This window comes from Sabethes cyaneus, chromosome 1 (assembly GCF_943734655.1).
Source record: "Sabethes cyaneus chromosome 1, idSabCyanKW18_F2, whole genome shotgun sequence".
NCBI classification, from domain to species: Eukaryota; Metazoa; Arthropoda; class Insecta; order Diptera; family Culicidae; genus Sabethes; species Sabethes cyaneus.
In genome coordinates this window covers 29,053,611-29,197,789 of record NC_071353.1, presented here as the reverse complement: position 1 = coordinate 29,197,789, position 144,179 = coordinate 29,053,611, and the positions used below count along the sequence as shown (strand labels likewise).

Genomic DNA, 144,179 nt, shown 5'->3' with positions numbered 1-144,179 from the left:
AGGTGGAGTTAGATGGGGAACGATATGAAGTAGTGGAGGAATTTATATACCTTGGTACACTCGTGATATGTGACAACGATGTAAGCTGCGAAGTGAAACGACGAGTTGCAACTGCGAATCGGGCTTTCTACGGATTACGTAGCCAGCTGAAGTCCCGTAGTTTGCAAATTCGCACAAAACTGACGCTCTACAGAACACTAATCCTCCCGGTGGCCCTTTACGGCCACGAATGCGTGGCCAGAATGCCCAACGAAAGAGTAGCCAAAACTATTTTCAGCAGAGGACCAGGAAGAGGCCGTAGACTCCGAGGCAGACCCGCACCCGGTGGGTGTGTGCTGGCGAAGACGATGCACATTCAGCTGGTGTTCGCGGGGATTGGAGAACGGCAGCCCAGGACCGACGGTACTGGAGGACCATAATTCGTTCGGCGCAGGATCGGTAATGGACCGTTGCCAATAAAGTATAGTAACTAGCTGTCAAAGCGTCCATAAATTAACCGAGATTCGGGATTACGAAGTTGCTGATATTTGTTTGGTTTTTATGTGAGAAAAAAAGAGAAGGAAGTATTTTTGTTTATGTTTTCGCAAGTTCTGACAGTTCTGCATGGGTTTTCGTGTAAAAGCGAACAGGCTTAAAATCTTTCACTTTCGAAGTCACGAGTTGCATCTCGATTATACTGACAGCATTCAGTTTGAAGCGCAGGTTAAAACTGTCTAGCATTACGGTTTACGGGTTGAACTGTCAAACTGCCCGTATCGTTCATAAATTTCGGGTTCGAGTTAGCACGAACCCAGGTTAGATTTTTCTAGGGGGGGGGGGGCTAAATCTCTCCTAAGGGGGGCTTACCCCCTATGCGTAGATTGAACTTAAGCAAAAACAAAAACGGTGTCAGATTATAAGAAGTTTTTCAACCAGAAACAGTTCTAACCAGCTCTTTACGAGCCATAATGGCGAACGTGTTCATAATATTTGAACAGTATTTTTGACATTTCAGTAATATATTGCATGTTTTGTGTCCGCAAGTTCCTATGGTTTTGCCGTGAACGTGCGGAATCAAAACTTGCGATGTATCCAGCTTTTTTCGAGCCATAATGACGGACGTGTTCGTAATATTTGAACAGAATTTATGACATTTCCCTAATAGAACGCACGTTCTCTTTCCGTACATTCCTTTAGTTTTACCGTGGACGCGCGGAAAGAAAACGTGCGATGTATTAGGGAAATGTCAAAAACGCTGTTCAAATATTACGAACACGTCCGCCATTATGGCTCGTAAAAAGCTAGATAGTAAAAACACATGAATCATAATTTAATAGTAAAACACTTAGAGATGATCTGATATTCATATCAACTCCTCTGTGAGAGTCACGTTAGTTTCAAGTGGAACGACATGTGAAACGCTTTTCATAAGAAAAACCCTTTGATTAAGCGTTTGAAACCAGTAAAATATTTATAGAAACTCACATCACACATAATTCATTATTAGATCTAATGGTAAAATACGTTGATTTGCAGTCCAGGAATCTAGCTTTTTATGAGCCATAACGGCGGATGGAATAATTCCCATAATTCGTGTTTGTAATATTTGAGCAGCATGTTTGGCTTTTTCCTTGTCTATTTTTCCGCTCTTTCACTTTCGCATTTTGTCCGACAGATGGAAATATCAAAAATGCTGTTCAAATATTACGAACACCGATTATGCCGTCCGCCATTATGGCTTGTAAAAAGCTGGATTGGAAAGACTATCGTCATAAAGAATTAATTAATGCCTGATCTCATTATAAAGCTCAAGACAACAAAACAAGAGGTTAATCAACAGATCAAAGTTACCGTAAGATGTGTACATTTTCATTTTAGCCAGTTAAAGGGTATTCCCTAGAATAATTGTTGAAAAATAATTTGTTTTTCGAGTTCCTAACTATGTGTAACCCCTTAGACGTCTGTATAACTATTTCTATATGAAAATCAAGTAAACAATAAGGCAATACAGTATTTTATCAGGCTCGATCGAATCAAACTACATGTTATAAGATAGAATATTTATTTGATATAATAAACTTTCTTATTACTTTATCTCTAGCTCTCTATGAGATAGTATTGCGATGATATGCAATGTAAAATTTTCAGAGCCCTTTCCTACTGATTTATCTGATTCTATACACTCAGGCGAAAAGATTACTTGCACATTTCTTTCCGAAAAGCAGGGAAAAATAAATTATGTCTTACTTTCTATATTAATAAACTTCGAAGAATGAATGCCAATTATTTTTCCTTTCTTTTTTGGTGCATAGATAAGCTTAAGTATTTGCAGAACAGTCTTATAAACACATAAATAAAATCTCTCGACCTCTTCTTCAGTTTACTCTATTTTATAGAAAAATATTTATTTCATTATAATTGCGGTTCTGTTCTTGTTGTGAATTATCGAATTATTAAAGTTAAGGTGTTATGCCTTTAAAATAGTAATATATTTTAATGATTTTTTTTTCTCAAATATAAATCGCTATATTTTATAAATAATGCAGTTAATGGGCATTTACTGTTACTGAATAAGGAATTTACGTGCTTCATTAAAGGAAAAAGCATAAACGAATCCTGGTAATTAATGTCGATAAATAATTATAAAACATTTTATTTAAATTAACGTTTTTAGGAAAATAATAAATCTTCATTAATTCATATAAATTTTGAGATCATTCAATTTGATTTTGCATAGAGTTTTTCGAACATTGAAATAACAATCAATTGCGGACACAAGCTGTTTAAAAAGTTTCGTATAGCAATGTTTGCAACGATGATAGACGTACGGATAATGTATATTTTTTAAATCTATTCTAAGGCATTGTAAACTTGAATTGGCTTAGTCTTCTATAGAAATTTTGTTTTGAGTGCAGTTTAATGTATAGGTTAACTAGGCTTCGTGAAAAATTTGTTTGGTTCTTTTAAGGCAGAATAGATGCACAGCATTTTGGAGTCGCTTAACACGTTACATAAAATAATTAAATATAACTATAGGTTGTTTCTAAAAATTTATACTGATTAGCTGCTGACATGATAAAGTTAGTCTAGTTAGATCACTTTGATAAAATTATGACGAATGTAACCTAGTTCTAATCCTACGGACTACTCTACAGACGTCGGCTGAGCTTACATGCATTCGTCACAGTTGTTGAGCGCTTTTCTGAACAGCGAAGAAATTATTACGAGCAGCACCGCTGGTAGTAAAGGTCCAGAAATGAGCAAGGATATGGCACCGTTGCAGTGGCGAACATCGTGCTTATCTTCGAAGTATCCTAGTTCTTTATCGCATAGACAAAGTTTGAAGCTACTGTTATTGTTGTTCAACATGTTGCTCGTCATGAACGTTTTGCTGGTGACCAGTGTCGTAGTTTTGGTTACGTTTTCCACTGCACATATCATACCGATGTCACACTGCATGGTGTCCGCACAGAGGTGCCGTAGACCTGAAACAGAAATAGTTGGCATACATCAGTGTTAGTTCTGCAATGAGTTAATTACCGTTGGTCGTCGGGCGGATAAACCTTACTGGAAAATCTCTTGGAAGAAGCAAAAATCACAACGGTGTTGCACCTCATAGTCGAAATGAATTGGAATTTGTCAGGTGATGTAAAACAAATAACTTCCAATTAACGCGTATTCAAATATTCTGCTAACCTTATAAAAAGGCGAAAACGAAAGGAAAAGAAATGAATGACGTGGACGGTATGAGCAATTGATTTATTTCGTGCCGCCGTGTTGATACGAACTAGCTGATGGAAGGATAAGTGCCAGTGGAAATTTAATATGTTTCCATTATTCTTTCGGTGTTAACTGTAACTATATTGGCTGGATCTATATTTAAATTTTCAATGGCACTTAATACGAGCCATAAAACAAAATACAGCACACTTTTGCTAAGTGGCGGTCTTTTACTTGACATGATTTTTGATTGGCAGACCGATAGCTAATTGTGTCGGATACCGATCCAGAAGCAATTGGCTATTAAAGTTTGACGCGAACCCAGTAAGTTTGAATAAAAAAAAATCAGCACTTCATTTTCAATTTGCGAAATTTCTTTTTGTATTTTCATTTTTAATTGTCGTAGTCATCGCCTGAAAACAACAGCAAAAAGATACGTATCCCACATTTCATTTCTGCACGTTCCTTTAGTTTTGCCGTGAGAATGTGCGGAAAAGAAATGTGTAATGTGAACCGATAAGTCAAAAATACTACTCAAATATTACGCACACGGACTGTGCCGTCCGCCGTTATGGCTCGTTAAAAGCTAGATAGCATTAGGTATTTTACGTGTCCAGCTACTGTTTGTCCAATCAGAGCAAGGCAGAGGATTTTTTTTTATCGGTACGCTTCACTTCAAAAACACATCTTTGCAAAATAAACTTAACAGTAAATTTAAAAAATTTTGTGTAACATGAGTTGCTATCCAGCTTTTTACGAGCCATAATGGCGGACTGCATAATCCACGTTCGTAATATTTGAACAGTATTTTTGACATTTCCTGTATACATCGCATGTTTTGCATGTTTGCATCAATGCACATAGCTCAAATACTTAACGTGATATTTCTTGTCTAACTATAACTATTTGCCATCAAAATAGTGTTACTAAATTATGGAAATAGTGATTTGTTTTCATTTTATAGCGAGAAGTATAAAATTTGTCAAGTGATGCCATATGGCGTCATTGGGATGATTCGGGTTAATATACTTTTAAAATGATGATGGTAATTAAAATAAGTTTTGCAAGTAACATATTTTGTTATAAAAGTAATTTGCAAGTAACGTATTTTGTTATTAAAGCAAAATGTGTCATTCTAAGTGGTGGAATCTATATAGCTCATTCATAACTCAATGTGCTACCTGTATCTGAATCTGTTACAAACTTGAATTTGCTTCCTAATTAGTTTATTTTCGATTTGTAACATATTATGTTACCTGCCTCCCAGTTGGCGTCGAGGTATGATGCTGGCCTAATAAGCCAGTCGTCGTATGTTCGAATCTCGGCTGGGAGAGGCTGTTAGAGTGAATAGGATCGTAGCAACTGGCCCTGCAATTGTCCTGTACTCTAACAGCTGGCTGCGAAGTCTGTCGTATAAAAACAGAAGGTCAAGTTTCGATAACGGAATGTAGCACCTAGGCTTTGCTTTGCTTTAACATATTATGTTAATTTTTATTCATGAATAAAAGAAGAAGATGTTTGGATCCCGTTTGATTATGTTTTTATGATAGCCAATAGCCAAAAAGCAGTTTTTAAATTTTCAGTATTAGCTCCAAAAATGTAAAACAGGTCCCTGACCGGACGTCATGCTTTCGTAGCAATGGGTTGTATTCTCAGTCACCTTACCGGTCGATTGCTGGACTGCTCGATTGTTCAACTGGTTGACTAGACTGCTCGACTTGACTGGTCGATTAGACTGATCGACTGAACTGCTTAACTGAGCTGCTCGACTGAACTGTTCGACCCGACTGCTCGACTGGACTGTTCGATTCGACTGCTCGACTGGACTGCTTGACTGGGCAGCATGATTCATCTGCTCGACAAGACTGCTCGACTCGACTGTTCGATTCGACGCTCGACTCAACTGCTTGATTCCACTGCTCGACTGGACTACTCGACTCAATTGTTCGATTCGACAGCTCGAATGAACTGCTTGACTCAACTACTCGATTGACCCATTCGAATCGGCTGTTCGACTCACTGCTCAACCCGATTGCTCGATTCAACTGCTCGACTAGACTACTCGATTTGATTGTTCGACTCAACTGACAGCTTGATTCAACAGCTTGACTAGACTGCTCGACTTAGCCACTCAATCCGACTGCTCGACTCAGCTACTTGATTTAACTGTTTGATTTAACAGCTCGACTTAACTGCTTAATTCAACTGCACGACTGGACTACTCGACTTAACTGCTCGATTAAACTGCTCGACTGTGCTGCTCGGTTCAACTGCCCAACTCGACTGCTCGACTCAACTGCTCGGCTGGACTGCTTGAATGAACAGCTTGATTTAACTGCTCGACTTAACTGCTCGATTGGACTACTCGACTTAACTGCTCGAATAAACTGTGCGACTGGACTACTCGACTCGACTGCTCGACTCAACTGTTCGACTTAACAGCTTGACCCGACTGCTTGACTAAATCATTCTATTCGACTGCTCGACTCAAGTGCTTGACTAGACTACTCGACTTAACTGCTCGATTAAACTGCTCGACTCAACTGCTTGACTTCTGTTTGATTCGACAGCTCGACTTAACTGCTCTACTGGACTACTCGACTCAACTGCTCGACCTGACTACTCGACTCGACTGCTCGACTCAGCTGCTCAACTTGACTACTCAACTTAACTGCTCGAATAAACTGTTCGACTGGACTACTCGACTCTACTGCTCGACTCGATTGCTCAAATGAACTGCTCGACTCGAATGCTTGAATGAACTGCTCGACTCAACTTCTCGACTTAACTACCTGACCCGACTACTTGACTAAACCATTCGATTCGACTGCTCGACTCAAGTGCTCGACTAGACTACTCAACTTAACTGCTCGATTAAACTGCTCGACTGAGCTGCTCGATTTAACTGCTCGACTTGACTGCTTGACTCGACCACTCAATTCAATTGCTCTACTCGACTACTCGACTCAACTGCTCGACTCGCCTGCTAAACTTGATTGCTTGTCGCGATATCATATGGTCAGGGCTAAATCGGACCGGACCAAGTCGCAAAATTTTAAAAAAATGAGTTAATGATAGCAAACGATCAAGAACTTTCTAAGCAACATTTTACTCTAATCAGAATACATAAATGTTGCAAACAGCCAGAGTTAGAAGATGATTTCGAATGCAGCAAACTTTAAATGCGTTTTTCTCAAAGTCAGAATTTTGCCACTCGGTTCTGTCTGACTTAACACCGATCGTAAGAATCGGTTTGCGGCAGACAATGAAGTAATTTGCGGTTTCGTCACTAACGAGAATGACATTAGCTGAGGCTCGTTTATGTAGGAGTGAGAGGGGAGCAAAGAGTGGAGCAGAGAATCCGGGAGTTTGAAATTTGATGTTGTTGATATTATTCCTACTGCAAACAGCCTCAGCGAGGGCCCCAGGGGCCCCAGCTAATGTCAAAAAATCTTTATATGTGTACGTGGTGGAATACTTCATAGACGGCTCAGAGCCACTCACACAAAAAAGCCATATTACCCACCTATAGAATCACCACAGTGGAGATAATGTTTTTATTCAGTTATTGTCCGCGCATTTCCTTACTGGACACAACGGCTGACAGTCGTGTTTCGAACGATCGTAAAAATAGTCGTTTTAAGCTTTTGACAGATAAAATGTCAAATTGTATCATTAGCCATTGCAACTAGAAATACTCACAGTAAGCGATACGCGGTAACTAAAGCCAACGATTTGGCATCAGTGCACAAAAACTGCTAGCACTTGCTGCTGAGCAAAATGCTGTAGCAGTGAGACTTCATTGTTTTCGACATGATGAGCGTCAGTTTTATTTACTTTATTCGTTCGTATTCGACAGCAATCTTTTCAAACGTTTTTGTATGATTAGCACGAAGTCACGAAAAAGGTTGCGACAGAAACGCAATGTGCCTGTGTTGCCAATTATAGCGATAAAACATTACGAACTGTGTTGCCAATTTAATCAATTTTTTACCTTTGGAATGTTTGAAACAGTAACTGAAGTGAAGTTTTTGGAGCGTCTTAGTAGAATACGAAACCTAAAATTAAAAAAGAAGAAAACTTATCCAATTTAATTCTACTATGTATATTTTATTCACGACAGATACGTATTTCGCCTACGACTTGTTTTCGAATTTCAAAAACAGACACTGCGGAAGCCTGCAAGTCGTAGGCGAAATACGTATCTGTCGTGAATAAAATATACATAGTAGAATTAAATTGGATAAGTTTTCTTGTTTTTTAATTTTAAGTAACTAAACTGCCCTTGGAATCCAACGATCAAGTAAAAGCACAATAATATGACCATAAAAACTATTTGTTTTAGTTCCGGCTATGACTATACAACGTCTTAGGGCTATATTATGCAATATAAGAACTCAAAGAACTAATACAAAGATTAAACATCTTCGCAAACACTGGCCAATGGAATGTATCCGCAGTTTTCTGAATTCTGAACAGACATTTATATTTTCCGGATCGTAAGATTCGGGCTCAACTAGTTTTAAAATAATTGTCCATAAAAAACTATGATTGTGAAAAAATTAACCTGGTGATTCAAGTGCACTTTTAACGAAATTTAAAAGTACCATCGTGAAGAAAATGGGTTTCATCTGTATCCTAAGCGTTACTGACCCGTGTAACCCTAGCCGAGACCTAGTCTTAGGGAACACATCACTACTGAGCTTTCTAAACAAAATTCAGCAAGAAGTCTATATTTTGACTGTGATTCAATTTTCTTTTCCTATTTTACGAAACAAAATAGTTTTAATCCATTGAATATACATCTGTTCAATACAGGTATACCTCGATAGTACGTACACCTTTGCTTCGTTTAGCGTACGTATTATCGAAATGTACGTACTATCGAATCACAATTTTAGGCTCGTATTATGCTTAATACTTAAACTTAAACTTTTTGAATAAATATATATTTTAGTGGTGTTGATTTAGTATAGCAGTTAATTTTTATTTTTTTAATCAATTATTTTGGCTTTTGTGAAGCTCGGAATGGAACAAGTTAAGTGCTGCTGGAAAATGTACGAACTATCGAGGCAAAATGTATGTATTATCGAGGGTACACGGAGAATAAAAATGTAGTTTCAACCATATTTATGGTTGTTTTACGCACAAACAAAAATTTCGTTTTGTTTCAAACTGAAATGTATGATTGAAATGAAAATATTTATTGTTACATCAATGTCAACTTCAAATTTGAAAGTACTTTACTTTTAATTCAAAACTGTTATTTACTTGATTCAAACAGAATCTCGTTTGGAAACAACAATATTTTCAGGTTGTTATAAAAATATTTTATTGAGGCTTAAAACAACAATCATTTTGTTTGAAACAAACTGGAGCTTTTTCGCTCCGTGTAGGTACTATCGACGGTACGTACTAGCGAGGGTACGTACTATCGAGGTATACCTGTACATAAAACAGTTGGCCCAATGAACAGCAACACATGCCAAGACTTTTTCCAATAATGGCAACAACTATTAAATGCTAACATGCAATACTATTTTTTGTTCTTTATGTTTATTGGAATAACAACATTTTTGCAGTTATTTATAGACCATGTTAGGTATGTAGAATATTAGTGCTTTTGGTGCTGCTCTTTCTCCCTTTCTCTCTCTCTATGACGAAGGGGGCAGAAAAGTTCACCCAGCCTAAATACAATTGGTAGCTGGTTAGTAGCAATTTTGCGAATTTCCTGTCTGTTCCGAGCGATTCCAGCGTCGATTGGGTGCACGCTTGAAGCCGCTCAATTTTCGACAGGTCTTACCTTTGAATTTGGCCTGGCAATAGCCGTTGTCAGGCGCCTCGAAGTCTCCACAGAGGCATCGCATGCGATCATCTGCAGCCATAACACAGCTCGTGTTCTGTATCGCCGTGCAATCCGCGTGACTGGTACACTCCTTTGCCTTCACTGAAAATAGAAAAAAAGCGAATGAGACTGCCGTACCCGTAATGGTGAAACACCAGAAGGAAGCATTTACAAAATAGAAAAACATGTACGAAATCGGATCTTAAGATAAGCAAGTTTATAATGCTCGTGTAGGCCGTCAATTTTGCAACATGTTCTATGAAATATATATGTATCCGTTGTAAGGTGCCCCAACTGAAAACCCGTTAATTACAGCAATGTCCCAAACCGTGTGGAGTGCACCTAGGAAGAAGAGAATACGAACATTTGATCGAATTAGTTTGATAACTAATCGTCTTTCGCCAGTGAAATGTCGGCAATAAATCACTGAAAACAAAGAACGTTAATGTTCATGTTTAGGCACCATCAATTTGGACTTGGACAACTTGACGTTTTGACCTACTGGTAGTAAAGGTTTACACAGATGCCAATTTTCAGCAAAATTTAATGCAAACATGCAACCCGACGCCGACGGCCGATGGTAATTGCTATGAAAAGATATCTAGCCTGTATGAGTAGATGATCGTACCGCAAGAGAATGGTAGTCAATGAAAAATTTAATTAACCGACAATGTGGTCACAGACTAACAGACGTAACACTTCGAACAAATTTTCTATCAAAACATCGGTTCAATGACACCCCTAAAACTTAGGAAAAAACACTAACATCACCTGGTGCAGTCTTGGCGCTATAAATTTAGCAATGGTATAAAATAACTTGTATATTATCCTACAATAGCGCCATGGCAGGCGAGCGGCGTTCTCGCGCAGCGACTGTTGTTTGAGTGTTGGCTTAAGTGAACATTTAAAATGATCGGCTTTATTGGCGATGGAATGAAGCATCAGTGTTACGTCTGTTAGTATGTGATGTAGTTTTAATTTCCTGGTGGGCTTGTTGTTCTGCTTGAGTTTTGTTGATATAAATTGATAAATACTATTGTTATTAGATACACAGTTACAGTATCATCTATTCGTAATTTCTTTGTGAATTAAATATGCATGAACCTGTGAGTTGGATTCATTCAAATGGAAACATCGATTTTTACAAAATGTTAGCAACGTGGCAACAGGGGACACCCTCTTATGAAGCAGATACAAAATTAGATTCAACACCTTTTTACTAATAACAGAAACAAACCAATAGGAAAATCATTTCCAGCGCACGCATCGGTATACAACGTTCAACCGCTGGTCTTTAGTGCTATTTCAGCTGTCCAATATGTCGTCAGAACTATGCCAAATGGAAACGGTGGCCACAGTTTGAACGAAACTGGCAGTAATTGCAGGCACTTGATGAAAGTATTTCCGCCCGCTGCAGCAACGCTGCTAACTCGCAACCCAAGCCGGCATTTCAAGCACATTCCAAGGCAACCAGCAAAAAATTCCAATTAGCACGAACGCTCCAATTTGTCCTCCAAAGAAAATTTAAGCTCATTAGTATTCATCCTCCGGCCCCAGTCCAGGTTAACCGTTAGGAAGAGCAGAAGGAAAGCCCCACAGTCGGTGTTGGATCTTATCAGCTAACGCAAATCAGAATATGTTATTGCCCACATGCACACCACAGTCCATGCTAGGCTTTATAACACGTGCCAATATTCACCACAGTATCAAATGTACAATTCTAGTGAGAGTGAATCTAAACGAAATCTGGGAGTTCACATCCAATAGATCCAATAGGAGCTTTTACAAGAGAATGACTGGCTATAGCCTATAGTAGATATATAGTATATATATATAGTATATATAGTATATAGTATATATAGCATATAGTATATATAGACTATAGTCTAAATCGTTCAGAAGCATTTCAAGTTTTTGAGGCACCCTATACCTACAAGTAACTACCAACTGAAAAAACATGAATAGGTGGATAACCTCATCGGACAAAAAGAAAGTAATGAGATTGAAGCAATTGACGTTCTCTATAGAATAGAACTTGTGCAACATTGCTTAATAAGAAGTCTAGAATTTACGACATCATCATAAGGGACGTAGAAAAAACTAATATATAAACTTACAGAAAGAAACTCATTGCCCCATCCATCAACTACAAACTCAGCAAAACCCAGTACCTATTGCTTATTATTGATGACCACAGCCTCACTCAAACGATAACTTTGGCGCTTCAGCGTTTTTAAATAAGTTTTCACAATGTTGCCAACATGTGGTCAAGCACTGTCGTGGAGCAAAATAACCTTGCCGAATCGACCCTTAGCGACAGCGAATTAAAAGCAGAACCAAAAAAAACTGAAGCTGAGGAAAAAAATCGAAAAGGGTATTATAACTAATTCTAATAATCAATGAGCCCCCCATGGAATTTTATTTCCTTGCCTTGGGGCTCACTTGCCTTTTTCTACACTTCATTTCCACTATCACTGCATTTTAAAATTTGCGGAAAACGGTGCTACTGCAGCATGTTCGAATCTCGGATAACCGTGCGTCTGAGTAAGGGAGATCTAATTGATAGGCGTGGAAAATAAAGCATCTCCAAATTAGCATAAAAAGGACCACCACGATTAATGTACGCCTGATAGTCGATAAAGGCAAAACCAAGCGAGTGGAGCTCTTCCCAGTCTTCCGATGTGGGTTAAGGTTTTGCGTGATTAATGAATGCCGTCACACCGGCGCGGTGGCCCTATCCCTCCGAATAAAGTCTGCTCGTGGTGTTTGCAGCCGGAAGCACACGCGTACTATCGCCGACGGCCGTGGAGTTCGCTAGTCATGCTTCTAGCCCTTCAGGAAGGACATAAATTTTCTCTTTTGAGTGCATTAAAAACGACACGGGCTTGCTGATGCCGTTAAAGTTTGCGCTATCAAACTGCTAGGTACAGTAAAGCAGTATTTCCTCGATAAAATGAGGCAGGTCAATAGCAGAAACCACTGCACAGTGGACAAAATCGAGCTCTAAAACGGACGCAATTCAGAAGCGGCCGGCCAGCTGATAAAATATAAGTGGGCCCTATTATGTTAGTCACGTGGAATGTCTTTGCGCTCGATTGGTCGACTTTTATAAGTCGTTCGCGACACGATTTTGCCCAGCAATTCGACTGAGTCGAACGCTAAATAACTGGTGACTCAACTGTCAGCAAATGACATCTGCGCTTGCTTTGTTTTGGATGTGCATTGTGCCGCTGTTCGTTGTTTTCCATACTCGACACTCGACAGTGGCTGTGTCGAGTCGAGTTGCTCGATGCATCTTACATAATGGGGCCTATCCGAGCAGCGGCGAAAGACAAAATAATATTGCCCGTTTCATTGCATTGGTAACAAAACACGCTGTCCACTTTTTTGACAGCTGGAAATCGTCGCAAAAAGAACCAGCTTGACAGTGTGTAAGTTAAAAGTATATATTTTGCTTGACTAGCACATAAATTATTGGTTTACTTGACAACAAACAGGTGACTAATGACGCCATCATTCGTGAGCCCCGGTCACTTGGGTTATCTGTGATAGAAGTGCAACAGGAGTCAGCGAAGTTTCGTGAAATGTTTGAACAAACTCAAGCGTAGATTACTGCGCTCATCAGTACGGGAAAATAGATATTAGTAGGCGGTAAATTAGTAGGCGTGAAGACTGAAAACTCGAAAAGTCGAAAGGAACTAGCTGTCTGCAAAGATACGTGTGCAGAGTGAGATTGATACAGTCGACCGGCTGGAGGTTGCTTTGGTTCGGACTAACTGAACATCATTGTCGAAGAGTGCAATAATTGTATTGGGTTTTCCTTCAGTAGACAATGGAAATACCACAGAGCTGATTTCGAAGCTCTGCGAAGCTCTTCGTCATAATTGTAGTTTCAGCAGTCCACCTAAATCGTTGGCGCTAAACATCTAATTGGAAAAGGAGCAGTGCATGGAGTTGCACCTATTCTACGTATGAGACCTGTTTCAGAGAAAGCAGTCATACGGTGTTTTACTCGCAGCTTAAGCGATGATTTGCACAGGTTCATGCTCGATTGGTTGCTTTAAATTCATGCTTTGACAGGTGGTTAAATGAGTGTGAGTTATTTTGTCATTTCTTTTATTATAGCTTCTTTAACGAATATCACTTGATGTACATCCTTCTACTTCTAGTACATCCTTCACCAGGGCACAGGGTACAATATAACATTTCAAGACAGTAGGCGTCCTTAAAATTTCGTCCAATCTTAGAAATAAATCGAAGTTGCCGGGATGTCTTAGAGATAATTAACTCATGATGTAAATTAAATGATAACCTAGCATCCAGCCAATAGTGTCTTGTTAAAGTCCATCGCGGATTTAACGCGGTAAAGGCTCATCACTTCACATTTAGCAACACTCACAATAGGCCAGTTCTGTATGCACCATTCGACAAATAGATTAAGCAAATCTGATAATCGGCGGCTGCTCAGTATTTCACTCGTATTATCGTATCAGTGTTTCACACGTAGTACTCTACCGCTAAGATTTCAATACAGCTTTTCAATTATTTGTTGAAAAGCACCAAGTCAAGGCAGTTTCCGCAAAATTATTATATGGTCAATTCTGTCAAAAGCCGCATTCAGGTCAGCGTAGATCATGATCAATTTGTTTCTTGTCTTCAATTTGCGAAATACACGTCGAGTTAAACTTCAACAAGTCACTGCCCCACTCACTATTATCTCGATCAATTTATAAACCGCAGAGAAAGAATGTCAGGACAATCGCCGGTTTTATAATCCAGAAATAAAAAAATCAGAGGGGTTGTGTATAAGACACGACCGCATATATAGGTGACGCAGGACTACGTAAGTCTCTTTGTAGTGATAGTAGCATGTGTTCATGCAACTAATCATTCGATTCTTCATGTATACATGCTATATGCAACATATATACATGCTACATGCATTGTATGTGACATTTATCAAAGTAGTAACATTGCATACGTTCAATTCTCAAAAGATTGTGCATTTGACAACAATTTAACAAAATCAAGAACACAAACTATTGCTTTCCTGCTACCTTACTGAAATTAAAGATTGTTTTTATTACCCATGGTTCCCCACGTTGAAGGGATTTTACCAATTCAATCCTATTTTATCAACAGCACATCTTTTCACTACACTTCTAATGAAACGGCAAGCATGCGTATTCATACAGAGTCGTATTATAACCGAACACTACAGCTGTAGCACATTTTTCCAACACAGATATCAAATTCGCCGAGGTTTAGTCGTCTTGCAGTAAAGAATTTGCGATCTGTTGGGACAACGAACTTGTGTCATTTTTTCTGGCACACTTCCCTAACACAGACATCAAATTGGACTAGGTTTAATCGCGTTCATAAGAAATTTGGCACGAGGGAGCTTTAACACTCTTTCTGGCGTACTTCCCAAGCAAGGACATCAAAATGGTCTAGGTGTAATAGCGGTGTTAAGAAATCTTGTTGAAATGAGGGAGTTTTGTCACTTGTTTTAGCTTACTTCCCAAGCACAGATATCAAATTGGTATAGGTTTAGATCATCGCAAAGAATCTTCCAACCAATCACGAAACAGGAATTCTGGTAAAACATAGGTTCATTATTTTCAATTTTTCAATAGTTCAACATCAAGAGTTCATACTTTTCTTCATTTGGGTCAATTCTTAGAAGATTTTCGGATCGATTGGTGTAAGAATATTGAAAATCGATCGGAAAACCGCTGAGCTATTAGCCCTCAAAACCTTTCATTTTTCGTGACGCTCGCATTTTTCGATTTTTTGGAATGACACCCTATCTCAAAACTTGCCGTAAGACGTAGTCCTACGTCAAAATTGGTCCAAGTGATACGTCTGTTAGTCCTACTGTCTCGCTAGTTCTTATGGTATCCAATGGCTACGCATATATCTACGATTCATGTACGTGTGCTCGTGATTTTGAATCCAATAATACATAGTAATAAAACCAGGGTAGCGTGCTAGTTCAGTTGGATAAGTATCCCGAGCAGACGCGAAAGGCAAAATAATATCAAAATGTGTTATGGAAATCGAATAACTCATATCAACATTTGATCTTGCTTTGGCTGACACAATTGGTAAAATAACAAAAAATAATATCAAAATTCTACTCCTTTAAGGCCAAAAGATTAACTACTTGTGTTATTTGAATAACAAAGCAATAACATGACTGTAGTCAGAGTTTTGAATAAAATATTTTAGTATTATTAAGGTATTGAACAATAAATGCAGTAGCATATGAGACATTAAAAAACTACAAGGTATACAGCCCTAAGGGTTGTACGAAAGGGTGACGTAGGACTATATCAGATCATTAGATCAAATACTAATGTAAACTGCATTTCTGACATAAGTATGTTTATAAGAATCTGTCTGCCATTGTTTAAGTGAATGTTTGAAAGAGACGAGCGAAATATTCAGATTCAATGGATCATTGAAAAAGCTGAAAAATCTTACAGATGGCTCCAGCATAGACATGTTCTGTCAAACACACTCGACGAACGTTTGTGATCGACTGTCAAACTTCAATCTGATTGGTCCATCCAAAAAGGCCGATTCAAATTAACCGGTATCAACCGTCAATAACAAGAGAACGGCAAGAAATTATGACATATAATCTGTATCAGCCTTAAAGTTTACTCTAAATATGCCACGTGGGGCTTTAGTATCCATCTAGCGGTAAGCATGAGCAAAAGCTACCTATAATGATCCATTCTTCATTGAATGCAATGGTGGCTTGAAAATACGTGGACGGGGGTTCATAAGTATAACGCCTGCAACCATTGAGACATAGAGATTTCTTTTCAAATCACTTGTGTGCGTCCTATAGGTTGAAATAGTAATGAATGACCATCCGCAGATTATTGTATTAAATATGATTATGCGTGGCTTGACATGTTTCAATAATCTTACTTTAACTCGCTTGTGGCCTTTAGAAGGGCCATTGGATACAAATAACATTAAAGCCAAAGCACGTTCATCGCAAATATGACGTGCCATTCGAATGTCTTTCTCTTTTGACATGAATGGCAACAGGCACGTAAGTTTGCGGCGTCGATTCACCTGTTTTGCTTCGAGAAGGTTTTACTAGTTTACTTTCACAGCTTACCTGTTGTTACATAGCAGAAAACATGGCACATACGCAAAAATTTCTGTTTCATTTGATGAGAGTTCTTATCTTCCTACCACAGAGGGGTCTCAAACCATCATAAAATAAATTCATGCCTCCAAAACCCCCATATGCCAAATTTGGTTCCATTTTCTTAATTAGTTCTCGAGTTATGAGGAAATTTGTATTTCATTTGTATGGAAGCCCTCCTCTTAGATGACGAAGGAGTCTCAATACACCATAGAAAAAAATCTTACCTCCAAAAAACCCCCACATGCCAAATTTGATTCCTTTTACTTGATTAATTCCCGAGTTAATAAGAAATTCGTATGTTATTTGTATGAGAGCCCTCTACCCCCTAAAGTGAGGACGGGTTCCAATTCACAATAGAAAAAAATTGCCCCTAAAAACCCACACATGCCAAATTTGGTTATTTGGTTTCCATTTGATTAGTTCGAGATTTATGAGAAAATTTGTATTTCATTTGTATGGGAGCCCCCATTCTTAGAAGGGTAAGGGGTCTCAGTACACCATGGAAAAAAATCCTACCTTCCACAATCCTCACATGCCAAATTTGGTTCCATTTGCATGATTAGTTCTCGAGTTTTGAGGATATTTGTGTTTCATTTGTATAGGAGCCCCCCCCCCCCTCTTACGCCCTCCATAAAATTGCTCTATTATCTCCTCCATAAAATTGCTGATTAATTTATCTATCCAACGACATATAAATTGTTGAGTTTCGCTCAGTAGTTTAGTAGTTATTAGCATTTGAAATCTTTCATTCAAACGTTACACTTCTATTTTCGTTTTCACAAAGTGCTACCCAGTCCCAGTATAATAAACAAAGACGTAGTCCTACGTCAAAATTATTTTATAAAATATTTATAACCTAAAATCTCTTTAATCAATAAAAAAATTTATGAAATATATCGAATGCCATTTGGCGGTCATAATAAGATATAATAAACAAACTCAGTTATTAAACTCTTCTTACAACCACTGTTTTAAATATCTGCTCAATAACAAAACGTGTTATCAATGTATCTCCATACCTATTCGATAACAAAATATAGCATTATAACAAAGTTTGATATGGTTTTTTTATTATTTTACTCTTCGCTCCTGCTCGGGATGCTTGTATAATGCTGTTTATACCTATTTTTCGCACTTTTCTATTTACATCTTAGAATAATACCAAAGTTGAAATGACCTCAATCTTCATCTTTCATCTTTAATATATTCCATAGTCTATCCCCTATGGTAGCAATATATTAGATTCATAGAGTTGCCTAGTTTCACACATGGATGGCGCTAACGGGGTTTGATTCTTTCATAGCTTGCAATTTATTTTTTATGGAACGTAATTATTTTTTTCCAATAAAGATGTCAATTAACTTGAGCTCATACCAATGGAGCACGTCGGTGCTTACGGTAGCCACCTGGCCAATATGCACCAACGAAAACTAGCGGCGGAAATTAGCATCCGTTTATTGTAATTGACTATTTTTCAAACATATTTTTTATTTTCTATTTGATTATATTTTGATTTGATTTCTTTAATCTAGTTAAGTATTTATTCATTCATTTTATTGTCGTCGATTAATTTGAACTTTTGCAGTATACATTTATATATATAAACTTATAGTTTTTATGTTTATTTATTTACTCCTCTTGTCCACAGATTTATTCGCATGGTTTTTAGATTGGTCAACAGCTAGAGGCTGGAAGTCTGCAAGAATGTGTTTAGTATCATGAATATAATAAAAATGCATAGCGATTGAAATGAATAACTATTTACTAGAAGCCAGATTTATCAGAAAATATATCGTCAGTCTTGTCTTGCCAAACTGCCCTTCCCTTTTGAGCAAATCGATGTTAATCTACTGAAGAATATTTCTATTCTTAGCACTGACATCAACTGCGCACGTTTTTTTGTCAAAAGTTGTTTACCGGGATCTGGGTAAGACAGTTTGTTTTTTTTAACTGTATCTCGCTAAAACGTTACTGAAGTACCGAGATTAGACACTTGGTTCTACTCAGCTCGGAGTTTTGTTGTTTAACAGAATTTTTCGGTAAATAAGTTTGCTGTATTTCGGTAAACACGCTTCTTTTCCGAAATCTCAGTAAAAATATATTCCGAATTTGTTGCTCTACTATTTCTCTTTTCATCGAGAAAAATATTAATGCTAATTCATCCACAATCGTAGCATTTTGCGGTCTGCTAGCGAAAAATATTCGTAGAGTGCAATCGGTTTGTTTAGAGTTAAGTGTGTAGATATATCAAAGAAAAAGAATATGGTTCTCGCAGCTTTTAAATCAAATCCAAAAATACTATCAAGGGCAGTTGCAAACAAAAAATACAAGTGTCAATAGGTCAATTTATTCAGATTGTAATGCAAAAGAACAGAAGCAGTGAGTCAAAACGTGCTGTGGGAAGCTGTACGAACAACTACTTACAGAAAAAAACCATGTGTTGTGCCGTATGTGACCCATTACGAAACGTAGTGATTCAAAACTGTTGAGTAGGCATCTGTCAACAATTCCGGTCGATCAAAAAATACTGGTCGATTGTGAGGGAAAACCTCATGAAGCTTGGTGGAAAAGTATCAACGATTCCACAATATATGAAGTCGTTCAATGGCCGGTGAGGCTCGCACCCACCTTCTTTCGGTTGGTACCCGAATATTTTACCAACTAAACTACAGCCGCACCCTTATATTAGCTAGTCTAATATCCAATTTGGTTTTATTCTCCCAGTTCTATCATTTCACGCACCACACACTCGCCTCGACGACGATATTTATTTTTTGTATGATTACTATTTGTTTCTACCGCCGAGACTCTTATTAATTTAAATGTAGTAGCTCTGTAATACATTAGATTTGTTTTTAATATAAAGCAAAGCTTGTGAGTGAAAAACTCGTTATTTTTCTATAGCATTTTTTCTAGGTTTAAATTTTGAACGACCCTTAATATTACATTTTTAGCCTTTCCCGTAGTATTTATGGGCGAACCGTTAAACCGGCGGTCCCTGAATATAACTGCTATGCCTTCGCGGCACAACACTGGTCTGACAAGCCAGTCGCATTTCGCATCTTGAACTTTTGAAAGTGATGAAATCAATAGAAGTGTAGCACTAGTCCAGCAATTGTCTAGTATACTAATAGTTGACTCCGAAGTCTTTCGAAAAAATGGAAGGCCAAATTCCAACGGAATGACAATCTTGTGTGTTACTCCAAGCATATTGTTCTTGAAGGGTCAAAAAGGGTTTGGTTATCTAAAACTATATAATTTATAACAGCTATAATGTCGAATAATACTTTGTTCCTCAGAATGAAACAACGTATGTTTCGTACATAAGGTAGAGAACCTATTTTAATAAGTCTAAGCGGAACACGGATAGTTTTACCTTATTATAAACAATATGATGTCTAAGTGGGGAATATCAGCATACCAACGTTCTTGTTAACTATTGCTCTTCAAGCTGGAACTAATTTTAATCAGCCAGAACACATTTTCATCACCAAGGTGCTTTCTTAAGAAGTCCTGAATTTAACTGATTAATTGCAAACTTCTCTCAAAATTATGACTGTTATAAGCTGGCGGCCATGAGGTCAAATGACGCTCACATTTCTACTACAATATGGTAGGTGAAAATTTGTTTGTTTGACCACATACTAAGTTTGACTTTTAGAAATGCTGTGATCAGTGCTCAAAGTAGTGAGGTGGCAATTCTCTTCAGCAATAACAAGGCACAATGGTTCAAAACCAAAAGATCTATCTTTTGGTAACATTCTATGTGTGTTTTACAAAGTTATAAAGCATATTATTACAAGACATTTTTCTGAAGGCAAAAAACCTTTATATCTTCTATGAAGACAGGCAAAGTGTATTTTGGATATATAATCTTTTAAAATCCGTTTTTTTAATATAACTCATTTTGTGGTTGTTATACAATTTATTAATGTCCTACAAATCAGTACAAATAGTGAAAATACACTTCTAGCTTTATAGCTTTATATAGCTCTTATAGCCATGACTTTCGAATTGAAAGTTTCGTATTTTGTATACGCTTATACCAAAGCTCATTCAAAAAATATTTATACGACAATATATTGTTTATTGTGAAACGAAATAAAAGTCTCAACGAAAATTGCAAGCGTCGTGGCTATGTGTGACGGCAGAATTGCTCAGTCGAAAATACTTTCCGATCACCGGAAAACCGATAATCTTTGTATGTCAAAAATTTCACAAATAAATGTTGCTAGGGTTGTACGTCGGTATTTACCCCTCTACGAAAAGCTGTTGAGCTTTCTCGAAAAAATAGGAAATAAGAAAGCAAGGTCAATTTATACTTTTAATGTTAGATGTTTTCAATGATGGTTTCACGAGCGATCTCAACATGACACTTTACTGTTTGGGGCGTGGAAAAATAGGTTTTTCACTCGTATGAACATACAAAACATCACTAATTACAACGAACAATGTCAAATAAACATGCATCGTCACTTCCACTTGGCTGCAACCTGTTTCTCGCAACGAAAAAAAACTTTCGTGATCTACCTGGAGGCCGCGTTGGCGGTGGTGCCTGTTGATTTGTATTTGTCTTTCCAAAAGTGGTTAAAGCCGACGAGCTGACGCCGAACAGCACTATTAGCACAGCAAATAAGGTACTTATGCTACCACAACGTGTCATTTTCTTCAGGGCTCCCATATTTCACTGATTTGATATTCCACTGTTTGACGTATCCACCAAGTAAGTACACACTGATGTTGAATTTTCCCTGTTTTGGCGTCAAAAATCACAAAACATCCGATAGCGACTTAAAGCTCGGCTGCCACTGCAGTGTTTTCCTATGTTGGAACGCTGATTTACTCGTCTGTTTGAATTTCTGGATGAAATATTAAAATCATAATCCACACCGGTCTCAGCGACTAATTAGTAGCAGTGCAAAATCCTTTCGCGTCCGAGCCGCAGCAATAGCTGTTTTAAAATGAACCCAGACTTACTCGTCGGTTGGAGCTACAAGTGCCTAAAGTCGTCAACGGAAGACGATACTGCTCGGTGCAGAGAACATGAAACATTTTCCTAAAACATCAAATTACGGAGCTTTCACTTTAGGATAAAGAATAACAAATATATTTAGCTGGCAAATCATATCTTTTCAAAGAATTTATTTCATGACCAAACAGCTGCCTTGGCCAGTAGAACCGGGAAATTTCCACAGAAATTCCCCTTCTCGCGTTCCGTTCCTAGCTTGACTTCCTAGCAAAATCGTAAACCCGTATGCATGCTGCTAACAGAAGGTTTGCGTGTTTGAAACCATATTTTGCGCTCTCATTTCGTTTCTACCGCGCGCTGCAACGCGTCAACCAGCCTTTCTTAGTATAGCACATATCCTTGTGAGAATACAATATTCTTACCCTGGTAGGTAGCCGTTTCGTCAGAGCTTTCCATCGCCCGCCAGCTGCCTATATAGCCGAGAGTGGTCAACAATGGCCCCACTAAAATACACACTCACAAAGCTGACCAGTAGTCGTAGCTCGTAGCCCTCTCGCCATTTTCCGTCGAGTTTACTTTTGCACTGAGCATGTCAACTCAACCTTGCCGCCTTGTGCGTGACTGCTTATTGCGAGAAGCAGATTTGATATTTACGGAGACGCATTGTGCTGGACAATCGTACCGGTTATCATGCACCCCCTCCAGAGGGTGTAGGAAATTACGCGATACAGTCGCGAATCGGGCTTATTATTTATTGCGATTTTATGGTTTGTTTCCTCTTCCCTATGGATTGACGAAATGTACTGCGTTTCTTCACTTGAGGTTTATCCCAGATGCAGATTTCTAGAAACAAGTAGAGTCCTTTTTCTCAGTTATTTATTTTATGCAGCGGCAGCGTTCAGTGCAAGTATTGAGCAATTGGTACTGCTTTGTCAGTGAGTGACATGAAAGTTTTGTCGATTTTCCGTATTCCTCGCTATATTTATTTATGTACCAATAATATTAGGGTACCTATCACCGACGTTCCCGAGTTTCGTGAAATCACCCATGATACGGTTGTTATTTTCATTTGATGCGGCAGTTTCGGAGCTCATGAATTTGGGCTGTTTATTTATCGAGCAAGGAAGGGGATCCAAGCGAATCGCACGGAGCTGAATATTTAGCTTCACAATTAGTTCGTTTTCGATGTCTGGCTTCTGAGGGAATTACATGAATTTGATTGTTTGAATGTCAATAATATAAAGGTCCGCTTCGCATTTGAAGGTTATTGACTTGGCGTAGGAAAATGCAACTACCTATTTTGCAGATTTGGGCACACCAATAAGCATTGGTTTATTTGGTGGAAGTGCAGTTCTATGTGTTTTACTTTTTACATGAAAGTTCATCAAATGTTTTGTTTTTTTTTTTCAGATAAGTTCAACTTAATGTGATACGGGTGGTCTGCAGGAATAAAACATCGAAATACCTAATTGAAATTCGGTAGATATATTTTCTTGTGGTTGTGGTAATCATGAACATTATTTTGCTTATATTACACATCAGCAAAACTTTACCAAGATGGACCATAGAGTAGATCCACCAGATGTCGGATGCGCTAACTTCGAGAAACTCATCGCGCGAAGGCTGATCTTCATTGCGGGACACATAGTCTGCTAAAAGCCCTGGCAAAGTTGGAAGTTGCATTATTCAACGAAGGTACCGTTAGCAACCAATGTTGCGAATCGAGCGAGAAGTCACGATACCTACTCTCACGCGAAAGAATATAAGAAACATAGCATTCAACGCTTTCACCGCACACGCAGGCGTAAAAGAAACAATCGCCGTTGCTGTGTGCAGACATTCTGCTACCCACACACTCGCGCATGCACATCTTCATAGCGTCTTCTTGCATAGCTTGTTCGCGAGTAAAAAAATCGTGGAGAATCAACTGCACTGGGATACAAATTTTGCATTTCTTCTTTTTCTTTTCTTCTTCATCTTCACTCTCGATTCTACTCACGGGTGGGAGTGCGAGCCGTCGCGAGTAATCGGCATCAGCTGTAAGCTAAGCGCTGCAGTGCATGAATAAAAAAGAGCGAGAGTCCGAAACGGATGCTTATGCCAGCGTGTTCGCTAGAATGAGTACGCGTGTGTGAGAAAATTAAACCATCGCAACACTGGTTAGCACTTTTCGTAAAGACGATCGCGAATCCATTATTGATGTTACTTTTGGTAGTCCATTTTGGCTGATGCGAAACATGAATTGGTAGGTCTGTGTAGGGTCTACCCATAGTGATCAGCCGGCGATTCAAGACACCGACCAGCCGACGGAATCGGTGATAATACAACAAGCTAGATTCTACGAGCGGAAGTGGAAGACAACGGTCTTTGAAAGAAATCTATTCGTCGATGCACTCCGGGTGGACGGCGGAAGTTCGATCTTGATTAGAGCATGTGATGCTACCCTGCCCAAAAAACTGGAATCGAGAAACGAGCGGCACCTACCTTATTGGTGAAATGATACATGCGTCATTTAGCAACCTTCGCGCTAGCTTTCTCAGAGACAGAAGACGCGTACAGAGAGCCAGAACTGCAGCAGAGCGGGAAGAGTGTAGCGCTGTATTGAAACGTGACATATAGCTAAGGAATTAAACTACTTCAAGGTTCTGTGCTGAAAAGCTGGCGCCAACTCCTGAAGTCAAACAACCTGCGACAGTCAGGGAGCTTACTTACTTACTTATGTGTCCATGCCCGCCGGTCCGGCAGAACAAAGGCATGAAATCAGAGATCTCCACTGCCGACGGTTACCCGCCATGGCTTTTACCTGTCGTCAGGACAGGTTCTCGTCTACAGCCCGGATGTCGTTGGCTAAGCTCCATTGCCATGAGCCTCTGGGTCTGCCTCTTCTACGCTGTCCTTGTGGATTGCAGTCGAGAGCTGCTCTGCAAACCTCGTTCGCTCCTTTCCTCAAGGTGTGTCCGATCCACTTCCACCTACGTTCATGAATTTCTGTGGCTATCGGCCGTTAATGACACAGACGATGGAGTTTCTCATTGGATATCCAATTATCAGGCTACCAGGCACAAGTAATGTATCGCAGGCGCCGGTTAATGAATACCTGCAGTTTTTGCGTTGTTTCCGCTGAGACGCACCCCGTTTCGCAGGCATACAGCAGTACGGATTTAACGTTTGAATTAAAGATTCGGGTTTTCGTACGTAGAGTGATCTGGTTTGAGCGCCAAATGTTTCGCAGACCTGCAAAGGCACCCCTGGCCTTCCTGATCCGTGTGGCTATATCAGTTTTGGTACCACCATCGGGCGTTGTTTGGCTACCAAGATATTGAAAGGCGTCTACCTGCTCAACTTGTTGTCCCGCTACTGTGAAGTTGGTGGAATTGTCAGTGTTCACTACCATAGACTTAGTTTTCGCTACATTGACTGTGAGACCTGCTGCCTGGGAGCTCTCGGAGAGGTCATCTAACTTGCTCTGCATATCGTTTAGGCGTTGTGCGAGCAAGACAATGTCGTCGGCTAGGTCGAGGTCATTTAGCTGCTCCATCGTTAGAGGATTCCAAGGCAATCGTCGATTTGGTCTACTGTCAATTGCTCCAACTAATATCTCATCCATAACGATGAGAAACAGAAGCGGTGATAAAATGCAGCCCTGTCTCACGCCAGCAGTAACCCTTATGGGGTCGGACAAGACTCCGTCGTGCAAAACCTTGCACGAGAACGCCTCGTACTGAGCCTCGATGAGATGAACTAGCTTATCTGGAACTCCTCTACGCCTAAGTACGCCCCAGATGTTTTCGTGATTGAGTCGGTCGAACGCCTTTTCGAAGTCAACGAACACCAGCAGAAGAGAGTCCTGGAATTCGTTGATCTGCTCCAATATAATGCGGAGCGTCGTGATATGGTCTACACATTATCGGCCAGCACGGAATCGAGCTTGCTGCCGCCGGAGAGTAGCGTCGATCTTCTCCTGGATCCGGTTGAGGATTACCTTACAGAGTATTTTGAGAGTAATACAGAGCTACGTGATGTGACGCCAGTTACCGCATTCCGTTAGGTATCCTTTCTTAGGGACTTTGACGAACATGCTCTGCATCCAGTCCACCGGAAAAGTTGCGGTTTCCCAAATATTGCTGAAAAGCTGTTGCATCATCTGGGCTGACAAAGATGGGTCAGCTTTGAGCATTTCGGCTGAAATACGATCTATCCCTGGCGCTCTATTGGATTTCATACTCTTGATGGCTGCTACAATTTCATCCAGTGATGGCGCCTCCGAGTTCACGCGATTTATTCGACGAACTGTAGGCGTCGTGCGCTGCTGGTTTTGTTAGTCTCTGACATTTGAAACTCGGAAGAGTTATTCAAAATGTTCAGTCCATCGCTTAAGCTGTTCTGTACGGTCAGTCAAAAGCTGACCAGCTCTGTCCTTTAGCGGCATCTTTGTATTCATCCTGGCACCACTAAGGTGGTGAGAAATATCGTACAACAAACGGATATCACCATTGGCGGCGGCGGTTTCTCCTTGTTCGGCTAGGGAGTTAGTCCAGGCTCTCTTGTCCCGCCTACAAGCACGTTTAACAGCCCTCTCCAGTTCGGCGTATCGTTGACGGGCAGCTGTCTTAGCCGATCTGGTCCGCGCTCGCTCAATGCCGGCTTTCGCCTCTCTCCGCCCGTCGATCTTCCTCCAAGTTTCGTCATTGAGTCGATCGAACGCCTTTTCGAAGTCAACGAGCACCAGCAGAAGAGAGTCCTGGAATTCCTGAAATTCCTGGAAACGTGGACAGCATAGTGAACGCAATGTACCGAAAGGAGAGCAATGCCGTCAACAGCGTGATAGCGTAGAGCTGCAACAAACGTGGAGGAATGAACAGCGAGTTACCAATACAGTATTGCAAAAGGTGTGACGAACACGACGGATCAGAACCCAGCTTGGACAGAAACTCTACGAGGGTGGCCGTAAAGGGATAGACATTGTGTTAGTCTCTGCATCGGTTAACGTCTATACATGTAACGAAGTTGTGCAAAAGCACATCTTTGTCCCGCAATAATACTTGTCGGTGTCGCTGGTCGCGGGAGGGTAGGAAACGGACACAGAAAGTAAGGAGTTGGTACGACCGAAATCCTTCTCGCATATAGATTCGTCAAGCTATACTTTGCGCCGTAGTGAACCTATTCACTGAATCACGTGCGGAGATCCCAGGATCACGCGGATATCCCAGGATCAGATTTTTTTCACTTCTTTCACATTCCATCTTGCATAACTTTTCATTCTAAATGACATTTTTACATTCTAGATGGACTTTTACTACTACAATCCTTCTAAATCAAAACGCTATCATTGTTTTCTTGGAACGACAATTAGAGGTGCTTCAGTAACTAGAAAAAAAGCGCCCAAATACTAACTGGAACAGACATTAGCTGATCGATATGCAAAACAATGGGTGAAAAAAGTACAGCATTTTTATTTGGGGTCTAGCATCGAACGGTACGTAGGGTAGGAAGGGGCAAAATGACCACCCTTCCAAAAATCGTTATATACGCTATAAAGGTATATAATTAGTAACCGTACGCGTAAATAAACACTACATCTAACAATAATTCAAACAATTACAAAAATAAAATCATTGAACTCTTCGATAACATAAAAAATAGATCGATGATTAAAAATACTGCATTTATTATAAGATTGCGCAGCCATAAAATAAGGTTTTAATCATGATTTAAAAAAATTTTCATCTAACGAAAGAGTTATCGTGGCATTGGTTTTAGTAATGAATCAGATGTTGATATTGCCGCAATTATGCAGATAACGTATTTACAAATTGCTTTTAAAAAATACATCTACTTGCGGGGCAAAATGCGCACCGCTTTATAGACCAAGATTGCTACCCTGAATTGCATAACCATAACCTTAAATCAGCAACAATTGCTGCATAAAATATTTGTAATGGAATAAACCTGCATATTTATTTGTTTTCGATAAAAATACATTGTTTAACATATTGTCATATTGTCTAATAATGACCACCGAGGAATACGTACATTCAATGAACAACTTTTTTTATGGTTATAACTAAACACTTCAAATTATTCAAATAATGTTTAAAATAGTTTATGACCAGCTTGAATCCATAATATTTATTATTTAGATTATACGTGAAATACAATGAAGGTTTAATAGCTTTTGGAAAGGACGGTCACCTTGCCCCACAGGTTGGAAAAATTCCCAAAAATCGATGAATTTTTGCTCGTGAATATTTGATATGCGTTATAACTTTTAGCACCCAATATGCATACAGGTTATAGAAAAGACTGTAAAAGATAACGTAGCGAGGATTTTGAGCCTTTTGCTGTAGATTTCTTCGGATAAATTGATAGTGAGCTTAAGGTGGGCATCTTGCCCCGTGCTACCCTACACATATATTCTTCGATTTGTTTGATAAACTATTTCTGGAGGGCGCCACAAGTCCAAAATATCAGTGCTTAGAAATCTCATATTCATTTTTTATGCATTACGCCCAAGGGGTCGGTTACTCGGCACAATCGTTTTTATGTTAGGCGACTTGAAACGAGCCGAACTGTGCCGATGCTGTACCGAAAGTGCCGAACTGCAAGATTTGTTAAATTCGTTATAATCTGATAGATCTGGCAACCATGCGAGATGATTTTGACAACTGGCAGTGCTTCAATTTCTTATGTACAATTGAACCGGAGGTGTGCCGCGGCACAATATGCTGAGACCCTTTGATTACGCCTGAATTCTTGCAATACACTGCTCATTCTTTGCTGTTTCTAGTACAGATGAAATGAATTCAGCATTGCCAACCTGAAATCAAGGATTCGAGCGAATCACTTGTGTTCATGTTCGTGTTGTTCTCTTCATTCATTCATTATCAACAATAGTGAATGAAATCAAATGTGAATCATTTATTAATTTTGAACTGCCAACAACGGCAAATAATACTACAATAAACGTAAACATTACTTCAAAGTTTTAATTAATTTCTTTCAACCAGGTTTTGGTTGATTTTAAAAAGAAGGCAGTTTAAAACACTAAGCCTAGAGACCTAAAATATCAGTCAAGAGCAAGAAAATAACTGACAGATTAGGAGGCAACCATTCAGCATTACAATTCATGAATGACTTAAATTGAAGAGTAGAAAAGTGTGAAAGATAAACACTGTCAGCAGCTCAGTAGTCATGTCCATGGGCTGACAGATAAAGGAATACTACCAGGGGTTAAACTGTATGCGCTGAACGCATATTTGCATTAAAGCAGGGCTGTCAATTTTTTCGAGCACTAATATCTATTATGAGAGGTTCGCTCATGCTGATGTATCGTCTTGCGCCACGTTGGATTTTTGAAGTTGCGATCTTCTTAAGTATTTTTCATTCGAAATTACTATTTTTGAGATCTTGAAATTTTTAATTACATACCTAAAAAAATAAAAATAAAAAATTAAATTCTAATAAGATGTAGATGACGCTTCTAGTTGATCATGTCGAAAAATGCCTGAAAGATTTGATGATTTTCTTTCATATCTTTTATATCTATTTATCTATATATATAAGAGCCTTGTCTGTAGCCAAAACGAGGGGCGCGATTGTATTTTCGTGGTAATAATCGCCCACATTAAGCAAAGACTCAAAACAATCATACCAGATTGCATTCAAGACGAGCATAAGTAACGTACCTAGTTGCACCTATTAGAGTTACATAGCGTTAGCGTTACATAGCGTACCTCCAATTTGCTCTCAATTGGACGCGAGGCGACGCGCGCGGGTTACAGCTAGTATGATTATATTGAGCCAGTCTAAGACATACTGCAGTTTGGTTTACTAATTAATTTTGCTAAAAAATATTCCAGTCTTATTTTTGGTTGTATATAGGCTACTACGGCTGGAAAAAATGGTTTTGTCAAACCAAAGATAATATGCAAATTAACGCCTACGATAAAATGTTACAATCTGAAGCTATTATTACAGCTCGCCGGACTTTATTTTTGGCAGTCAAAGCTCAAATCAAGCTTCGCTGGGGTTCTAGGCACCATACCACACACGTGTAAGGTGTAGTGCGAATAGCAGCTGCGTGTTGTGGCAATATAAAACTACGGCTCGAATGTGCCCCTTAGGATTCTTCTCCCTTCATAAGCTTTGGTTTAGTAAGAAGCTTCGGTACCTTCTAAGCACGTGCTTCGAAATGTACAGTGATAGAAAAAGCAGTAGGAGCATTTTAATTAACGTGCGAACAGATCGCTAATGAAAGCGCGATTTTAGGATGCACATTAGAATGCCAATTTTCCTATACAAAATATTGTTAGCTTTTAATACTTCGACGATATTCTTATACTGCCCGTCACTGTAGTTAGGATGATATTGTCATCTCTGCAATACGTTTGTTGTTTTTGGGTGCCCGTATATTGTTTCCCCTTTGTGATACTGCCGGAGTTCAAAGCATTTTCGCCTCAATAAACATTTGAAATGCTCAAACTAAATTATAGTTAGGGGAAGCATGTAAGTTTTATCAGTTAATAAATCAGCTGCTCATTCCGCTATCAGCGTGCTACTCCAAATTGCTTGAGTGTTGGTAAAATATTAACTCGAATACAAAGGGATATTTGACCATAGGTACACCGGGTCTGGGGACTGGGTTACATTAACATTGGGGTCTCGGTTTGGTAGGTATACGAAGTTAGTAATGGGCAGGTAGTTGCGTTGTAAAGACTTCTAAAGATTGTACAAATTAGTCAACCATAACTGTTTGAGAAACGATAACATTTGTAGGATACTTGCTCTAATTTTTTGTCACTGTACATGATAAATAGATGCATATCATTGAATAATGTAAGCTTTGTCCAATATGTTACTTGTAGGTCCCACAAAATAATCAACTTGTAAAATGTTTTAAACAACGTTAGTTTTTAGTGCTAATGTTTATGCCAATAACCAACCTAAAAGCAAAACTAAACAAAGTCCGCTAGCTTTTAAAGTAGCCCGTTCGGCTGCCTTTCGTCATCCAGTGCTCATGTGCTCATTTTTAATGCGAAGATAAGATTCTGAATTCGCTGGGTTGGGCAAAGCGAGGCAATCATCAAAAAGGCTGTAACATTACAAAAGCCAACCAAACCGGATTTACCCCACTTTACCACCTGTTTCAAAAGGCAAACACCAACCGAGAGCGTGACGTACCTAAATTTGACTTGGGCATTATTCGTACTGTCTCACCAACACAAAATACATTCACTTGTTAAGAGCTAGGTTGTGTGGCATAGGAAGAATTTCAAACGGCCAGTACGTGAAAAACCATCAAGTACCTGTCGGAGTCACTTTGCTCCTGCTGTTCAGCTCGGTTTCCGCTGCTGCAGTAAAACTTTGGACTATCACGTAAAGGTTAGCCCATGGTAATTAACTAGATGGACGGTATGTCGTTAAAACTTAATAGGTAGGAAATTATTTGCCTGACTCTAGTTTCAAATTAAAACAAAAGTTCAATCCGCATATGCTAACATAGGGGTATTTTTAGGTCTACCAAATGTTTTTACAGGTTTGCAATCTTTTCTTGGTTTCCAACCAAAACATACACAACATTCCAATATTGCCTGTAAATAACTGTGAGCACTTTGATTACATTTTTTTTTATATTTATTCAAAAGTTTTCAGTTCTAATCTATACCTATAAAGAAGGATTTCTGTCTGTCTGTCTGTCTGTCTGTCTGTCTGTCTGTCTGTCCTGTGTTCCTTATAGAATCAAAAACTACTGAACCAATCGGCGTGAAAATTTGCATGTAGAGGTTTTTGGGGCCAGGAAAGGTTTTAGTGATGGTTAGAGATCCCTCCCCCCACTAAGAGGGGGGGCTCCCATACAAATGAAACACAAATTTCTGCATAACTCGAGAACTAATCAAGCAAATAGAACCAAATTTGGCATGTGGGTGTTTTCGGTGACAAGAATTTATTCTAGGGTAATTTGAGACCCCTCCCCTCTTTATAAGGGGAATTATAACTCCTCTCCCCTTTAAGAGGGGGGGTTTCCATACAAATTTCCTCATAACTCGAGAACTAATCAAGCAAATGGAACCAAATTTGGCATGTGTGTGTTTTTGGAGACAAAATTTTTTTCTATAATGAATTGGGACCCCTCCCCACTTTAAGTGGGGGGGGGGGGGGGCTCCTATACAAACGAAATACAAATTTCCTTATAACTCGAGAGCTAATCCAGCAAATGGAACCAAATTTGGCATGTAGGTGTTTTTGGAGGCAAGAATTTTTTCTATGATGAATAAGAACCTCTCCCCACTTTAGGAGGGGGGACTCGAATACAAATGAAATACAAATTTCCTCATAACTCGAGAACTAATCAAGCAAATAGAACCAAATTTGGCATGTGGGTGTTTTCGGTGACAAGAATTTATTCTATGGTAAATTGAGACCCCTCCCTCTTTATAAGGGGAATTGTAACTCCTCTCCCCTTTAAGAGGGGGGGCTTCCATACAAATTTCCTCATAACTCGAGAACTAATCAAGCAAATGGAACCAAATTTGGCATGTGGTTTTCGAGGGCAGGAAAATTTTCTACGGTGAATTAGGACCCCTCCCCACTCTAAGAGGGGGGGCTCCTGTACAAATGAAATACAAATTTCCTCCTAACTCGAGAACTAATCAAGCAAATAGAACAACATTTGGCATGTGGGTGTTTTTTTTGGTGACAAGAATTTATTCTATGGTGAATTGAGACCCCTCCCCTCTTTATAAGAGGAATTATAACTCCTCTCTCCTTTAAGAGGGGGGGGGCTTCCATACAAATTTCCTCATAACTCGAGAACTAATCAAGCAAATGCAACCAAATTTGGCATGTGAAGGTTTTCGAGAGCAAGAAAATTTTCTATGGTGTATTAGGACCCCTCCCCACTATAAGAGGAGGGGCTCCTGTACAAATGAAATACAAATTTCCTCATAAATCGAGAACTAATCAAGCGAATTGAACCAAATTTGGCATATGTGTGTTTTTGGAGACAATTTTTTTTTCAATGATGAATTGGGACCCCTCCCCACTTTAGGAGGGGGGGTCCTATACAAACGAAATACAAATTTCCTCATAACTCGAGAACTAATCCAGCAAATGGAACCAAATTTGGCGTGTAGGTGTTTTTGGAGGCAAGAATTTTTTCTGTGATGAATTAGGACCTCTTCCCACATTAGGAGGGGGGGCTCAAGTACAAATGAAATACAAATTTCCCCATAACTCGAGAACTAATCAAGCAAATAGAACCAAATTCGGCATGTGGAGGTTTTTGGAGGCAAAAATATTTTCTACGGTGAATTAGGATCCTTCCACACTTCAAGAGGGGGGGGCTTCTACACAAATGAAATACAAATTTCCTCATAATTCGAGAACTAATCAAGCAAATGGAACCATATTTGGCATGTGGGTGTTTTTGGAGGCAACCATTTTTCCCATTATGAATTAGGACTTCTTACCTTTTTAGGAGGGGGGGGGGGCTCCCATTCAAACGAAATACAAATTTGCTCATAACTTTAGAACTAATCAAGCAAATGGAACCAAATTTGGCATGTGAGAGTTTAAGATGGCAGAATTTTTTTTCTGTGGTGTATTACGACCCCTTTCCCTTTTAAGAGGGTGGGCTCCCATACAAATGAAATACAAATTTCCTTATAATTTGAGTACTAATCAAGCAAATGGAACCAAATTTAGCATGTAGGAGAGTTTTGAGTCTTGAATTTATTTTATGATAGTTAGAGACCTCTCACCCCTGTGGTAGGGGGATATGGACTCTCATACAAATAAAACAGAAATTTTTGCGAAACTCAAAAACTAATCCAACTCGAGAAATTCGAGACTCTTCCATAAAACATTAATCAATAACAAGACCACAAAAACTATCTATAGTAACACTAGATCATTCAGGACGAGCCGGTCGCGAGTGTTGCCGGTGACCCGCCGTCGGAAGCGCCGCCCACTGGGGGGCTTGCAAAATTCGAGATAGTGACAAAGATCATCCGAGATTCATGATTTATGTACAACACAGGTTAATTTGTGGCAATACGAAGTTTGTCGGGTCAGCTAGTAATAAAATAGTCGAATATCCACTCGCGACTGTAAACATATTTGTGCGAAAATATCACAAATTTGTCATAGGGTGCCTGACCCTCTTTGCCATAGCTAAACACGGTGCCCATTTTTTTCAAGTTATTTAAGGAATTATACCTACAACTACTTTTTGGCACGAGGTGAATTCTGCACTTCTTGCCTGTACATGTACATACATCCATTTAGGCAGATAAAATATTTTGAAACTTATATTTCTCAGTGAAACGATGAACGTCTGTATGGCAATCGTACGTATGGCAACCGTCCGTATGGCTATCGTATTTATGGCTCTCGTCCGGTCACCAGTCATATACTAGTAAATTAAAAAAGAAAAAAAAATATGACGAAGTGCAGTTTCCATATGACGAATTCCCGCTAGAACATAAAAATCGTTTCACTGAGAAATATAAGTTTCAAAATATTTTATCTGCCTAAATGGATGTAGGGTTTATTTCTAATTCCCGTCGTAATAAGGAAAGCCACTCTAATTTTCATCATTTCTTAGGTGGATTTAAAGAATACTCCAAAAGTTCTGCTACTGATTTGACTCAAACACACATACCTTCCGATCCGATTCACTAAAAAGCGATTATTAAAGCATATTATTGAAATTACACAACTGGCATTATCTCTTAAATTCGTCATACCGTTTCAAAATCCGTCCAGCAAAATTTTTCATCGTCTGAGCTAAAAATCACAACCATGTTTACGAAGCTAACGCGCATGTATTTGTGTCGGACGGCATGACAAATGTTATTCTGCAAAATTTCTGCAGATCAGGCAAGTTTCCCTGGCTGTAGAATAACGACAATGCCTGACATGAGTTATTTTCATTTATGAATGACGGAAATTAGAACGATTAGTCGACATTTTCTTCTTCGGCGCACGAAAAAACGTAGGAAATTTGGCTGGTAGGACTTCTTTAATGATAAAAGGTATTTAAATAGATCTCAGCTCACTTTGATTGAACGCGTATGATAGACAACAAATTAAAATATTAGGAAATAACTAGTTTTGCGTTGTGTGACATAAAAATGCTGATATTTTAAAAAATTTGTGTTGGATAGGACGGGAATAGGCAATTATGACGAAGCAGCAACATACCCTATGTACATGTACAGGCAAGAAGTGTAGAATTCACCTCGTGCCAAAAAGTAGTTGTAGGTATAATTCCTTAAATAACTACTATACTAAGTAGGTATCAGGTTTCTTCCTTTCCACTTCGTCATATGTGAGATTTCTTGCATCTATCATGGACAGACAGCAATCCGGTATATATCTGTGTATTCGTTGAATTGAGGATTCATGTAGCTGCTTCGAGTAGCAGTAGATATCAGCACATTCTCTTCGTCAGGTAGGACAGATAGGAAAATTAAGACGGCTTTTATTTTGTGAAAAAATAGTGACAAATAGTGGGTTTCTTACATTATCGTTTATCGATAACTAAAAGGCAAATCATAAATATTGAGCCTCAGTAAAAGTTTGAATGTAATTTGTATCAACATTGGTCATAATGTTGTTTTTTGTCCGTATGACGGGAACGTAGACGAAAATCCGCTGCAAACTGAGCGAAATAAAACAGCTCAATGAGTGCATAGTTGGTAAACGGCTAGATAATGCGGAATATAGACCCCATAGTGGTCGTTAGCCTCTTATCCAGCAACTCCGATCCCGACCTCCTCGTGGTACCAGCCGGAATACGAGCAACCTTAGCGGAGATCGGGTAACCAACCCCGGTGGAAACTAAGGTCGTATACTAACCGGGAAGGAGGTAGTGAGTCTCGGCACTATAAGATGGCAGCCCCATCACGAGACTCGGTTGTGTTGCCCCAGTACGGCTACACACCTAAACAAAACAAACTAACAACATTCAAGCATATTCGGAGCGGAATATTCGGCATCGACCTAGGCGACGAAATAAGGACGACGAATGGAGACTCGGGACTTGGAACTGCAGATCGCTAAATTTCGCAGGTTGCGAGCGGGTGCTGATTGAACAGCTGGAACCCCGCAAACTCGGCATCGTAGCTCTGCAGGAAATCTGTCGCAAAGGGGAGAAGGTATGGAAGATACGTGGCGGAAAGGCCCAGTTTTACCAGAGCGGTGGCGCTACCAACGAACTGGGAACGGGCTTTGTAGTGCTGGGCGGAATGCAGGATCGCGTGATAGATTGGAAGGCGATCAACGAGAGAATGTGTGTATTGAGGATAAAGGGCCGTTTCTTCAATTATAGCATCATTAACGTGCACTGCCCGCACGAAGGTAGACCCGACGATGAGAAAGAAGCGTTCTACGCGAGGCTGGAGGCTACGTACGACAGCTGCTCGTCACGGGACATCAAGATCGTCATCGGGGATATGAACGCCCAGGTCGGTAGGGAAGAAATGTATAGACCGGTGGTAGGACCCCATAGCCTGCACACCGACACAAACGATAACGGCCAACGATGTATAAACTTCGCAGCTTCCCGAGGCCTGGTGATCCGAAGTACCTTTTTCCCGCGCAAGGATATCCACAAAGCCACCTGGAGATCACCTGACCAACGTACAATGAACCAAATTGACCACGTTCTCATAGAGGGCCGGTTCTTCTCTAACATCACGAACGTACGCTCCCGTCGGGGTGCGGATATTGATTCTGACCATTACCTAGTAGCAGTACATGTGCGCTCAAAGCTGTCCACCGTATACCGGACACGTCAAAGCCGCCCTCCTCGGCTGAACATCAGGCAGCTAGATAACCCACAAGCTGCCGAGAACTACGCGCGAGTACTGAATGAGGCACTGCCTTCTTCCGAGGAGTTAGGTGCTTCAAACCTCGAAGACGGTTGGGGCAGAATACGCTCGGCCATCGGAGAGGCCGCTACCGCGGCACTAGGTATTGAGCCTCGGAGTACACAAAATGATTGGTTTGATGGGGAATGCCAACAAGCGGTGGAGGAGAAAAAAAACGCTTGGAAAAATTATCTAAGTATTGCCACTAGAGAGAACCTGGCCAAGTACCGACGAGCTAGGAACCAGTTGACCACGATCCTGAGGAGAAAAAAGCGCCAAAAGGAGGACAGAGATCGTGAAGAATTAGAACAACTATTCCGAGCTAATGACACGCGCAAGTTTTATGAGAAGGTGAACCAAACTCGGAAGGGCTACACACCGAAACCTGACATGTGTAGGGACGAGGGAGGGAATCTAATTACAAACGAGCGCGAGGTGGTCGACAGGTGGAAGCAGTTCTTCGATGAACACCTCAATGGCGAAGTCGCAGAAGGAGGCGGAACGGAAATTAACCTAGGAGCGCCCATGGAAGATAGTGATGTCCTAGCACCTGATCTCCAAGAAGTCAAACGAGAAATCAGGTTGCTGAAGACCAACAAAGCCGCTGGGAAGGACCGCCTACCGGCAGAGCTTTATAAACATGGCGGGGAAACGCTAGCAAAGGCTCTACACTGGGTTATTTCGAGGATTTGGGAGGAGGAAAAGCTACCGGAGGAATGGATGGAAGGAGTGGTTTGTCCCATCTACAAAAAGGGTGATCGGCTAGACTGCTGCAACTATCGTGGTATTACGTTGGTAAACGCCGCCTACAAGGTACTCTCCCAGATCCTGTTACGCCGGCTGTCACCGATAGCACAAGGTTTCGTAGGGAATTATCAGGCGGGTTTCATGGGGGCTCGCGCAACTACGGACCAAATGTTTACTATCCGACAGATCTTGCAGAAATGTCGGGAGTACAACGTGCCCACGCATCACATCTTTATCGATTTCAAAGCAGCATACGATACAGTCGATCGAGACAAGCTATGGCAGATAATGCACGAATACGGTTTTCCGGACAAACTGACGCGACTGATCAGAGCTACATTGGATCGAGTGATGTGTTTCGTACGCATCTCTGGGACACTCTCGAGTCCCTTCGAGACGCGACGAGGGTTGAGACAAGGTGACGGTCTATCCTGCATGCTGTTCAACATCGCTCTTGAGGGGGTGATCCGACGAGCGGGCATTGAAACGAGAGGCACGATTTTTACCAAGAGTAGCCAACTTCTAGGCTTTGCAGATGACTTCGATATCATAGCCAGGAACTTTGCGACGGCGGAGGCAATCTACGCCAGACTGAAAGCGGAGTCTAGGAGAATTGGGCTAAAAATAAATGCGTCGAAGACCAAATACATGAAAGGAAGAGGCTCAAAGGAAACAAATGCGCGCCTCCCACGGACGGTAACCGTTGACGGCGACGAACTAGAAGTGGTAGAAGAGTTCGTGTATTTGGGATCGCTGGTGACCGCGGACAACAACACTAGTAAGGAGATCCAGCGGCGCATCCAAGCGGGAAATCGGGCCTACTTTGCCCTTCGTAAAACGCTACGATCAGGAAGCATACGCCGCCGCACGAAGCTAACAATGTACAAAACCATTATTAGACCGGTAGTTCTTTATGGACTTGAAGCCGTGACGCTGCTTACGGAGGACATACGCGCCCTTGCCGTGTTTGAGCGGAAAGTGCTGCGGACGATATTTGGCGGAGTACAAACTGAAAGCGGAGAGTGGCGGAGGCGTATGAATCACGAGCTACAGGCACTGCTTGGGGAGACTCCCATCGTACATCTAGCGAAAGTTAGCAGGCTACGGTGGGCCGGACACGTCGTAAGGATGCCGGACGACAGTGCGACGAAAACGGTCCTCTTCAACAACCCCACCGGCACCAGGAACAGGGGGGCCCAACGTGCACGATGGCTCGACCAGGTCGAAAGCGATTTGCGACTTCTGAGACGACTAGGAAATTGGCGACGAGTGGCCCAAGACCGAGTTGAATGGAGACGAGTGCTTGAAACAGCACGAGCCACCCCGGCTCTATGCTGCTGAAGAAGAAGAAGAAGAGTGCATTCAATTTTTTCTTCGATGACAGAAAAAATATTGACCCTCGTCTCAATGACTGTCAATGTCTTTAATTTGTTTTGAATTGTGATAAATTAGATAAATTAGCTTTGTGCAACCGGGTTGCCATTAGCCTCAGAAACATGAAAAAGGGCGCAGAATAAAAAACACAACTTGAGTTTTCCTGCCAAATCAATGTTATTACTCAAAAATCATCATGTAGAAGTGGTCAATAATGTGTGTATGAACCAGTCTTACGAAGGACTTCAATACGACGCGCTTCCATGGACAAAACCAATGTTTCAAGGGTTTTCTGCTTGGTCTTTGACTTTGATGCTTTGAGCTGACTTGACTTGATGCTTTGAGCTGACTTTCGTTATAAAACTGTTTACCGTTTTGGTAAATACGATGTTCTAGAATGGACCACAGGTTCTCGTTGAGATTTAGATCCGGAGAGCTTTGATTTCATTTTCAGCATATCACAGTTTTGCTAGTTTTGAGTTCAGGATTGCAGCATTATCTAATTGGAAAACAAAGTCTAGACCTATCAATGCCTCGCCGACTTCAACCAAGCTTATCTCCAGCATTTCAACGTAGTCCTTCGACTTTTTTTGGTAGTAATTTATGCCAAAGGAAGCTTTTCCCGAAAGTGAAAACCTCCTAAGTACATGATTGTACCACCACCATAGTTCCTGCTTATCGTAACTTCTGGATCATTGCGCAACGCGTGTCAGTGATCCATCTGCCAGTCATCTGGTTCATGAAGGTTGAACTTTTTTCATTCGAAAAAATCGCATTCTTCTATTCATCGGTCCAAGAGATGTACTCTTCTGTGAATTGGAAGCAATTCTGCGTTCCGTCAATTTGGATTTTCCAAGTCGTTGGCTACTTTTACTGAAGATCGTGACTCTTGGTGTTAAATGACAATCTAACCCATTACTGGAATTGCTCTGCGCGATTCGAAGTGACTCGAAAGTCCTTTCGAAACAGGGACACAGCACATAACTCGCCGCAGGGTAGCTTCGATCAGCCGCATTAGTTTGTCCAGAAAATCTTTCTTGTGCATTTTCTACCATAGCTTTTCGCGCTCGACTGTATCGTATTCTGTCCTGAAATCCACGAAAATATGATGTGTTCCGATATTTCTATAGGGTTAGTCAGAGTGTGAAAATTTGATCCAAGGTAGCACGGTAGTTTGTAAACGGATTATTAATTATTTATCGATGTACCGTCGGTGCGTATTTGTAGGTATAAAATATACTCCACTGTGATTCTTCGATTCTTATCCAATAACTCCCATCCCTACCGTTTTGTAGTACCAGCCGGAAAATTGAGACTGTATGCTGATAGGACAGGAGGAGCTTTCCTCTATCTAGTGAGAGCCTACACTCCAGGTTAGGAGCTGCTTACGGCAGCGTACAATCCGGAGCGGACTCGGCAATAAAAATAAGCTAGCAGCCCTGTCATGAGATTTCTTAGGTTGGCTTTAAACAAAACTCCTTCGAAAAATTGAGAAAATTCGACTCGACTGGTATATCCAGTTCCTTTAGTAATCCAAGTGAAGTTAGTATTTTTGCTCGCCAAAACAATTATGTTTAAAATTAGGTAATGGACGCAGTGGCCATCTACTGAAGACGTTGATGTTATAAGCACTTTGTAGACTGTAATATGTTTATTATAGTTGATGCCGAGTATGACAAACTGACATTAAACAAGCATGCCACTTTTGAGCACATAAGAACTCGTAGACAAGCGATCACTTGCTTACAAGCGAGTGATCGCAAATGTCAAACATAAGAGATAAACAAGATACGGAAGGTACCGAAGATAGATTGATGCAAAATTTAATTTGTTTTAATGGAAATAGTTGAGATATCGAAAAAATCTGGTATTTTGACGCAGAACTACGTCTTACCGCAGGCTGTCATGCCACGATTCAGAATTCGCAGGCTTGGTTTTGCTCATCTTAACCATAAAAAGCCAAAGACAACGACTAAGTACTTTAGTTTTCTGTTCAGCTAGATAAACTCAATCAAGAGAAGTACTTGTCAGCATTAAACCAGCCCTTAATGACTATTTTGCTGGAATTTTCATCATCGAAGAATGTCGTTGGTTTAATGATACTGGTACTCCTGAACTATTGAGAGACAACCTTTCCTGTACTACGTGCTTCTGGTGTGTTCTCATTTTTCCATGGCTAACTACGTGTCAAGCAACCCCTGCGTTGCTTTTTAATAAGCAGCGTTGTGCTTTTAATAAGCAGCATTCACACAACAGTGGAAGTGACGCGACTGAAGTTACCAAGCCAACGAAATTTAATCACGTATGCATCAATTATGTGATATGGAAGTGAAGATTTGTTTTAAGAACAGTTCATTGATAATTATAATTTACATTCAATTATAAGAAAACGTCATTTGTTAGATGAGATAGATGATAACGCAACCGAAATTACTGCTGGTGCTGCAGAAATATACGTACTTACTTTTACTTTTCCGGCGACAATCCGCTTATCGAATCCATGCCGAATTCAGGAGCCGTCTCCACATTACTCGGTCTTGGGCTGCCACTCTCCAGAACACCCGCTGTTCTAGCATCCTCGTCAACAGCGCTCATCCAACGGGTACGGGGTCTGCCTCGAAGTCGTCGGCCTCTGTCGGGTTCTCTGCTAAATATTGTTTTCGCTAGTCTCTCATCCGGCATCCTCGCTACGTGGCCAGCCCACTGTAGCCTGCCGTATTTTAGTCGCTTCACAATATCCGCATCTTTGTACACTTCGTATATTTCATGATTCATGCGCCTGCGCCACACTCCTTCGTCTAATATGCCGCCAAGAATTGATCGCCGGATCTTACGCTCGAAAACGCCAAGAGCTCGTCGGTCGCTCTCTTTCAACGTCCACGCTTCGTGGCCGTAGAGTACCACCGGGAGAATTAGCGTCTTATAGAGCGCTAGTTTTGTACGAAGTTGTAGGCTACGGGACCTCAGCTGGCTACGTAATCCGTAGAAGGCCCTGTTGGTAGCCGCTATCCGCCTTTTTACTTCACGGCTCACATCGTTGTCACATGTCACTAACGTACCAAGGTAAACAAATTCGTCGACCACTTCAAAAGTATCTGCATCTATTACCACCGCAGTTCCAACACCCGAAGAGCTGCCACGCACTCTACCAGTTACCATATACTTTATTTTGGTAGAGTTTATGATAAGCCCTACCCTCGTAGCTTCCTCCATAAGATGCGTGGACGCATCTTCTACAGCTCTACCGTTAACACCGATGATATCGATGTCGTCCGCGAACCCTAGGAGCATATGAGATTTCGTGATGATGGTACCGCTTCTCTGCACGCCGGCGCTTCGAATAGCACCATCCAATGCAATGTTGAACAGCAAGTTCGATAGTCCGTCACCTTGCTTCAAACCATCTAACGTCACAAACGAGTCCGATGTCTCACCCGCTATCCTGACGCTTGATTTTGAACCATCAAGGGTAGCACGTATCAGTCTAATCAGTTTTGTTGGAAAACCATATTCAAGCATAATCTGCCACAGCTCGTTTCGTTTAACTGAATCGTACGCCGCCTTGAAGTCTATAAACAGATGATGAGTCTGCAAGTTGAATTCCCGGAATTTATTGAGGATCTGTCGCAAGGTGAACATTTGGTCCGCCGTGGAGCGTCCCTCTTGAAAACCGCACTGGTATCCGCCAACAAAGGATTCCTCTAACGGCCTCAGTCTGAGAAACAGGATGCGGGAGAGAATTTTGTATGCAGAATTGAGGAGAGTAATACCTCGATAATTGCTGCATTCGAGTCGATGGCCCTTTTTGTAACTTGGGCATATGAGACCTTCCAACCAGTCCGTAGGTAATTCCTCCTCAGTCCATACCTTTAGTTTAAGCTGATGGATTGCACAATACAGCCGTTCGCTCCCGACTTTCAAAAGTTCGGCGGGGATGCCGTCCTTTACAGCTGCTTTGCCGTTTTCAGCTCTCTCGCTGCTTTCCTAACCTCGTCCAAAGTTGGTGGATCCACAGCTTGTCCATCATCCTCAATCGTTATCCTGTCTCTGTTGGCCGTTCCATCTTGTTCACCATTCAACAATGCATCGAAATATTGTTTCCAACGCCTAGCCACCTTCGATCTTTCGGTAATCAGGTTCCCCTCCTTGTCGTTGCACATAACAGGAGTTGGCACGGTCCGGTTCCTGATTCCGTTGATTGTATTAAAGAAGCTTCCTGTATCGTGCCTCTCGAAGCAATTCTCCACCTCCGCAAGAACGCGATCCCAGTGCTAACGTTTCTTACGACGGTGAAGTTTCTTTTCGGCAGCTTTAGCATCTCGGTATCTCTCTCTGCTCTGGCGTGTCACAGTTGCAGCCAAAATGTGACTTCTGGTTCGATTCTTCTCATCTGTCACTCGCTGACACTCTGCGTCAAACCACTCGCACTCACTGGAAGTGACTGCAGCAGTAGTACCCAACACTTCCCGCGCTGTAGTACTGATCGCGTCGTGGATGTGTCACCACTGTTCGTTCAGGTTCTCTCCGAGATGTTCACCGATCCGCTCATCAGTCTTCCGAGAACTCCCTCCGCTGATAACCGCCGAATGTTCAGTCGTATCTTCCTCGTTGGCTTCGATTTGAATACGTTGGACAACCGGGCGCGGATCTTGCTTACTACGAGATAATGGTCCGAGTCAACGTTTGGTCCCCGGAAGGATCGCACGTCTGCGACATCAGAAAAGTGCCGGCCATCAACCAAAACGTGGTCGATCTGAGAGCAGGCCTCTCCATTAGGGTGTTTCCAGGTGTGCTTCCGAATGTTCCATCGTGCAAAATGGATACTACAGATAACCATTCCTCTGGCTGCAGCAAAGTTGATTAGCCTCAGGCCATTGTCGTTTGTGGTAGGATGGAGGCTTTCTCTACCAACAACGGGTCGAAAGAACTCTTCACGTTCGACCTGTGCATTTGTATCTCCGATGACTATCTTTTTGTCATGTCTTGGGCGCTCTCCATATGTTCTGTCGAGAAGATCATAGAACGCCTCTTTTACGTCACCGGGCTTGTCGTTCGTCGGTGCGTGCACATTTATCAGACTGTAGTTAAAGAATTTGCCCTTAATTCTCAACACGCATAGACGGTCATTGATGGGCCTCCGCCTAATAACACACTTCATTTGTTTTCCATGTAATACGAATCCGACTCCATGCTCTGCTTTATCGCCGCCACTGTAGTAGATGTGATACTTGAATGTCGTGCCCGCAATAGGATCTACTGCGCGGAATTCACGTTCTCCCGTCTTCGGCCACCGCACTTTCTGGATGGCTGCAATCTCGACCTTCATCTTCTGCACCTCTCTTACCAGGATACCCGCGCGTGTCGGTTCAAGTAGGGTCCTGTCATTCCAAGTACCAAGTTTCCAATAATCGTTGTCCTTTTTCTTTTGCCTGGGTCCATGCCGATTATCCGGTTGTAGTTCCTTTCCTGAATTTCTCCTAACGAAAGTTGTTTAACCATACTGCCTTACTGGGGCTGCGATGCCTAGTCTCGCGGAGAGGGCTGCTGTCTTGGGTATAGCTGGCGAGACACAGCGTTTCATAAGTCAGCCGTCCGCTCCGGATCAGTCGCTGTTGTATGCCGCCCCTAACCTGGGATACAGCAGCCCAAGTAACAAATTCAATTTTAAGATGCACTTGAAGAGGTTTCCAGCATTTGCTCCTTAAAACCGAACATAAAACTTGTAATTCTACAAATCTGCCATAAAACAGCCATAAAACCCTTATAAATCTGGGGAGGCCCACACTGAAGAAGGTTCTCAAGAATATTTCTAAAGGTCCTTTTAAAACTTGTAATTCTTATCGATATGTATTTATAGTAACTTCCAAAAGTCGGTTGAAACTAAAAGAAAACCACCACAAGAGTTGATGATTTTATGGTTGTCGTCTCAAAGAACACTTGCAAGACATCATACACTTTTCACAGTCTTAATTTTTTTAAATTGACTAAAAGCTATAAGAGAAAAAGCATTCATAGATATTGCTTTTCCAAAATGGATATAAATGAAAATTGAAAATAAAAGCAGCTGCTTTGTTGTCAATCAATGAGAAATTTTTCATGTCACGCTCAGTTTGTCGATGTTTTGTGACATGAAAGTTAGAAAATTTTAACGCGCCGGTTATTTTCGCTAGATTAGTAAAAAATTATTAATTAATAAAAAAAATTCAATAATTTCATGAAGAAGTTGATAGATACCAAATTTTTAACAAATTGCGGCAAAAAGTCTTTTAAGTGTCCGAACATTTATTTAAAAATATAAGATCACTTATGGTATTGCATAACAACATATTTATAAACGCCCATATGCAATTGGCTAGAATTTCAAAAGTAATCGAAACAGTCCTGTTCGCCATTTTTTCAATGGTTTTATCTAAATCAACCTGAAAGCGCTTATTAGACTAACATTTCTTGCACAAGACAAAGAAAAATTTTCCAAGAGGTCGATAAGTTCATCTATACTTATTGTATTCTTGACGAAGACAAGTTGTGCTTGAATAAGAATTGTTTGAATTACTTAAGGGGACCAAGTTTTTTGCAAGATAATCATTCTCGTATAAACAAAGAAAACGTCAACAAAGTGTCAATGTTAGATGTTTTTTGTGCTGGAGGTTCACCTACTTATATTGAGTTTAATTATTTTTTAAGTACAGCAGTCATTATGATTACTCATATAAATTGATTTTAAAAATTAAAAGAGGGCTGCACGGCAGTTCCATGCGTAAAATTTAATCTGCAAAATTTTTTATATACTTTGTCGTTACAAACGTCTTTAAAAAAAATATGCTTCAACTGCTTCAACCCCTTCGAAAATTTTCCCAACACCGGCGAACATTTTCAGTTTAAAAAATACAAACAACTCTACAAACCAGCACCGGCACCGCCTCCGCCAAAATTTTGATTTCGCTGATTTTTCATATGAAATCTTGCTAAAGTTTCGATTGAAAGATCCATATTTGTTCAATTTTCTCCTGGTTCAGATGCCCATTTTGACAGATCAGTTGTTTACGCTCGCATGTTCTTTCTTCAGAGTATGATTTCTCTTACAAGAATATACGGTTTTAAGACGGTTTTATGGTAGCATTGTTAAGACAAACCAATCTTGCAGAAGAATGTCATAAATTTTTGTCAAAACTATTGCTAGGTTTTAAGGAGCGTCGTTTTTGAGCAGAAATCAAGTATCCTTGAAAACCACTTATAAGGTGAATTCCACTTATTGACATTTCAGTTTTATGCGTGTTTCTTCAAGTCTCCTTCAATCATACTTCAGAAATGTTAATCAAATAAGATAACATTCACTTGAGGAAAAACATTATAAAACCTGATAGATTTTGCAATGCTCTGATAAAACTACTGTAAGAAATGCATAAGACCAATTTGCTATTGGATTGTTACTTGGGCAGGATACCTGGTACGGAAACGGCGATTCACCGTGCAGTGGAATCGCCGTCGCGAGCCGCCGCTAACCTGAAGTCAGACGCTCACGGCTGGCAAGGCTGTTCCTTCTTCCCTGTCGGTATACGACCCTCCTCCTTCCCTGTCGGTGTCTCCTTCCCTGTCGGTGTCTCCTTCCCTGTCGGTGTCTCCTTCCCTGTCGGTATATGACCTTAGCTTCCAGCGGGGTTGGTTACCCGATCTTCACCAAGGTTGCTCGTTTTCCGGCTGGTACCACGAGGAGGTAGGGAGAGGAGTTGCTGGATAAGAGGCTACTGACCACTGCGGGGTCTATTTTATAACTACAGGTACGCGAGGTACCGATGTTACGCATTACCCAGCCATTTACCAGCCGCTACAGAAATATACCGTGTGATTAGTTCTTCTGCATGCACACTTGCATACAAGTGATCCAGTGATCCAGCCAATGTTCTCTTATTTTGTTCGCAAACGTCATAGTTGCACCGGGGTGGTGTCAAGTCAGTAAAGGACATTTCACGAAATTCCGTTTCCTTCTATTCTAAGATAAATAGCAATTCGCTGAGCAGATGGTGCTACTGTGCACTGTATCTCGATTCGGATACAAATTTTCTAAGGAAAATGTACGGAAAATGTTCATGACATCATGTCGGTTCGTCAATGGAAATACTGGCTAGAATATATTTGTATAGTATTTGTACTGTTATAATAATTTGTATCTCCGTGTTATGTGTATTTTCGGGGGTGGGGTGTAAATCTATACCTATAAAGAAGGATTTCTGTCTGTCTGTCTGTCTGTCTGTCTGTCTGTCAGTCTGTCTGTCTGTCTGTCTGTCCTGTGTTCCTTATAGAATCAAAAACTACTGAACCAATCGGCGTGAAAATTTGCATGTAGAGGTTTTTGGGGCCAGGAAAGGTTTTAGTGATGGTTAGAGACCCCTCCCCCCACTAAGAGGGGGGGCTCCCATACAAATGAAACACAAATTTCTGCATAACTCGAGAACTAATCAAGCAAATAGAACCAAATTTGGCATGTGGGTGTTTTCGGTGACAAGAATTTATTCTAGGGTAATTTGAGACCCCTCCCCTCTTTATAAGGGGAATTATAACTCCTCTCCCCTTTAAGAGGGGGGGTTTCCATACGAATTTCTTCATAACTCGAGAACTAATCAAGCAAATGGAACCAAATTTGGCATGTGAAGGTTTTCGAGGGCAAGAAAATTTTCCATGTTGAATTAGGACCCCTCCTCACTTTAAGAGGGGGGGCTCCTGTACAAATGAAATACCAATTTCCTCATAACTCGAGAACTAATCAAGCAAATGGAACCAAATTTGGCATGTGTGTGTTTTTGAAGACAAAATTTTTTTCTATGATGAATTGGGACCCCTCCCCACTTTAAGAGGGGCGGGGGGGCTCCTATACAAATGAAATACAAATTTCCTTATAACTCGAGAGCTAATCCAGCAAATGGAACCAAATTTGGCATGTGGGTGTTTTCGGTGACAAGAATTTATTCTATGGTAAATTGAGACCCCTCCCTCTTTATAAGGGGAATTGTAACTCCTCTCCCCTTTAAGAGGGGGGGCTTCCATACAAATTTCCTCATAACTCGAGAACTAATCCAGCAAATGGAACCAAATTTGGGGTGTAGGTGTTTTTGGAGGCAAGAATTTTTTCTGTGATGAATTAGGACCTCTTCCCACATTAGGAGGGGGGGCTCCAATACAAATGAAATACAAATTTCCCCATAACTCGAGAACTAATCAAGCAAATAGAACCAAATTCGGCATGTGGAGGTTTTTGGAGGCAAAAATATTTTCTACGGTGAATTAGGATCCTTCCACACTTCAAGAGGGGGGGCTTCTACACAAATGAAATACAAATTTCCTCATAATTCGAGAACTAATCAAGCAAATGGAACCATATTTGGCATGTGGGTGTTTTTGGAGGCAACCATTTTTCCCATGATGAATTAGGACTTCTTACCTTTTTAGGAGGGGGGGGGGGGGGGGGCTCCCATTCAAACGAAATACAAATTTGCTCATAACTTTAGAACTAATCAAGCAAATGGAACCAAATTTGGCATGTGAGAGTTTTAGATGGCAGAATTTTTTTTCTGTGGTGTATTACGACCCCTTTCCCTTTTAAGAGGGTGGGCTCCCATACAAATGAAATACAAATTTCCTTATAATTTGAGTACTAATCAAGCAAATGGAACCAAATTTAGCATGTAGGAGATTTTTGAGTCTTGAATTTATTTTATGATAGTTAGAGACCTCTCACCCCTGTGGTAGGGGGATATGGACTCTCATACAAATAAAACAGAATTTTTTGCGAAACTCAAAAACTAATCCAACTCGAGAAATTCGAGACTCTTCCATAAAACATTAATCAATAACAAGACCACAAAAACTATCTATAGTAACACTAGATCATTCAGGACGAGCCGGTCGCGAGTGTTGCCGGTGACCCGCCGTCGGAAGCGCCGCCCACTGGGGGGCTTGCAAAACTCGAGAAGTGACAAAGATCATCCGAGATTCATGATTTATGTACAACACAGGTTAATTTGTGGCAATACGAAGTTTGTCGGGTCAGCTAGTGATATATAAATTGTATCAACATTCATGCAATCAAAATTTTTACTGGCATTCAACCTAAACTTGAATAAAAGGGAAAAATGAAATGCAAGTATAAAAGTCTATTACCCGAAACTTCAAACCTATCCGATTCGGTCGCTGTTGGACTACAAAGTTGGTATTTACATGACCTTGCATATAGTATTCGTACATTTTCTTGCGTGTGAATTTCACCTAAATAACATTCCTGGTGAATCCAACATGCATGACCTTTCGACAGTCTTGACCAACCAGTTCTATCTCTATTTGAATAATCTTGATTTGAACAGATATACATACCGTATGCATAATGCTCGCATCTGCAGGTAACGAGGCAAGGTTACACCTCCTCCAAGTACCATTGGCTTCTCGAACGGACACCATACGTACCAACGTTACCTACGTACATGTGCGATATTGAACTCGGAAACAAATTACATTCTAACGTGCAAGCCTCGCCCACCAAAAAGGGTCAGCGTGGTATGGTCCGATGGCAGAACCACCGTTCGAAATGAAATAGATTACTACTGAATTATCCATTACCAACCAGAACTGCTGAGTTAGAAGCTTTTACTCAAGTAGCTTCACACAAACGTTCAACAGTATGTCAGCCTGGGCCCGAGCGTTGTGGTGTTCGAACAACATTAGCACTGAAAATGATCGCAAATAGTAGTTTAAATTTGTTTTATTTATAATAGACAAAGCGGATGCTTTTACCTTGCCTAACTAAGCCAAGGCGGGTAGCGCGTTGTAAATATTTTCGCTGATAAAAAGCTAACCAGCTTAGAAATTTTCCAAAAAATTTTTTTGCTGGTTTTATTTTTCATGATTTCTCTTCACGTTTAATAAGCCATTGTTAATCACCAAGTTTAGCTCATGGTGACCGTACGCCCCAAGGTTTTATACGCATGATTTCTGTGTAAACTTAGGTATCACCTAAACAAAATAAATCAACAACGCCAGACAGTTTTTGTTATTTTCATTTATCCTAGGATTGACACATATTAAGGGCAGTTAATTAATTGTTGCTCCAAATGGCTAATTCTCTAATTTTAGCAATGCAAAACAATGCTAATTGCTGTTGACGATGTAATACATTTTGCTAATAGCGTTTGTCTAAAATCCCAACAACGGACATGCTATTACCGCCGTACAAAGTAATCGTGGTGCTGTGAGTGAGAGTCGAATACCTAGATGGCGAATTTTGGAAGTCCGCCACACGTTCACGTTGCTCCGCGCTACTGGTCTGAGGGAAACTCATTTGTCATCCTTTCTGATGGCGACCATCCCGCACGCCTGCTGTGTGACGTCGTATAATGGTGGAGTGACCTTGGTGTCCAACAGACTAAATAGCCATTAAAATACACACAGACAGGTAACTACTTACACTAAATCATGAATTAGCGGAAGACGATGACGTCGCTGAACCGTGGTGAGCAGTGTTCTGAAAATTACCACTCGAGCCATGCGTTGCATATTTTACCGTTTCTATTTTCAGCGTGAAGTCGGTCGGAGTTATACAATGAGAAGCGAAGCTTTTAACCTTTCGCATTACAAAACAGCCCAAGTTAATTTGCATAACGTGCAGAGAAAAATATCTTACAGTGGAAATTACTACGATTTAATCGAACAGAGGATGATAAGGTTTTGATACACATTGGAACAGGCTACTACTGTGCATATGGCTAAGTAAATTGAGTTCTTGATTGATTTGTCATTTTCGTAAATTCAATTATTTTAAACTCAATTGTTCTCGCCTATTATTATATGCTGTGAACTACTCATTTTAATATCAATTCTTAACTTTCCTTACGTATTGAAACATAGGAACAATAACCATTAACCATGACCATTGATGGTTAACAGTGGACCAGTTAACCATTAGTGGACCAGTTAGTACTTGAATAGTTTTTTTTTCACGAATTATTTTAAACTGGTCACGCTAAACACGCAATCGATGGTACTTACAACACGAGTAACTTTCGATTAAGCCTAAAAAATATCAATTTATGTTGCAAATCTCTATTTACACATATTTTACACATTTTTTAAAACAGATTGGAGTGTTCGTTTTCCTTTAATGAACCTTGTGGTTTACAATAGGACAGCGACCAGGTCCATTATAAGAATTCTAGTGTATTTTGCATGAAGAAGGTCTATTAATGGCGACATTTCGCATTGTTAACCATAAAATGAACCCTAACTTGTTGAAAATGTCGATTTTAAGACAATAATCATTTAAATCAGCCAAAAATTTTTAAACTGAGCTGTGTAGTATGTTTAGTACTTTCTGTTTCATGTCATATATCCTCGGAAATAAGAAGCGCAAGCTAATAAACGCCGAAACTGTACCCGAGGTCCATTATAGGTAAATGGTCCACTATAAGTTGACTTACCCTAGGTTACACAATATCGTGAATCATATAGGCACTGGCGTGCCTAGTCGTAGGACACCACCACTTCCAGTTGTTCCTGGACTTAGGTATACAGATGTTTTTGGTATATTTATGTTTAGTTTACTTACTTAAGGAAAAACACGTATATCAGGATTCAAATATTTGTAATTTTGTAAGTTGTAATATGTTTTGTAGAAATGGTGCCCCACTCCTGGGAACGCCAGTGCATATAGGCCCTAAGAGGAAGAGCCTTTTGGGTTCGAATCTGGTAGTCAGGACTGTCCTGCACTCAGTGCACCTATTTTGCTTATTTAACTGTAACACCTCAACCAAGCAAAATTCGAAAATATTGTGTATGGGCCATTTATAGAGTCAATTATTATCCATAAGATTGGTGAACTAAGTATTGCTCTATCTTAAGTATTTACGCTCCACTCCCAGTTCACACTGGGAATTTGCTTGGTTGAGGTCTTACAGTTAAATAAGCAAAATAGGTGTACTGAGTGCAGGATAGCCCTGCTGGTAGTAATAGTAATAATTTTCCACTCTTTCCTCTTCACATTTCGTTCTACTCTAACGACACTCTTTCACCCATACAGCCACCTGCATTCTACCTCTCGGTAAAACCATCCTGCATGAGTGACCACTCCTTCCATGGACTAGGAGTGCTATCACCCATACCGTTGAAAGCTCTCTGGGAGAGGGATGCTTTTACTAGACATCTAACTTTGAGGAAGCTTTTCCCTGTGAGTAACCTACCCCCCCGAAGACTTGGAGAACTATCACTACTGTCAAAGCTTGCTCAAAGGTAGACTTAGGAAAAGCAAAGCAAAGCCTAGGTGCTACATTCCGTTATCGAAACTTGACCTTCTGTTTTTATACGACAGACTGCGCAGCCAGCTGTTAGAGTGCAGGACAATTGCAGGGCCAGTTGCTACGATCCTATTGACTCAAACAGCCTCTCCCAGTCGAGATTCGAACATACGACGACTAGCTTATTAGGCCAGTGTCATAACTCGAAGCCAACTGGAAGGTACACTTAGGATGTAGGAATAAAACTGCGCAGCTCTGGATAACATTATGATTTTGGCGGAGCTGAAATATAAACTATAACCAACGGTAACAAATTTGATACAAGGTGACAATTGACACCACACTTTTCTTCGGCGGTAGCAAGTTGGACCCTGGCTGATCGATCATGTGTGGGTCATATCTCTATGACGCATTAAGGTGTAAAGGAGTCCCATACAAGCTAGTCTAACTCATCGAGGCTCAACATGAGGCATTTGTGTGCAAAGTACTGCATAATGGTGTCTTGTGAACCCTACGAGGGTTACTTGTATACTGAGACAGGGCTGCATACATTCACCGATACATTTTCTCGTTGTTATGGACAACATCCTAATTAGACCAACCTCGTATTTTTAGTCTTGACCTTGAAATGCGGTCAGGCAAGCTATAATCTGAGATTATAGCCGGATTCGAACCCACAACACCCGCCAGGGCACGTGGCTCATGTACCTTTGAACCACGGAGGCACTGGACAAAAGGAGACTGAACAACTTATTAAGGTAGCGACGTAACTCAACCATCTGGTGGGTTGGGTTCAAGTAGCTTAAACATCGCTTGTTTAAACTAAAATGGAGCTTTATGCAGCTTTGATTGCTTCAAACCAACCATTAAACAGCTATTGCTCTTGCAATTCAGCTTCGTTGTTACTTGGGAGATTTTACGACAAGGTCGTCAGAGTCAATTTATGGCAGTCAGTATGGCACCGAACCCTTCCCTTCCCTTCTTCAGTGAACCAACATGCTCCCATAGACTCGGGAAACGATCACAAAAAAATAAAATTAGTTCAACTAACCTCCCATCCGTAATCAAACTACGTTAAAAGCAAGGTAATGTTTTCGCGGTTATTTTCATGTATTGGGGAAAAAAGAAAAAATCGAAAAAATACTTATGAAGTTTATGATGGATTCCATGCAAACTTTAATTATTTGCAGTTTCAGATAAAGAATATGCTTCGGATTTGACATTTTTTTTTTTTTTTCCTGTATGGACTCATCACTGCGACCATTATGGTTAGATCTATTGTGATATCGCCCGGGTGTTTGTTGTATAACCCGCACTGCATTTATTTTGGCTATAGTCGCTATTGAGTGAGCGATATGCTTATTGATTTTTTTTTTTTTTATGCGTGCTTGTGTGTAATTATGTACCCTTCTATCAATACTTTACTCTACTTTACCCACCTCGTTCCACATGACAGCGCACAGTCCCCAATTATAGTCATCCCTGGCGTAGCAAACCAGTGCATTTTTACTATAAGGGTCTCATTTTTGCACTGTCAATAGGCCATATCGGGATAATATAGAACTCAGCATGAAGGAAGGGCGATGAGGGGCCTGAGAATAAACCCATGCTAAAGTCACTTTGACATCGAATGGCCTGATTCTACTAAGATTCGAACCCATGACCATTCGCTTGTCAAAGCAGACTCGGTAACCTTGCGGCTACAGAGCCCCTCTCGGATTTGACATATTTCAACTATAGCGCGGTAAAATCGATTTGTTCATTCATATATTTTATTGATTTGGGAAGATTGCATGATGAAATATTACATATTTGCTAATATCCTCGTTGGTAAGTTTGAAGGATTAATAAGTAAATTACATAATGATTTTCTTCTGGTCGCGTTCCATTGGTCTGTTAGATGGCTTTTGTAGACGTTTGACTGATTGTTTCTGAAGCTTCTTGCATTTCAAATTTCGGTTTAGTGCGCTTATCCTTATGTACGTGCGCAATTTGACGAAATATTTAATTAGATTTTCCGGGATATCAGGATGTCTACGTTTGATTTTGGCAATGTACCTCTTTGTTCATCGATTCCTCCGATTCCTCCTTATATTGATCCACTTCAATCTGCATCTCTCGAACTTTGATGTGCCATAACGAACTAAGTGTATTGAACGTTTTTGCTTCATCACATGGCTCAATCAATCAAACATCTCGCTTTCATCAGAAATTCGACGGTCACACCGAGTGGATTCAGAGCTACTTCCAGGCTTCGTTCCCTGAAGAAAAACCTGCTACGAACTTTCATTATCGCCGGTCACCAAATCTCTCCTTCTCTTCACACGTTTCGGATATCGAATGCTCGGTATAGCCTAAAATATTGATGTCTTTGATAAGGTATTTTAAAATATGTATATAATTTTGCATACATCCAGCTCGAAGACGCCGATGTGATCCCTGATCGACAACTACAAAGCAATCCGGTGAAAAGTGCCAGGAACAAATAGAAAAATTATGCGTGTCCGTAGTAACTTTTTGTCCCAAAAACTTCAACCATTTGATCATCAATTCTTTTTTGCTCGGGAACCGATGAAAAGAAATCCTCGTTTATTCCTTGGAATTATTTTGCTACGGCACATTGGAACATGGCACTTCGACATGATGCTAAAAGTAAACAACGAGAGGTAAATATTCAGCAAAAACACAACGAATATACTTACAATATGACGAACAAGACCTCCGCTATTGAAAGCACAAGTCTAGATAGAATCATTGGCGGAACTAGCGCTCATTTCTGGGGGGGGCTATAGCCCCCGGAATTTTTTTCAACCGTTTTATTTCGTCGGCATATTAAAATTTAATGCATATTAATGCCTGGAATCTTATAACAGTCATGCAAATAAACTTTGCTCTGAAGTTTTTCGTACCTATAGTTATCTAACTATTGGTTTTTCAAAAATTACAAAACTTAGTCAACTTTTCTAGGGGGGGCTAAATCTTTTCTAGGAAGGGCTTAGCCCCCCTAGTTCCGCCAATGGATAGAATTAACAAAAGGGCGAATGTCGCAAATGTAAACAAAACGGGTGAGAGTTATTTTTTGCTGGACCAGTATAGGAAAATCAACCCTCACTCGGTTTGTTTACGCTTGCGACATTCGCCCTTTTGTTAATTTTGTAATCTTCAAGTGATTTTTCCACACGTTAATCACAGTTTCGCTATTTTTAACTACGTAAAACGGTTCAAAATTCGATCCGATTGCGAAAACTCATACGAATCCGGCAAATTTTCATAACTAACTAAGGTTGTGTTAGTGAGTTTGTGTTTGACAAAAGAAATATACTTTACCTTGCTGTTAAGGTACCTTGATCCGTAATAAGATCTAGCAACTGAAATTTCTGCCCAATTAAAATTCAACACTATATTTTCACTTTTTCGCCGTCGATTTTTCACTAATTTTTTTCGGCCGTTGCAGTCGTCACATCACTCGCGAAACTTAACTTGAGACACAGAAAACTTTAATTTACCACCCGAACAATTATTTGGTAAGATATTATAATGATTTGGCCCAAACAGTTCACTTGAATTGGTATGAAAAACTTTACTTCGTTTCGATTGCAATTCCGAATCCGCGAGCGTCGTTGTTGTACGTTACCGAGGAAACGGGTGTATATGTGGAGTGATGCCATATTTACGTTGAGCATGAAATTGACCAATAATTTTCACTACTAAATAAACGGTCGTAGAGTGTCGAAAATATACTTAAAAATTCACTGATAATAAAATTCACCGTAAACAGCATTTTATGTGATAGAATTACTGTCAGATCTCGTTCAACAGCAAAAATAGATACGCATTTCTACGTTTCATAATTGTTCATAATAGATTATTACCTACAACTAGCAACTCTGTTCTAGTCGTGAAAGTACTGAAATCAGTTAAAAATGGAACTGGACTTTAACGACCTTCACCTTAAATTCTACCCGCATCGCTCTGTGCCATCTTAGATGGACAGCTCAAATGTATTCTGAATTTTTAATGCAATAATAATTAATTTCAGCATCAATGCCCTCATTGAAAATTTATCTAGAAATAAATTGATGGCTACGGATATTCAATGATAAGACGCAGCAGAGTCTTAATCCAAATTTGCATCGCCTTAAATCACTGGTATTCTTTATTTTGGTAATGAATTTGATTGATTTATTTACTGTATGAGGTTCATTTTTGTCTAATTCAAAACAATATTATTCAAAAAGTTTTAGCTTCGTCAGTAGTCAATAGTAGCAATGCTTTATCCGGAACTTAACGGAGCTTTTTTGCTTTCGGATAAATAAGTTTGGCGAAAGCTTCGTTCGTACTTCGTTAGTAGCAAAAGCTAAGGATACGAATTAATGCATAGGGATGCCAATGATAGTTTCTTGACTGGGTAGTGCGATAAAATAGTTCCCACTATTGCGGTAAACACGGCAAAACCTTATATTGCTATCGGTTGGTAGCTGAATGTATTTGATCTAAAGCGCAATTTGTTTTTTTTTATTAGTTTTTCAATATCTTCTAATGCTTAAGGAATTCCGGAGTGATTCGCGATTGGGGCTCAACTGGCTAATTGTAAACAAATCATTTTATTACACTATCAGCCTTAAAAAGACTGATAATATCCTTGGCTAGAATCCTTTCTTCTGTTTTAATCGTTAGAATTATTTAAAACATGTTTTTAGTGATGGACGATAGAAGTGTTTAATCAAAACAAAAGATAATTCGCAGTTTAGCCCCTCGCATTGTTATGAAGTGACAGGCTTTTTTTTTATTTGTGTTGTCACTGAGACGGCTAAGGTGACCGGCTTATTTGCAAATCGTTTTGTAAACAGACGATAGTAAAGAGCGAAACTGCGTTGTTTTCAAAACACAGGCGCATTGTAAACAGGCGAAACTAAATAAAAAAATCAAAGCAAGGCGAAACAGGGCTGGGCGAATCTCATTGTCAAAATGCTTTAAGGCTCATTCCAAGGGGTTCAACCACAGACAAACAGACGAGACACTCGCGTTAATTCCATCGTCCAATCAAAAACCACTCATTTTTCAAAAAAAACATGTTTCGCAACATGGCCACACCGCGGCGCGCTGGCGTTTACTTCGAGTCAGAGATGCCAACATTTTTTCTCAGAACTCAGGATGCAAAGGAAATAAAAATCAGGATAATTCAGGATTTTTGATTCAATTTTTTTAGGAAAGCAATATGTACAAATTTGCATGCTAAAAATTCTCTCACAATGCTGTTTATGGATTGACTATCTACCACAGTCGCAATTACACGATAGTGATGTCCGATTTTTCCAGTTAATCGATTAGTTAATAATCGATTACTTTTTGGGCGGCCAATAATCGACATCGATTAATCGGCGCTATATAATCGATTAGTCGAAATAATCGATTGGTTATAACCTTTACGTCCCGATACCAAAAATAAGGATACTTGCAGATACACTTTCGGCTCCATTGTTGTTCAATTGATTCATACACGGTAAAAAATCGTCACGCCCAAATCAAGTGTTCTTGCATTTGAATCAATCTGTTACGCAGCATTGCATATTGAAGTGATTTAGTGTTGATTTTCGAGAGATTTCAATTTTTCGAAGAAGAGATCTTTCATCGAATACTATTCAATGGAAATCACCATCGAATCATAATGCATATCTATTGAATTTGCAACTAATTATTTTTCGCATTTCACAACTGTCACAAACTCGCGAAGTCTACTTCAGTAATCAAAAAACAAAATATCCTTTAGTAGGTAATCGAAAAAAAATCATGAACCCAGAAGGTGAAAATATGTTTTCGACTGAAATTAATGCTATTCTGGAGTGTGAGTATAGCTAAATTATGTATGTCGTTAAAATTAATAAACTTTTATCTGTTTTCAGGTTGTTTCTGGTTTCAGGTTGGATTCATTACACCACTACGACAACAACACTCAACCATATTTGGACATGCCAGCATTAAAACAACAATCCACTTTATTTGTTAACAACTGAGCTTAATTTTTTTTTATTTGTATTTTGTTTAAATCAAATAATAAAAAAAATCAAACATATCATTGATTTTAAATCGAATACATTCAATTCATTTGACAGCTCAAAAGTTTAAAACATAGTGCATTGGAAATTGAAGTGATTTTCTATTGATTTCATTTTGCTTTGTGTTGATTCATTTTCAATGGATTTTCATTTCGAATCGTAATGATAGGCAAGTAGTGCGAATCCAACGGTAATTCACTTTGCTTCAACGTGTTATTTTTTTACCGTGTATGCAACTAACGTTAAAAGAACTCCATCAGATTGGTCGGTAAATAGCAACGGGATGGCAAGGTTGTCATCTCCCATATATTTGGGACCGTAACCGACATCACTGGCAATGGCATACGAAAAATGGCCTGTTCGCCCTAAGGCAATGTTAAATCGGGTAACAAAACTTGTTGCTGGCTGTACCAAATGATGGCAGTTTAAGATTATTTATGCAGTTTATGAATATTCTTGCGGATTGCGGTTTTGTAATATATTATACATCATATAATATTTTTCTGTTGAATGAGTGAAAATACGACAACAGTTTATCCAGTTTTGGTGAAAGTGGAATGAAAATAGATGTTCGTTATGCTGAAATTCTAGCGTGCCACACCGTTGGTAAATAGCAGTTTTTTTCTTGAGCTATTTTCTTTTCAGCTGGATACCAGGCTTAAGACTTGACCCCTATTTATCGACAGGCTTCACATCAGTATTATTAAAGGGCTATTAGGACAATTACGAAGCTAGTGCAACAACTCTACTGATTCTATCTAGGAGCATCGCCTAGCCGAGATTTGAACATACGAATACGACGACCAGTTTGTTAGATCAGCATCGTACCTCGAAACCAACTAAGCGAAACCAACTTACTGGCTAATCGAGTGTGGTTAATTTAGTAGTTAAGCGCCAGCCACTGTAATAAATTAAATTTGTAAGAAATTGTTAAATAATAAAATTTTAAAAAATCCGGCATAATCGATCGACCAGGTAATCGATTATCTAATAATCGGAACATAAAGCAATCGATTAAAAATTAATCGATTATTTTAACAGATAATCGATTAGTTCGATTAATCGAGAAGTAATCGGACATCACTATACACGAAATGGAAAATGAAAATAGACGTCCTTAACCTTTCGTTATTCGCGCCAACATCGATTCATAGGCAAGGTAAAACAGAACGAAATTCACTCGAATACTAACGCCACATGGCGAAAAACTTATGAAACCTTGTCTACCGATTGAAAGATCTCGGTCTGCTGATGAACCTGGCCGAAAACAATGATTTTCTTTATTGCCTGAGTTCCGAGATATACCGAGTTAAAGTTAACGTTTCACATCGCGAGTAATCGTGGGTTAAGACGGCATTGCTGTTTCTAGTTTTATCTTCGCAGGGTTCAACTTCAGCAGCTAAACGAAAGTGACCACAAAGTAAAGAGTTATAGAAAAATAGAGATGGACTCCTTTAGAGCATTACGCTGGAGAGTAGAGAAATGAGAATTAAGTTTCTATAGGTTTTTAGTTCAAATGTATAAAAATCAAGAGAAATCCGGATTTTTTTTCTAAAATCAGGATAAACGAGCGACTTGTCAGGATATCAGGAATTACACCAAAAAATCTGGATAATCCTGAAAAATCAGGAATATTGACATCTCTGCTTCGAGTTTTCAGTATAAAACCATACAAATGTAAAAACACAACAGCATAAAACCCTGGAAATGCAAGCTACTCTGCAACATGCATAACAGAGGGTGCTAGTGTGCAAACAAAATGATCGATGGACGATGGTTTTTAAAAGATTTTTTTCTATGTGTCATGTCAGCTCGTCAGTGGTTCATCTAAAAAACTTAGATTTTGAGCTTGAATGCACAAATTTTATGCAGTATTGTTGGGAAATTATAAGATTGATTTATTCTACACCAATTTATGTCTTTAAACTTGATTTTTGTAACTTTCATTTAAATTATGCTTTGAAAATGTACTAGCAAATTATCACAGTGACATTTCTCATTGTTCACACTTTGTTAGTTGCGCCCTTATCGCGAATCACTCCGGAATTAAAGAGCACTGAATACAGAGACTGGCCATAGTAACTCAGTCACTCGCCAGAACTTGTCATCATTAAACCAGCGACACACGTTTCACGTAATCAGTGAGTGTCGGTGGCGTAATGATGTGAGTTTTCGAGTGACATGACCACTCTCCCAATTCACTGCTCTAAGGAATACATGTGGTGTGAGACCTATGTCGCAAAGAGCGATTCGGCAACACACTTCAACAGCTAATATGCACACAGAGTACGAGCGAAATCAAAGTGAGACCGAACGACAGCACTCAGTGAAAATTGCCCAGTGAGTGATCATGTAAACCTAGGACAGGACATGACACGTTGTATCGCAAAAGAGCCAATTTGCTGTCAAAAAAGAGCCAGCTTCCTGATTGGCTGATTTCATGCGTGCAACTGTAGAAACAAAAATTCACAAGGGAAGCGCAAAAGTGTTGCTGGAAACCACAGCAAACCCTGAAACAATCAAGTTTTCACGTTAAATACTAGGTTTTTAAGAGTTTGTTTATCGTGGCGTGTTAACATAAAACGAACTAAATCGAAATGTAAGTATTATTCGATCAGATTGGATCTATTTTTGTGTAATTAGTGATCAACTAGGACAAGTGGCTTCTATTATAAACTGCAGCTGCGTTCTTGGAAACACTTCGCTTCCGCTTGCCGTAGTAAATTTTGAAAGGGAATCGCCAAAACAAAAACAAGAAGAAGAAGAAGTCACATGTCATGTCCTGTCCTAGATGTAAACAACACTTGGCGCTGCCGTATGCCATTAACGCAAAAAGATTTGTTTGGTGTTTGGTGTACATATTTTCTGCCCTTTTAAAAGAGGAAATACACGCTGTGCTGAATAGTTTACATGGTCCACATTAATTTAGTACGGATTAGGTGACACAACAGTAAAAATTTTTTTTTTTTCAACCACACCGCTTTAATTGTCCCAGGTACAATCCATCCGCGCAGAGAGCGGCTCATGGTGTGGTAAAGTACCCAGCGAATTTATCACACTGCGTATGCGGCTGCCTTTTCTTGGTGCGCGTGAATCACGAAAGAGCGTGTCCAGCAAAAGAGACGCAGAACGCAATATTGGGAGAACACACACCGCATGGCGTGCTTTGTGTTGTGTAAGAATTTGCGTTTCTCGGTCTGCACTGCGGTGTATGCCACTCCTGTCTGGCAATGATACTATGAAAAAATATAACTGCAGTTATGTTTTGTGTCTGTTGTCATCTTAGTTTCGGGCTTTAGAAGGTGTACTGTACAGTCTAAGGACACATGAAGAATGACTGAGTAATGACGGCGTATTTCGGAATCATTTTCCTGTCAGCAGGTTCCACCAGAAAGTAATACTATATAGAATCATATCGATTTTACTATTACTTTTGGACTTTCAACTCATTTGGTATATTCTAATTAGACATGGGATAAAATATATAAAAAATATATAATGAATTAAGAATCAAATTTTGAGCATTTTATACCTTCCGGAGTCACTTACCACGGCACCGCACCTCCTGGCTTAGCTACTCATTTTCGAGCATTTTCGGGTATGGCCACGTGGAGGCGCTAGGCAGGGGCATGTGATCTGACGATATTACAAAATCCGTTGTTTTATATTGATGTAGCAGAAAGTCTTAAAAATATTTCAGCAAGCTATTGGGCCAAATGAAAGAAAGCTGTCAACGTTACAGAGCTTTGCGCTCCCTCCCTGTGTAGTGAGATCGATCGTTGCAATGTTTTAACATTTATAAAACTCTGATCTGAGCAAAGAAATTCTTTTAAAATAGTAGCAGTAAAAACAGGATTTACTCAAAACATCAATAATCAAAACTAAAACAGTTTGTTTGGAAAATAGTTCCAAAAATATTATAAAATATGCTGATATACCGTGAATTCGGGTGAAATTGATCACTTTTTCGAGTATTTTTTAAATATCTTTGAATAGAAACATATTTAGGAAGATGATTCAATTTTAAAATAAGTACTGTAGTGCTGGCTACACGACAGTATCATCTATATCTTATATAAATAGTTTTATTTTAGATAAAACTTAATGTAATCGTGAAATTGAAAATTTACAAATAACGGGTGAAATTGATCACGTAGAAATCAAGACGATATTGCTATTAAACCATACGCTCTGACAGCAATAACCTAACGTGAAGTATAAAATCTGGCGTAATAGAGATATTGCCTGTATGTAAGCAACAATGTCGCGTACAGCAACTAGCACAAAAATCAAACAGTCAGCTCTACATTAGCATGGTTGATGCATCTGCTAAATAAATATGAACGTTAGAAAAGATATTAAGCCAATTTTAGCATCGTAATCGTTTGTTTTTGTTTAAACATTGCTGTATATATGTGTAAATGTACGATTTTCGTACACAATCTTCACCAATCTAGTGAAACAAATAATTTAATTCTCCTCATATACGGGAGCTTGACTGTCTCTTTGAATGTGTAGTTGCATTTCGCTATGTAAGCACAAACCGATCTCTTGCACTCTCATGCAACTGCCATATGGAGCGTTTGTAAAATTTGCGCGAAGTATTGTCTGTCTTTTGTACCCTTTTATAAATCTCCATTCTGCTTCACAGAAAGAATAAACTTTCGCAGGTGGCAGCTCCATTTCGCACCCATAGCGATCTAGAAATCTATGTTGCCTCAGTTCACGATGTTATCAATCGTTTTATTTCGTAAAAGGTCAAATCAAACAATTTCTGTCGCATAATTTTATTCATGGAAATTATCAAAGCACAGCCAGATAATTAGAGAATCGAATTAGTTCTATCAAAATTTCCTTCTGCAACGAAATTTGTGTTAACAGCAAGGAGTTTTATCGGGCATGTTGAAAATTGCGATTCGATCAAAATAGTAAATTTTAAAAAATCAAGACATTTACAAGATCAGTCTTGCTGAAAGCCAAGTGACTTTAACCTGTAACTCAATCTTTATATGGATGGGTGCATATTCAGCTTTATGAATCAGTATAAACGTAGAATAAAGAGTTTTTTACTCGTTGGTCCAAGGTGATCAATTTCACCCGACTGATCAATTTCGCCCGAATCGACGGTAGTTAAATTTAAAATTGGAGGTCCTTTAACGGACCAGGTTTGGTCCAAGTTTTTCTGAGTACTTGAGGGTCGCGTACGAAAGTTATAAAGACAAAGATGAACATGTTGATTAAAACTGAACAAAACTGTTCTCTTTGCTCCTTAGATCATGCCTCATTGGGGAAGCTTTGGGTATTAGGTTCGGATTCTTAAGAACCGATCTTGTTTTGTTTTCCAAATTAGTGACCGCCAGTTCGCAAACTAAGAAATTTGAAGCGTTATTTTTAATTTGTAGTAGGTACCTAACTGTTTTAAAAACAAATACACTAGAAGATCTCCCCACAAATTACAAACTTCAGAGGAGCACCAAAAACGATCGAAAACACATTCTTGATTCCTAGTAAAAATACATGGATACTACATGCATATGACTACATAAATAATACATAAACAAGATTAGTTAAATATTGCTTTTATTTAAGAATGGCTTGTAACATTATGTTGTGTGTCAGATATGTAGTCTCTTTGTTGAATATCGTAACAATTAGCGTCGACTGTGTCCTACTGATATTGCGCAGTATATCTACAAGTGTAGTTAGAAAACTTAGTTAATGGTCGTGCTTACCGCACGGGGGTAGTGTAACTTAGTTAGCTCGTGTCACTACTATCATTAAAGCTTAGCGAATGCATTCGTTGCGTTGGGCTATGCACTCAATTGCTTTTAGTCACTTCGTAAGTTATGTTTAGCTCGTATTCTCGCAGTCTAACCGTTTCCCCAATCTCAATATCGTTATTGCTAATTCAAGGCAACTGATCGAAATCGTTTTGCACTGAAATCTACATGTAATAGGCATCTCGCAGGGCTGATCCTGTAATTAAAATCGCCGCACTCGTCAGTAAGAGCGTGATAACCTTCAATGGACTCGGGCGTTTCGAAGCATCTGAAATCATAGATATTCGTTAATTTAGGACTGAAGTTAGCGTTGCGTTTCAACATTGCTAGCAGCTTACTTTTCCCTCGGCTTGCTTTCACACAGCGTTGTCGCTCCACATCTGTAGTGTAGTCAAATTTACACTGACAGGACGTGTTACGACATTCCACGTTCTCATCACCTTCCTCAACATAGCACTGACTGGATCGGTCGCACCGCTCGTTCAAACCTAAGTTTGAAAAGAGAAGAATAGATATAGTCATTTAAGATGAAAATTTTATTGATAAGTAAACAATAAATAGGTAGAATATTTATTTTATTCATGATTATTCACTCTTGTTAACACCAGATTTGACGCATTTTGCTGAGAAACGATAGAATATTTTTTTGAAACGATGATTCTACAATTGATGAAGGGACGGTAAGTGAAAGTAATGAAGGATTTTTTGGGAAAGAGTGGAAAGGAAGGGGGGGGGGGGGTAATAGGTAGCTACGCTTAACAAGTTGTTGTTGTGACTCCTATCTTTTGTCCAATGCAGGAAGGTGCATGGGTCGAACCAAGCTATAATCAGAGATTATAACCGGATTTGAACCTACAACCCCGCCAGGGTGTGTGGCTCGCTGGTACCCGTGTACCTTTGAACCATAGAGGCGCTGGACAAAAGAAGTCTGCACAACCCCCCTTCCTTTCCACTCTTTCCCCTCCATTCCCAAAAAATCCTTCATTACTTTCCCTTAACGTCCCTTCATCAATTGTAGAATCATCGTTTCAAAAACATATTAATATATGCCTGACCGCATTTCAAGGTCATGACTAAAATCACGAGTTTGGTCAACGATAGAATAGTCGAAACATTTCTAATATTTAAGTGTATCCTATCAAACTTCATGCAAAGTAAATTGTCAGTATGTACACACTTCGAATTGGGCCTTCAATCGTGAAACTTTGGCAAACATAATAATACATCATTAAAAAAATTTAGTCAAACCAACAGTAAAGCAAAAATACAGTAAATCAACCATGCTAGTTTATCGTGTGGAAAACGTACCGTTTGGGTTGGGTTTTCTAAAACGTCTTCGTCGGCGAAATTCTGAATAGACCATGTTGAAAACAAGAAAACATCATAGTTTATTATTAGAAAGGGTACGATGTTCCGTTCCTGAGAAAAAAAAAGGAACTGGCATTCCTTTCATATTTGCATGCCGGCTTGCGCATACATTTTGCATAAAGCACATCACACACAGAGTTAATGATGGTTTATTTTATGATGTAACAAAATGTACAATATCGTGATTGAGAATGCATCATACTGCTTCTAATAAGATTCTGCACCCTGTCAACAGGCGAAAGCTACACAGGCTTGGTGTAAGGACCATTTGCAGAGTTTAAAATATCCGCAATGTGGGCCGAAATCAAACCACAATCAAATAACCAGCCAACAAATCCGCTTGAATTTATTTTCGAGAATTGGGGCCACTGCGACCATTATTTTGATATATTGTGGTATTTTTCATCTTTTATTTAGTTGTGTGTTGCAGACAAAACACTACAGGGTGCTCCACCTTTTATGTCGGTATGTAAACGCTGTATAACTTTCACATTTACCAACCGATTTCTTCCATTAGATATGTTTTGGAAACGCCATTTCAGTACAATTTTCGGCATGTATCGCTTCACACCGAAAGAACGCGCTGAAATAGTGACACTTTACATCGGAAATAGTCGTTCCATTGTGTTAACTCAACGTGCATATCGGAAAAAATATCGCGGCAAAAAGGCACCATCTGACAATTCTATTCGTCGTTTCGTGTCGAATTTTTTTGAGCACGGGTCAGTAGGAGATCGTCAACACGCCATCCATCAAAGATCAAGACGTTCCAATGAACTGGTTGAAGCAGTGAGAGAGAGAGAGTGTTGCTCAGGACCCAACAGTTTCGTGAAACTGTCGATGGAAATCAATATCGGTGGATGTTGGCTCATTATGTCTGCCCACGAATGCGCGAAAAAGGTCTAGAAGGTTACTGGTTTCAACAGGGCGGTGCACCATGCCACACTGCGAATTCAACAATCAACACTATAACACCCGAGATGCTCAAAAAGGTAATGGAAAACGCGGAAAAAAGGAGTCAATTTGTAATTTCAATAAAGGTGATCACTTAATTGATATTGTTTTCAAAAACTAAACCAAGTAAATTTTAAGGAACCCAACTAAATAAAAATGCATTACTAACAGAAATCGGTTGTTTTTTCTTAAAGTTATTCAATGTTTTCATACCGACATAAAAGGTGGAGCACCCTGTATTAGTGGAAGTATTTGTCATTGTCAATTCGTACCTCTTGTTCCAGTCCGGCATTGCACTTATTATGAAGTTTATTACCTTATTATTATTGGGATTTGCAAGCCAGATGTAGAAAGGCTCCATTGTTGTATTACCGAAAGTTTTCAGTCTGCGAAGAGTTAGTTCGTAGTTTCGCTTATGAATCCACAGGGTTAGAAAGTTTCATTGTCCAGCCGAGAATCATTTTGAGATGGTGTTTGCTCGGACAATAACCGGTAAATAGTACTATTATCGTCATCGAGTCTTGCTTTGTGTGAACAGAGTGCGCTAACGATGTTGTAGTTAAGGAATTTTTCAGTTAAGTTGCTTAACATTCAAAGCTGTCCTCATTGGAGGATCGCAGTAAACTGTGACCGCGAATGGTCGAAATGTAATTTTTCGCGTCAAGAATTTTTCGCTCCGAAAATTTTAAAATAAATACTTATTTAACCATGCACCGCAATGTGATTAGCGTTAAATGGATAAGTTTTGAGTGAGTGAGTGATCGGCTTGTTTTTTGGACGCGAAACTCGGATGCGGAACTTTGTTTGGATCCGAAGGAGTTTGCAGGAGGATTGCTAACGAGTTTGCAATGTTGCGGAAATCGTCACGTTCCGGAAAAATACTGCAGCTCATGATGCAAGGGATGAACCTGATTATCTGTAGACATAATTTTTCTACATGAATTCCTATCAACAAGTATGTGAACGGCTCATTTGGAAGCCAGCTTAGAAGCTTTGTCTGTATGGAAAGCAGCTTTCTGGTTACTATTATATGCATTTGGATTGACAAGAAAAGTGATCGATTCATCGCAATTGTCATTTTCCAGGATGCCTTCAAGTATTGGATGCGTTAGTGTGAGATAAGATAAGATAAGATAAGATAAGATAAGATAAGATAAGATAAGATAAGATAACATTCAAGGCTGTCCCCATTGGCGCAGCTAGTAATATTCCCAGGGGATGCCACCCAAAAAATTTTTCATTATGCATCAAAACATCGATCTACTAGTAACTAAACAAATCTATACCTATAAAGAAGGATTTCTGTCTGTCTGTCTGTCTGTCTGTCCGTATGTTCCTAATAGAATCGAAAACTACTGAACCAATCGGCATGAAAGTTTGCATGTAGAGGTTTTTTGGGGCCAGGAAAGGTTTTAGTGTTGGTTAGAAACCCCTCCCCCCACTAAGAGGGGGGGCTCCCATACAAATGAAACACAAATTTCTGCATAACTCGACAAATAATCAAGCAAATAGAACAAAATTTGGCATGTGGGTGTTTTCGGTGACAAGAATTTATTCTATGGTAAATTGAGACCCCTCCCCTCTTTATAAGGGGAATTATAACTCCTCTGCTTTTTAAAAGGGGGGACTTCCATACAAATTTCCTCATAACTCGAGAACTAATCAAGCAAATGGAACCAAATTTGGCATGTGAAGGTTTTCGAGGGCAAGAATATTTTCTATAGTAAATTAGGACCCCTGCCCACTTTAAGAGGGGGGGCTCCTGTACCAAAGAAACACAATTTTCCTCATAACTCGAGAAGTAATTAAGCAAATGGAACCAAATTTGGCATTTGGGTGTTTTTGGAGACAAAAATTTTTTCTATGATGAATTAGGACCCCTTACCTTTTTAAGAGGGGGGCTCTCATACAAACGAAATACAAATTTCCTCATAACTCTAGAACTAATCAAGCAAATGGAACCAAATTTATCATGTGGGTGTTTTTGTAGGCAAGAATATTTTCTATGGTATATTTTCTGTGGATTTCCCCACTTTAAGAGGGGAGGGGGCTCCTATACAAATGAAAAACAAATTTCCTCATAACTCGAGAACTAATCAACCAAATGGAACCAAATTTGGCATGTGGGAGTTTTAGAGGGCAGAAATTTTTTCTATGGTGAATTACGACCCCTTCCCCTTTTAAGAGGGGAGCTCCCATACAAATGAAATTCAAATTTCCTTATAACTTGAGAACTAATCAAGCAAATGGAACCAAATTTGGCATGTGGAAGATTTTGGAGTCTTGAATTTATTTTACGATAGTTAGAGACCTCTCACCCCTGTGGTAGGGGGATATGGACTCTCATACAAATAAAACAGAAATTTTTGCGAAACTCAAAAACTAATCGAACTCGAGAAATTCGAGACTCTTCCATAAAACATTAGTCAATACAAGACCACAAAAACTATCTATAGTAACACTAGATCATTCAGGACGAGACGGTCGCGAGTGTTGCCGGGGACCCGCCGTCGGAAGCGCCGCCCACTGGGGGGCTTGCAAAACTCGAGATTGTGACAAAGATCATCCGAGATTCATGATTTATGTACAACACAGGTTAATTTGTGGCAATACGAAGTTTGTCGGGTCAGCTAGTATAAATATAAATAAAAATATCTCAACATAAATATCTAATTTATTTTATTGCCGAGTCGTCGCGTCGATGTAAAGAGTAATAAGAACGCTCCTGCGGAAAACTCTCAAACGCAAAACTCTTCAGCTTGAGAGTTTTACGAGGAGGTGAACTAAACTCATAAAGGCTACACACCGAAGCCTGACAGGAGTAGGGACGAGGGGGAATCTAATCATAAACGAACGTGAAGTGGCCGACAGGGGTAAGCAGTTTTTTGATGAACACCTCAATGACGGAGTTTCAGAAGGAGCCGGAACGAAAGTTCACCTAGGAGTGGCCATGAAAAATAGTAAAAATAGTAATGTTGCACCACCTGAACTTCAAGAAGTCAAACGAAACATCGGGTTGCGGAAGATCAACAAAGCCAATGCCTACCGGCAGATCTTTAAAACCAAGCCGGTGAAATGCTGACAACGGCTGTACACTGAGTTATTTCCAAGATTTGAGCGAAGACGCTATCGGAGTGAATGGAATAAGTTGTTTGCTCTAACTACAGAAAGGGTGATAAACGGCTGTAAACGCCTCGCGTCGCCTACAAGGTACTTTCTCAGATCTTGTTACGGCGACTTTTATCGACAACACCGTTAGCGATAGATAGATCTTGTAGAAATGTCGGCAGTACAACATGCTCACTCATCATCTTTATTTATTTCAAAGCAGCAGACGAGTTCATCGATACTAGCTATGGCAGATAATGCACGAGCACGTTTTCAAGGATAAACTGACGCCACTGCACAGACCTATACTGGATCGAGTGATGTGTTTCGTGCGGAGACACTATCGAGTCCTTTCGAGAGTCGAGTTTAAAATCGCATTTGAGGGGGTGATTGATCAGGCGAACGGGCATGGGAATGAAAGGCATGATTTTCACTAATTTCTAGGCTTTGCAGATGACTTTTATATCACAGCCAGCAACTTTGCAATAGTGGCGGCAATCTGTGATAGACTGAAATCGAAGCCTAGGAGGAATGGGTCGCGTCGATGAATAAATACATGAAAGGAAGAGGCTAAAAAAACAAAGGCGTGCCTCCTACGAACGGTAACCGTTGACGGGGACGAACTAGAAGTGGTTGATGAGTTCGTTTATTTGGGATCGCTAGTGACTGCTGACAACACTAGTAAGCAGATCCACGGGTGCATTCTAGCGGGAAGTCGGGTCTTCGCAAAACGCTACGACCAGGAAGTAGTATGCGCCGTACGAAACTAACGATGTGCATACCCCTTATTAGACCAGTAGTACTTTATGGACTTGAAGCCGTGACACTGCTCACGGAGGACAAACGCGCGCTGACCATTTTCGAGCGGCAGGTACTGCGAACGATATTTGGCCGAGTACAAACTGAAAGCGAAGATTGTCGGACGACAAAGCGACGAAAACAGCTCTCTTTAACAATCGTACCAGCACCAGGAACAGGGGGACTCAACGTACAAGATGACTCGACTAGGTCGAAAGGGAGACGATTGGAAAATTGGCGACGAGTGGCCCACAATCAACTTGAAAGGAGACGATTGCTTGAAACAGCATGATCCAACTCGGTTGTGGGCTGCTGACAACAAATTCCAGTGGGAAAAATTTCTGGAGGGGGCCTGGTCCCCCAGGCACCCCCTCTAGCTACGCCAATGGCTGTCCTGCACTTAGTGCACTGATTTTGCTTATTTAACTGTGACATTTCAGCCATACAAAATTGGAAAATTTTATGTATGAGGCATTAATAGAGCTAATAATTATCTATAAGATTGCTGAACTAAGTATTGTTCTATTTTAAGTATTTACGGCACACTCCCAGTTCACACCGGGTGGTGCGCAAAGAGCAAAGCCAAAGAGGAAAATTCTGTGAATCTCAATTGACCCAAAAGCTGCTTTTGGGTGTGATATTTCAAGCCTTTTCTTGAAAGAAAACGAAACACTGGTCGTAAAATTACACTTACTTTTCTTGACCTGACACTGGCCATCCTTGTAGTGCGTCCCGCTCTCATCGCATTTGCACTTGTTGTCCATACATTTGGCAAGAGATCCCAACAGCGGCTGGCACTGTTCGTTAGCAATGCACTCCTCTTCGTAGTGCTCCGCTTCCTTCAGACATTCGCGATTATGATAGAGGTGACCTTTGATACAGTCACACTGCTTCGATTGAATTTCTCCTTCCTGTTCACACTTTGCCTTGTCGAATCCACAGTCATCCGGTGAATCACAGCTGCCACCTTTCGCTGCTTTGCAGCGTTCATTGATGTAGAAATAGTTGGCCTTGCAGACACACGTATTTTCATCACTACAGCGAGCATTTGCTAATGGACAATGCTCGTCTTCCTCGCAGTATTGCTCGTAACCGGTCTTACGTACACACATCTGTCGTTGTGCATCGTACACGGCATAGGGATAACAGGTACAACGTTTTGGCGTCAGGGAACTACAATAAGCTTCTCCATACGGTGAACATTGACTGCTAGCCGTGCAGGGTGTGTTGATACCGAGAACACCTAAAATTGACATAGTTATAGGATCACAATGAACCGTCTAGCCTTTTATTTAATCACCTTTCAAACATGTCCTCATGTGATAATTGTAGAATTGATTGTTCAAGCATACGCATCTTTTTTCTGGAGACATAGTTCCCCCACCACAATCTTCCGCGACCTCAACATACTCTCCGAGTTCTGCTTTGCAAGCGCCATTAACATTGTAGAAACCTTCCCGGCAGTGACATTGTCCAACTTTGCACACCGTGTATGGCAAACCAGGACACTCCTGCATTTCTTCCGCACAGGAATCACCGACTGCAAGAATAATTGAAAAGTATTAAATCGCGTACTAATTTTATCGACGATGAATAACTCATCGTTATTTTAAGTTATATTACGAACGATGAGTTGTAACATACATGCAGCGGTAGTATCACATCTTTTGGCGGTAGCTCCACTGGAACTGCTGTCTCCACGAACCTCAACTTCATCTTTGCAGCTACTGTGCTGGCTATTGCTAGTTTGCTGTTGTTGACTAGTCCAAGATGCAGCTTCCGCTTCCACTTTTTCCAGTGATCTAGCCTGAACGCCGACATCCCGAAATGTTTTTGCTTCCGTTGTGGTTGTGCATTTATCGTCCTGGCACTCCAGATCATTTCCACTGCAGTCTTCATTCACCAGACAAGCGTCACCAACTGTAAGAGGACCAATTGTTTCGAATTCACTCAATGGTAACTAAAAACGGTAGGCATACGTAGTATGATACTCACGCGATACTCGGCGCCGGCATACATTCGTACTTCGCTCGTAGAAACCTGGTGCGCACTCGCAAGCATTATTCCGGCAAACAACTGCCTCACGGTTGTAGCTGAAGAAACAGTCAATATCCTGGAAAAGGAAACAAATTAAAGCAACGTGCTCCATATCACCGTGTGAAAAAATAACGCACATCACTGCAGGGTTCGTGCAGGTTTGCCAGCTGACGACATCGTCCGCGAACGTAGGTATAATCGGTGTCACAGGTACAGAAGCCGCCCTCGCACTTGGCACCGGTAAGCATATGAGAGCACTGCACCGCTTCCTCACACGCTACCCCATACAGCGACTCGGGCAAACAACGCGTAACGTCGGTGGAAAACACATGACCTGCTGGACACTGACAAAAACCGTAAATCGAACACCGCGCCTGGGACACTTTACTGCAGTCGTCTGATGTGATGCATGGCCACAGTACGCTGCGGGATCCTGCAGGAGGAAAAAATAACACAGGCACCTCAACACTTTGTCAGAAACCAAGTGCAAAACTACTATTCAGTACATACTATTTGGGTGATTGGGAAAATGAGAGATTATTCGTTCACTACGGCAATGGCAGAAAACCAGTGAAAGGGGCAATAAATTTAGTGAATGCGGCCATTTCTACGAGTTTTATGGGCTCTAGACACGCCACCTTCGCCAAACGTCTGAGCGTTGCATGGGAAAAAGGAAAAATTTAATAATATGTAGCGCGGTTGGCCGAGAACTTTGGTTGTGCTGCTACCTGGTATTATCTTAGCATGACCTTCAGCCGCTCGCCCGCACGTTCGCCAACATATCGATGTCAGGCGGCAGCTTGGTAAATGGTCGCCCACACGAAAAGAAATGATTTTTATTCTGTTCGGTAGTAATAAGTTGATTCTGTCGAATTCGCTGGTGGTTTTGTTAATGAAATCTCAGATGTGTCAGCAGTGTTAACATGGGATTGCGTCAAGTTATAGTGTTGATAAAATTCGGAGGAATGAAAAATTATATTTCTAACATTTTTAGGGTTAAATAGAAACTTCGATATTATGCTAGTCTACCCGGATATATTTTTGACCACACGGTACAGCAAATTGAAAAACATCCATGATTATTTTGCTAACGATTTTAGTTATTTCTCTTTTGAAAGTTTTTCATGAAGGCTGTGCCGATCATGAGAGGCAAGCACTTTCATCGGGAATTCAAAGTAAAGAGGGCGCATGATCGTTTTCACCCTAAAGCACCAGGCGTTCAAAAAATTCTCTTGGGAGAATGCCGAGATTCCTAATAAACGATTTACTAACCATCCACATCTCCAGGACGAGGACCTAATCGACATCGGAACGAAAATCGAAGCCCGGATCCTGGCTGGTCCGTTGCAGTTAAATTCCGGTTGGTAGTCCGGAATTAGCTGAATACAAATTTGGTCAGCTTTGAAAATGTAGTCTGAACAACTAAAGCACAATAAAATAAAATGCTCTTATGAAATTTTAATCACTAAAAAGTTATGAAATAATGAACAAGAAAATATTTTCCATGAGTTAGTAGCGGCTTGCGACTTTTCCAACTTTTTGTTAGCATTTCCCATCATCGTGGAATATTTTGCTAGCATTTTTATGCTTCTTCTTCTTTTACCAGCAGAGAGCCGGGGTAGCTCTTGCCGTATCAAGAATTCCTCTCCACTGTACTCGGACTCGGTCTACACCTACGGTGCTGGTGGGGTTCTTGAAGAGAACGAATTTCACTGCACAGTCGTCCGTCATCCTTGTGACATGGCCGGCCCACCGTAGTTTAACAATTTGCCAGGTGCACGATGGGAATCTCTCCAAGTAGTGCCTGTAACTCATGATTCATACACCTACACCACTCTCCGCTATCCGTTTGTACTCCGCGGAAAATAGTCCGCAACACCTATCGTTCAAATACGGCAAGTGCACGTATATTTTCCGTAAGCGAAGTTACTGTCTCAACTGCGTAGAGGACTATCGGTCTGATTAGCATTTTGTAGCATCGTCAGCTTTGTGCGGCGGCGTGTGCTCCTAGATCCATGCGTCTTGCGGAGGGAAATGTAGGCACGATTTCCAGCTTGAATGCGTTGTTGGATCTCCTTACTCGTGTTATTGTCGGCGGTGACTAGAGGTCCCAAATATACAAACTCGTCAACTACTTCAAGTTCATCGTCGTCAATAGTCACTGTCCGAGGGAAATAAACGTTTGGTTTTCGACGCATTGATTTGTAACCGTGGCAGCGTCTTGAGGAGGAAAAATTAGTATCGATTTCCAACTTGAATGTGTCGTTGAATCTCCTTACTCGTATTGTTTCCAACGATGACCAGAGATCCCAAATATACGAACTCATCAACCAGTTCCAGTTCATTGCCGTCAATAGGCACTGTTCGTGGGAGGCAAACGTTGCTTTCTCTGGAGGCTCTTCCTGCCACATATATGGTTTTCGGCGCAATGATTTGTCATCCAATCCTTCTAGCCTCCATTTTTAGTCTGGTGTAAATTGCCTCCGCCGTCCCAAGGTTTCTAGTAATGATGTCGAGGTCGTCTGCGAAGGCTAGGAGTTAGTTACTCTTGCCGAAGATCGTTTCTCTCGTTTCCATGCCCGCACACCAGTTCACACCTTCAATAGCGAGGTTAAATAACATACAGTATACAGTCCATCCCCTTCCAGCAATCCTCTGCGCGATTCGAAAGGACTTGAGAGTGCACCCGAAACGCGCGTAGCACATCACTCGTTCCAGCGTAGCGGCAGAACAAGCGTCAGTTTTTTTCGGAAAACCGTACACGTGCATTATCTGCCATAACTATTCTGGCTCAACTGTATCGTATGCTGCCCTGAAATCTAAGGAAATATGATGCGTGGGCACGTTGTACTCTCGATATTTCTATAGGATTTGTCGGAGAGTAAAAATTTGATCCGTAGTAGCACGGGCCCCGATAAAGCCCGCCTGATACTGCCCTACGAATTCTCTTGCTATTGGAGATAAACGACATAACAAAGGCATCTTGTAGGCGGCGTTGATCACCGTAATACCGCGGTAATTACAGCAAACCAGGCGATCGCCCTTTTTTGGTACACGGAACAAACCACACCTTCCATCCACTCCTCCGGTAGTTTCTCCTTTTCTCAAATTCTTGAAATTATCCAGTGAACTGCCTTTGCTAGCGGTTCTTGGCCATTTTTGTAGAGTTCTACCGGGAGTCGGTCCTTCCTGACGGCTCTATTATTCCTCAGCTGACCGAGCTTTGAGATCGGGAGCTGGCGCGCTGTTATCGTTTGTAGGCACTCCTAGGTTAACTTCCGTTGCATCTCCTTCCGTTATTTCACAATTGAGATGCTCATCGAAGAACTGCTTCTCTACCAAAGTAACGATTTTGCTGTCCCTACCCAAGTAGCAATTTAGGTTTTATTACACTCTTATGATGGCATTTAAGACCAAAATTGGTCATAAAAAGCGCCATAAGAGTACAATAAAATTCACATTGCTGCTTGGGTACACATGTCGGGTTTCGCTGTGTGGCCTTACGAGTTTGGTTCACCTTCTCGTAAAACTTGCACGTGACTTTAGCTATAGTTTATTATTTTATTTTAATTTGATTATAGTCACTTTAACAGCCTGGGTCATTCGTAACTTCTGCGGGACTGGAATTTGAATGTGAGTTTTTGATTTCATGGCGTCGTCATTAGTGTATTTTTTGGTATAGCCTGTCCCCAGATAACACAAAATCGTAATAGAAAGTTCACATTAAATCGTTTTCATGTCAATTTCACATTGGAATTGTATAATGATTAGAGTATGTCAAATCGAAGTGAACAATAAGTTGTTTTGCAGTCGTGCGTGTCTTCATATACAATTCATGACTGTAAACTATAAATCAGGATAGACAATTGCAATATTTGATTATATCTATATCATATATTCAGGAGTATTTAGTTGCGTGTTATAAAAACTGCGCAAAATAGAATTACAAATAGTTGTCAAAATTTTCGCACGTATATCGCCTCCACTTTGGTACATATATGTTCTTATATGGCGTGAAATATAACTTTTTCGTTCAGATATGATTTCGTATGGTTTACTGGGTCACTGTTTTACTGACATTTGTCTCTTCAAAAGCTTCAGCCAAAGGCTACATCTATTTATAGTCTTTTCGTCGCTTTGTATTTCTGTTTATTAGGCCTTTTTTGGCGTCTTTTAACCGTATTTTCTCGTCCTTCCTACTTGTCTTCACTTCTCCGTCATATCTTTTCGCTGGCATTTCACTACCTGTTCGTCATTTATTAGCTGTCGTTTCATCGTCTTTTTGTCACATTATTTTTGTCTGTTCGTCATATTATCGTTGCTTTTTCGGAACCTTTTCGTCGTATTTTTGCCATCTCTTTGCTGCCTTTCCTCCGTATTCAGAGTCAGAGTGTGTTTTTTGTCGCAGTTTTGATAGTCTTTTCGTCGTCTTTTTATCGTATTTTTGCCATCTTTTTATCACTGTGCCATTGACTTTGAATCACATTTTCGTCAACATTCCGCTGTCTTCGCAGTCTCTTCGTCGTATTTTCTATGTATTTTAGTCATCTTTGCATCGCTTTCTGAGGGCTTAGATGACAAATAATTTTTATTTATCGAGTAAAAAGATCACATTGAACATTAATACATATGGAACAAGGATTCCTTCTACTTGATTATAAAGAACCACCTTATTCGCTTGATTTTGAAGTTCTATCGCACTACAGAAATCATATTGAGGAACTGCTAAAATATGGGAAAAATGGAATTGAAAATATTTTCCATTTTTTCGTAATCCAACCAGGAAAATAACAGTATTAGGTACTATATAAATCTAAATATCACTACCATCAGAAAGCGAAAACAGAGAAGTGAAGAATTTTATGCCATTAACGCATATAATGAAGAAAATTTCTATCTGCCGTCAAATCACGGTTACCGTATGCCAGATAAATCTGGATTTTGCCAGATTTTTGAGTGCGCCCCAGACAAACAGATATTTGGTAATGTGCCAGATGCCAGGTGTTGTGGCAGCATAGAGGATTTGAGGACCCTACTAGCACACTTGTTATAAACTAGTTGTGGTAACCGATTAACGACTAATTTCAGTCATAAATAGGTTGCAGCAACCAGAAATGACAAAAGAGTGCTACTTGGGGATTTGCCTGGAATGTGTAATGGGCGACTTAACAAATCAGGCAAAGAGTACAAATCCGGCGCCATAAGTCGAAAACCGGCCTTTTTGTAGAATTGACCAGCCACCGGTTTTGCAAGTGAAAAACCGATCGGGCCGACCAAAAACCGGCCACTTGGCCGGCTACAGTCTACATCATCAGCGTTTCTTAATGTCCAGTCATTGCACAGTGGAACCAAATCTCAAAAAACGCGATGATTTACTACAGCGTAAAAATGCTTAATTTTATCCATCTACTTAGTACCTAGCTGACCCGACAAACTTCGTATTGACACAAATTAAACTGTGTTGTACATAAATCGTGAACCTCAGATGACCTTTGTCACAATCTCGAGTTTTGCAAGTTTCTGAGGTGTTCATGGGTAGTTTAATATACATATTTCCCTCCCAGTAAAGTATAAAACAACTCCCGCCATTGCTAAATAAAGCGGATAGTATTAAAATATTCGCCATGATTATATAGCATTTCGCCGAATACCATTTTGCGGAACACCACTTCTCGGTTGACCATTACGCGGAATACCATTTCGCGAAAAACCTTACGCGGGATGTACCATTTCACGGAAAATGTTTTCGTGGAATGTACCATTTCGCAGGGGTTATGTTTTATGGAAGAGTCTAAAATTTCTCGAGTTCGATTAGTTTTTAAATTACGCAAAAAATTTTGTTTTATTTGTATGACCCCATCACAGAGCACAGAGGGGCCGGGCCGGACAAAAATGCTAAAATCGATTTTCGATTTTTATTGTTTTCATATTTTTTCTTAAATGTACTATCATTGAATATATATATATGCCAAATTTTTAGGTAAATCGATTAAAAACTAAAGCTTGTAGAATTTTTTGAAGATACCAAAGTCAGTGAAATTTGTTGAAATTCGCAATGCGAAAACTTTACACCCTGTGATATTCAATTCGTTTTAGTTAGTTTAAAATATTGAACACCAGTCCATGCAAAGATGTGTTTTGATAGGAAATTTTCTTGGGAATCCAATGGAATTCTTAGATTTCACAAAACATCATTGTTTTAAAAGTTACAATATGAAATACATCAGTTCGCGTTGATACACGGTACGTAGTAGACGCATTTCTTTAACTCTGCTCCGTACTTTAACATTCAAAGCGGTACCTACGGCATAATCACGTTACTGTCGATACTTAGTGTATCTTACGATCATAGTTCTCTATTAGATAAATTATCAGTGAGTTATAAAGCCAAAAGAACATATTTACCAGCATCGATTTCCGACGTGATAAGAATAAAGAAGCTAGCATTTCGTATACGGTGGTACATCTGCAGTGATAAAAGCAAGTGAAGTTGTCATTGTGAGTAGAGGTCACCATCCGCTGTGCGGTGGTGTATCTCGCCTGCACAGGCAAGGCAGATCGAAAAAGTTTATCATATCTATCGCTCCACACCGACCGCCGTGCGTCGCAGAATTATTACCCCCGCAAAAACCATCAATACACAGTGGTGTATAATCAAACAATAGCAGTGTGAACACAGATTTCAATCGGTTAATAAATTTCGTAGTGCAGATCACATCTCACCACTGGTAGTGGATATTATATTTACCACTACCCTCACCATCTTTATATATCCTAGTGCGAATACGATCAGCCGAAAAGTGCAGTGCAGTGTTTGATCCGCTTGAATGGGGACCGAAGGTCCACCCCCCGATGGGGGAACATATATCGGCAAAAGAACGCTTCCTTGTTGGATGGACTCTAGTGGCGACCAAATTAATACCGTGACACTTCTTTTGAGAGCGGTAAGTCATTCCGATGTCAATGATAGTTCAGACTCGAGTATACCTCCCACCCCCACCACTCCTGAAGCTAAACTTCCCTTGAATCCCTTTCTCATCGAAAAAACTGTCGACCTGGCGCTTGATGGCAAGGCTCGAAAATTGGTCTCAGCTACTAAAGAAGCCCGCGGAAATCGTTACGTTCTGAGAACCACTTCAAAAAGCGCATGCGACAAGTTTCTCGCGATCAAACAGCTAATCGATGGCACCCCAGCCGAAGTCGTCTTACACCCATCACTCAGTTTTTCGCAAGGTATCGTCTACGATGCGGACACCATCGATTTTAACACAGACACAATTCTGGAAAACCTCGTCAACCAAAACGTAGTTGCCGTACGTAGGATCACCAAGAAATCGGGTGAAACTATCAAAAACACCCCGCTTCTAGTCCTAACTTTCCGTGAACACAAGATACCTGCATTTATTTATTACGGACTCATCCGGCTTCCTGTTCGTACATACTACCCTTCGCCTTTGCTCTGTTATGGTTGCGCGAAATACGGGCACTCTCGAAAAAACTGTAATCAAACCCCGATCTGCCTAAATTGCTCCACCGCCCACGACCAACCATGTACTAACCCGAAATTCTGTCTGAACTGTAACGGGAATCATGGCCCTACTGACCGGGAATGTCCGGTATACCAGGAGGAAGTAGCAGTAATAAAGCTTAAAACTGACCAAAGTTTGACATACGGGGAAGCACGAGCTGAAATAAACAATTCCAAGCGATGTACCACATATTCCAGTCAAGCTCAAAGTATTCGCCCACAGGTTGACGGCGACAAAGACCGCCAAATCAAAGCGCTTCGCGAAGAAGTAAATAAGAAGAACCAGCAGCTAGAAGAAATCAAGAAACTCAAAGAGGAGAATCTGAAAATGAGAACACATATAATCAATACAAAAACTAATAATTACAGCCAGGAAATAGATGCCATTCGAAAAGAACTAAACAAATACAGAGACGCTTACCATGCAACGTTTAAGGAATTGGCGGCTATTAAAGCAGAATTGTCCACAAATAATAGTATTACTCTAGCCGCTGATACCCTTAGCCAACAGCAACCCAAAAAAGCTAAGCGAAGCGAAAATAAATCAGGCGATGAAAGCAACGAGGTCCGACGACTCCCTACCCGAACACAAAGTAATATACCTAAAGCGGCAAATTTGGAACACAGCTTCGTAACTCCACCCACTCAAAATACCAGAGGACGAAATAGGCCAGAAAGTAACAACCAGACCACTCACAATACCAGAAACCGAGGTAATAACCCTGAACCATCGCAAGGGCGTGTCTATACTACTCTACCCGGTATGGACATAGATGATGTTACTATCTCCGATTAAAATGTTCCCAAATAAAGAAAATACTCCCGTTCATAGTTACATCGATACTACCCTCGACAACGAAACTACGCAAAACCATCAAATATCACTCATCCACAATTCCATTCCAACCCCTCAGGCGCCGGAAGTTCCGCTCTGCGATGATCCTGACGCTGTTGGGGATCCAAATCAACCAAAGAACCGTATTTCCCAAACGCTCCCTTCTCTTACCTGTGTACTCACTCTGAATAAAAAGCCTAGACCGTATGACCAACTGCCCGGGGGGCCAACCCCGGTTGGAGAGGCAGTTAGCGATAACAATGAAACAGCAACCACCATGCTAAATGACACGAATCGCCTACTACAACAAAGCACGTTACCACTCCAACGCCAGCAAGCTGATCTCACTCACTATGGGACTAGAGTAGAAGACAAAACCCGAAGTAGTCGTGGCCCCGTCAGTGCGGACGTTACACCCCCACCGGAACTGACGGACAACCTGCGACACTTTGGAACATCTCCAGGGACGCACAAAGGTATATTTACCTGTACCCCTACTCAGGAAAAATCGACAGAAATGGATGGAACACACACGGATGCATGTACCGTGCCACTACAAATGGACTCCGAGGGATACTCCACCAGGACGGAAAAGGGTGTTACAACCCATACCCTGGGGAAGGAATTTGATACAGTAAATCAGGATAACACCAACATTAACACCATTGGGACAATAGATGGAACCTTATTTGACGACACTGAAACAAACTCCGTTCCTTCAGTCACAGCTAGTGCACATTCAACTCCATTTGCTTTACAATGGAACATAAACGGCTACTTCCGTAATCTTCACGATCTCGAAATTCTCACACAAACCAACTCACCAACCATCATTGCCATACAAGAGACCCACCTTTCTAACTCGGATAACATAAACCGCACTCTAGGTGGCAAATACAACTGGATCTGCAAACGGAATACAAATATATACCACACAGTAGCTCTAGGCATCTTATCTTCGATCACATACGAGCCGATCCCGCTTGAAACAGATCTGCCAATCGTAGCGGCAAGAATCTCTGCACCTTTCCCTCTATCAGTGATATCTATGTATTTACCATGCCAAAAATGCCCGAACCTGCGTCGGAAACTTCAATCAGTGTTCAACCAAATCAGTGAACCATATCTATGCCTAGGGGACATAAACGGCCATCACCCTGCTTGGGGAAGCCGAAAAGCTAACACGAGGGGATCAATTATAATGGAGATAGCGGAGAGTCACGGTTTGGCCCTCTTGAATGACGGGTCAACCACTTTCGTTCGGGGAAACCTAGAAACAGCCATCGATGTGTCGCTTATAAGTAACGTTATTATCAATAGACTACAATGGAAAATCGAAGAAGATCCCATGGGAAGCGACCACAAACCCATACTAATTACCACCAACGATGAACCTCCAAACGTGTCACGAAGACCGCGATGGCTCTACGATCAGGCAGATTGGGCATCTTTCGAAGACGTCATCTACGCAGAAATACGCAGCTCCGAACCAAAAAACATTGACGATTTCATGAAAATGTTAAATAAAGCAGCTGACTCCGCGATTCCAAAAACCAGTCCTCAACCTGGTCGAAAAGCATTACATTGGTGGTCACCGGCGATAAAACTAGCAGTCAAAGCAAGACGAAAAGCACTCCGGGCAGCAAAACGGCTAGCCGCGGATCATCCTGATAAAGAACAGGCCATGTCTAACTATCGAAACCATAGGAATGAGTGCCGTCAAGTGATTAGAGAGGCAAAGCGCAAATCATGGGAAAAATTCCTAAATAGCATCGACGAACACCAAACCCCTACGGAACTTTGGAACAAAGTTAACGCCCTAAATGGTAAAAGGAGACACTCTGGAATCTCTATTAATTACCAAGGTTCACAAACTCGAGATCCATCCATTATTGCAAATGTTTTAGCATCTTATTTTTCGGAACTCTCATCCCTATCCAAATATAGTCAACATTTTATCCAAAAAAATCTTGCATCCGGCTGCTCCCTGCACAACATCGCTATTCCAACTGACACCGAAAACAATTATATTAACATACCCTTCTCTATTGAGGAGCTGGTTTTCGCCCTCTCTAAAGGAAAAGGCAAATCTGCCGGAGCTGATGATATAGGTTATCCTGTCCTAAAACATCTGCCACTTAAAGGCAGACTCATGATGCTAAACCTTATTAATAAAGAATGGTCCTCGGATAGCTTTCCCCAAACTTGGAGACATAGCTTGGTTGTAGCAATTCCAAAAAACGGTCCTGGTTGCACGGATCCTACCGGATACAGACCGATCTCCCTAACGTGCTGTATCAGTAAGATCATGGAAAGAATGGTGAACAGACGATTGGTGCATTTCCTGAACAATAATGACCTACTAGATTGCCGCCAACATGCCTTTAGGCCAGGGTACGGCACAGGGACATATTTTGCATCCCTTGGCCAAGTCCTTAATGAAGCAAAAACAAATAACAAACATATCGACATCGTCTCGCTTGACATAGCCAAAGCATACAACAGGGCCTGGGCTCCCGAGGCAATACGTCAACTGGGAGAGTGGGGTCTGTCCGGTCATATTCTGCACTTTATTAAAAACTTTCTAACCAATCGAACGTTCCAAGTTATAATTGGCAATCACAAGTCAGATACGAAGACGGAAGAAACCGGTGTTCCACAAGGTTCGGTCATATCTGTCACTATTTTTCTGGTAATAATGAACAGTGTTTTCCGGCAACTCCCAAAAAACATACACATATTCGTGTACGCTGACGACATCCTGCTTGTCACCGTCGGCAACAAATTGCCATCGCTGCGTAGAACCACACAAGCTGCTGTGCGAGCTGTTGTCAAATGGGCAACTCTCCTCGGCTTTGAATTGTCGGCTGAGAAATGTGCAATTTTACATGCATGCAACGAGAACCACCGTACCACATCTAGACCAGTCTATATCAATGACACTGCAATACCCTTTCGGAACACCCTACGAGTTCTCGGGGTTCTAATTGACCGCCACCTATCCTTCAATCAACACTTTGCTGATGTCAAAGCCAACTGCGGAACCAGACTACGCTTGCTAAAATTGCTCTCCGGCCGCCACAGTACTAACAGTAGACCTACACGGCTCCAAGTAGCGAAAGCAATAGTTGATTCCAAACTTCTCTACGGTATTGAACTGACATGCAGCGCAACCGATAACATGATATCCAGTTTAGCTCCAACATACAACCGCTCCCGTAGAATCCTATCTAATCTGATGCCTTCCACACCAGAAATTTCAGTCCACATCGAACTAGGTACGCTTCCATTCAAACATCTCATAGTTTCAACGATATGCAAAAGAGCCATCAACTTTCTTGAAAAGACCACTGGAGACAGTGAAGGAGTCTATATTCTGAATGAAGCAAACCATGTTCTAAGAGAACTAGTCAACCATGAGCTCCCTGACATTGCCCCGCTTGAATGGATTGGTCCCAGAGACTGGCAAGCCCCACAAATCAACATTGATAACACTATCAAAAGAAATTTCAGCGCAGGCTCTAACTCTGTCGCACTCCGAAGTACCGTCACAGCCCTTATTGCAAACAAATATTCTGACCACACATGCCGCTATACTGACGGCTCCAAAGCGGACGGAACAGTTGGCATTGGCATTCATGAGAATACCAGCAATCTTCAGTACCGTCTACCGGACATATGCAGTATCTTTTCGGCAGAAGCAGCTGCAATATTCATTGCCGCCTCTGAGCCCGCATCCAAACCGTTAGCCATTTTTTCCGACTCCGCTAGTGTAATCTCCGCCATCCAGTCGGCCTCTTCTGCCCATCCTTGGATTCAAGCCACTCAAAATAACGTACGCCCTAATACCACATTTATCTGGGTACCCGGACACTGTGGGATTCCAGGTAACGAAACAGCCGATCAGCTTGCAGACACCGGCAGAAACTCTGAATTCTACACGAGAAAAATCCCATCGAAAGATATCAAATCCTGGGTCGACCAATTAATACGGACTAAGTGGTCTACAGAATGGTTCAGCAGCAGAGGACCGTTTATCCGAAAAGTTAAGCAAACAACGCAATCATGGACTGACTCACCGAAGTGGGAGGACCAGCGTGTGCTGTCGAGACTTCGTACCGGCCATACCAGACTATCTCACGATTACGGGAACAGAAGTGGATTCCATAAGATATGCGATATATGCCATGTACCTTGCTCAGTGGAACACATCATCTGCAACTGCCCACAGTATACCAGCTCCCGGAGTCTATACAACATATCCGTCAACATTAATCAGGCACTACAGAATGAGACATCAAGCGAAGCAGCCCTAATTTCTTTCCTTAAGGACACACGTCTATTCAACTGTATTTAATATAAGAAACACGAGATGAACCAGCCCACGGCTGAAAAAAAAAAAAAAAAAAAAAAAAAATATGAAATACACGTTATTATTAGATTTTTAAACAGTGTTTCGGTCTGTAGGACGTCATCTACTTAGGAGTGCATACTAGTGCATCGAGCGCTCATGTTTCATTTTACAGGAAATTTTGTCTAGTTTTCAAAAATCATAGTGGCGTCTTGCGCCGTTCTGCGCCAAGGTCTCAAATTTGATGAATTCTGAACAGGGTTGGCACGATCACTTTGACTCAATTCATATTCTTTTGACAGTACCGTCCCAATTAAGCAAAATTTCAAGAAGTTGTGTATGTCGCATTTGTAGAGCTAGTTATTATCTACAATTTTGCTAAATAAAGCAGGGTTGTATCTTTTGTATTCACTGTGCTACAATGCTGCTGCCCCGTTGGTAGTCAAGTGAACGCTCATTTGGTTACCAACGGGGTAGCAACCATATGGTACCTTAGATACGAAAGATACAGCCTAGCTTTATTCAGCAAATTTGAAGAGAATAACTAGCTCTACAAATGCCACATACATAACTTTTTCAGATTCTGCTTGATTGAGACGGTACTGTCAAATGAATGAGAATTGAATCAAAATGATTGTGCCATGCCATGATTCTTTATTATTTCTTCATCATCTTAAATATCTGAAATCGAACGAAATCTTTCTCTGATTCATATGTCGCTTCCATATTAGGTCATTACATTTGTTATCCATCAATATCTTTGCTTCAAAATTTCAAGGATAGCAAGAAACACTATACCCAAAAAAACAGTTTTAATCTATTTCAAAACATACGTGAATATGAAATAATACTTCAAATTTAAACACAGTTATGTATTGGACACATGAGCTTGCCCAATTTATTTTAATTTTAGTAGTTCAGTTTTCACTAAGAATACGTAAAAGGCATTTGCAGAAAAATAAAGTATATGATTTACAGTAATAATATTTTTTTAATCAACCATAGACGTTCATATGATAATTTTAGAACATTTTAGATGCAAAAATCAGATTCAGCGACCCAGAATTACCCTTAGGTGGCATTTTCAGCATCTTTGGACAACTTTTTTATTTTTGTCCAGCTTTTGTATGGAGAGGATCCACTGTGCAGAGGTGAGGGGTCTAAGCCATCATAAAAAAATCCTGCCTCCAAAACTCCCCACATGTCAAATTTGGTTCCATTTGATTGATTAGTTCTCGAGTTGTGAGGAAATGTGTTTTTCATTTGCATAGGAGTCCCCCCTCCTAAAGCGGGGAGGGGCGCTAATTCACCATAGAAAAAATTCTTGCTTCCAAAAACCTTCACATGCCAAATTTGGTTCCAATTGCTTGATTAGTTCTCGAGTTATGAGGAAATTTGTGTTTCATTTGTATGGGAGCGTCCCCTCTCATAGAGAAGAGAGGTCATAATTCCCCTCTAAAGAGGGGAGGGGTCTCAATGCACCATAAAAAAAATTTGTCTCCCAAAACACCCACATGCTAAATTTGGTTCCATTTGCTTGATTAGTTTTAAAGTTACGAGAAAATTTGAATCTCATTTGTATAGGTGCCCCCCCTCCTAAAAAGGGGAGCAGTCCAAATTCATCATAGAAAAAAATCTTGCCTCCAAAAACCCCCACATGCCAAATTTGGTTCCATTTAATTGATTAGTTCTCGAGTTATGAGGAAATGCGTATTTCATTTGTATAGGAGTCCCCCTCCTAAAGTGGGGAGGGGTCCTATTTTATCATGGAAAAAATTCTTGCCTCCAAAAACCTTCACATGCCAAATTTGGTTTCATTTGCTTGATTAGTTCTCGAGTTATGAGGAAATTTGTATTTCATTTGTATGGAAGCCCCCTCCTCTTAGTGGGGGGAGAGGTCTCTAACCATCGTAAGAACCTTCTCCGACCCCAAAAACCCCTACATGCAAATTTTCACACTGATCGGTTCAGTAGTTTTCGATTCCATAAGGAACATACGGACAGACAGACAGAAACCCATTTTTATAGGTATAGTGAAACGGTCATTCTTTTACAATTGATGAAGGGACGGTAGAAGAAAGTGATAAAATTTTTAGAGTGAAGGAGAAAGAGCGGAAAGGTTAGAGGGGGGGGGGGTTATTGGTAGCTATGCTTAACAAGCAGTCGTTGTGACTCCTACATTTTGTCATTGTGTCCATTTTGTCATTGTGTCATTTTGTCACACATTTTGTGCTGGAACGTGCATGGGTCGAACCAAGTTATAATCTGAGATTATAACCGAATTCGAACCCACAACACCCGACAGGGTATCATCTAGAATCACGTTGAGACTTCCACCGTACATATATCGAAACCCTGAGCAAAACGAGAATTTAACCCAGTTCCACCTTGGCCACTCAACTGTTAAACTGTGGAATGTTAAATGTACTTGGTTGAATCAGCAGGCATTGGTCATTTTTAAGCTGCAGGTCAAACCATTACGAGAAAGCCGACAATGGGTTTGTTTAAAGCGAAAATTAATCGAACAACAGGTCGAAATTTGTCACTAAGTTCGAGTTTCTAATTTTTCATTACGACAATGCTCGGCCTACACCCTACACCCTACACCCTTTCCTACACCCACCATATTCATCAGACTTGGCGTTTAGTTAGGTCACGACTTTAAATACAGAATAACAGTTTAAACTCTTTTACAAATTTACTTTTGCTAAGTACAACACAACCCATTGAAAACTATTCAACGTTGGCCAAGACCATTTAAAGCCAGTCATTTTTTCATAACGCTGGCATGGATCTAGATTTTGAAACGATACTCTACACTGAAGTAGTTCTACGTGAAACAAAAATTCTTCATTAAATTGACAACTAAATCCAATGAAGCTTCGAGTACTTGCATATGGTCGTCCACTTCGTAAACGGCAATACCTTTTACAATCAAAATCACTAGTAACCACTTGAATGAAGAGTTCATACTTTTTGTTCTGTCACCGGGAATCGACTCACTATTCCAAACACCTGCTCGATACTGGTCAAATATATATAGAGCCAATTCGATAATTGCACCACTCATCACCGTCGTTCAGACGTTATCTAATGAATGAAGCGCTGCTATCAGCAAATGAAAGGGCAGTTTGCTCAGATTATCCCAGCTGCTACGGCGGTAATCGTGCCCACGTTTTGGTTCTGTCTAATATGTTTCAATCACCTGTACGGAATTTTCGTTGTTGTTATAAATATTCCGGCGGATTAGAATGATAAGAACAGCTGCCGTGGGATTGATGGACGATGATATTTAAAAATTTGTATGTATTTAAAATTTATCATTCAACCTTGTCTATACTTAATTCAAAAATTTTCTTTCGGATTCGAGCTTCACTGTAAACTACTTTATACTCTAAATCCAAAGCAAACTTACTGACGGTAACATCATCGTAATTTTTGTTTCGAACGCAAATAACAACGGATTCTACCGGAGATAAATCATGGCTGAGAATATAAATCTGAGCCAAAGTAACCGCAACCAGCCAGTTCATTACTTGTTTGGTCCGTTATAATGAATGTCCTAATTCATCGTAAACGTTTTGTCACAAACTGCGCGCCAAAGTGTTATAGGACGGACAACCGATCGGAATGACGCCACCGCGTGCACGTGATCCTTCGCTGTCAAAATATCACTAAATTGAACAGCTCATTCACAACTGCAGCGAGCATAACAACTGGAAATCCGTTCCGGTCGCTCGGTTATAAGCATGCATGTAAATTTTCAAGGGAAAACAATCGCGGAAAAACGGAGTGTTCTAAGTAGTTCTAAGCGGCTTCTATCAGAAAATACACATAAGCCCTGTCATGCACGCCGGTAAGTGCAAAAGAGGACAAAGCCTATGTCCAGTTCAGTTCCTTGCTGATCCAGTGCAGTGCATCGAGAACACATAATTTGTTTGCACGGTAATCAACATTCTTGATGCCAGCCAGTATGTACATACATGTGCTAGCAAAAGTGGACTTTTATGTAATTATGGCCATTGTGCAATGATTCAACTGCTTTTTACTGCTATATCCAAGCTCATACTAGACCGTCGGTTATATGGGAGGAATAACCCCGCTACCGGAGGTCGCCCCACTCCGGACACGAGGCAATAAAATTCGAATCATAAACCGTGTGCTATTTTCTACTTGTGTACATGCGGCAAAACGGAAGACCTGCAGCGAAAGTCTTTTTCATGGGAAAACCCCGCAAGAAGTGTATATGGTTGCAATGCATCCTGGGACAAATCGGCGGGTAGATTGGTTTTCTGCATGGTTCTGAATGTTCGTGTTGAAAATTTACACGTAAGTTATCTGTGCTAGTGCTCCATTTAGGCTTCTTAAGATATTTTTTATATTTCGAGAATCTCAGAGAGGGTTGGTATCCATTGAAGCAAACGATGGCCAGAGTAAAACATGCTCCATGTGTATTTAGCAGCATTCTACAAATATATAGATTTATAATGCTTTTAGCCTAACGCTAAAGGCCGAAGTGATTTGTAGTTACTAATAAACCTCCTCACAAAAAATCTAATAATCATAAATCTAATGAATGTCGCACTTGCCATTACCAATTTTATTTGATGCAGCATTTAGCACCAATGTGGCACTACACCGTCACAACACCGCAGGCAGGCTGATGGGAGCTGAAAATATCAGCTATTTGTGTATTTGCCATTTGTATAAGACTCCATCCGATCAATTATTCAAATTTTTTCCTTCCGTGCCAGTTTCATAAGTGTCCTTGTTTCTGTTGAGGAAACACGTCATTGTCAGAAACGACAGTATCTGCTCTAGGGTATACCTACAGATTGTAGTCCCTATAAAGTTTTCATCCACATCCTTTGCCGTTTAATGCTGAGGATCAAAACAGGTTTCTCGAAGCATACCGGAGTTGGCTGTTAAGTGGTGCTCAGATTTTTACGATTGATTACCCAAAGGAACATCTCAACTACTTAGTAATAATATTGTAGGATTTGCATTCGTAACTCGCCTACCTATCGTGCCTCTCTATCATATCGGATACAATCGCGTTTGAGCAATTATGAAAGTGAGCAAACTCTATGCGAATATATTTTACTAAGTAGTTTCGTTAACTGCTATTACCACAGAAGCATTGTTTCGTCTTTTGGAGAAACTGTACTGGTTTTCGCTCGATATATCCGGCTTTTGGTTATGTGCAGGCTGAACAGTACTGCTGGTTCACTCTCATTAAAAATGTAGTACAATATCCACGAAATTTATATGTAACTGAAAATACGGTGTGACGTTGACTCTAGTCTTGTGTTTCGTTCAATGAGGTTCCGAGGCATTGCAAGAAAGGATTACATCACACAGTCGGATACTATATTTGGGCAATTTTGGAGTGGGTGCTGAAAATTAATTATGAGCTCTGCTAACGTATGTCTGCTCTTCCCCGTTTGCTTCGTGAGGAAAGCGATTTGACAGCCCACGGCCAAATTTCGATGTATAGCTTTAGCGTGGAATAAACCACTTTAAACATCTCATAGTTTGTATCAGTAACTTGAATCGATGTTTTGACGTAGGACTACGTCTTACGGCAAGTTTTGAGATAGGGTGTCATTCCAAAAAATCGAAAAATGCGAGCGTCACGAAAAATGAAAGGTTTTGAGCGCTAATAGCTCAGCGGTTTTCCGATCGATTTTCAATATTCTTACATCAATCGATCGGAAAATCTTCTAAGAATTGACCCAAATGAAGAAAAGTATGGATTCTTGATGTTGAACTGTTGAAAAATTGAAAATAATGAACCTATGTTTTACCAGAATTCTCGCTTCGTGATTGGTTGGAAGATTCTTTACGATGATCTAAACCTATACCAATTTGATATCTGTGCTTGGGAAGTAAGCCAAAACAAGTGACCAAGTTTCCTCATTTTAACAAGATTTCTTAACACCGCGGTTCAACCTAGACCATTATGATGTCCTTGCTTGGGAAGTACGCCAGAGAGAGTGACAAAGCCCCCTCGTGCCAACAGCTTTCTTACGAACGCGATTAAACCTAGTCCAATCTGATGTCTGTGTTAGGGAAGTGTGCCAGAAAAAATGACACAAGTTCGTCGTCCCAAAAGATCGCAAATTCTTTACTGCGTGACGATTAAACCTCGGCGAATTTGATATCTGTGTTGGAAAAATGTGCTACAGTGTAGTGTTCGGTTATAGTACGGCTCTTTATGAATACGCATGCTTGCCGTTTCATTAGAAGTGTAGTGAAAAGATGTGCTGTTGATAAAATAGGATTGAATTGGTAAAATCCTTTCAGCGTGGGAAACCATGAATAATAAAAACAATCTTTAATTTCAGTAAGGTAGCAGGAAAGTAATAGTTTGTGTTCTTGATTTAGTTTAATTGTTTTCAAATGCACAATCTTTTGAGAATTGAACGTATGCAATGTTACTACTTTGATAAATGCTACATATAACGCATGTAGCATGTATATATGTTGCATATAGCATGTATACATGAAGAATCGAATGATTACAAGCATGAATACACGCTACTATCACTACAAAGAGACTTACGTAGTCCTGCGTCACCTATATATGCGGTGGTGTCTTGTACACAACCCCTCTGATTTTTTTATTCATTTTTTTCCACCGTTGTCACAAATAAAGTTTATTATGCATCATTGTTTGTTTCGAAGGCGAAATACGCTTCTGTGAGAATGATAATTCCCTTTACTTTAGGAGTAAAAACTCTTCAAATTTAATTAAATTACATTCGGAATGCATAGAATCAGAGCAGGCATTTTTGTTGTCATAAAGCTCAATTTTGTAAGCAGTTTTTGGGTCCAATACAGGGCACAGAGAGTACACGCAAAATAATCCACACGTCCTTTCCACGTGAAAAATCATTTAAATTTCTCTACAGGGAGTTACGTGATTTTCACTTGAACATTATTGGAAAATACAATAACATCTCTCTGATTTACACGTAAATGTACGCATACTAATGCAAACTACGTTAAATTCACGTAAATAGTACGGGAAAAGTTGGATGGAAAATATTCACATAACTTTTCCCGTAATTTCGATGTGAAAATTATTTTGAGTGTATATTTTCAAATATCTACAGAGTTTTTGTTTCAAATTCACAGATTCAATGATAGCTAATTTCTCTTTAAGATAAATTCATACACTCTAAAAAAACGATACGTCTTTTCCACGTGAAAAATCTCAAATTTTGTACAGCAATTGACATGGACTTCAGTTTTTAATGAATGGCAAAGTTGATAAAATTTCGTCGTCGTTGCCGTCAGCAGCATAGAGCCGGGGTCGCTCGGGCTGTTTCAAACAGTCGTCTCCATTAACCGTTATGTGTGCGACAAAAAAAAACACCTTTAGCAGGGCGACAAGGGTACCCGGGTACCCAAAATTGATATTGTTATAACATCAACAATTTTAAACCGATTTCGACGAAATAGGTGTCATTTGATTCGTTTATTTATCTAGTGTTGAATCATTTGGCCATTTGGCCACTAAAAGACATACGGGGCCCGAAAACCCGGAATTCCGACAGAGTGTCCGCTGTGAGGAAGAGAAATGATTGTATTGCAGGAAAATCAGTCATGCGGATATAAAAACTCTAAAAATTCATACAATGTACTATTTCATATAATGAGATGAATCAGGTTGGCCATTCCGGACTAGGTTCCTGTGGGGTCATGGGTGGCCAGTCCAGGATTGGAGGTAAAACCTAGCAATATGGGTATCAAAGTTCTTGGAATTAGTTCGGTAGGTGATATTTTTTACATTTCGATGTATTTTAATTGGTTATTTCGAAAATGGCTTCTACGGGGTCACAGACGATACCGCAGGATTCAGGATAATGCTTAGCATTATCAGAACCGTTCAAAACGTAGAACCATCCGTTATACATTTGGAACCAGTTCCGAAATTATCAATCAGTACTAAACTGACCATTTCAGTTCAAAACATCTAAAAGATCCGCTAAACCAATTCTAATATTGGATTAGGCACCCAACTCGCCATCTGTATCCCTACAGGAACCAAATTCTGGAGTGGCCGATGCGATCTAAAGTCACCAATTTATATAATTAGATGAAAAAAGGGTCCACAGTGTCAAGTTCAAAGCTAATAGGTTTACTGAAAGCTGATATTCTTTCAAAACATGCGGCTTCTCACATTTTACCGGATGTTGCTCCGGAATTACCGATTCCCGGGAACTACTTGTCATTTGATGGCCAAACGTTTTATCTAATCAAAACTAGATAAATGTACGAATCAAATGCCACTGGTTTCAGCCAAATCGGTTCAAGATACCCAAAGTTATGAGCATTGCAAATCATGGGTACCCGGGTACCCTTGTCGCCCTCCTACGTAATAAAAAAATTCAAGTGACTCTCATTGCTAAACCCCTTTATGGATATGCACCAAAGAAACCTCAATTACTTAAGATCAACGAGTTTTACGATGTCGCAAAATTTCAATGACATATGTTTTAAATTGAATGAGTTATAACTATTTTAAAACTGAAAAGGTACCCGGGTACCCTGTCGCACACATAACGGTTAAACAAGATCTTGCACTCTTAAAGGATTCTACCCGTAAATAGGTCGGATTTAGCTAAAGCTAGGTTGAAACTACTCAAAATGCCCTTAGAGTGTACAAACTCAAATTTAGGGTAAAAAATTCAACCAATTTTGGCTACATGCTACCGATAATTGAATTATTCTCTGTGACAAATAATGGATTTTCAAGTTCATACAACCAATTTTTTGGTAGAAAAACTAGGTACTCAAAATCTGAGTTTGTACACTTTAACCTTTCGTTAATCGCGCCAATTTTGATTTATAGGCATGCTAAAACCTAACAGAATTCACTCGAATACTAATGCCACTTGGTGAAGAACTTATGAATCTTTCACCACCGTTTGAAAAGTCTTGGTCTGCGGATCAACTTTGCTGAAAACAGTAATTTCCTTTATTGCTGAAATCCCGAGAAATACCGAGATAAAGTTAGCGGTTCACAGGCGTTGTACAAAATACAACAGCGCGAGTAACGGAGGGTTAAGGGCATTTTGAGTAGTTTCAACCTAGCTTTAGCTAACTCCGACCTATTTACGGGTAAAATCATTTAAGAGTGTCGGCCACTTATTGCCAATTTCCCAGTCGTCTGAGAAGTCGCAAATCACTATCGACATGGTTGCGCCATCTTGCACGTTGAGCCCTCCTGTTGCTGGTGCCGGTGGAGTTGTTGAAGAGAAGACTGTGCGAGAATTCGCGAAATTTCGTGTTTACCGAAATTGTTCGAAATTTACTCTATATTTAATGATACATCACCATTAAACTTAACACTTAACACCATGATAAGATATGCTCAGTTTCGTTAGATTTCGGTAAACACAAAATTTCGTGAGATCTCGCGCAGCCTTAGTTGAAGAAAACTGTTTTCGTCGCACTGTCGTCCGGCATCGTCACGGCGTGTCCAGTTCACCGTAGCCTACCGACTTTCGTCAGATGTACTAGGCGAATCTGTCCAAGCAATGCCTGGAGTTTGTGATTATGATTCATACGCCTCCACTATTTTCCACTTAGTTTGTACTTCATCAAATATCGTCCACAGTACCTTCCACCCGAACACGGCAAGAGCGCGTAAGCTCTCCGTGAGCAGCATCACGGCTTCAAGTCCACCATGAAGCTACCGGTCTGGTAAGGGTTTTGTAAATTGCCCACTTCATACAGTGGCGTATGCTACTCGCTCGTAGCGTTTTGGGCAGGACAAAGTAGACCCGATTGCCTGCTTGAATGTGCTGCTGAATCTCCTTGTTGTTGTCCACGGCCACCAGCGATCCCAATTACACGAACTCGTCTACCACTTCTAGTTCATCGCCGGCCGGCGGTTACCGTTCGTGGGAGCCACGCGTTTTTCTTTGAGCCTCTTCCTTTCATGTATTTGGTCTTGGGCGCATTTATTTTTAGCCCAATCCTCCTAGATTTCGCTTTCAGTCTGGCGTACATTGCCTCCGCCATCGCAAAGTTCCGGGCTATGATATCTGTAAATCCTAAGAGTTGGCATGGCTACCCTTCGTGCCCCTCGTTTCGATGCCCACCGGTCGGATTCCCCCTCAAGAGCGAGGTTGAAAAGCATACAGGATAAGCCGTCACCTTGTCTCAAGCCGAGTGTCCCCGAGATGTGCATGAAACACATCACACCAACGTAGCTCTGATTAGTCGCGTCAGTTTATCCGGAAAACCGTGTTTGTGCATTATCTGCCATAAGTGGTCTCGATCGATAGTATCGTATGCCGCTTTGGAATCAATAAAGATGCGATGCGTGGGCATATTGTACTCCCAACGTTTCTGTAAGGTTTGTTGGATGACAAAAATTTTGTCCGCAGTTGCGCGAGTTTCCGTGAAGCCCGTCTGGCAATTCCCTACGAAACCCTGTGCTATCGGTGACAACCGGCGTGACAGGATTTGGGAGGGTACCTTGCAGGGGGCGTACCGATTTTTTTGAGTGTACAGGAGTGAACTCCTTGAAAAAGAAATCTCGAATTTTGGCCGATATTTTCCTGATGTGATTTTCAGTTCGTTTCGAAGTGTTGTCGGTGCGGTCGTGTTAACACAAGTTGTGGAATGTAACTTGTTTGGATTAAGTTGTGTATCGCATGATTACGTTGTGCTAATTGAAAAAAAAGTGATGTTATAAATGATCAAGAATTTTCAAAAACCTTTAAGTTTTTATCCAGTTTTTATAAGAAACTAGCTGACCCGACAAATTTCGTATTACCACAAACTAAACTGTGACGTATATAAATCGTGAATCTCGGGTGACCTGTGTTACTATCTCGAGTTTTGCAAGTTTCTGAGCAGTTCAACTTTAGATGATTCATTTTGGCAATTACGTAACTATGAAAGCATGGGTAGTTTAATATACAAATTTTCAATTTTTTCTCACAGTAGAGTAAAAATCAACTCCCCCCCCCCCCCTGGTTCAGCCACATAAAATAAAGCGGTTAGCATTTAAATATTCGCCGAGCTTGTATACCATTTTGCGGAAAACCAATTGTCGGTTGACCATAACTCGGAATACCATTTCACGAAAAACCTTTTTGCGGAATACCATTTCGGAAGAGTCTAAAATTTCTCGAGTTCGTTTAGTTTTTGAGTTGCGCAAAAATTAATGCCTGCAAAATCCCCCACATGCCAAATTTTGTTCCATTTGCTTGATTAAGTTATACGGGAAATGGGTGTTTTATTTGTATGGGAGCCATCGCTCTTGGAGAGGGGAGGGGTCTCTTACCATCATAAGAACCTTCCCCGGTCCCAAAAACCCCTGCATACAAATTTTTGCGTCGAACGGTGTTCAGTAGTTTCCGAATCTATAAGGAACATACAGACAGACAAACAGACAAATTCATTTTTATAGGTATAGATGAAGCGTTGCTGATCACCAAAATGGCGTCGGTCGTCTTAGATCGATAGACGTTTGGTGTAGAAGAAAATATCAGCTAAATAGTTGTATCAAGATTCCAACTATAGTATTGTCATTTGATATTTGGTGATTACTTTGGAACCGAGCAAAGTGGCAAAGTGAATGCTTACGGAATAATTGTGTATCGAAAAGAATGAATAGTACACTCAAAAAAATCAGCACGTCAAGTTTACGTGAAAACATAGGTAATTCTGATCCATCACACTTTTCATGTAACATTCACGTAAATTGTTGGTAACTCGCACTCATACTAACCAGTTTACGTGCAAGCCCGGTAAATTTTATCAATTTTCCCATTAACTAGTACATGAAGTTCACGTAAGTTGCTATACAGAATTTATATGATTTTTCACGTTTGCTACGTCGAAGAAAAAGCTTAGACAGTGACAGAGACGCCAGATTTTTTTGAAAAATGTCTAAAGAGCTTCCAACAAAAAACTGCACCAGGGCAATAAAAGTCGTTAAATTATTTTATTATTTATTATTTATAATACATATATCACTGCAGCACAAATAACCTCTTACTGGTTCTCAAAGCTTATGTACAATGTGATGAACAACTCCTGCAGATCAGTTTAATGTGGCAAAGAATGATTTACAAGTTTTTTTTTAAATTTAATAATTCCTGGTATTTTTACACACACTCGGTAGACGGTTACATAGAAAAATACTACGATGGCGGAAAGCTTTTTTGCCGATCTCAGTTGTGCAACTGGTTAACAAAAGATGATTTGTTCTAGGCGATAGAGAAAACGAATATAAGTCAGACAGGTAAGCTGGCCCATCAAATAGTATTTTGTATGTTTGAGAACACATTCGAAAGTCCAAATAGGGTAATTTGCCAATGATCGCACAGCTAAGCCCCTGAGTTTTGAGCTTTAACGATATTTGCTAAACAAATAATTACAAATAGACAGAAACATAAAAATCTGAATCAAATACAAAATATGTTCACATTACATGGCCATTTTTACGAAATAAATAAGCTTTTCGTGGAAAAATATGCGATTTTTTGACAACGCTTGAATGCCCAATCGTTGAACAGTTCTGAAACCGTATTGTCCTATAGTTGGACACTTATTGTCCAATGGTTGCACATGCAATATATTACACCGACCTCAAAGTTAATTTGATAGCTTACTATTAAGAATGAATACATTTTAAGATATATTCATTAAAAATAATCAGCAATTAGCTAACATGTTACTAGTTATCAATATATTTCTTAAGGGATTTTATTTTCCCCTTCTAAACTTCGCTGCTCTTCTTCTTCATTTCTGTTGCTTTCTGGCAAATTTTTCTCTCTTTACGGTTCCCTCGAAGCATACTTTTTCCTATTTTTCTATTTCCTGCGGCCTAATGGCTAGAACTATTTTTTACAAGAGAAAAAAGTTATTGTAGTGAAATTATGTTCGTTTCTCTCCTCGTTACTCAAAATAAATTTGTTAGCAAGATAATAATCTGGAAAACTGCGAATGTCCGTTTCCTTACAGTTGAAAAAATGAACCATTTATCTTCGTTTCATCATCGAACCTTTATTTATAAAAGAAATAAAATTATAAAATTTATAATTTTTCAAAAGTAATGATAAAAAATTATTTAGCTCTCAAAAAATATGAAAAACTGGCTTGCCATTGTTGGCGAAAATTTAGAAAACAACATATTTTCAACGTTATATAATTGTTCCAACACAATATTATTCTACAATATTCATAGAAGTAGGTATCTTACGTTTCCTGTCAGTACCATTTAGACCGGAAGGATTTGGTGATTCAAACTTCTTAATTTTCTTCAAGTCTTTAGACTAAAATGATGATTTTTATGAATACTCTAATTCAGGAGCAGGCACTTTTAGCACCAAATCAAATACACGATAACAAAATTTCTCAGATAAGGTACAAGTACAAATAGCTTGAACAAATTTGGAGTAGCTTTAATTTGCAATAGGACTATTTTTCTCGAAATTGTTGTATTAAAACAAAAAATTATGCTTTTATGTATATAAAATAAAAAATGAATACCATTACATAAATTTTCATCGGAAAACTTTTGTGTACAAATGAAAACCATTTGTAAACAGTGCCATAAACATAAAAACTGTCAAATACACATGCATAATAAGAAGTAATGCGGTTTTTTCATGCTATTTCAGTTCTTGTACAAGCTTAGGACAATCGTTGCTTTATTGTCCAATGATTAAACAGTCAAATTTTAATACTTTAAAAACTATAAGTAATTTTTTATTTTGCCTGAAAATGTTGACAAATAGTGCATAGATGAATATCATTAGCTATGTACAGCATGATATGATAATAATATTATTTTAAACGTTAATTAGTGAGACATGTTTCTTATCTGAAATGCTAACAAAATAGAGGGTTATAGCCCATATTGTATATGACAATGTTTAACTTGAATTTTTGTTATTAAATCTTGCCTTATGTAACGCTATTGTTACAAGAAATGATCCACAACTGATCAAAGTGAGTAATTCGTGCACTTTGATCGGGTTTGAGCGTATATGTGTTCTAGAATTAGCGTTTTATTGGACGCTGTCCAATCATTGGAATCGTTCAATGATAGGCAAAATACCCTAGTTCCTGAATGTGCACCCAACCAGAGAATTCTGGAACCTTGAAATATGGTCGAATCGGCGAGCATTGTGGACGTAACGAGTAACAGAATTGAATGCCAATTTGAGTCTTTCAAAGTTCTCGTTTGAGACGTTTGCGTACAAGACATTTCCATAATCAAATAGTGGAATTATGAGAGCCCTAGCTAATTGTTATCGAATCGCTTGAGGAGTGAAATGGCGCAGTGCAACTAAAGATTGCATAGACCCGTAAACCTTTTTTACATACGGCTGATACTTGGGCATTTCACTTCATGTAACTTTCCATGAGTATGCCCAAGTTTTTGACAACCATTGAATAATCGATTATTTTGTCTCCAACCACAATATTATCAACCTCATCAAGAACCATTCTCTTTGTTCTAAAAACAATTGCTTGAGTTCTGGCCGCATTTAATCGAATGCCATTGGAGATGCTCCATTCAATAATTTTGCTGATGTCCATATTGATATTATTCACTACTTATCGCGTTTCATTAATTTTCCCGGAAAGATATAATTGAAAGTCATCAGCATAAAGATGAAATTTACAATGCAGAAGTTGTTCAGGCAGATCGTTAATAAACATAGTAAATAAAAGCGGTCCCAAAATTGACCCCTGCGGGACTCCGCTTGTTACGTTTAATAAGTTCGATTTCATGCCATTGAAATCAACATATTGTGCTCTTCCCGAAAGATATGAATGGAGAAGATCAAGAGCACATTTTTCAAGCGCGAATAAACGTTTAAATTTTTTACATAGCAGTGAGTGATTAATGGAATCGAAAGCTTTGCTGAAATCGAGAAGTACCATGATTGTGACAAGTTTTCGATCCATGGCACAACGAATATCATTTTCGATTTTGATGAGCGCTGTGGTAGACAAATCTGATGATGGTAGTGGCATATGATTACTGTCTCGGATGTTGGTATTTTGTTATGACATGTTTTTGACGTAGGATTACATCTTACCGTAAGGTTTAGGGTAGAATGTCATTCCAAAAAATCTAAAATGATATGCGCGTCATGAAAAATGGTAGGTTTTGAGCGTTATTTATTGAGGTTTTAAATACTATTAAGGTCACACTAATAAAGAAAACTAATTTCTGAAATGCACGCTATTGAAAAATTGAAAATAATGAAGCATTGTCTAACTAGAAATCCATGCTTCGAGATTGTTTAGAAAATACTTCATCAAAATTTTAACGTGTTTTTAGAAACAAAAAAGTGACAGAATCTCCCCGTTTTAGCAGGTCGAAGATTTTTTACGACGATTAAACTTAGTCCAATTTGGAAAGTCTCTGCTTGGAAAGCATGCCACGTTCTGGACTAAAGTTTGGAAGGCACCGAACCGGAATGACAAACACCATACGGTGTCCAACACTCGCGCAAAAACACTGTGCTGTGTTGGGATAAAAATAGGAGTCTTAACAGATGCTCGTGAGGTAACCAAAAGGAGAAAGCAGAAGTTTGACGAGCGCCCAAATAGTATCCTGGCAGAGAACCATGGCGGCGCGCAGTGGTCCAAAAGGGCATAAAGTAGAACTTTTTTCTTAGCGTCTGTTGCTTTCATTTTAGCATTTCGGGTCTTCTGCACCGTTGTTCGTATAAATACCCCTATAATATGAGAGTGTCAAAAGTAAGTCATGGCTTACTACGATAAAAATAAAAAAATACTTTTTTGCGTTAGTAGTTAGAGATATGGTATCTGCAGCGAAGTTATAGAAAATATTAAAACAAGCAAATTTACCTAAAAATAAAAAATAAGAAAACTTATCCAATTTAATTCTACTATGTGTATTTTATTCAATGACAGATACGTATTTCGCCTACGACTTGCAGGCTTCCTCAGTGTCTGTTTTCGAACTAGCAAATTTGCCGAAGAAATAACATTTCTATCTCCATCCAGTGCAGAACTAATGAGCATTTTCTTAAAAACTTCCTTTAAAATTAGTGTTTCAAACTTAACTTTTGTTGGTTGCATTGTACAAGAACACGTTGTTCTAAGCCAGTGGTGCCCAGGCATAGGCGTGGTGCGGGCCAAATTAGATAGGCCCCATGAGTCCGCGGGCCGCAATGACCTCTGGCCATTCTTGCGCATACCAAAATGCAAAATAGCCGGCAGTAAAAGCCGATTTTTAGGAATCACCACAAGATTTAAACCGGAAAGTAATCAGATCTACTGAACTGAGTGACTGAGAGTATTCATAAGTCTGCCATCCCTCAAACCATTCCGCGGGTCGCACGAATCATCACGAAGGGCCGCACTGGCCATCCCCATCACTATTCTAAGCAATTATCGAAGTACTCAAAATTTCCTTGCAAAGTTATCGCTTATTTAACGTTTATTTTTCTTTAACTTCACGAGCCGATAGGGTAGAATCGGGCAAGTGAAGATATGAAATCAGTGCTTCACCTTAAAGCTTGAATCAAGTACCGTAAACTTGTATAGATGATCCTTCTCCCCACCTACCCTTATTAGAGTACGGAAATCATGTTTTAATAGTTTTTTTTCCATTGCTTAAATCTTTCTTCGAACGTATTGTTTTTCTTTCGTTCTCAAAGCTTATAGTATTCAGCTATAAATTTGCTTGTTTTTTGTGTTCTATAAAATGGTTTAACAGTGTGCGTGTATTAAGCTTATGGCGTACGCAAAACACGTAAAACATATGCTTACCGTACCGCCATCCGGGGTGAGATTGTGCCACGGGGGTGAGATTGTGCCAAAAACCAAAAATGTTTATTTGTGAAAATTTATTATATCTATAGAAACTGGTGACCTAAATTCAAAATGATGATGAACATAACATATTTATTCATAACTTAGAATAGAACACAGATAATATTAGCAAACTATTTAGCCTAAACAGGGTTTCAAAGTTCGCGATCAAAAATACGCGGAAATAACGCTTGTAAAAAATCTCCCGCATAAACCAACCCAAACAAGAAATCGCATCATCTTGCTATCTTTAAGGTATATAAACTAATCATTTACAATGTATTGAAAGGTTATTATGCGTTGGATAAGTTTTGAATACGAAAATAATATTTTTCGAAACTTTGTACTTTTCGAGCTTCACGGGGGTGAGATTGTGCCAAGCCATAATGATCGATCCAATTTGTGGATTTCACATACACAAAAAAAAATACGTCAGTATACACTAGCACACTAACATTCTTTACTGTTGGGCACAATATTTTCATAGATTAGATTGCATCATTCATGTTGGAGCAAACAGCATCATAGGTCTGCTAAATAATTTAAACTAATTTTTACTTTTTCTCTGGAAATATCAGATACTTTGAATAAACACTCTAATATAAGACGGATATATTATACCGTGTATAAATTGCCAGTTTTAGGGAGGGGGAGGGGGGTGGGGTAGGCTATATGTTCTGCGGCCGCGGGTTTTCGAACGAAGTATTGGTTACTTTTGTTTAATGATCAAATAGGTATGTCCCCTTAGGATACACCCCTTCATATATCTCCCCCTTGTTAACCCTACAAACGCTACTGGCTATATAAAGGCTGCCCATTGACTACGAACTCATTTTTAGTTATATCAGACCTCTCCGGGTTATTTTCGTTCATACTTTTTGTATGATGCGTTGTTTTTTGCCGACCCCCTGCCCCTAATAGTTCACTTAATTCATGGACGGCCCCTTGTTACCTACTTTATACTGATATTTATGTGTATTGTTTATAAACATGCTAATGTTCACTGTTTACGTTTTTAGCCTAACATTATGTTTTTGGCACAATGTCACTTCCTAGAAGGGGTGAGATTGTGCCAAAGTTCAAGCACTAATATAAAATTAGGTTTCATTGTAACTAAACCATCTCTACGGTAGTTGTTAATTGAACAATTTACAACTATATAGACAGGTTTGAAATCAACTTAGTTCCTAAATTGTGTGTATACTGAGCTAAAAACAAAAATATATGCTTTTTTGGCACAATATCGCCCCGGATGACGGCACTCTCATATGGGTGGGTGGAGACAAGCAGCACCTAAGCAAGTTTGTAGCACCTGACCTAAGCTTCAAGGTGAAGCACTGATTTTATATATTTACTTGCCCCATTTTATCCGATAGGTGAAGTTAAGGCAAAATAAAGCTTAAATAAGCTATAACTTTGTAAAGAAAGGTCGTAGATATTTGCGTCCTTTTGCAAAAATGTGTGTTTTGAGTGCTTGGATAATTGCCTAGAACAATATGTTCTTGTAAAATGCAACCAATAAAAGTAATGCATATACATGCAATTTTCAAAGAACTTCCACAGAAAATGTTTAATATCTCTACACACATACGAAAGAGATAGAAATATCATTTCTTCAGTAAATTTGTTTGCCTTTATATTTGCTACAACTTTGCTGAAGAAACTATGTCTGTGTTTTCCAACACAAAAAATTTATTTTTTTATTTTTATCAAAGTAAGCCATGAGTAACTTTTGACAGTTTCAAATTATGAAGGTATTCCTATAAACAAAAGTTCCGTAGTTACTATATTGCTAAAATAAAAACGAAAGACGATAGGAAAAAAGTTCCACTTTTCACCCGTTTGGACCACTGTGCGGTGGCGAAGAATACAATTTCGTGGATACTACAGTTCCAACAATAGGCGTAGTTAAGGACGCCACCCAACCAGTCGAACCAGCGGAGTTTATTAAGAAGAGCCCAGCAGAAAAACTGGCCACTAATCTGCACCGGTTGATAAATACGTTCAAAACTTTATGCTGGCCAGCGAAATCGACACCAACCGATGCCTCTTGGGCAGTATTGACAATAATCGACGGCGATTGGTTCGATGTACTTAACGAATTTGTATACCTTGGCTCTTTACTTAAGGGGGCATAGTACTTTTTCAACTTAAAAAAATCGAAATTTTTTTTAATGATTATTTCGAAAGATTAACATTTTGACCATATGTGTTTCAAGTCATTTCAATGAATTCCAAAAATTGACAAAGTTACAGCTATTTGTACCGCGCATGTCTGGAGCGATTACACGGCGAATAAAAAGTTCAACGTCGTTTTTCTCGAAACCAGGTTTTGAAAGTCGGTACCATAAATATCTCAAGAACGGCTCAAGCAATTCTCATGATTCTTTTTTTGTTTTAAAACCAACAAAATTATCTAGTGTTTGACCCATCCTTTTTTTGATATTACTATTTTTGTATTTTTTAGAAATGTTTAAAGTCAATTTTTTCGACTAAAAACCTTAGTTTTATGTTTGAATGTCCGCCATTTTGTTATGCGTTCGAATTTTAAAAAAAGGATGGGTCAAACACGAGATAATTTAATATACTTTCATGTCGTTTTGGAATTTTGCAATTCGGATAAGACCCCCAGCGCCAATCCATGGTACCGCAAATCATGTTTTTTTCGAACGATCATGTTCAAGGAGCCGTAGGGGAGAGGGGAAGGGGTTCACATATGCAAACAAAATTGTAAATATTAGTATAAAGTGCAATGTTTGGAATGCAAAAAACCCGAATCGATTCGCTTTTCGCGTTATCGAGAATAAAATATTTGAAATTAGGCAAAAAATATGGTGTAAAAAGTACTATGCCCCCTTAAGGCCTACGCCCTGAATCATCTAAGGAACATTTGCTACTGACACGGTAAATAGGTCTCTCAACTTGTAATGAGTACTAAAGGCCACATGGTCGTTATGCCAAACGCATTTATGTCAAATGGTACCTTATGATTATACCAATGTTTTTATAGCAAGCAAAGATTACCTACGAATGACCGAAACAACAAATGGCATAATAGATCTAATGGCCGACTCACAAATGTTCGAATGTCATATTTCTGCACATCTACACAAATGTTGGATATATGTTGTCCTTACTCGCTGTTTACTGGTTTGAAAAATATCCATCAAAAATGGCGCGTTGTATATTATTTGTTCATATTGATTTGTTAGTTGTGCAAACATGCGATTTCTCCTTAATCTGATAACATAATGTCACATTACCAAACCAGTAAAGCAAAATCATTAACCTATATATGTATATAAATAATCTGCGATTTTCTGTTCCAGCACAAGATAACACCACAAATAATCTGGATCATAAATCAAATGCGGCCTTACAGTTGCACATTAATGATGGGCGATCACTGTTTTCGAAATTGAAATATATTATTCAGCATAGTTTTCAAAAACTGGACCATTTTTCTGCGTTGTGTACAACGTTTCTTCCTATACTATCACTCCTTAATCAAGCGATCGAAAAAACCAATGAGCGAGCAATTCCAAATTCAATGCAACAAAAATAGCTCCTATATTATCTATCAATCTAGAAGCACAAACCTCTTGCGTGCACAACACGGACACCGATTGTTTCTGGTGGCTTTAAGTTAATCACCATTAACACGACAACTGTCCTTCGGTTGTTCCGCGTTGCTTATTCAAGGTGCGGAAAACCTCGACCACCGTTGGTTACATTTCACCTCTATCCTGATCCTGACCATTCATCCACCAAGAAGACAACACTTTAACTGTTTAGAACACAATACGGCAATCGAACGTGAATAACCGTCCAACGAAAAATGAGTAATCACTTACACACGAACATGCCCGAGACTTACGCCGAAGGGAAACTTCACTGTCGAGATGTGGAAAATGTTAGACAGCGCACAGCCGGAAAGAAAATCCTTCTCCGATGTTCCGACCAAACGCAAGCCATCGACTCCCGAGCGAACGCGAGAAACCACAACATAAATATGATTACAACCAACAAATTACTTCTAGTTCGACATTGTTTTTGCTTCTTGGTGCCAATATCCCAAGTGGCGCATGGCTTTCTCCTCGATATAGTTTGTTCGATATCCTACTGGCCGAGCACAATAGAACTTAATTGGTTCGACAGCCTATTTGTAGGGGGCAATTAAATTTAGGTTTGGCAAATTACAAAATCGGTGAAACCCACTTCACCACTAGTTCCCTATACCATTGAGGGCTGTTTCGAAGCCTTGTTGTTGCTCTCCCGCTCGATGGTTGTCCTGATGTCCCACATATTTTAATGAATCACCAAGCCACCCCATGTCAAGCAAAAGCAGCAGCAGCAACAACATACGGCACGAAGTAGTAAATTTATTTGATCGTTAAATCATCAATGAATCAAACACGACCAAGCGCGGTATTTGCGTGCTAATATTGATACATTAGAAGCGATTTCAAACAAAATTACTGTCAATGCAAGATAGAAATCACCAGATGATCCTCGATTGCAGTGATTAGCTTGCTTTATTGTTCGAAAGTCGTTAGCAACATGTTGATCCATACGGTTGATGATTTTCGTTTTCTTACAATTTGATTGATTTTTAATGACACCGTTTTGGCCAAGAATAACGTGCAAATTTCTAGCTTGACAGTGCAATTCACAGATTGTCGTGATTTAGCAAAGACAGGCTGCTTAATAATTTCAAGCATACATGAATAACTAATGTAGGAACTTTGAAATAAATCCGTGATATTGTCTATGTCAATCAATATCGATGACGTTGCGCTTTTATCGAATGCGCCCTGATTGTTATATTTCATCACCCCGTCGTGATACCAACATGTCTTCTTTGTCATGGTAGAATGGTATCGAAATTTCATTTATAGCATCAGTTTGTCACTTTAAATCTGATCTTTTCGTGTTACAAAATAATGAAAAGAAGAAAAATGCGTTGAAAGTAAGTGCTCGAAGTTCTACACGAGCCATTTCTAACATAAAATAGCAATTTCATGAAAAAGAGTACAACTATTTAAATTTAAAAGTGGTTCAGTTTTGCATACCTACTTGTTCTATTTTGGAAAATTTTAGACCTGTATTATGTTATTCGGCGCTTAGAATACTCCTTTCTGAATTAGAGTGGTTCCAAAATGTCAGCTTTACCAATCTCTTCCTTCAAACATTTATGATTCGTTCGTCAGTGTTTTGATATTACGCTTTTCCATTGAATTGCTGAAATTATTGGATAAACTTTTCCGTCTATTTGCTTTTTGCAGCTTTTTACGATCCATAATGGAGGACATCTTAATCCGTATTCGTAATATTTGAACAGCATTTTTGACATCTCTGTTTACGCCGCTCTCTTTCTTTCGTCCAGACATGCCAGTACGATTTTGGCAGTGGCTCAGCTAGCGTTTGAATAATGCTGTTCGCCGGCTTACCTCATGTTATGTACCAGAGCAAGCGACAAGAATCGGTCCCGCCTATTTTTCATGGTCCATCATTCTATCATCTACGTTGAATAAAATGGAGCATTTCAATTTCAGTTTGAACAAAAGAGCAAAGTTACCAGTGAGTCGTTCACGTTTTGCTGCCAAAAAAAATTACGTGCGCCCATAAACCAGCAGTAGTAATTTCGCAGATGTAGTAATGTACCAGAACGAAAATAATTCTGCAACAGATAGCGAAACAGACGTGGATGAGGTCCTATGAAATTATTATAAACATATACGAATAATAAAACCCTGATAACTTACTAAAACCAGCATATATGAATGTAATTCATAATTGAAATAACCAAAATTCCCGACCAGACCCGGCCGAGATTTTTGGCACACTTATACTATATTCTATGGCAGTTCATGCGATGCTAACTTTAGCTGCCAGTAGGTGCCTATTTACGGAAAAAAATACTTGTCAAAACGGTAAAATTTATGCTTCTAATCAATTTTTAAAGCAAATAAAGCAACAAATGATATTAACACATTTTAGAAAGTTACGTATTTTGTTAGTATCCAAAAGTTTGTAGAACATGTCGAACCTGTTAGATAAGGTCTTGTGTACAAAAAGTTTAAAAAACTGATTTTAAGGGGATCACGACAGAAAGTCAATTATATCTCGCAAACCATATGATGCAGATACTTAGTATCTTCAGCAAAGTTTAATGAAATTCAAAGTTCTACAACTTTGCCGAACACATGACCATGCTATCTAGTTTCTATAAAATGTGAATTTTTTCAAATTTGTTATCCCCTTAATATCTAATTATATAAAAATGTCATTGGATGCAGAATACTTTTTTATGAAACTTCTCCTAAGATACCTAAGCTCGAAAACGTCAAGAAAAGCGAGAAAGACTTTTGACCGCCTTTTTCCAGAATGGTCCCACTGTGAGGCGGGCAGATTTTGTGGTGACGAGAAGACCAATCTGCAGCTGGCTGTCCGTATTGACGGAAAAATGAACAAACTTTTCTTCGGAGTTACTAGAGGTGTTTTGCCAAACATTCAAGCTGTTGTATTGCCCAAGAAAAGTGAGAAGAATGCCGATATTACTAACAGATGTATCAATTACCAGACACCGTCCTTTTAAGGATGAAAACATGCTTTTATGAAGATATAAAAGATTATTGTTCTCCGCTGATCACAGTAAAGTTTATTGAGCCAGCAATATTTATTAAAATAAAACATTGGGTTTAGTTTTAATGCGTTTTCCTGCGATTTGGTTGCGGCGAATCAGTGTTTAATTTGGTGTTTACTTGGTTTTAATTGCTATCACTTATTCACGGCAGACAATTCTAGATAGAATTAACAAACGGGCGAATGTCGCAAATGTAAACTAAACGAGTGAGAGTTATTGTTTGCTGGACCAGCATAGGAAAATCAACCCTCACTCGGTTTGTTTACGCTTGCGACATTTGCCCTTTTGTTAATTCTATCTTCAATTTTTCAACGTAACGATTATTTAATATTGAGCACAATAAGGAATTATCAAGGCAAATGGCAATCAAGGAGAAATGGTAGAATTTCATTTAGTTCTCTTGTAACTTTGTTATAGTAGAATTAAATAGAATTTTCCATCGACTTTCTCGTTGATTCCTAAATTGTACCAAGACTTGTTCGATAATAATTGGAAATTATTCCAACCAATCACAAAGCGACAATTTCTAGTACGACCGAGTTAGAGTTATTTTAAATTTTTCAATGACGCGCATTGAAAACCAATAGTTTTTTTATATTTTCAATATTTTCCAAATCGATTTTCCGATCATTTGGTGTAAATATCTTTGAAATCTATCGAAAATTGACTGAATTATAAGCCGAACCGTGAAAACGCGTTTCCACTTTGATGGCGTCATTTCCAACAACCAATCACGAAGCGAAAATTCTGGTCAGAAACATAGGTTCATTATTTTCAAGTTTTTAATAGTTCAACATCAAGAATCCATACTTTTCTTCGTTTGGGCCAATTCTTCGAAAATTTTCCGATCGATTGGTGTAAGAATATTAAAAATCGATCGAACTAAGCTATTAGCGTTCAAAACCTGACCACTTTTCGAGAAAGATTTTTTGGAATGACACCCTATACCCGCTACCTTTCTGAAAGACGTAGTCCTACATCAAAAGTCAAAAATGCAAATTTCTGAGGTATAATTGTCGACCAACATTAGAAAAGGGCGAATAAGCCAACCGTCAAACGGACCGAGAGAGAGTTATTTTTTGCTGGAGCAGCATAGGAAAATGAACTCTCACTCGTTCTGTTTGACGTTTGGCTTATTCGCCCTTTTCTAATGTTAGTTGACAATTCAAGAATTGCCACCAATTGTATGTATGTGTAAGAAGCACCATAAATTTTACTCATCTAAACTTTTGCTTGTAGTCACTTTCAAGTTGACTGTTTACTATACTTATACGGTCATCGTGTTAAGTTTATAAACACTTTTCCTGACAGAAAACGATCAATAACTTAGTGTATCTCGAATAAAACTTACTCAAAAAGTTATTTAGGAACGAGACAAAACTTGGTTTACATATCATTACCGCTGTCACAGACACAGTCATTGTCAAGGCCCGATATCGTCGATGCAAATGAATGAAACAAACAGAAGTTCTTCTACAATTGTTTCCAGCATATGTTTCATTTTCAGAATCGAACCTGAATCAGAATTTTTTCAAATAACAGCAATTTGAAGTCAAGCACAATTTGCCCATGTGGACTGGACTACGGGAAACCTGCGTTAATACGTATCAATATTGAATTTTATTTAACTTTCATTCAAAGTTACTAGTTTACTTTCACTTTCGTATCTTCGTGCAACGTAAGAACTATTGAACTAATAATGTAATGTATATACTGGACACTATCACTTGTTGTTCTTACAAAATAAAATAAGCATTTACCTTATTCGCCAACCGGTTTCGGGTAGATGTTACCCATCATCGGGGCTAGGTAAGAACAACAAGTGATAGTTTCCAGTATATACATTACATTATTAGTTACTAGTTTGTTGCAAATATATAGTTATTGAAAAATACCAATTAATAAAACATGAAATAAATCGTCAGGATAAATTAAAACTTCCCAGGAAATAAATAAGCATTAACATAAGCAGTAAATGAACCGTTTATTGGCATATCTAGGATTTTTTACTCCACATTGCTGTATACCAGTTTTCTGAGTGGACTGCTGTTATAAATTGGCATCTTAAATTGTATTCTGATAGCCGCAAAGAACTCAATGGTAAACTTTTTTTTTGTTTTGAGCGTAAAAACTGCTTTTGCAATCCCAGAAATCAATGACGCGTGTTTGAACTTTAAGAAAGATGGAAGAGAAACCAACTCTGTTGAAAGTGTCTAGAAAATGTGGTCCACGGCGTTTTGCTGCAGTTTCGACGAAAGCTGTGCAAAATCTCATGTGCGCTATTAAAAAATTTGAAGAATTCTTCAGGAACAAGCGAAAAATCTCATATTTCACATTTCAATAAGAGCAATAATTTTGTTTCGTATAACTAGGACTTGTAAATTTGTTCGAAAGTTGACAGTTTCTAGTCAAAAATAAGCAAAAACTTTATAAAGTGAACAGTTCTTAATGCGCGTAAAACGCACAATATTATTTACCGTCGATTCGGGCGAAATTGATCAGTCGGGTGAAATTGATCACCTTGGACCAACGAGTAAAAAACTCTTTATTCTACGTTTATACTGATTCATAAAGCTGAATATGCACCCATCCATATAAAGATTGAGTTACAGGTCAAAGTCACTTGGCTTTCAGCAAGATTAATCTTGTAAATGGCTTGATTTTTTAAAATTTACTATTTTGATCGAATCGCAATTTTCAACATGCCCGATAAAACTCCTTGCTGTTAACACAAATTTCGTTGCAGAAGGAAATTTTGATAGAACTAATTCGATTCTCTAATTATCTGGCTGTGCTTTGATAATTTCCATGAATAAAATTATGCGACAGAAATTGTTTGATTTGACCTATTACGAAATAAAACGATTGATAACATCATGAACTGAGGCAACATAGATTTCTAGATCGCTATGGGTGCGAAATGGAGCTGCCACCTGCGAAAGTTTATTCTTTCTGTGAAGCAGAATAGGGATTTATAAAAGGGTGCAAAAGACAGTCAATACTTCGCACAAATTTTACAAACGCTCCATATGGCAGTTGCATGAGAGTGCAAGAGATCGGTTTGTGCTTACATAGCGAAATGCAACTACACATTCAAAGAGACAGTCAAGCTCCCGTATATGAGGAGAATTAAATTATTTGTTTCACTAGATTGGTGAAGATTGTATACGAAAATCGTACATTTACACATATATACAGCAATGTTTAAACAAAAACAAACGATTACGATGCTAAAATTGGCTTAATATCTTTTCTATCGTTCATATTTATTTAGCAGATGCATCCACCATGCTAATGTAGAGCTGACTGTTTGATTTTTGTGCTAGTTGCTGTACGCGACATTGTTGCCTACATACAGGCAATATCTCGATTACGCCAGATTTTATACTGCACGTTAGGTTATTGCTGTCAGAGCGTATGGTTTAATAGCAATATCGTCTTGATTTCTACGTGATCAATTTCACCCGTTATTTGTAAATTTTCAATTTCACGATTACATTAAGTTTTATCTAAAATAAAACTATTTATATAAGATATAGATGATACTGTCGTGTAGCCAGCACTACAGTACTTATTTTAAAATTGAATCATCTTCCTAAATATGTTTCTATTCAAAGATATTTAAAAAATACTCGAAAAAGTGATCAATTTCACCCGAATTCACGGTATATTATTTTATGCATATTCTAGGCGATATTTTTTCTAAGCTAGACAAGCTGAGATTTATAAATCAATTGTTATTAAAAATGTAAATTTACCTGTTTCACTTCAATCCTATTCTAACAGTTGCCGTCAATAAGTTATTCTAAAAACCGCTATTCACAACACTTAGATAAATATGTTTCCACTACCATAAAGGATTAGCAAAATGAACAAAATTGCCTAATCCTTGCTTTGATTCCCCGAAAATTTGATCAAAAAACTACCTTAATCGAACAGTCTGAAAATAAACCGGAGATCAGTGAACTGCAGCAACATGAATCAGATGCAATCTCTAACATATTCACAACTTAATCGTTTACAGTTGGTACTGGTAAATTGTTTTATCCTCCATCTAACAAATAGGTGGTGCCTCTCTGGGCTGTTACTTACAAGACGAGATAAACGAAATACGAGGACCTTGTTTGATGTCCTTTCACGAACTAGCACCGGAACTATAACTTTATTGCTTTACTACTCCAACCATGCGATTGCTCGGTTGACAATCATATATACATATTTTTCTTCCCAGAGAGAATCCACGTCTGAATTTTAAAAAGAATCCACATTTCTAAAGTTCACAAACCTCTAAGAAGCAACAGGCAGGCAGGCTTATTTAAAACATGAAAAATATAAAAACGCGGGTATTTCTTTGCTGTAAGTATTTTTTAAGTAAGAGTACTTGGTTTTACTAGGAGTTCAAACCAATAAAATACAAATGGGTTTGGCCCACAGTACTACAATAACGACGCTCTCCTATTTCATCTAGTATAACATGATAACGACTCTCTCCTATTGATCGCATTCTCAGTCTCACAGGAAACTGAGTATAGTATCCTACTATCGTAAAGGATAATTTATTACACTTTCTCACTTTCTCTCCTGCCGACACGTTCATCGATTGCTTTTGTCCTGCGGTTGATGAGCCACAAACTCCTTGGTGCCGCCTCGCGTGAGATTACTCAAACGAAAATACATCTTCGTTTTTGGTAGCTCTTGACTTCTATTCTTAAGCTACGTGGGCAAAAAATTTTTAGGAGCTGATTTAATTTGGTTTTATAAACATCAAAAAATCGATTTGATGGTAATTGATTTGACTGCACACGACAGTTTATGTCACAACTCACAAGTAAACAGTGTTGCAGCATAGTAATTACAAATCGCATCGATTCATTGTGTTGATCGTACAGTACGCCACGCGACTCCATTAAAATATTATGAAATTTTAATCTATACCGTCATCCAGGGATACTTGGAACACTTTTGAACTTTGACTTGGTATAACTTTTGAAGTGTACCGTTTAGGTCCAAGTGTAAGTAGCCAAAACTTGTATAGTGATGAGTACTTTTGATTTATTTATCAACTAAATGAATCTGTAGAATGAACCGAAAATAGGGGCACATACTAACAGACGTAACACTGAAGCCTCATTCCATCGCCAATAAAAACGATCATTGCAAATGTTCAGTTAAGCCATGACTCAAACAACAGTTGCTGCGCGAGAACGCCGCTCGCTTGCGTTGGCGCTGTTGTCAGATAATATACAAGTAAATTTATAGCATTGCTTAATTTATAGCAAGCTGCTTTGCGTAGCGCGAAGACTGCATCAGCTGATGCTAGTGTTTTTACAAGTTTTGGGGGTGTCATTGAAACGATGTTTTGTTAGAAAATTTGTTTGAAGTGTTATGTCTGTTAGTCTGTGATAGGGGTGTTGCAAGTTACCCAGGAAACGCGATTACTTGCAACACTTTTCTGATTTTGCGTTTCGTATGATTTTAAATTTAATTTCAAACCGCGAATGACTATTTTTAGAAATTTTGAGTTTATTTGAAGTTTCAAGAGATACTGGAGGCATGTTTTGTTTCCCAATTTCGTGTATCGCTGTTCGGCGAAAATGCAGCATGTCAGCGAAATCCAAATTGCCGTTTCAAAGCACGTGGAATTTTTCGCAATTTTAATTTTTCTGGAGATGGCAGTAGACAAAATAACATCGTACAGATGCAAACTTACGTTGTACATCCTGTCTATTGCGATAATTATCAATTTTGCGTACTGCAAGCCGCGCCATATTGGAAGTAACAACAAGAATTCATCGTTTCCTCTCCAAGTTCAAAATATAAACAGGGCTCAAAGCTGCTATTGTTAGCTTATATGATGCACTAATTGTGTACAGGAACCAAACGATAAAAAATAATTTTATGTCAATGAACTGACGCAACTTTGCACATCCATTTTCCCTACTCTAAAAGTAAAATTACCTTCCAATCGTAAAAAACAAGCAAAACAATGATAGAATGGATTACACTTAACTGAACAATAGCTAAACGTCCCTTCTTTAAAATGGCATTGGCTACAAATGGTTATGTTAACAAACAAATGCGTTAGAGCTGTCAAAAGCGCGATGCACAGAAATGCAGAAGTGTTGCAAGTAACCCCGGTGTTGCAAGTATCCCCTGAAGACGGTATCTATAAAAATGGATTTCTGTTTGTCGGTATGTTTCTTATAGAATCGAAAACTACTGAACCGATTGGCGTGAAAATTTGCCTGTAGAGGTTTTTGGGGCCGGGGAAGGTTCTTATGATGGCAAAATAGAGTCCCCTCACCCCACTAAGAAGAGAGGCTCCCATACAAATGAAACACAAATTTCTGCATGACTCGGGAACAAATCAGGCAAATGGAACAAAATTTGGCATGTGGGTATTTTTGGAGATAAGAATTTTTTTTATGGTGCATTGAGACCCCTACCCTATTTAGGAGGGGAATTATGACCCCTCCCCCATTTTGGATGGGGGGCTCCCATACAAATGAAATACAAATTCCCTCATAACTCGAGAACTAATCAAGCAAATGGAACCAAATTCGGCATATGAAGGTTTTTGGAGGCAAGAATTTTTTCTATGATGGAGGGTGGGCTCTCATACAAATGAAATATAAATTTCTTCATAACTCCAGAACTACCCAAGTAACCATAAGCATTAATCCAAAACCGTATATTGGAAATAATTCTGCATCCCTGGTGCCAAACTTTTGTATATTAGCAATCTTAATGCTTTTAAAACGTATATTAACATTGTTGATGCATAGAAGCATTAACGTAAATCAGTATTAAAGAAAGCAATATATGCGCATATAACGTAGCAATATAATGCATTTAGTCAATTATATTAAAACGAGCCGTAAGTGTTGATAAACGGCTTGTACTTGACTTCTTATTTCGTGCCGTCTTTTTCTACCCTATTGGTAATGCAGGACAAGTAGCTATGATATGAGAGAGAATATCACCAAGATTTAAATACGACTAATTTCAACTCACTCAATCACGTCCGCTATGGTTTAGATAACGAATGAGGTTGCATGGCTAACTCCCGGTTCGAGCCCTGTCTAGGTGGTAACATTATTCAGCATTTCAAAAAATGGTTCTGTTTATTGTCAATTGCAAGGAAAATTGTACCACCCAAAGTGCGATATCGCTCATAAAAGTGCTATTTTGCATTAGATCGTTTCGGTATCTTCGGCGCACTTTTTCGTTATCTTCCAAGCAATAAGTGCGCCGAAGAGATCGAAACGATTTAAGCTAAAATAGCACTTTTATGAGCGATTGCGCACTTATTGATTGGTAAATTTTTCCTGCAATTGACAATATCTATTAATCTATTTTTATTTTCCATAACAAGCAAACGATATGCCGTCGATACTTTTCAGATACGTCGATAATGTAGACAAAATGACGTTTCGGTTAAGCCTGAAACAAACATTAATAATGTTTATTGAATGCTTGTGGCCGCTATTATATGAGTTCTACAGAAGTATATAGAGAAAAATAAGCTTTTAATCATACTTCTGTATGCTTAACAATGTTGTCAAAAACTAGTGTTTAGTGCTTACTGGTTACTTGGGATAGTTAGCCCAACAAACATTTTATTTGGAGAGCAGTTTATTCAACCACTATACAGCTAATTTGCAGTAAACAAGCTTGATAAGCTATTATACAACAAAAATGTTTGTTGGAGGTTCATTACAAGCGTATTTAGACACGGTCCATTTGTGGCTAAGTTATATGGCGTTACGGCCATTGTTTTCCGTGTATGTTAGTTGTATGTGTTGCGCACAGTTCTACCACAGACAAACAGACAAGACACTCGCGAAAATTCCATCGTCCAATAAAAAACCATTCATTTTTCAAAAAAGCATGTTTCGCAACATGGTCACGTCGCAGCGCGCGTGTGTTGCTTTGAGTTTTCAGTATAAAACCATTCAAAGTACAAAACCCTACAGCATAAAACCCTGAAAATGCAAGCTACTCCGCAACATGCATAACAGAGGGTGCTAGTGTGCAAGCAAAATGTGCAGGACGATGGTTTTTAAAGGATTTTCTTCTATGTGTCCTGTCAGTTCGTCAGTGGTTCTACGAACTGGCAGACGAACTTAAACAATACTATTCAGCTGCTCTTCAGAGACGTCTTCACTGCTTTACAGTTGGAGCGATACTGGTTGGTTCTTATATTCAGCTAGTAGAAGGGCTGCACAGCATGAAAGCTTGCAGCGTCTTAGCGTCCGAGCATGTATTCATCCCTGCAAGTGGTCCGTTTGCGGTTAGAAAATTCGTCTGGGAATGCAAACCTCGGACTACGCAGCCAAGTTTGGGTTGTGTCGCTTTTGTCGTAAACAGAAGTCGATTTGTGTTCGGCTTCTTTCATTGCTACTATTGCTGAGCAGTGAGCAACCGAGTTCCTGCTGCCAGTGGGTCTATACGACCGCTTGCTGTGACAGTCACCCTAGTCACTTGACTCAATACGACAATTGGCACTCGCCGTGACTCACCACGGCGAGTCGAGTCACCTAGGTAACAAACCCCTGTCACCTAAGTAACAAACCGTGTCACCTAGGTGACAAAGCAAGTCACCTAGGTGACAATTGTCACCAGTTCGCGGCGACTCCAAATGGTCACATCACTCGCTTCGCAGAATAAGGGTGAGTGGCTTTCCGTCCGAAAGCGCACCCAACTGCACAGCTACCGGTTTTGCCACCAGTTTTCCCTTCTGCTGCTTGTCCATGGTCCAGAGATCCTCCAGCTGCTGCTTGCTGCTTCTCCAAAAGCCGTCACAAGAATGAGCGTAAGGTGGGCCCGGCAAAATAGAGACCTCGTGACGCATGGTGCAAAGTACCTACTTTACCTCAAAATACGTTGATTTGCAGTGACAAAGGCCTTGACTACCATGTTGACTGCAAGTTTGCGAGAAAGCATGGTTGTTGAACGTGGTTTTTCATATGATACATTTTATTTCACGTTAAATCGAAGGGAAAAAGTTTTGATATCCGAATGTTTGGCATATATGAAACAAAATTATCAATATTTGCCAAGGGACTGGCAACCCTATCCCTACTCAATGTGTTTGACAGTAGCCAACATCTACTGCCGGCGTGGGTATTATTTGCAAAAATCTGGCTAAGATTTGAAAATATTGCGATTATTATCTAAAATTTTTCTTTCGTAGGTTTAGTTGTGCGCCTAACAGTTGCGCGCAGCTCTGTTCTGGTTGCTCGCAGTCAAAGTATCTCTTTTACACTCACACGAAATTTCGTAAGAAACTGTCAACGCAAGAGTGATGAGAAAAGCAACAATATTTCTCTCTCGCTCATCAGCTGAATGCTAGGGTAGCTTGCTTCGTGTTTGCCCGTTCAAACATGCACAAATTTTTTACAAACGCAATCAGCATTTAAATTTTATCATTCTCGGTTAACGTAAAACATTGTGACTGTGTTGTTTGTAAGTCTGTATGTAATAGAACAAAACGAATGTTATCTAAGCAAAGAATAAGAGCATAAACATAGAAAACTTACACGAGCTTACACTGTCAATAATACATGATTTACCTTTGCGCACAACTATATAAAGCTGAAAAACGAAAGATTTTCTCGGGAAGCACAATACTACCCATCTGCCAGCATACCGGCTTTGCAGAGTGAAAGGAACAGAACATATAGCGGTGTCATGCTGTTTCATTTACGCAAATGGTTAGATGTTAACTCCAAAAACATGGCTGCCTAGCAGGACCGTGGTATTTGCACATTGAAATTCATGTGTAAATTCTTTTGGTAACACCTGCGCCGTGTCTATTTTTATCGGTGTACGAAGCTTTTGCATAAAGCATTGCACGCAGATGTCAGTGCGTTTTTCTTCTTCCCAGGTTTGACAGTGTTGTGGGGTTTGTTTTGATTACTTATTCGCAAGACCCAGAAGCAAAACACTGCAAAAAGGACAAAAATATATGTTGTACAGAACTGTTATCATTTTTCTGCTTCGGAAAAGTCGGGTATTTCCGGTTTCCGCAAGCAAGTGCTACGAATTACAAGTAATAAACCCACTAGCAATAAAATTAGGTTACAAAGGGAATCAAAACAAAACACACAAAAACGTCAAACCAGAGTTGAGGTTAGGCACCGTGCAAAGGTTTATTATGCAATTTGCCATACTTTATTTTATAGAGCTTTATAGAAGCGGAGAAGTACGAGCGATTTTTTATCGGGTAATCACTCAACAACAACGGTATCAAAACAATTTTTAGTTTGATTGAGAATCAAATATGCGAGAAATAATTTTGCAGTATTTATAATTGAAACAGTAAGTAAAAGTCTAACCAAAGTTTTTAGAGCGTCTTAGCATAATACGAAGATTGAAATTAAAAAAACTTGTTTCACTTGTTACGACTGCAGGCTACATCAGTGTCGAAAACAGACTGATGAAGACTGCAAGTCGTAGGCGAAATAAGTATCTGTCGTGAATTAAATTAATGGCGGAATTCAATCGTGAAAAAAGTTTTCTTTAATTTTAAGTATAAATCTAGTTCAGCAGTTGTGATAGGTTAAATCGTTCCCATTTTAGATGCCACGCAATTTCAAACGTAAAACTAACGTAGAACGTTATTCGCCGGATATAATGCGGGACGCTGTTTTTAAAGTCCTCCGAGGGAATTCCGTTCGTAAAGTTGCAAAAGAAACCAACTTGAATTTTGCAACGTTGCATAGATATGTAAAAAATCAACGCGAAGACGGTGATGCAGTCATCGAGATGTGCCCGAATTACGGGGTGCGCAAAATATTCAACACTCGTCTCGAAGACAGTTTGGCAGAAAGCATTGCAAAATGTGCCAACAATGGATACAAACTATCAAGACTTGAAGTAAGACAGTTGGCATACGAAGTTGCGAACACGAATAATTTGAAATATCCAGTAAAGTGGGATGATATTAAGTTAGCTGGTCAGGAGTGGTTATACGGATTTATGCGCAGACACCCGCACTTGCCTGTACGAAACAGTAAAGGTTTCGTAGATTCGACAGTTCGCAATAGTCTTTCTGATGCAGATCTACCTGCTAGGGAATCTGAATGTCAGCAGTCCACTGCGATGAAGAGAATTATTTCTATCTCAAACTCGATCAAGGAAATAGAATTGTCTTCAATACAAAAATTGACTGAAAGAGAAAATGGCACATTTCTTAAACCAGGATCTATCAAAACAGAGGAGGCAAATAATCCCTCTGTATTCGATGATATTCGACATTATACGGATGCAATTTATTCGACAGGGCATATTGAGCTCGGTTCAGAGCAAGTCAAGTGGTCGCCAAGAGAAAATGAAGCAATGCTTGATATGATATGCATCAAAGAAGAGCCGATAGTAAACGATGATTCATCAAGTTGGAACCCGGACCTTCCATTTCCTGTTAATGTATGTATAAATGAATAAAGGTTGCTTTATTATATGCGCAACATGTTGCACTGTTTTTACTCTTGGTAGAACGTAGAACTGAACTGAAACCTTGGTTTTTCCATGTAAACAAACAGCTTTATAGCTTGTCTGTAGCGTATCCTCGATTCCGCCAGCGAAGTGAAATGGGCGAAACAACTCGTTCAAAATAAGTCGATCGAAATTAAGATTTCTCCAAATGATTCCAAATAATCAAACTGAACTTTTTTTGTTGTATGCTCTTTGACATTTATCTTTTACCTTCGAGAAAAATACCTCAATTTTTTCTAATAAACCACTAACTTAAAGACGCTAAACCATACTACGCAGTCCGATCAATGAAACCAAAAATATAACTGGAGCAGTTGGTCGCATAACTTATTAAAGCGAAGAGTGAATCGAAAATTAAATATTCAAAGTATTGTGTACATTGTTTACGAGAATAGAATACGCTGTTATTGTATGTTGAGCCTTAGCTATTCTAAAAATAGTGCAAGTTACTGTTCTGTTGAAGTGCAAATAATCATTTGTGTCTTACTGGAGTATGGCCAATCCGTTTATTTATAATTCACTTCCTATTGATGTGTGCACATTTTAAATGAACTGCTTTTCCTTTAAGAACGTAGATAGACTTCGAAAAGCAATCAATCGTACCATTCGAGTACCTACCAGTTAATTACTTAACTAACTAACTTGAAACAGGACTTTTTAATAGTAATGTCCAAATTCTTTGAATGCACCTCAGCTGAGCCATCAGGAATCAATGACTCATAAGAAATTTTATCGATCCATCCGATTGTTTGATTGATACAAAAGTATAGGAATAGCTCCCCAGAGCAAGTCTTTCGGATATTAATTATCACACGCTGGCATTACTTTCTGTGTACAACATAATATCGGTATCGAGCTTATATTATAATTCGTATTAACTCTTCAAATGCACAGTTTCATCGTACTGACAGTACTGGGAGCGTAGTACGAAAACATTTTAAAATGAAATATTAAAATTTAAAACCTAATATTACTCACGTTGTTTTTCATCTCTAGAGGAAACAGTTCGCGTTTCGATAGCGACTACGTCAATCTACTTTCATGTAGCTTCGCTGCCGGCATTGTTTTTGTGGTCCAGCTTGTTCGAGTTGGATTTGACCATATAGATGAAGTAAGTCAGAATTTCTTTCTCCTTTATCGGAATGGTTTTGAAGTGCTTCATGATTGTCTGAAAATTCGTTTATAATGCAACAATTTCGCTGACTGAAAATCATTGAGTATTCATTGCCTTACCTCCGAAAGCTGTGCTTTATTTATACCGGGTCTGGTAGATACCTTATAGAAGCGCTTATAGCGACGCAGAGTATTCACCTGCAATTGATAGAGGTCCACCTCCGGTAAGTCGGTATCGGTTTCATTGCTGTCATCTTCGGAATCACGACGGCGACGCTTGGTGCGAGCGCATTGAATGCGTCCCTTGTGGAAATCGCAAATGTAGATATGACGAGCCTTAAAAGGAAACTTGAACTATTGGAACTGCCTTGCCATGATGATCGAGGAAAGATATTCCGACGAATTTTTCATAGTGCATTGCACGTACACTCACACTACAGTAATAAACAATACTTACAGCCGAATCGATGCTCAGTTTAAGCCGTCGCTGGGTTACAGTTTTCTGAATTCGTTTGCTGTAGGATGCATTCCCAGCCTGATTCCGACAACGTTCGCCGTCGTCCAGGAGACAACAAACTTGATCGGCTGGACCACGAGAGTCCTCTTCTCCCGTACTAAATCCATTGTTGTTCATGATTGGAACTTTGCGAACAACGCTACCAGATTAGAAACCGCTATCGGGCTGTAATGTGATTCACGATTGAAACTTGCACTGTTATATGCCGATCTATCCTCTTTTAGAATAAATTTCACAGTTCTAGCAAAAATTACAAAGAAACTACAAACTTTTCGAACATTTTCAATCGCGTAACATTTACGATGGCTTCCACTATAAACACTAACACACATATGTTACGATCGGAGTAGCCAGGAATTTACTAGAGAGCCTTAAAAAGAGTAACGACTAGAGAGCCTGTTAAAGATAGAGAGACGCCATCTCAAATTAAGAACGTATTTTGAGTATTGCGGAGTTTCCACCTATTTAGAGTCCCACGCGAAAATTATTAGCGTGGTTTTTTTCTGCGTTTATCACGCATGTTTGCAATCTAGCAATTTGAACTATCAGTTTTTCGTTATTGCCTCCCCACTGCACCCCTCCTTGTTTGACAAGCATATTTTCAATGTATTTAGTATTGCACCAGGCAGTAATTTAACGAGTCCTACGTAAATTCTTTTTTTAATAATAATTATCCTGTACTTCCTAATAATTTTCGCGTGGGACTCTAAATAGGTGGAAACTCCGCAATAAGTACAGGATAATTATTATTAAAAAGAATTTACGTAGGACTCGTTAAATTACTGCCTGGTGCAATAGATTTTTCTAAATTTTTAGCAGCTTTTTATGAATTATTCAAAATAAAAACTTCAGAGAAAGGTTCCTTGAGTATGTTATTATTATATGTAGCATCGAGAAACTCGAAATCTTTAATTTCAAGAGCAACATTTCAATAGGGCCCAAGTGCAAAATATAAAAAAACTGGTTTTTTGGTTATATTTAAAGCTTTTTTAAGTATCTATAATAATACCAAACATCATAGCGATTTGAAAACTTTATGAGTCTTAAAAAGCAAATTTGAAAAAGCCTTATGTGAAAACTGGCAACAAAGTTTTCATTTTGTGCTTTGGCCATTCTATATGAAAAAGCCTATACGCAGTTTGTGTTTTGTTTTGCATTCGGCCCTATTTTTGTTGTGGGATTTCTACGCATAGTGGCGAATAATCACTGGCCATCTCCGGCTAAGTACGTTTAGTAAGTAATAAATACACAATTTTTGAATTTCCGTTGGTAATCAATTGTTAACAGTGCAAATTAAATATTTTAGAAACAGCCAGTTCTGTAGTTGCTGCTGCGAAGATGATCCCCGCCGTACAATTGTGCGAGAGACTCGACGGACGACCGAAAAAAAAACAATACGATGCTACCTGCATAAATAACACGGTCATTCACAGACACGACATGTTTAGTACTTAAGCCTGCGCGGCAACAAAAATTTAAGTTACTTTTCGGCTTACACGAAAAAAGCTATTTCGCTGTATATATATATATCACCTGTGGAGGAACCGGACAGAGTTCGTTAGTTGCGCGCCCGAGACATTTACTATCGCTGAACTGCCAAGGCGTGATGCACTTGCACGCTGTGGTGAGTTAGAAATGCTAAATGAATGAACTGCTGCTGCTTCACACTACCAATAGCGACTGCCGCACTGCCGCACCTCACGGGTAACACGTCCCGCTTCACAAACCTGTTCAACGGTGGCAGATTTGCCGATGAAATTAAACCCCAACTTTTCTAGTAGAAATAATAAAGCTGATCGGTGTCCCAGTTACGAATTTTTAACCTTTTCTAGCCATTGCGCTTCAAAACAACGTGATAAAAAAAGGCCAAACGCGAAACGCTGTTTAAAAACTGGCCCAACACCAAAATCATATCACCACTGACAGTAAATAAAAGCCTCATGTCAAAGGCCCCATCAACAATTGATAATCAAATCAGCCTTATGAAAAAGTCGTATTACCGAATGATCTCCGAAAACGGCTAAACGCATATTTTTGCAAATTACAAAGTAAATCAATGTTTTTTTCTGCTAGTTGTTGCATTACACATTAAACTATTATGTTTTTGCATCATAATGTGACATTCAATTCTAAGCAACACTGTTTATATCAAATAAGGAGTTAAAAAATGATGCTCAAGTTTCAACATCGATTTTCTCGAAACTGTCAGTTTTGACTTCGGCCTATTTGAAATGTTGCTCTTGATTTAAATCGCAGGTTCTCAAAAGAACACCCCATCGACATCTCTATAACGAGCTGCAGTGAACGTCAGCGACAGCATGTCCTGGGTAGAGTGACTATATACAGAGTGGCGCCAAGTCATCCCAAATGTATGCAATGCGGTTTATCCTAGGGTTTTCTTTCTCTTTCCTGCATACGCGTTGGATAGGTTGTCTGCTCGATTGGAATGACACTGACAGATAATTATCATTCCAATTTTGACATTGTCGCCACTCTGTATATAGTCACTCTAGTCCTGGGCTCAAAATTTGACAGCGGGCCAAAATCAGACTGCTGGCAGTTGAGTGAAACGCAGTGCTAACATGCTATCTCATTTTCGCACACACGAGATGTTGGCAGCGAAAACATGGTTGCCTGCAGATGGGGTGCAAAAGAATTAGCGATTAGCGACTCTCTAAAAGTCGCCATCTGAAACAAATAATCTAGCATCAATGCAGCTGCGTATGTCAGTGTTGCCACACGCACAGATTATTCTGTGATGAACAGACATTTGGAATAAATAACTTTTATAAAATCTGGATATGTAATTCCTTTCTTGTTTTCATGATAATTTCACTACAGTTAATGGTCGTACCACTGACGAACTGACATGACACATAGGAGAAAATTCCAGGGCTGTGAAATTGTCGAAATTTTGCGGACTAAACTTCCATGGACGGCGACAATTTTGAACCAGCCAGTATACCGAAAATAACAGCTAATATTAGTTAAATTATAGTTGAAAGGCTGTGTTTAACTGCTTTCTAATTAGGTTCAGTAGTCTTAAAATGAATAATGCTTTAAGTAGGTGCCAGAACCAAAGGTACTAAAACCAATGAGTGGGACATGTGCAATGTATGTAGTTTGACAGCCACACCATCCCGCTGGAAAATTCTTTAAAAACCATCGTCTTCCCAAGTAACAATTTCAGTCTGATCAAACGCTTTTATAGCTGATTTTATTCAACCTGTGACTGATCTATGGTTTAGGTTTAGAAATGAAAACCTTTTTTCAGCTCTTAAACATCTAAATCTGGTGATTTTATCAAGCTTCAGGCTAATTAATAGCTGCTTTCGAAGCTGCAATGAAGCTTAATAGAAACTGTTTTGCACTTTTAAATAACCAATTTGCGCAATGCTGCCAATTCTATTTTTTTAGAACGAGAAATAGTTTTGCAATCTACTTTTCCAGTCGCTTAATCAACGCTTCATCAACCTTTATGCAGCCAAAAAAAATCTATTTTTAAATTTAAACAAATTAAACGCGTCATTTTTATTCCGCCGTGAACGCGATATTTTTAGTTTCGAATAACTTTAATTCGTACAAGCAAGCTAGCTAATTAAAAATGCATGTCTTTTTTCCGGGAATTGAACCCGCCATCTTTTGATCCATAAGCACTCGATAATGTCGATAACTGACAAACTTTTGCTGTCAGCCGAATTGCGAAATTCTATGATCTGACAGTGTGTGTGCTGTGAGCCGAATGAAAACTTGGTAGAAGTTTGTAAAGCCACTTTAACACCCTTAAGCAGACTTAAAGTAGTTTGAAAGCTGTGAGCATAATGAAAGCTTCCACTCTACATTTTAACACCTTTAAGCAGCCGTAAAATGGTTTGATGTTTATGGCTGTTTAGAAGCAGATTGTTTAGCAAAAAAAATCCGCTATTAAGCCTTTTTATCAGCTTTTGAGAGAGAACTGGTTTGAAAAACTTAAAGTAGCTTACACATCGCTTATTTAAACACCATTTGAGCGCTTACTTTACTGCCCATAAACGCATAACAGTCCCATCTGACTTTTCACCACTGTTGAGATAAACCTGGGAATCATCTTTAAATTAACTATTCTTTCAATATTTCAAACAAAAAAGTTATGTTTGTTCCCAAAATGTTGAAAAAAATATCAAACTATGTCAGTCCCATATTACAAATAAACGCATAACAGTCACAGCAGTAAAAATATATCGATAAGCATCTGTTTTTTGGAAATGCCTTGACCGATTCAACCGTAACAACTACCAAACGGAAAATTTTATGGCCTAGAAGAACACTATTGAGGAGAATTTGGATCGAATGTACGGTTCCGAAGTTACAGTGGGAACAATTTCCGGAGTAAATGGAACTTGAACAAGGTGCTTCTACCTTGGATCACAACAAACCCATCATGTGACACCTATAAGTACACGGATTTGCAAATCTAGACTATTGGTAGTCGTATAAAGTATTCAAGCCGTCATTGGCCACATCCAGACATGTCCGTGAAGGTTCCGGATACCTCTAAGGGGATCAGTTTCTGAATTTAACTAAATACAACATGTGACATCTCTAAGTCGGTACTGGAAATTGCAAAACTAGTTCGAAATAGTTCATTTGTTGTCATATATAGTGTCCAAGATCACACTGGTCATACTCGGACACGTTCTGGGAGTGTTCCGGATACACAGGAAAGCGACCAGCTTCTGAGTCGAACAAACCCCATCATGCGACCCCATTATAAACTCAAGATAACGTATTACAAATAAAATGAGAAAAGACCAGAAAGGGATTTGAGTCAAAAAGGACATTTTGAACAATTGAATTAAACGAGCACGTGAATTATTAAAATAACAATGACACGTGGTCTTCGATACTGCCGAATCACCGGCAACGCAAGGAGCAAGGCATGCTGTTACTGTTATGCATTTATTCTTGCTTATTCAAGCACAAATAAACGCATATCAGTAACTTCGGCAGTTTTTCTAAGTTTTGAAACAAATTTTAAGTCACATGTGAACAAATTGCTTGTAAAAGTATTCTGTTATGTACATTCAAGTGATTTTATGACAATTTGGACGATTTGTTTTCAAAATCGATTCAATATTAATAAAAAAATTGTCGCGGTATCAACAGCGTTTTTCCAAGTTGCACGTTTTTGCAGATGGGACTGTCTTCATCCATTTATGGGCAGTTTATGCAGCTTTGATCGCCTTAAACCAACCCGTAAACAGCCATTGCTCTTGCAATTCAGCTACCGTTGTTACTTGGGTTACACATTTTGCTTGCACCACTAGCGCCCTCTGTTATGCATGTTGCCGAGCAGCTTGCTTTTGCAGGGTTTTAGACTGCAGGGTTTTCACATTTGCAGGGTTTTATAATCAATATATATACACTCAAAATAATCCTCACGTCCTTTCCACGTGAAAAATCACGTAAATTTCTTTACAGCGATTTACGTGACTTTCAGATGATTGTTATTGGAAAAAATAATAACATCTATCTGATTTTCACGTTAACGCATTAGTATGCGTGCGAACTACCTGAAAATCACGTAAATAGTACAGGAAAAGCTGGGTGGAAAATATTCACATAACTTTTCAGGTGACTTCGACGTGAAATATATTTTGAGTGTATATATATATATATATATATATATATATATATATATATATATATATATATATATATATATATATATATATATATATATATATATATAGAATGCCAGTGTCGCTGTAGTGCGCGTGGTAAACATCACACATGTTCAGATAATGTATTTACGTTATATATGCATATGTGTGTGTGCCTGAGATTCATCAAAAGAGGAATCTCATTGTCAAACATTGACAAACAGTTTTTTAAACCAGTTTTTTTTTAAATTTCAAATATGGCTGCCAAGTAATATGATAGAAAACTTCGCTTGCTTCAAATTTTTGAAAAAAATCGGTGCAAAAGGACCCAGTTGTAGGATTCAATTCAAGAAAAAGAACGTTTGAAAACATTTCACTGGTATGAAAACACAGCGATGAGCGCACTGATGACAGCACCAACCAGCGCACAGATGAAGAACAGATAAATAACAATGAGCAACTTTGACAATGAAGTTCCCGATTCACAGACTTGATACAGATTGTTAGCATCATGTTTACCACAATGAGGCCTGTAGAAAAACAGCGACACTGGCATTCTATATATATTGATTCTACTGTTTTATACTGTAAGTTTTTTACATTTGCATGGTTTTATACTGTAAACTTGAAGCAACACTTGAGCGCCGCGGAGTGGCCATGTTGCGAAACACGCTCTTTTGAAAAATAAGTGGTCTTTGAATGGACGATGGAATTAACGCGAGTGTCTCGTCTGTTTGTCTGTGGTCGTACCGTGAATAGTTATGCTGCTGTTTGGGCTGTTGTCTGTTATTGCTAATTCTTTTGATAACCAGCGATTTAAATGAGAGATTTTGAGTTTCACGATGCTATAAATAATAATAACATACTCAAGGAACCTTTCTCTGAAGCATTTATTTCGAATAATTCATAAAAAGCTGCAAAAATTTATTAAAATCTGCTCAAAAAATGTTCTCGGTTTGAGATGGCGTCTCTCTATCTATAACAGGCTACTTCCAAGGGGTCGGACACTCAGCACATAGTGCCCCGGCACTGCAGAGATATCAAACGGCACACCTCTAAAGCCTTATAAAAATAACATTTATAGGGCTTTACACACCTCCGGTTCAATTTTAAGCGGGGTACGCTGCTGAAAAGTAATGGGTAAAAAGATAGGACAAGAAATGCTCAAGAAATTGATTTCTTTTACGATTTCTTAAGCAGTACGCACCTCATAAGAAATATAGGCGAATAAACGCAAAACTAATGAAGCCCATGCGACTCCTATACATTTGGCTGTCCGAACTAGGAAAATGATGATCAGTTACAAATTTTCGCTGGACGGATATACAAATCAAAACATTTTTCATTTAAATCTCAGTAAAATGAATATTGCGAACATTGAATTTTCTGCAGCGGGTTAGAAATCTTATTTACCAGCTAGCGCACTGGTGGTTGCAAATGAAATGTGTACTTAGGACAAGTAAATTGAGATCCGGATTTAGTTTAGGTGTGTGTGGTTATGTTTATAGGTTCCGGACCGAAAAATTTAGATCCAGATATATTCATGAAAGTGTTCTATATATTGTTTAAGGTAATTTCAATGATTTTAAGCAAAATTATAACAATATTTCATACAAGGCATGTTGAATCGACGTCCTTATTGTTTAGTATTTATTATGTAATAAAATTATAAATGGTTTTAAATAAAACGCAGGCAAATAAAAATTATAGTAAGTATATATGTTATTTTCTAACCCAACCATAACATTTGATTGATTCCAAAGCGCGCATTTTTAAAAAAAATTCAAATTCGCTTCTTATGATTTTAGTTTTCTATGTGTTTTGACAGCTCGAAATAAAAATATCATCATTTTTACCGCGGCGCCAACTACTTGTCGAAAGAAGCTTTTGTTCACCTATTATTTCACGTCCAGATGACGTTGGTTTACACGCAAGTGAATTAAAACGTCACTTTTCCGTACGGAATAATATCCGGCGCAATTATTACCACAAGAAAAAATGACAGGTGGTTGCTTGCATTGGAGTTGTCAAAATTTCTTCGGTAAATAACAAGATTTTTTCTTGAGCTGTTTTCTTTTCAGCAGCGTACCCCGCTTTACATATGAAATGGCAGCACTGCCAGTTGTCAAAAGCATCTCGCACGGTTGCCAGATCTATCAGATTTTAACGAGTTTAACAAATCTGGCAGTTCGGCACTTTCGGTACAGCATCGGCACTGTTCGGCTCGTTTCAAGTCGCCTAATATAAAAACGGCTGTGCCGAGTGACCGACCCCTTGGCTACTTCTTTACCCTTCAGTTTCATACGCCTGGGATTTTCCATCGTCCTACACATTTTGCTGGCACACTACTGTTTTACCTGACTCACTGCGAATATGCGTATTATTGAAATAAAACGTAACCATGCGTTTTATTCGTGTATAACGCATATGCAGTTAATATCGATAACAAACGATTTTTTATAAGTTGTGCTTTTGTTATTGCATTTAATTTGTAAAAAGTTGCATAAATAACAATTCAGTTTCACAATACAATTATTGTGTACTACTGGCACATGAAATATAACGTTTAAGTACGTTAGTTTTAGTGATCAAAATTAACGATATTTTCGATACAAGGGCGATATTTTTCGAAACCTTTCGAACCAACACGATACCGCGAATACAACGCATTTCGCAGTGAGTCAGGTAACACAGTAGCTCCCTCTGTCATGCATGTTGCGGAATAGCTTGCATTTGCAGGGTTTTATGCTGTAGGGTTTTCTACGTTTGTATGGTTTTATACTGAAAACTGGAAGCAACACCCGCGCGCCGCGGTGTGGTCATGTTGGCAAACATACTTTTTTGAAAAATGCGTGGTTTTGGTTTGGACGATGGAATTAACGCGAGTGTCTCGTCTGTTTGTCTGTGCTTCATTGTTATAATCGCGCCATCAAGCATTTTTGGCAACGTTGCCGATTTTTACAAGGGCTGCCAAATTGGCGGAATTTCAATCTGCTAAACAAAACAACATTTATAGGGATTTAGACGATACAGCCAATGCCGATACCGATACTGATGCAGGTGCAGCATCGTATCGATAACTTGAAGTAAAAGTAAACATTTCCTACATCCTGCTTGTACACCGTAATCCAAGGTAAACGGTTCCTCCGTAGCTCCGAACACTTATTTACTTTGCTATAGCTTGGAATGTCCAACCAAGAGCGGCAGCTTTTGCGGAAGAAGGAATTTCCTGATACTGCTCGCGATGCACTTCCCATAATAGGTATTCATACTGATTCAACAAAGTTTGTATATTAAGCTGTTTTCCTTCACCGTAGAAAATCTGATCATAAACCGGAACAAGCATGATGCTGCTATGGATCTGATAGCGGAGTTTGTGTTCCGCGAGCGTAAAGACGATCAACGTAACCCGCAGCAGTATCCGAAACAGTTACAGTTTACTTCCAGACTGTCGTCGATCGAAGAGTTCCAACTAGTGTTGGTGCTGTGTAATTTTTTCTCCCGTCCAGGTCCTGATGCCACTCGGAACGCGGTTTTCTTTTCTCTCTTCGGTGGTTCGGCTGGCAAAACAAGCGTACTAAACAAGCTGATCAGTACTGCCGTGTCTGGATCGATTGCCCCGGTAGAGCAGTGAAAGCAAGTACATATAAATTGATTGTTTTTACAAGACTTTTATTTTCAGCTTCTGTGTGCCGCCGGAACTTGGATGCAGCAGCTCGGTTGCACTTCACCGCTAAGCTTGGAATTAGCACAGTGTATTGTGAAAGATTTTATTATCTTTTCCAATAAATCGTCCGAGCAATTAAAATCCTTACCGATGGTTGCACCCCGATTCGCTGCTAATTTCATGACAGCAGTCACTGATCTCTATCTGAACGGTGGAAAGGGTCAGTTGGTAGCACCTCCAGATCTGTTACTAGACGTTATTACTGAGTGGGTCTCGGAAAACCCTGCTTTGTGTCTTGCTTCGCAACAACCAATGGCTTTACCATCCGGAGCGATTGCCATGCCCGTTGTTACGCCCCTAGCAGGACTCATTCGTTGGTGCGTTTTATCGCTTTTGATCACCAGCAAACAGGAACTATACAGCAAGCTACATCTAGCGGTTTTACAAAGTTTGCTGGAAGCTACCCCTCCAATTACTGCTCCCCCGAGCGCACTTAATGCACAGCATCTTGCGTTAATAGTAAATTCCCTACATGCTGAAATGGACTCCTTGGTAAAGATGGGAAAGTCTTTGAATGAAGAGTACATTCACAGTTGTCTGGAACGGTTTGCTCAGGCCGTCCAAGTTGGACTGACGTCGCGATGTATTTTCGGCAACATTCTTCAACTCGTGTGCCGTCTCGAAACCCTACCCAGCAAAAATAAGCTATTGCAAATTGTGATTGTAGCGAATAAACCGACGTAACCTTCTAAGTATAAAAACATTTTTTACTGAAAACATTTCACACCTACACGACTGACTTATATTAAAATTTATAAGATTTTATTCTGAATTATCTAAACCAGGGCCCGGCATCGTCGAAACAAACAAATGAAACTGACTTTCTGTTACCTTCGCTTCATACATGCAGTGACTTGCTTAATTTGTTGAACAGAACGTTTCAAGCAAGCTTCAGTTGAAGTTGGTGGCTGTTTCAATTGACGACGGCAGAAAGTCAGGCATGATTTGCCGACATTGACTAGGTTAACGTTAATAAGTCTTGCATTTTAGGAAATGTTTCATTTGCGTTCAAAGTTGGTGGCCTTCTGATTATTTTATAGAAAAGTACAAATGAAAAGTTGAAACCGATTGTCATGATGAAGTGAAACCCGTTTCGCTGACGCTGACGCAGTTTGAAACTGATCCGGTACAGCTTCTGTTGAAACCGAAGCTTATCTGCTTCATTGTTGAGTGACGCTATACAATTGAAGGTGTTGTTGTCGGGCCCTGTCTAAACATTAGGGAAAATTTTGCTGGCTGTTTCAAACAAGAGAGTCCTCAAAACTTATGCTAAATACACTCAAATCTGGTTTTACGTCCACTATTGGGGGGACGTAAAAAAGAGGACGTTAATTCAATTTTTGGACGTAAAACGAAAGGACGTTAATTCAAATTTCGGACGAAATCACGTAAAATGAATGGACGTAAAACGAGATTCTAGTGTAGGTCGAATTAATATATCATGTATTACCGTCGAATTATCATATCGTGTATTCAATATGGTTTGAATCGTTTGGTTTTTTTAATTTGCTGAATCTTCTTTAGATCCCTATCATACTTTTTCCTTAAACTGATTATATCGTCCTTTTTGGATTCTCGAATCTGGAAAGTGTAGAAATTTTTCAGCTCCTTTTTCTGGCGACCTTTGCTAATCTTTTCCTCCAGTTTGCCAACCACAACTTCCTTCTGCGTGAATGTATTGGCATTGGACTTAGAAACAGTGACCCAGCCTTCGTCGTCCTTTGTCGTTGTTTGTTGTCGGATCTTCTCCTCAGCCACCTGTCGGTCATATCCGGCCATATAGTTATCGATTTCCCTTTGCATCTCGACCGGATCGGGAATTCGCTCCTGGTACTCTTTAGTCCATTTGTCGACTCCTGTCAGCAGTTTACCATCCGCGTTCAATGCATTTAGTTGGCGTTTTCTCAACAGCTTTTTAAGGGAGGAAGCTTGCTCGTAAACTACATAAGCCACTTTGAATCTGCCTGCTTCTTCCGGACTGCCATCCGATTCTTCCGATGGCTTTTCTTGCACGATAACGTTAGCCACTCCGCCAGCAGAGCTAAACGCTGTACGAAGCGCTTCCGGCGTTGCATATGGAGGAACGTTCAGCACAAATAATGTTTTACCAGCCGGTTTAAGCTTGTTCGATGACCGAGAATGGTTTTCTTTGGCGTAAACGAAATGGAACGCAGTATCTTGGTCTTCATATTTCAGAGGAATTTCTACAAGAAAAGAGTAAATTAAGCGTCGTTGAATATTAAGCAAATATTTTCAGTATTTTACCCGTAAAATCGGCGACATCAATATGCATTATTCCTCGATTAATAATTTCTTACTCGTGTGGTGTTTGTATTTCTATGGTTTGGTTTCTCTTTCTCTACTTCAAATTTAATCTTCTCCATGTGTTTACATGACAGTTCTTACACTGCAGAACGAAAAGTTTCAACTACCTGTCACCCGAATTGCAACGCAGTGTTGCTAACTGTTTTATTAACCTTCACGATCTGCGAATGAATTGGACAGAGATGCCAGAAGTGAAGACATTTTGAGGATTTATTTATTGAGGATTTATAAGCCAACTGTCAAACAGACCGAGCGAGAGTTATTATTTGCTGGAGCAGCATAGGAAAATGAACTCTCACTCGTTCTGTTTGACAGTTGGCTTATCCGCCCCTTTCAAATGTTGGTCGACAAATGTCTTCACTTGAAGATACTTGAAGACATGTCTTCACTAGAAATACTCAGAGGTGAGAGATACGTGGAAGCAGCCATCTTGGGAGCCAATCGAGCAGCGATAATTGTCAAAAGGGAGCCAATCGGACACGCACACTGTTTGCTTAAATGTTTGATTAACAAGTATTGAAATAGTTATGAAATCTACTTAAGCTATTGGGTAGCTTGAGATTGCGCACACAAAAAATTGCTGCACAGGGAAAGCATAGACTAACAGACGTAACGCTGACGTCATCGCCAATAAAAATGATCATTTGTCGACTAACATTTGAAAGGGGCGGATAAGCCAACTGTCAAACAGAACGAGTGAGAGTTCATTTTCCTATGCTGCTCCAGCAAAAAATAACTCTCACTCGTTCTGTTTGACAGTTGGCTCATCCGCCCCTTTCAAATGTTGGTCGACATTTCAAATGCTCACTTTAGCCAAGACTCAAACAACAATCGCTGCGCGAGAACGCCGCTCGTTTTCACTGGCGCTGTTGTCAGATAATATACCGTGGACCCCCGTTCGTTTGACCGTTTTTAATCTGAACACTTTTTAATTTGAACCCCGCTGGTTTGCACGATGTGCAAATTAAAAATGGTTCAAATGTCATTCTCAATATGGCATCATTTGCCGTCGCAGACAATGCACATAAACACGATTTGTTTGTACTGATCTAGCGTGTTTAATCCTAGTTTAATCAGTTTCACCAACGATTACGATAGGAGTCCGATCGGAAAATAACATATTCGCTGCTTGCAACTACCAACTAAACGAGACTAAATCAAACCACCAAAACAATAACAAAGAGCAGGGCGGCCAGTTCATACAATTTTCAGCATATTTAGGGTTGCTAGTTGTTCAAATTAAAAACGAACCCCGCTAGTTTGCATGAGGAATCGTTCAAACGAACGGGGTCCCTGTACAAGTGAATTTATAGCATTGCCAAATTGACAGCGAATTGCTCCGCGCAGCGCGAGGATGGTGATGCTAGTGTTTTTCCAAGTTTTGGGGGTGTCAATGAAACGATGTTTTGTTAGAAAATATATTCAAAGTGTTACGTCTGTTAGTCTGTGACCATAAGTTGATCCCTTAGGGTCCGGAGTATCAATTAAGAGCGACAAAGGGCAAGTAAGTAAATGTGCTTGTCCCATCCCCGAGGGTCCGGAGCATTGATTAACCACAGACAAACAGATGAGACACTTCCATCGTCCGATCAAAAACCACTCATTTTTCAAAAAAGCATGTTTCTCAACATGGCCACACCGCGGCGCGCGAGTATTGCTTCGAGTTTTCAGTATAAACCCATACAAATGTAAAAACCCTACTGTTATGTATGCACTCTACTCGATTCTAATCCACAAATTTTTCCGAGTGTGTACTCGTTGACTTGTCATCGTTCAGTTAGGAGTAAGATATTAAACCGCGCGTCACGCGTCATGCGAGTTTCTAAATTTCGCGATCCTTGTAATAAATAAAAGTAATGTTTATTAGTAAACGTTCCGTGTAGTATTTCTTTAACGACTAATCACCCACATACCCGACAATTTGGTGTCAGAAGTGGGATTAGTCGAAAAACTTCTCTCGCTACAGAAGTAAGGTTAGAATCGCACCGAAGCGCATTCTTCTCGCGGTCAAAAATGGCTACCGCAAATCCCGAGTTTATGGAGGCTCTGTCCGCAATGATTGCACAAGCCCTCCGCGCATCGATTGGAAGTGCCGTCGCCGCACACGCTCAACAGGTTCCGGTAGGAGACGCTGCTGCTCCATCACCGAAAGCTCCTCCGTTCACAGTACAGGAGTACCGGTCATCAGAAGGAACGACCGTCGCTGATTATTTCAACCGTTTCGAATGGGCCCTACAGCTGAGTGGCATCCCGGAAGCCCAACACGCAAATTTTGCCCGTGTCCACATGGGGGCTGACTTGAATAACGCCCTGAAGTTTCTCATCTCTCCCCGCGATCCAGCAGAAGTTCCCTACGCAGATCTACGCACGACACTTGTCAACCACTTCGACCGGATACGGAATAAGTTCGTCGAGAGCGTCAAATTCAGGAGCATCGTTCAGCAAAAGGGCGAAACCATCGCACAGTTTGCCCTCCGGCTGAAGCAGGGTGCTGCCTACTGCGAATACGACCAGTTTCTAGACAGAATGCTCATTGAACAGTTCCTGCATGGGCTCGAAGCAAGAGACGTATGCGACGAGATCATCGCAAAAAACCCGGATACTTTCAACGCTGCGTACACCATCGCGCACTCCTTGGAAGCGACCCGGAACACGACCCGAGAGATCAATACTAGCACACCACCGCCAGCGTACCCCGAAGCTACCAACAAACTTGGCTACGAGAAGCCGAGAACAAGGAAGTCGCCTCAATCTCGTCAGCGATTGCCACTCTTCCAACAACGAACGCAAGCTCACCCGAACATTGCTGGTGAATCCCGTCCCTGCAACGGCTGTGGCGGACAGCATCTGAGAAATCAATGTCGGTTCCGCAACGTCTGGTGTAACGCCTGCGGCAAGAAAGGTCACATAGCCAAAGTCTGCCGATCCGAGAAATCTCAGAATTCTTCTACTGATCTGGTGGAGTCCCAAGAAACGCCGACTTCCGAAGCCGACTTCGTGCAGTCCCTCCATCAAGTGCTCAACGTCTCATCCACCGGAAAGAAACTCATCGATGTCGAGATCGATGGCCGCCGCCTGCAAATGGAGCTGGACACCGGAGCGCCGTGTGGAATAATAGGAGAAACACAGCTTCGAATCATCAAGCCGAAGTTTTCGCTGCTGTCAACGAATCGGCAATTCTCCAGTTACACTGGACATCGCATCCAGTGCCTTGGTCGTCTCCCTGTGCAAGTATCCATCGGATCTACATCGCGCAGACTAAACTTGTACGTCGTGGCCGGAAAATCCGATTCTCTTTTCGGGCGCGAATGGATTGTTCATTTTGCTAAACAGATCAATTTGAACAGAATGTTCTCTGCAGATCAGTCCGTCAACTCACTCACGAGCACTGAACTTACTCCAGATCAAGCAGCTCACTTGTCGCAGCTTTTGGACAACTTCGACAGTATCTTCAGCGACATCCCTGGAAAGCTCGAAGGACCACCTGCGAAAGTGCACCTGAAACCAGGGACATCCCCGGTTTTCGCGAGGGCTAGAGACGTGCCTCTTGCGCTGCGTGATCGGTATGCAGCCGAGATAGATAAGAAACTAGCCTCCGGATTCTACGAGAAAGTTGACTACTCCGAGTGGGCATCGCCAACCCACATCGTCATGAAAAGGAACGGAAGTATTCGGATTACCGGTAACTATAAACCGACCGTCAACCCAAGTATGATTATCGATGAACATCCGATACCGAAAATCGAAACGATCTTCAACAAAATGAAAGGAGCCGCCTTGTTTTGCCACTTGGACGTAACGGACGCCTACACTCATCTCCCAGTCGACGATGAGTTCCGTCATGTGCTCACTCTCAACACTTCAACGCACGGGCTCATTCGTCCCTCAAGAGCCGTATATGGGGCTGCCAACATCCCGGCAATTTGGCAGCGACGCATGGAATCCATTCTTCAAGGACTGGATCACGTTGTCAGCTTCTACGACGACGTCATCGTATTCGCTAAGAACTTCGACGAGCTCCTGCTAGCTCTTACCGCAACGATGGACAGGATGAAACAAAATGGTCTACGACTCAACCGTACGAAATGCATCTTCGCCACGTCATCGCTCGAATGCCTAGGTCATCGGATCGACCGCCACGGCTTGCACAAATCGGATAAGCACGTTGAAGCTATACGTGACGCACCACGTTCGACCACTCCGGAGGAATTACAGCTATTCCTAGGTAAGGCAACCTACTATAGTGCGTTCATTCCCTATCTTTCTTCAAGGGCTAGAAGTTTACGCGACATGTTGCTAACCGATCCATTCGAATGGACACCCGAAGCAGACAGGGCCTATCAAGACTTAAAGCGGGTTCTGGTCTCACCCCAAGTGTTAATGCAATATGACCCTTCTCTACCGCTAATTCTAGCAACGGACGCAAGCAAAACTGGTCTTGGTGCCGTTCTCTCACACCGTTTGAGCAATGGCATGGAGCGACCGATAGCATACGCCAGTTGTACAATGTCCGCCACCGAACAACGGTACCCACAAATCGACAAAGAAGCTCTCGCCATCGTTTGGGCGGTAAAGAAATTCTTCCACTACCTATACGCGCGTAAGTTCACGCTGATTACGGATCATAAGCCGCTTACGCAAATCCTCCATCCAGAAAAATCACTCCCTACGCTGTGTATTAGTCGAATGGCAAACTACGCCGATTACCTGGCTCACTTCAATTTCGACGTGGTCTACAAACCAACCAGTCAAAATACGAATGCCGACTACTGCTCCAGAATCCCAAGCCAAACGGTACAATCTGATGTCAATCGCTTGTCTCTCCACGAGGGAAGAAATAACGAAGACGAGTTTGAACAGTTTTCCTTGCATCAGATTCAGCAACTGCCAGTGCGAGCGGAACACATTGCACGTGAGTCACGAAAGGACACGAACCTTGGAAGGATCATTCAAGAACTGGAATTGGGACGAAATTTAATGCAGCTGGGTTACAAGGCACCGGAAGCAAAATACACCCTAGTTGCTAACTGTCTACTCTTTGAGCACCGTGTTGTCATACCACCTACTCTTCGGCAAACGATCTTGAACGACCTTCACGTGGGACACATTGGAATCGTCAAAATGAAGGGATTGGCACGTTCTTTCGTATACTGGCCAGGGATAGACGCCGACATCGAAAACACGGCAAGATCCTGTACGGAATGTGCACAACATGCATCAGCACCACCGAAATTCAACACACATCATTGGGAGTACCCGAACGGTCCATGGGAGCGAATACACGTCGACTACGCTGGCCCAGTGGCAGGTTCGATGCTGCTAATCGTCGTCGACGCATATAGCAAGTGGGTCGAAGTTAAAATCACCAACTCAACTACAACTGCTGCCACGATCAGTCTTCTCGATGGATTGTTTGCCGCCTACGGAGCACCAATAACAGTTGTATCGGACAACGGTCCTCAATTTACTGCCGAGGAATTCAAATCGTTTCTCCAGCGTAGCGGAGTAAAGTACCACAAGCTCTCTGCGCCCTACCATCCCGCAACAAACGGACAAGCCGAGCGCTACGTCCAGACTGTAAAAAATGCACTTAAGTCGATGGGATCAACCAGCAATACTCTGCAAGCCAACACCAACGAATTCCTGCAGCAGTATCGAAAAGTTCCTCATTCCGAAACCGGAGAATCACCAGCAAAGTTATTTCTTGGTCGAAACATCCGAACCCGGTTGGATCTCGTCAGACCACAGGATGTCAGCACGAAGATAGCGGAAAAACAACGAGCAACGTTTGACTCGTCGTTTCGTTCCTTCACACCGGGACAACACGTCTACTGCCTGTCGGGAAATCCTCGAATGGACAAGTGGATCCCAGGAATTGTATCTTCTCGTCAGGGAGATCTCCACTACGACATTGTTTACGAAGGAAAACATCTAAAACGTCATGTTGATCAAATTCGACGTTTCCACGACAACGAGTGCAGCCAGCAGTGCACCCAGTCTCCAAGTGAATCAAGCTCGAATAGAACCCTACAATTTCCACCGAATGGAACAGGTGAGGCATCTCGTCGTACACATTTTTATCGAGATATCGTGACGTCACCGCAATTCGACCGAGAATCAAGTTCATCGTCAGAATCGTCGTCTGAGGGATCCGACACACCAAATGGACGGTTCTTAACACCGAATAGCAGTCCAGGCCGGTCAATCGAAGGCTCACCACCAGTATTGCGTCGTTCGGAAAGACAAAGTCGTCCACCGCGTCGATATTCTCCATAGTTGAAATTTCTTTCGCAGAAGGGGGAGGAAATGTTATGTATGCACTCTACTCGATTCTAATCCACAAATTTTTCCGAGTGTGTACTCGTTGACTTGTCATCGTTCAGTTAGGAGTAAGATATTAAACCGCGCGTCACGCGTCATGCGAGTTTCTAAATTTCGCGATCCTTGTAATAAATAAAAGTAATGTTTATTAGTAAACGTTCCGTGTAGTATTTCTTTAACGACTAATCACCCACATACCCGACACCTACAGCATAAAACCGTGCAAATGCAAGCTACTTCGCAACATGCATAACAGAGGTTGCTAGTGTGAAAGCAAAATGTGTAGGACGATGGTTTTTAAAGGATTTTCTTCTATATGTGTCGTGGCAGTATGTCAGTGGATAGAAGTTGCTGGATAAGAGGCTAAGGACCACTAAGGGGTCTGTGTTGGACATTATTCAGTCGTTCACCAACCATTTCTTATCCACACTCAAAATAATCTTTAGGGGTCCTTAAAGTGACCTCAAAAATGACCCACATTCACATTGGAATTGTATAATGATTAGAGTATGTCAAATCGAAGTGAACAATAAGTTGTTTTGCAGTCGTGCGTGCCTTTATATACAATTCATGACTGTGAATATAAAGCAGTATAGAAGATTGCAATATTTGATTAGGGGAAGGGCAGTAAAGACGGACACTGCGGGAAAGACGGACACTTATCATATTTCATAAACAATAATTTTTTGAAGCAAACCAATGATGGGAAATGTTTCTATAGACTGAATAAACACTTTTGAATTAAACTGCCGATTTCTAGCAGCGCAGCTGTCAAATTTGTAAGCAAAACAATGAAAAAATGCCTAAATACGCTAACCGATGTAATTTTGTGTGTGAAGAAAATAGCTGGTAAATCGTTAAAAAGCAATACTTTCGTGCTATATCGACGACATTACGTTATTTTGACCCTTCACTGAATGTCCATTGGAAATCTAGTGAATTTTTGAATATTCAGTAAAAAGTTATTAAAGTTTGAAAAAATGGTATCCAAGTCGGGAAAGACGGACACCCGAAGGTAGGGAAAGACGGACACAAAGATTCCGTATTCATTTTGCCTAACAACGATTTAAATTGCAAATACTTGCATATTATACATGTAAAAGTATCCAGAAGTCATTTAACAGTTGGAATAGGCCAACTTTTAGAAACGATTAATTCATCACCAATTAAAATAGTGAAGATTATAAAAGGGAACCCTTTTATTTCCTCGCTCAAAGGGGAAATTAGGTAGGGGGTTTTCCCAAGCCAATTCTTTCCTAAATACATGATGAAATATGTTAATCTGTCTTAATACTGATAATTCGTCGGCGCGTGACACCTTTTCGCGAGTGTCCGTCTTTCCCATATCAAGTGTCCGTCTTTCCCGCCCATGCGCAGAAACTCTGATTTATACATAATGTTTATAATATTAAAAAAAGTATAAATTTGGGAAGAAATTTTCTAGTACACGCTGTAACCTTATTAGACAGAGACTTAAAGTTTCAGTTTGTATGAAAATTGCAATCAATATAGTTATATTTGAGTAGATATTGACTCTTGACCTTAAGGTGTCCGTCTTTACCGCCCTTCCCCTATATCTTAATCATATATTCAGGAGTATTTAGTTGCGTGTTATAAAAACTATGCAAAATAGAATTACAAATAATTGTCAAAATTTTCGCACGTATATCGCCTCCACTTTGGTACATATATGTTCTTATATGGCGTGAAATATAACTTTTTCGTTCAGATATGATTTCGTATATCCCAGTTGCAATGGAGATATACAAACCAAATAGTTTACTGGGTATATTAAAAAAATTTTTTTTTGTCACACCGTGTAATTTATTCATACAAGATTCATTTCAATGAATCGTCTCTGCATCAATACTTCACAAGTGGCCTGTCCGATTTTACATTTGCGAAATATCTCGGATGGGTCGCAAATGTCAATACTGACAAGAAAATAACTTGAAATATTTCTATGATTAGAAAAAAATAAAATTATTTCCAGGAATATTCTTTATTGTGGCTGTGATGGTATTAATAAGAATAAGAATGATGGCCATGCTAAAGTCACTTTGACATCGAATGGCCTGATTCGCGTAAGATTTAAACCCATAACCACTCGATTGTCAAAGCAGACCGGGTAGCCTTGCGCCTACAAAGCCCTTAGCAATTGGAAAACTTCAGACAGTCATAAACATATTTCATTACACAACCAATAGGTAGCCTAAACAAGCATTTGCTAAACATAATTTAAAGTTTCGCTTTCGAGTACTTTGTAACGAAGTCACGAAGTTCACGGCGAAGTATTTTGCCACTTCCAGTTTTGGGTATTTCATTCAGAAAGAATACACCACCTCGGAGATGTTTCTGTGGCGATAACTTGGAAGCAATAAAACGTTTGACTTCATTTTCTGACAATTGATGGCCATCTTGTCGAACTACAAACGCCGCAGGCAGCTCACCGCAATCGTCATCAGGGAGTCCCACCACAGCTGCGTCCTTTATTGCTGGATGACTAAGCAAGATGTCTTCTACTTCAGCGGGAGCTACCTGGGAGCCCTTATACTTGATTAGATCTTTGGTTCTATCCACGATGAAAAAATCTCCTTCGTCATCGAAGTATCCAATATCTCCACTATGCAACCAACCTGCAGAATCTATTGCCATTTTTGTGGCTTCCGTGTTTCGATAGTAGCCTTTCATAACCAATGGACCTTTGATACAGATTTCCCCTAGTTCGTACGGTCCGATAGTTTTGCCGCTTGCAACATGCGTAACCTTGACCCAGCTTGTTTTATGAACGCGACCAACGCTACCTGCTTTATCGTTTACTCTGGATATAACTCCAAGGGACGATTCACTCATACCGTATGCAGTTCTTATGGACTGGACTTGTGGCAAGCGTTTTAATACTTGTTCCTCAACGTCCTTACTGAGCGGAGCTGCTCCACAAAGAATAGCTTGAAGTGAGCGCAAATCGTACCGATCGACAGATGGATGCTTGGCAAGGAAAATTACCAACGGTGGCACCAAGTTTGCCATTGTAACTCGGTACTCTTGAATACTTCGGAGAAATAGGTCTGGCTCAAACCGAGGTAGCACCACCATGGGATATTTGTTGCAGCAGACGTTAAGCGTTAGCATGAAACCGTAAACATGGTAAAAGGGAAGTATGCCTAGCAAACGTATTGGCACGGATAGTTGAGTGTATCTGGGATCTTCTCGCATGTATGCAATCACGGTCATTACGTTGTGGTGTGTTAGCTGAACTGCCTTAGGTAATCCGGTCGTTCCGGATGACATGACCATCAATGTTACGTCGTTCTGTAGAATAACGGGACCGGGACTATCCGTAGCAGTATTTGTTTGTTCTAGCCATTTTTTGAAACAAATCCAATCCTGACCTAGGGGCTGGTTGTCGAGGGAAACACAAAGTTCGATGTAACTGTGTTGTGGTTTTAGGGAAAACAACGTCGTTGCAGCTTTCTCGGAGACAAACATAGCTTGCGGTTGTACCAGCTTTAGTGCATGATTCATTTCGATAGCGGTGTAGTTTGGATTGATGGGAATAACCGTTGCGTTTCGGTAGAATGCACCGAATGAAACCACTGGTAATTCGATGCGATTTTCACTTATTACCGCCACAATTGATCCCTTTCCGATGTGATACTTCTGCAGTTGATACGCAACTTTGAGTGATTGTTCCAATATCTGAGCGAAAGTTACGATTTCCCCTGTTACAGCATTAATCTAGAAACATGAATTCTTTAAACAAAACAGTTATGTTGCTTCATTTTCGAAGCGCTTACAAATGCTACGTTTTGTCCATTTTGTTTCAGCCGTTTCAGTATAAGTGATCCTAGTGAGGAGCAGCCACAGTGGACGCTGTTAACCAGTGGCCCTCCGTAGAAGACATACTGCTGCTCCTGTTCTGTCATCCTTCAGTCGGACTGGTCTGGGGTCTACTAAACATTGCCTTACCTTTTACAGACGGCATGATTGTGGTTATCATCTGGTTATCAGTCAGTAATGCGTTTAACGATGCAGGTCGACAACATTTTTTTCGTTCGAGCATCATTCTTGTTAATGTTTTTGTAAAAATAGCTCCTGATGCAAATATGCTCTCCGTTCTTCTCACTGACTATTGTTTTCGTTGCAGACTTTATCCATTCATTGCATGTATGATTTGTTCTCAATGACCAATGAAAACTTAAAATTTACTGAAAATGTTCGGCTTCATGAGATAATTATACGTAAGTATTAGCAAAATGATGCCAGGAAAAAATTTATGTTGACCAGTGTATGTAGCTGGTAAGACAAATATCTCCTATCAGACTTCATTCTATTTGTAGAACATTCGTGAAATGCTGCTCCTACTCTTTGGTATAAATAATAGACATGTATGCATGTTTGGTCTGGCTCAACATCAACCTCACTTCAACACTTATCTTTTTGGATTAATTTATTATTCAAATAATTTCGTTTGTTTTTTAAATCACAAAATTCACAAAATTTGCCAGTTGAAGGTATATTTTCAATCTTGCCTTTTACCACTGGCTGGCCCAGACCTAAGCAAAAGATGGGACACCCGACCTTTCAGAAAATGTTTTGTCCTGGAAACACGAAGTAGTCGTAGGGGGGGGGGGGGTCATTTTACTATTACTTATCACAAAATACCGGCTGATTAGGTTGAAAACTCCGGACTTTCGGATGCAACTAGATTTACACAAAAAACAAAAGTTATTTATATCCTCTAATTCTACACAGTAGTACAATTAAAGGATATAAATAACTTTTGTTTTTC

The 144,179-nt window shown here is 39.8% G+C and overlaps 7 protein-coding genes across 7 annotated transcripts; 2 read left to right on the top strand and 5 right to left on the bottom strand.

Moving 5' to 3' along the window:
* Nucleotides 1–3,147: 3,147 nt before the first annotated feature.
* On the bottom strand, nucleotides 3,148–21,396 carry LOC128745507 (uncharacterized). Its single transcript, XM_053842582.1, has 3 exons — nucleotides 21,246–21,396; nucleotides 9,503–9,646; nucleotides 3,148–3,464 (listed from the first exon to the last, which is right to left on the bottom strand). The coding sequence occupies exons 1-3, from the start codon at nucleotides 21,394–21,396 to the stop codon at nucleotides 3,148–3,150; spliced, it is 612 nt and encodes a 203-aa protein (XP_053698557.1).
* Nucleotides 21,397–63,601: 42,205 nt separating this feature from the next.
* On the bottom strand, nucleotides 63,602–120,218 carry LOC128745506 (prion-like-(Q/N-rich) domain-bearing protein 25). The gene is made up of 9 exons (XM_053842581.1): nucleotides 120,193–120,218; nucleotides 119,764–119,789; nucleotides 72,191–72,486; nucleotides 72,012–72,129; nucleotides 71,661–71,936; nucleotides 71,317–71,556; nucleotides 70,711–71,259; nucleotides 64,127–64,276; nucleotides 63,602–64,056 (listed from the first exon to the last, which is right to left on the bottom strand). The coding sequence occupies exons 1-9, from the start codon at nucleotides 120,216–120,218 to the stop codon at nucleotides 63,953–63,955; spliced, it is 1,785 nt and encodes a 594-aa protein (XP_053698556.1). The 3' UTR covers nucleotides 63,602–63,952.
* Nucleotides 120,219–120,563: 345 nt separating this feature from the next.
* On the bottom strand, nucleotides 120,564–121,693 carry LOC128745143 (histone deacetylase complex subunit SAP30 homolog). Its single transcript, XM_053842144.1, has 3 exons — nucleotides 121,313–121,693; nucleotides 120,976–121,191; nucleotides 120,564–120,910 (listed from the first exon to the last, which is right to left on the bottom strand). The coding sequence occupies exons 1-3, from the start codon at nucleotides 121,487–121,489 to the stop codon at nucleotides 120,782–120,784; spliced, it is 522 nt and encodes a 173-aa protein (XP_053698119.1). The 5' UTR covers nucleotides 121,490–121,693; the 3' UTR covers nucleotides 120,564–120,781.
* Nucleotides 121,694–130,124: 8,431 nt separating this feature from the next.
* Nucleotides 130,125–131,425, top strand: LOC128745505 (integrator complex subunit 15). The gene is made up of 4 exons (XM_053842580.1): nucleotides 130,125–130,147; nucleotides 130,195–130,276; nucleotides 130,332–130,636; nucleotides 130,697–131,425. Exons 2-4 carry the CDS (start codon nucleotides 130,201–130,203, stop codon nucleotides 131,423–131,425), a joined length of 1,110 nt encoding a protein of 369 aa, XP_053698555.1. The 5' UTR covers nucleotides 130,125–130,147; nucleotides 130,195–130,200.
* A 747-nt stretch (nucleotides 131,426–132,172) lies between these two features.
* Nucleotides 132,173–133,080, bottom strand: LOC128745333 (ribosomal RNA-processing protein 7 homolog A). Its single transcript, XM_053842375.1, has 2 exons — nucleotides 133,007–133,080; nucleotides 132,173–132,945 (listed from the first exon to the last, which is right to left on the bottom strand). The coding sequence occupies exons 1-2, from the start codon at nucleotides 133,032–133,034 to the stop codon at nucleotides 132,215–132,217; spliced, it is 759 nt and encodes a 252-aa protein (XP_053698350.1). The 5' UTR covers nucleotides 133,035–133,080; the 3' UTR covers nucleotides 132,173–132,214.
* Nucleotides 133,081–135,079: 1,999 nt separating this feature from the next.
* On the top strand, nucleotides 135,080–139,342 carry LOC128745504 (uncharacterized protein K02A2.6-like). Its single transcript, XM_053842579.1, has one exon. It carries the CDS (start codon nucleotides 135,080–135,082, stop codon nucleotides 139,340–139,342), a length of 4,263 nt encoding a protein of 1,420 aa, XP_053698554.1.
* Nucleotides 139,343–141,517: 2,175 nt separating this feature from the next.
* On the bottom strand, nucleotides 141,518–143,313 carry LOC128745503 (uncharacterized). The gene is made up of 2 exons (XM_053842577.1): nucleotides 143,185–143,313; nucleotides 141,518–143,125 (listed from the first exon to the last, which is right to left on the bottom strand). The coding sequence occupies exons 1-2, from the start codon at nucleotides 143,311–143,313 to the stop codon at nucleotides 141,626–141,628; spliced, it is 1,629 nt and encodes a 542-aa protein (XP_053698552.1). The 3' UTR covers nucleotides 141,518–141,625.
* Nucleotides 143,314–144,179: the final 866 nt, after the last annotated feature.

Coding starts and splice junctions, on each gene's coding strand:
- LOC128745504 (XM_053842579.1), top strand. CDS start 135,080: ATGGCTACCGCAAATCCCGAGTTTATGGAGGCTCTGTCCGCAATGATT.
- LOC128745505 (XM_053842580.1), top strand. CDS start 130,201: ATGTCCAACCAAGAGCGGCAGCTTTTGCGGAAGAAGGAATTTCCTGAT. Junction 130,277..130,331: donor CGATGCACTTCCCATAATAG/GTATTCATACTG, acceptor CCTTCACCGTAG/AAAATCTGATCATAAACCGG. Junction 130,637..130,696: donor TGTCTGGATCGATTGCCCCG/GTAGAGCAGTGA, acceptor TTTTATTTTCAG/CTTCTGTGTGCCGCCGGAAC.
- LOC128745333 (XM_053842375.1), bottom strand. CDS start 133,034: ATGCATATTGATGTCGCCGATTTTACGG. Junction 132,946..133,006: donor TGATGTCGCCGATTTTACGG/GTAAAATACTGA, acceptor CTTTTCTTGTAG/AAATTCCTCTGAAATATGAA.
- LOC128745507 (XM_053842582.1), bottom strand. CDS start 21,396: ATGGGAGCCCTGAAGAAAATGACACGTTGTGGTAGCATAAGTACCTTA. Junction 9,647..21,245: donor ACCGCCAACGCGGCCTCCAG/GTAGATCACGAA, acceptor TTCTATTTTCAG/TGAAGGCAAAGGAGTGTACC. Junction 3,465..9,502: donor TTGCCAGGCCAAATTCAAAG/GTAAGACCTGTC, acceptor TTTCTGTTTCAG/GTCTACGGCACCTCTGTGCG.
- LOC128745503 (XM_053842577.1), bottom strand. CDS start 143,313: ATGACAGAACAGGAGCAGCAGTATGTCTTCTACGGAGGGCCACTGGTT. Junction 143,126..143,184: donor ATGGACAAAACGTAGCATTT/GTAAGCGCTTCG, acceptor TCATGTTTCTAG/ATTAATGCTGTAACAGGGGA.
- LOC128745506 (XM_053842581.1), bottom strand. CDS start 120,218: ATGATTATTTGCACTTCAACAGAACA. Junction 72,130..72,190: donor TGCACGAACCCTGCAGTGAT/GTGCGTTATTTT, acceptor TTCCTTTTCCAG/GATATTGACTGTTTCTTCAG. Junction 64,277..70,710: donor CCAGTGTCAGGTCAAGAAAA/GTAAGTGTAATT, acceptor TTTCAAACTTAG/GTTTGAACGAGCGGTGCGAC.
- LOC128745143 (XM_053842144.1), bottom strand. CDS start 121,489: ATGAACAACAATGGATTTAGTACGGGAGAAGAGGACTCTCGTGGTCCA. Junction 121,192..121,312: donor AACTGAGCATCGATTCGGCT/GTAAGTATTGTT, acceptor TTTCCTTTTAAG/GCTCGTCATATCTACATTTG. Junction 120,911..120,975: donor ATAAAGCACAGCTTTCGGAG/GTAAGGCAATGA, acceptor ACGAATTTTCAG/ACAATCATGAAGCACTTCAA.